At 44.9% G+C, this 121,896-nt stretch overlaps 2 protein-coding genes across 6 annotated transcripts in view; both read left to right on the forward strand.

Moving 5' to 3' along the window:
* The window catches only part of triqk (triple QxxK/R motif containing), a 17,601-nt gene extending 9,714 nt beyond the window's left edge, over positions 1-7,887 (forward strand). For both annotated transcript variants that reach the window (XM_037474772.2, XM_037474774.2), the window contains exons 3-4: positions 108-193; positions 6,014-7,887. In XM_037474772.2, coding sequence (XP_037330669.1) covers positions 108-193; positions 6,014-6,121 — 194 coding nt within the window. In that variant the 3' untranslated portion in view covers positions 6,122-7,887. The remainder of the gene's footprint in view (positions 1-107; positions 194-6,013) is intronic.
* Positions 7,888-70,960: 63,073 nt separating this feature from the next.
* Positions 70,961-121,078, forward strand: runx1t1 (RUNX1 partner transcriptional co-repressor 1). Of its 4 annotated transcripts, none has more exons than XM_037474315.2 (11): positions 70,961-71,681; positions 100,514-100,651; positions 102,581-102,822; positions 104,352-104,441; positions 107,858-108,039; positions 110,811-111,073; positions 111,727-111,824; positions 112,195-112,390; positions 114,187-114,255; positions 116,257-116,489; positions 116,826-121,078. In XM_037474315.2, the coding sequence occupies exons 1-11, from the start codon at positions 71,654-71,656 to the stop codon at positions 117,150-117,152; spliced, it is 1,866 nt and encodes a 621-aa protein (XP_037330212.2). In that variant the 5' UTR covers positions 70,961-71,653; the 3' UTR covers positions 117,153-121,078. The 4 variants fall into 4 exon arrangements, with proteins under 4 accessions (XP_037330212.2, XP_037330213.2, XP_037330214.2 ...); XM_037474316.2 differs by having other exon boundaries at positions 111,727-111,815; XM_037474317.2 differs by having other exon boundaries at positions 70,962-71,681; positions 116,299-116,489.
* The last annotated feature ends 818 nt before the right edge of the window (positions 121,079-121,896 follow it).

The following is a 121,896-nucleotide window of genomic DNA, read 5'->3' on the forward strand; positions in this document are numbered from 1 at the left end:
ACACTAGCATCGGCCTAATGGTGGCTGCTTGTTAACAGTGAATGAAACAATAAAACCATCTCGTCAGTCTTTACATTTCTGTTTCACGCTTATTTTCTGTCTTTCAGGTAAGCAGGACTACAAAAAGACAAAGTCATCCCTAAAGGCCACACGGCTGAAAGCTGAGGCCAAGAAGAATTCCTCTGGATTCAAGGTGAGAGCGGCCTGGACTCCCTTTCCCTTCAGGACACGTCTGGGCGTCTTCTGTTATTTTTGCCTGCTTGTCGGCGCCGGGCCATCTGTGATTCTAGTTCACCTGTCTGTCTGCCAAGCATCCTCTTTGTTGTGTGTCTGAGTCTGTCTCACTCGATCGGTACACCACCGCAGCTCTTAGCTCTCCTACAACCTGCGTCAGGTCTTCAGGGAACGCAACAACAACAACAACAACCTTCAGTGATATGATGAGGCCCGCTGCTTATCCTTTTGAAGAGATGTGCAAGTGTTGAAAACCATCATCCTCCATAGAATGAAGTTTAAAATACTCCATCCTGTCTGTCAAAATGAAGACTTAATGAATTCCTGGAAGGATTGAAAGTCAAGAGTTTTGTTTTTTCTTTTAATGGTGAGGACTCGATAGAGAGGAGGAGAGAGTGACACAGACGTTGCAAATATAATGAGTAGCAAAGGGAATGTTATAAGATTGGAAAGTAGGGTAATGTGTAAGGGAAGGAAGATGAGGAAGTTGTTGCTCGGATGGAAAAGCGAGTCCCTCCGTCGTTTGGTCACGCCGCTCCAATGAGGATGTGTGGTGCAGGCAAAGGTGAATGACTCCACACGAATCACTCTGGCGAACGTTGTTCATGCTTTTCCTCCTTCAGTTGAGTCGCTAATCAACCGTTTCACTATTTCAAACCCGTGTGTAATAGCACCGTTAAAAATGTCTTTTAAATGTAACCTTTATCGGAGTTTAAATCCGTTTGAACGTGCAGAGACAAGAAGAACAAGAAATTCGGTCGTCTGTGAATTGTTTAAAACATTCTTTTTTTTTTACACTAAACGAAAATGTAAATCCGTCACAGGAAAAAATGAATTCGGACATTTTTTTGTATGTTTACTTTCCTTGGTGCCATAACATCAAAAGGCTTCACTTCCTCATAAGCCTCAGTTGGCACATAGTACACAGAGAGGCACAAATCATAGTGAGGATTAAACGCTGGGTGAAATGGTCAGGTTTTAAAATATGCATCTCTTAGACACGCACGGCCTCATTAAGCACGTCTTTAATCCAATTAGATTAGTCCATATCTTGAAATATTGATATTGCTTATGAATAATTCAGCTTTTTCCATGCTCAAGACGAAGGGAATTTTCAGAGGTTGGATTAAAAATACCTCTGGGACGAGTTTATTAAATTGACTTAGACCCTTTGGCCCCGAGTCCGATTGAAATTCCGCCCAAATGTAATGGATATTTGGTCACACTTGCTCTCCCATCGGCTCCTTTTAGCGTTACATAAAGTTTTTTTTTTTTTTTACACAGCTCTTTGATGACAGTCTTTGTCTCTGTCCTTCGGTCGACAGCAAGGATCCGGCTGCATTTCTCTTCTGTTCTGTTCTCTACTTCCCCCTCTTCCCGTTCGCCTTCCTCCTCCTCTTCCTCTCTCTTCCACCGTGTCCCCGGTTGAGATGCAGGTCTCCGATGCAGCTGGCACCTCAGAAGGAGCAGCAGACTTGTGGGCACAGAGAATCTGGCAGCTGCCACGGCACGCTGTCTAGGGGCCGTCCTAGTAGCAGGGCAGTCTGGGAAAGTTGGCAGCAAAACGGATGGAGCGAGCGAGACTGAGTGAGTGAGGAAGAGAGAGAGAGAGAGGAAGAACGTCTGTTCCCACAACAGCGATTAGACGGCGTGCTGAGCAAGACGACCTCCGAAGTTCCGGGTGTCAGCCACGCGTAGGGCGTTCACATGTTGAGTCAAAGGTGTGTTTTACGGAGCCCGTTATTGCCTCCATGCAGCTACGGACATGTCTCCTGCCCCCGCTCCTCCGAGACCTAGCCGCCGTGGGGTCATCGCAGACGAGATGAATACCGCTGGCAGCAAGTGGTCAGCGGCCTCTTCTCAGTGGAAGCGCACGTGCCTTCGGAGTAGCTCCTGGCTTGCAGCACAGGAAACGAGCCTGCTGCCTCGTCTAATTGGCACACCAACCGTCTGTTCGGTCCTGCAGTATTTTCCCTCTGTGTTTTTTAGCTGCTGAGCCAAGAAAGTTGGGGAAAACATTGCTTATAGGAATTGGCGAAGGATGGATGATAAAGATAATGACTCCCAGCTGTCATTTCTGAATGTATGGAAGACTGCGCGAGTCCCCTTTGGGCTCCTTTATAAATCTGAATGGGACTTGAGTCATGAAGCAGGTAGATTTGGCGTGGAGAAGCAGCTCTGACGGAGTCGGTGGAAAGCGTGAGGGATGCTGTGCTGAAAAGCTTGAGCCGCTCACTGGAGCAAAGTGAATGCGTTATCTGTGCTCGCCATTAGGTTTACGAGCCTCATTCACACGTTCTAGCTGGTTAGGAGCGTGGACTGATGGCACTTTGGAATTTGTAGGTTTTATGGGCCTTTGATGCAATTTCATTTACAGAAAGCTCTTTGGAAAGACTCTGTGAGGTGTGATGGGGTTGATAAGACTTTGTCTGTTGCTGGTTATGTCACAAAAGCATCTGAATGGGCGGTGTGTGAAAATCATTTGAGATATATAGATCTAATTTAAGATACTCAGAGTGCAGAAGGTGAAAAGGTTTAAACTCATATTTTTGGTTTGGTGCAAAAAAAAAAGCTTTACTCAAGGGTATGGCTGCAGTTTAATTCACTTAGATTAAGAATATAATGTTTTGAGCATTTTTCACCTGAAACAATTGATGTTTCACCTTTGTAGACCACTGTGGGCATTTCCAAGGTGTTTCTAAAGCAATCAAGCCAACAAATATAAATCAAATACGACCTAATGGATGGTTATTTGTAGTGATGACTCATCATCATGACGCGTGCTTTACCAAACCACAGCCCCAAAAATACCAACCGGCACAAACAAGCCGATTCTCTTGCTCAGCGCGGAGGCACACGCTGACGCACACAAACACACACGCTCGCGCAAGTGCACGCACACACACACACACACACACACACGCAGGAGGGGAATGAAAGCCAGACCAGATGAGGGGACGTCTGCTGAGCGGTGGCTCGTCGCCAGGGCGACAGCGCGCCGCAGCTGCCGCCAGCAACGAGAGAGCCACATGATGGAGGACGGCGCTTTCGCCCCATCCAGAGGTCTCCATCACAATGTGGGCCGAGAGGGCCGCGTGCTTCCTGTCTCGAGTGTGCGCGAGTGGGCTCACACACACACACACACACACACACACACACACACACACAGAGTCAACACAGTAGGGGCCACTCTCCTCCAAAACAATGATCTCAATCAAGTGCAGGTGCTTCCCAGAAGGCGAGTGTTATTCCACCCAAACTCCTCCAGCTCGTGTTCACAGACCAGCTGTTGCCTTTCTCTCTGGAAGCAGAAGCAGGGGAAGGTGGCTGCAACAACCCGGGCCGCGGTTTGTCGCGTCCTTTTTTGTTTCTGCCCTAAACGCTTACCCACCACCCTCCCCCCATCAGCGTTTTCTTCGCGATACCGTCGGCGGAATAAAAAAAAACTATTTTCTTCTCTTTTGTTTCGTTTTTTTTTCAAAGCCGTGAGAAAACGTCCAGAAAAAAAAAAGGGAAAACAATCAAGCCTCTGTGATTCGATATCGGCTCTCTTTTCCGTGAAGGCCTGGGCAAAATAGGGAAGTAAATCAAGCCGTGGGAGCCTGGCGGTTAATATATGAAACTAAAGTGCATGAAATTTAAAAGTTTTCCAATTAAGCGAGGACTTAAAGCTGTGCAGAGGAGATAAACGTGGGCTGAGGCTAATGAAGACCAATGCTGCTCGTCACCAGGCGCTACGACATGTACACAGATAGCTGTGGATGCCGTGACGCCTTTTAATTGTCCCCCCCCCCCCCCCGGTTAGGGAGATTATTAACCCCCCACCAGCGCTCGTTTGTGCCGAGCCTTATCTGCCACTTGTTTTCTCTCTCCTCCTCACTCTGACGCGCTCTCGTTCCTGCGTGTAGTTCGGCCAGTGGGGTGGAAATTGAAGTCCTCTCTTGTTGTGATAACTAAAAGAACGTTTTCTCCAATATCCGTTCGTGTTTTTCTTTGTGTTTCGCTTTCGCATCTGTCTTGTCTGCTGCTTTCCTGCTTGTCATTCAAACTCGGGCCTTCCGTAAATAACCGGCACATTTGCGTAAACTATACCGGGGTTCAGTGATTTCCTCAATGATCTACAAGCAACATTATGCGGATCTGTGAAAAATGTCCTGTGTAGAATCGCAATGAATAGTCGTATCAGGGCCCTTTTGTTGTTGTGGCCCAGTTTGCGTCTAACAACTAATTTCCATGTTCAAATCAAATATTTCTTTTTTTGAATAACCCCCAATCAGACTGTACTCCTCAACCTTTTAAAGCTCTCCAGGCTCTCCAGTGTTGATTAGAAAGTTTGCTGCTAATGAGTTCTCTTGATAAAGAATAACTGGCATTGTTCAATACTCTGAGTGGCCCTAATGAAACTCCAGCTGATGAAGATTGTAATCGTGCGAGCGTCACTTAATGAACAAGCGCTTCAAATTCCCATTTTCAAGTTGAATGCCACTCCTCTGGAAGGCTCCAATTTGTTTGACGATTAACCAATAGAAAAAGAAAAAAAAAAGAAAGAAATAGGCCATTTGGTTTGAAAGTTTAACTTCTCAGTAAAACTGGCTGGAGAAAGTGGAGGTTAATTGTAAATTGAATAGATTGAAATACTATGGTGACTCAGTACTTGTTTTATGAACCGTGATAATGTGCATTTAAAAAGAGCTTAAATGTTTTTCTCTAAATATATATATATATATATATATATTTTTTTTTTTCACCCAATCTCTATAGTAAGAGAATAGCTCCGGGGTTCTGTTTTTAAAAGGCGTGTGATGTGGTAGCACACTTTGCCTTCACTGAACTACACAATCCCCAAATAAATGATCTCTCCAGTTATTTGAAAAGTCATTGTTGACCCTGTAGCTGTCTAATGCATTATAACTAATGTATTCTTTCTGTGACTATAAATATATGCAATTCGCTATTAATGCTATTATAAATGACTATTTATTAATTTAGCTTCTTTTTTACTGCACTTTCATCAGGTAACAATTTGTCACAGTGAATCCCGTATTTGTGTGATTGGTTTGTCTGGCCTTCCGTCAACAATACGCTCTTGTTTTCTCACCGCTGTAAACAAAGCTTGCAAAAGAAAAATTCAGTGTGGATTGCTTCATAAGTCTTGTGATGTGTGGATAGCAAACACTGGCTTGATTATAAGCGTGTTAACCTTCATCAATAAGACAATCAGCGCTTTTGTTTCTCTTTCTCCGTGCAGTTGCTTATTTTGAGCAACTTTTCATATATAACATAAATTTAAAAAAAGCAACTTCCATTCCCGCTAAAAGTGATCAAATATCATTCAAATAGAATTGTTTGAGGTCTCAATGTAGCAATTTAAGAAATGGTATTCAGTATCTGATAGTTAGCATATGATCACAATAACAGGCCGATCCTGCAAAGGAGCCACAGCTGACCAGAGTTCTCCTATTTACCTACAATAGTGGGGCACAGCATTGCTTTTATATGTATTCATATTATTACGGATTTTCAGGTTAATGGTTTCAATACAAGTGTGATGATGGTTGAAAACACAGTCAACATTTTCCGTTTAATAACACATGTACAAAGTAACAAAAACAAAAGAAAGATGGGGACTTGGCAAAACACAACGGCAGGAAAAGATAAGCAGAATGATTATAGAACCACGGCGACACGTTCAAACAAAGCACAGCCTCCGCTGTGCAGAAAGACAGACGATGTATAAATAGAGCTCTTAAAAGCATCTCTTTTTTTTTTCCCCTCTCAGGATGCATTGCTGGTCATCGCTGCAATCCTGTTCTTTGTCCTCTGCGTCTACGCCTTCTTCTACCTCAACCTGAGCAACGAGATCAACATGGATCTAGACATGGATTGAAGTGAGAGATGGAAGGGAGGACGGAACGCAGTCTGTCATCTTTTGGTGACTCAAGGACAACAAACTGCGTGTTCACGACAAATGGCATCCGTTGAAGATCTACCCTGCCCGTATTTTCTGCCTGGGAGCGCGCACACTAAGCGACTATTCTACTCACACTTATTCTACCGTTTTACATGTGAGTTCCTTGAATTTTTTTTTTTCTTCCTGAACCCAGATCTGAAAGAGTAGTTTTGCTTGTCTTTTTTTTTTCCCCCTGAAAGGTCAGCGACCTCGTGCTCTGAGGCGCTCGTACCTCCGCTTAATGGTATTCTGCGCAGTCACGTCTCTCTGTTTTCTCCTCCATTAGAAAAATGTAAATCTCCTGCTGAAGCTCTCGTCACATTCAGACAAACACATTCCAGTGCACAAACCTGCAGCGCCGGATATCCGGAGATCACAGAGTGTGAGATTAGAATCCACAAAGCCCCTCGCCCTGATTGAAAGTGTGTGCAGAATACGGAACAACACTTTCCACCTGCCGCACCCACCGGCAGCAGAGAGACACGCGCGTCCACAGGATTAGCATTACAAATATCATCCTGTTCTTTCATTTGAATGGGAAATCGCAGAGATGGATGACGACGGCAGAGAGCCGAGCCGCTGTGTTTCTCACAAGGAACACCTTGATTATTTTTTCCGTCTTGTCGAAGCGTCGGGTGTGATGAGTCTCTGTGGGAATATGAAGGTTTTGTGAAATCCTCCTCATCTGTACTCTTTTTGCACCAGTGCAACAACGGGCCTTCCATTTTTTACCACTTTTACCTTCTATTTTATTCCTATCACTATCAATAGCGATACTGTCCTCCGAAAGGCAGCTGATGCTTTGTTTTGCATACGGCTCTTTTTATATTAGTGTAACTGAAAACACAAGGGGCCGTGCTTTTTTACTTTTTTTATTTTTCACAGGCTCAGACACCAGACTTGTTTTTAAAGGAGACCGACTGTGGTCTCGGGCTCGGATGAAATGTGAGACTGATTTCGAGCTTTTCTCCCATGACCTCACGACCTCTAGTGAAAGACAACGTGTCCAAGTTACCATTAAGATAAGCATGCACTTGTACTCTCAAGCAAAGGCTTTGTTTCTGGCCTCGGCCGGTCCAGACCCCTCCTCTCCACCGCTGTGGGGCACTCGCATGTGTAACAATAGACAGGCAAACCTGAGAAACCTTCAGAGGTGACACCGGTTATCTAAAAGGTTACCAATGACATCAGCACAAAGGAAAGGAGCTCTTAATTCCTGCCCACGTTTTCTAAGGTCACAAAAGTATCGCTATTGGATTGTTTTCTCATGGTATAAAAGTATTTTCACTGTTTGCTTTCGTCATACAGATTCGGTTACAGGATATTTTGTAGTATATTATGATTTTTGTTGCTGGTTTTCTTCTTTGTCTAATTGTTCAAAATCATGTACATCTTTGTAAGGGATTATAAAGAATGCCGAATTGAAATTAAGATTAAAAGAGTTTTGGTTTGAGGGTAATTATTTGCACCTAATTATTTAAATGAATCCCCTAAAAGAGGTTTCATGAGCAGAATCAGACGACAGGTTCCCTTTTTTCGTTAAGACCCTGTTATTTTGCCATGTTTTTAGTGTCATTGCAAATATTTGTGTAATTTATAGCATCTGGATGGTCAGTAGATAGTTAATATAACACCCTGTCATCATCGTAACTACCAGTAATGTTTTATACTTCTTTATCCACAAACGTCTATATTTAGCAGTCAAATTAAGGTGTAGTCGTTACTTCAAAAAAACTTCAATTTACTTTTACGGGGAATGAACTTTGTCATTATTTCTGTCAGATCTCATAAATTCTAAGCTATAAACAAAAGTGTCCCATCAGCAACGGGTTATTAAACTGTATTGACTGCAGTAATGTCTTCATCGGCCTACACGCCGTGGCCTTTCCTCAGCGCGTGTTACAAAGTGTAACCGTGACGATGTGGACGCAGGATTCCCCCACAGAGACAGAGAGAGAGAGAGAGAGCACGTTCCTCCAGTGCATTCAGACACACACACACACACACACACACACACACACACACACGCTCGGCAGAGCAAACCCACGCCGACGGCGAAAGGATCGACCGACTTCCGCTGACTTCCGCTCACAGCGAGTCCGACGCACTGAGGCTTAGCCTGACAAATGAGCTGGACGCCCCCCCCCCCCCCCCCCACACACACACACACTACTCATTAGTCACGTCAGGCGTGTCGACCAAGAGTGATTGCGCTTTGCCCCGAGCTTGGCCATGCAGCGGGGCGCGTACGTAAGGTCGCTGCCCCTTTCCCACACGGGGCCCGTTCTCACACGTATGGCAGGTTACCGAGACATGAACCCTAGTTGGGACTGCTGGAGAACGCCGCACTGCACGTTTTCGGGGGCATGATGGGTTTGCCTTTTGCCGTATTTGCTTTGGACATAAACAGGAGAACAAGAGATTTGCATTGGGTCAGATCTTCTGTTGGCACCATGACGTCATGTGAACTCACCTGCACGCTGACCTCAGCTTATTTAGTTCTGTTTCTACGAAGGTGTTTGCTTCTGTTTTAGTGTGTGTGTGTGTGTGTGTGTGTGACAGAGTGAGGATATGGTGGGGCAGAGTGTGTGTGTGTGTGTGTTTTCAGTATTCAGCAGAGCGCCTCTGGCCATGCACCAATGGAGCGCTCAGTCTCTGACGGACCGGCGAGGAGGGTCAGTCCCTCCAGGAGCTCATTTAGTCTCTATCTCTATCTCACACACACACACACACACGTCACTCCGGCAGGGAGACTCATCTCTCTCTCTCTCTCTCTCACAGAAACCCACACTGCTGTGCTCCCATTAGGGAGACAGGACTGACGATGCATGTCACAAAGTACTACTGCTAGTCTCACACAATCATTCCCCTCCCTCATTCTCTCGCTCACTGTCGTCCCCTCGCTATTTTTCTCCATCTTGTGTTGCATGTTCAAAACCCGCAACTCTGATGACGCCCTTCATTATTCACAATGCAGCGCGTGTTTGGAGAATGGTGTTGTGTACGTCTGCGTCCCTTTTCGTCCTAACAATGATCTTCCCGCCTCTCTGTCGCATGACCAACACGCCGGGCATCCGCCGTCTTCGCTGCGTGAGAAACAATGACGTCCGCTCAACTTGACAGTGACACTTGGGTGTTTAATTCTGCGTTGCCCTGTGTGTCTGATAAGAATGCATTAGCAGGATTGGGCTGCGCGGTGGATTAGAAACTCCCCAGTGCTTTGTGAGGTGTGTGGTAATGCCAGACTTAGCGAATTCCCTCTGCGAATCCCATCCTCCCATCGCCTCCCTTTAATCCCCGACGGGCTGCCTAATGACACAGAGAAGCAGGGGGAGAGCAGAGGAAGGAAGGGGGGAGAGCACAAAAAGCAGTGCGAGGTCTGATGGAAGACTGGCACTCTGGCAGGATCTCCCCCCCCCCTCCTACGGTGTGTGTTTACAATATTTGGGATTCGAATGGGGCAACGTGCGTTCCTGTGTGTGTTTACAACGGCTGCATCCGTAAAACGGCGCGACCACGAGGCGGGAGAGGGCAGGTGCTCGACAGGTGTGCTCGCCGATACCGGCCCCGCTCCCTTTCGCCCGCCTGTCCCTCCGTGTTTGCACACACTCATTGTGTTCTTCACACAGGAACACCTGGGCTCTGCTGTACCTGGGCTTGTTGCCCAGTCATCTGTCTGACAACAAACACACACACACACACACACACACACACACACACACACACACAGAGTAACACACTGGAACACAGCCAGTTCCTGTTACAGGCTAAAGCAGGAAGCAGCAGCTGACATCCTATCCTTCAGTTCCCAGGAGACTCGAGCCACTGAGTAAACCATCCAAGGTGGACCCACTTGAGAGAGCGGCTCGTCCCGAAGAAACGGTTAAATGGGAAAAAAAAGGAGAGCATGAGGACTCATTTAGTGCATTGAGCTGCTATCCGGTACTTCCGCTGGATTCTGTGATTGCTTTGGGCGTCCATTTGTTTTGCCTTTCAGGAGTGGTTTATCATGCCAACAAAAGCCTGCAGTATGCAGCGGTTTCTCAGATAAATTCCACGGAACGAGCTTCGGTGGCAGATGTCAAACTCGGCCACGGCTCGTCTGTTTAGATCAGCGCACCTTTCCAGGCAAAATGAACCAAAGACCAACCCGATCGACGCATGGCTTACTTAACGTCTGAGCCTTCAGTTAAGTGTCTTTTAATTGGCTGAGATGATGAAAGAATCACGTGAAGAATTGTAACTACTAGACGCAAGGTTTTATGTAGAAGACGCGGCGAAATGCAGGCGAGCAGCGATGCTGTGATTCTCTCAATGGTCTGCTTTGGCATGCACCAGTGAGCGTGGGATTACCTGAGGGAATAACACAAACAGGTTGTCTCCAGTTCTATTGGGTTGTTGTTGTTGTTGTTTTCTTACCTGAAATAAGGCAATCTCAGCCCCCCCCCCCCTCTCCCTCCCCCAGTCCTCTCTCACTGTGAGTCACTGTTCCAGAGAGTAGGTAAGCACTGATGAGTGCATTCAAGTAGTTTAGTGGCTCACTTGTTTCTCTACCATCAGGCTCCAATCACTACCTCGTTTAAAAAAAGTTTAGCAATTTAATCGTGTGATACAAAGGTGGCCTTACTTGTTTTGTAAATTGCACTCTAATTGAAATGTTTTCACATAGTCTATTTGCATATATATATATATATATATATATATATATATGTATGTATATATATGTTTATAATATCATGCTGTTAAATCAGGAATGAAGATGAGGCAAGATTTCTTTTCATATAGAATCACTCAGGCAAACAGAACAAGCTGTGGTCACAGTGTTGATTTATTATCACCTTGCATAAAGTTGCCATGGCGATTTTGTTCTCTAAACACTCTTCAGAGGGGTGGGACTCAACCAAACCAATCAATTTGCGGGCCACAAAACCTAAACAAGCAGCTGAGGGATGCACTACGACTATAGAGGGAAGGAACCTGTAGAGTTATTTGAAAAAGGCTACCAGTGATTCCTTTTTGAATAGTGCATCTTAACTACAATTCTAAATTGGTAGTTGCACTAAAATAGACTTCAGCCTTAATGTGTTTTTTCTTTCTTCTTCTATATGACAAACAATTAGCCGCTATGCCATCCTCACGGGTTGACCTGGGGAGGATACCGAACCCCACGGGAGCAACGCATTAGTTACATTAGCGGCACAAACCGCATCATTAGCGGTGACATTTCAACCTGCCGAGGCAGCAGTCACTGTGTTGTGACAACAGTGTTCAAAGAAGATGGGGGTTATTAATCTTTCTGTTCACCTCTCTTACCTCGTTCACTTGTTCCCTCTTTTTGGTGGGCGAAAAAAGGATCCCGGGGCCATATCACATGACACAGGGGTAACGAGCCGGAACGCGCCCCCGTGCTCATAAGCCGTACTCTGGCAGCCGTGTGTGCGTCCGTGCATTTCATTTCGGGTTTTTGTGATCGTGTCGCAGTCTGACTGCTCAATCGTCACGTTTCCCTACTTCACCTGAGCGAGTCAACGAGTTTCCTATCGGGGGCGCTGTGAGGGTCATTCACAGAGTCGGAGCCACGGGACTCGTCCCCCCCCGCTGGCCCCCACACACATGCTCTTTCTGTCTCCCTTTTCCTCCTTCTCTGTCTGTGTCCCACAGTTGGACACACTGGCCTCTCTATTGGCAACACTCTCTCTCCTCCTTGGCCCCTCAGGCCAGAGGTCACAGGGGGTCAGGGCAGATATCATTCAGTCTGACGGACATAAGAGGGCCTTCTTTTCTCTTCTTTGGTTTTCTTCCTGGCTTCACATCTCTCGTTCTAGAGATGTTAGTGAGGTCTGATGATGTTTTCATGGCAACCATAATCTGAGTTTTTTCCTGCTGTGATACTTCATTCATACTTTATTCATGCATTTTCATCCCTTTCTGAACATAGATTTAATCTTGTTAACTTTGTTATAGAATATGAAATCAATTTTGAAATGCTTCCCTATTATCCATTTTTACACTACTCGGGTCCAATTGACTTCTCTGTAGTACGTTGAGCGCATTGTTCTGTGTTTAGCACATTGTAAAGACTTTTTTGGGAAACATGACACAAAGTAGCAAAATACTGATTATGGCATGGACCGTTCATTTTTCATCCGGATCGTAACTACTGGATTATTAAAATCTTGGAAGTTATCACAGATCCAAAATCCCCCGCCGGGCTGCACACTGACTGTTTACACAGGCGCCCACGCTCGTCTAAGGAGTAAAAATAAGCTTCCTGTGATTATTTTCATTGGACTTCTACATATCATCCGCTAAAACCCACATAGACGCACACAAAGACACCCTATGAGTGAGAGACAAGCCTCGGCCACAGTATATATGTGTAATTAAATTGTATACGCATCAGATATGAGTGTGTAGTGTGTGTGTGTGTAGGGTTGTGTGTTTTAAACCAGTTTTAATGATGAGATTATATTATACACATTTACATTACATGTCATTTAGCTGACGCTTTTATCCAAAGCGTCTTACAATAAGTGCATTTCAACCATAGAGATACAAACTCAGAAGAACAAGAAAGTGCAATCTCATCAAATAAGCCAATTTACAACTTGCTATAGATAAGAGCCATTAGAAGTACAATTTAGGTGCTACAATTTGTTATGGTGTAGTCTAAAAAGGTGTGTCTTTAGTTTGCGGCGGAAGATCTCTCTGCGGTCCTGATGTCATCACGAGCTCGTTCCACCATCTGGGAGCCAGGACAGCAAAGAGTCGCGATCTCGCCGAGTGCTTTTCTCTCAGTGAGGGAGGAACAAGCCGCTTGGCAGATGCAGATCGGAGTGTGCGGGTTGGGATGTAGGGTTTCACCATGTCCTGGATGTAGACTGGTCCCGATCCATTCACAGCATGGTACGTGAGCACTAGTGTTTTGAACTGGATGCGGGCAGCCAGCCAGTATACTTCATTATTTACACACACACACACACACACTTTTGCACGTGTATTTGCCTCCGTCTTCTGCAGCAGAAGCCCCACACGACTTCACCAGCGAGATACTGATCACTCTCACATATGCGCGGTCACATTCTGTATGTTTGTTTGTTTCTTTTTGTGCTCGTTAAAACCACAATATGCAAACTACATCATGCCGTCCTCACTCTCAGTTTGGTTAGCTTCCAAACACTTCACTCATCTTAATTATCTTTCTGCCAAGAATAACGCAGCGAGTTTGCATAAGAAACCCATCAGAGACGAAGAGCGCTCCTGAATCCCAATGTTACATTCTGTTCAGGAGGAATATTAGTTCCTTCCAAATGGGATATTAATTGTTTGTGTCTAAAAGCATCTGAGGAAAGTTTACAGTCCACTGGAAATCACATCTGCCTTGCTTTTCAGAAAGCTTGTTTTGTAGCAGCCAATGGTTTCCATTGTTTAAATATGGCATGAGAAATGAAACTTTCTTAAACAAAGTAGTGACTTGTATTGTATGTTGTCAAACCACAAAATGAAAAGAATAAAAGAAACCATTTCAGATGACAAAGAATGAGCAAACATGAATGTGATTAGAAGGAATATGTGGGTGTGAACGCCCCTTGAATTTCATTATTTTTTTTGACAGTTGTTATTGTGTAGTGGATTGTGATTTAACGCATTGATATCCAAGCAGCATTTTTTATAAGAAAAACAAACAACAAAGCATTAAAATATCCCTTCCTCCTGTCTCTGCTGAATCCAGATAATTTCAAGACCGATGTAATTTACAGGCTGTGAAAATAATGCAAAAATATGAATATAGGAATTTACTAAAGGAAAAAGTTGTAGCGATTTATTTTGCTGCTCATTTCTTATATTCAATCACAGATAAAAATGCATTGTACCAATTAAACAAATTATTAAAAAATCCTTGATTGCAAAGAAAATCACGTTAGACTCACAGAGCAGGTTTTTACAATAAAACTTTGTCTGGTAGATTAAACACTTAAACAGTCGTCCCTGTGATATCTCGTCCAAAGGGTCATCGCAGCTTAGCAGTGTTTTCGTTGTCACCCTCCTCTCACTCTCCTTTTCACACACAGCTCGGTTTCGAATCTTAAACAACTTTATTGTAACAAGCACAGACCTCAGTAAGCTGACGAGGTGCCACCTGCGACCTGTTGAAGCAGAAGCTCGTGGTGCAGATTTGTTCTGTTGGCTGGTTGCTGTTCAAGTCAGTTCCTCGGGTCATCTCCTCTCTGCCCCACCTCTCTCACCCTGCTACATATACATTCCCTCTCCTTCTCAACCTGACCCACCCCCGGTCCCCTCAGTCATAACACTGTCTGCCCCCAACGCGCACACACACACACACACACAGAGCCCTGACCCAGCCTCTCCTCCCTCCATAGATAGTGTAAAACGGGGGTGAGCTAGACGGATCCCAGGCCTCACACGAGCCAGTACCAGGGTGAGTCAGGGAGCATCCTCTGCATACTTGCCCCCTGTTTCACCCACGAGCCCAGGGTGAGCGCATCCAGCTTCTCCTCCCCCGTCTCCCACCTGCCGTTGACCCCCCACCCCGCCTGCTCTGTGCTCTTTGTTTTTCTTTTCACTGTCTTTGCTTTTTGAATTCCATTTAGTTTTGGAAATCTATAACTTCATTGTGCGTTTTGTTTGCTTTAATATGACATACATTTTTATTTTTCTCATGTTTTGTTTTCTACTTTTGACTTTTTCACATTTAGGTTCCCTTATTGTCTATTTTTACAAATGATAATGAGATTCACAATTGCAATCAAATCTTAATATTGGAGCATATGGAGGAATATTTTAATCAGCATGCAGTGCTAATTGGCAGCTTTAACACTTAAAAAAAAAACTTTGGCCTCTGCAGTGTCACCATGCTGCCGTTAAAATGAATGGCGCACTTTCAGAAATGAACTGCATTATAGTTTCTAGAATTTTCTTTTTTTCTTTTTAAATGAAAAAAATATTGTCCAATAAAATGAAGAATCTAACAAAGTCAAATTGTAATACTTAAGGTCACGAGCGTTGGGCCTCATCGTGTTCTGATAGCATCACTGAGAAAAATAATCACCCTGTTAAACAGTCTTGTATTTGGTCTTGTGTTAATCATCAAAATACAAATATCTACAAAATGATTTCAGTAAAAAACATTTTCAGTACATCCGACACTGATTTGAAAATAAGATAAATTTGGTTTAATGAACAAGTGTTTTCCTTTTAAGTGTTGGCAAATTTTTACACTAGTTTTAAGGAAAAAAGCGTTTGTAACCAGACACCTGGATACAGTCTCTCACACTCTTTGGTTCCTGATTGATCCATATTGTACTCGAGCTCCCAAGCTGACCGCGTCAGGTACAATCTGCCCACATCACACTGAAATCAGACACTCATCGGACACACACAGGATACCAATTAGCTTAACCCTTTTGTTGTTTGATTGATGGGTGGAGGTGAAAACAAAGAGCAGACAGTAGGCGTTATCGTGCTTGCCTCTCACTGATGTGTTTCTGGATGAATGCATTTCATCTCTCTTCAGATGTGAGTCTCACACCAAACCCTTTTTACCCAGTCACAGATCACTAACATTTTTCCACTGTATGTGTTCGCTGCAGATTTTCTGTGGTACAATTATTGTTCTTTTCCTCTCATTTAATGTTGTTACACCAAATAGCTGAATTGCATATTTGAGAAAAGCAACGGATTGCAACGTACTCACACACGCTACGTGGACACAAAGGGCTCTTACTGTAAGAGGACCCCTGGAACTGCTGCTGAAGGAAAAGGCAAAACGATTACGCCCACTGTTCCCATTATTTCGCCGTGACCCTCGCTTGAGAGGCTGACATCCAGATTACTTCTTACAAATCAGTTTAATTTTCAGTCCCAGTAACATTCTGCGGGAGCATTTGTGCAGATGCATCCATCGCTGTATTCACTCCCCAGCATTCAGTCATGAAAGCAGTACAACACACCCCGTATGTCTCAGTGTGTGGACATGCTCAGGGAGGCGTGTGTTGTCAAACGACTCCAAACATCAGACGACACACATCTCCAGCGATCCCTCACTCGGCCTCCTCACCCCTTTAAAGGGGAGTCTTTATGCCTCGGGGGAGAGATGGGAGGCGTTCGCACGGTGCTGTTAGGCTGCGGTCGTGTGTACGCTGGGTGTTTAAAGGAGTACGATGTGACGTGCCGTTAACGAACGAGCACTCAGCCGCGTGTGGCTGCTTCTGCGTACTCCATCTTTCTCAGGTGTCTTGGCGTATGTGCAAGTGAGGGTATTTAAACACTGCTTTCTCTCTCTCTCTCTCTCTGTGTGTGTGTGTGTGTGTGTCTGCACGCGCCTACACACGTCTGGCTCTGCACACATTGCCAAATGTAATTACGACTTCCCAGGGCCACTTCCCACTGCCTGGGCTGGCTTTCCCAGCAGGGGTAGATTGGGAGAAAATAAGGGCTTATTCACTGGACTATAAAAAGAGCTGTAAACAATCCCACATTGTAGCTACTGGGAGGAAAGCGAGCTGGCAGCATGGGGGCCGTCTGATTGGCTGCTTGGCTCCGAGGCCGTCCGCTCGACCGACTCTCTGGTCAGTCGGGTCGTGGGGGGGTCGCCTTCCAGTTTGGCTGACCACTAATCTCTACACACACGCCTTGAGCAGCAGAGCAGAAGAACAGGAAGTTTAAGGAGGAGAGAGGATGTTTGTATCTGAACCTCAAACCCAATTTCCCAGCATGCTCAGTGTTCAGGCATATTTATGAGACATGTCATTTCACAGTGATGCCTTTAGATTTAGCTGTTAGTGAGTACTTTATAGTCGCAAGACCTGGTATAGCTGCTGCACAATGGCATCAGCTGATTCTGTTTACAACTGTGCCTGATGGCATTATGACTTGTTACTGCCCCTCGTTGGTTATTATTTAATTCATTAAATTAAGTTAACAAAGATACTATTGCACATTCTGCATGTAGTGAATCAAGAATTCAAGATTTTTTGTTTTGACCCACGAAAGAAAGTATTTTAGACTAAAATGTTCAACTTAATAGGTGGATGTATGGAGGTTATTAATGCTCAATTTGAAAATCATTGATTCTGCTCCAAATCAATAATTGTTTGATTATGTTAAATATTTAAATTGCCCCTGTTCATTTGTCTTAATTGTTCAATTAATATTCTCCTTTTAGTTTAGGCCTTTTAGAGTATTCATGAAATGAGAAAAGAACAGAATAAGTCAAACTGTAGATGATCCTTTACACACTGGATATTCTTATATACAGTGCATATAAATACTGCATTTGTAAATCATCACTTCCCTGCAGGACACAACATGAAGTAGCACCACCTGCCCATCAACAACCTGGGATGCAGTGGATTAATTATCCTGTATAGCTGCATTAATATGCATGCACAGTATGAATGGGGCATTCATATAATGGCTTGTAACCACATTCTGAACGTAATAATTACTCTAAAGGCATTTGCCTGGTAATAGCACATAATTTCCCGCATCCAGATTCCTCTCAGAGGTGACCCATTCTGTGGCATATTGATTCCGCTCTAATGATAGTCTGGGTAGTAAAAAGTTTCACGAAGGTTACACACGCAGCGTTGTGTGACTTAAAGGGACCAGTTCTTGCAAACGTGTATGTATTTATGTATTTTTTTTAGGGATGTTCATCCATTTTTCCTTCTTTAAATACATCTGACAGTCAGTAAGAAACACTTAACAGTAAAGTCCAATTCATCCCCAACTGATGGATTCTTTTGGTTTCCATCCCTGTATACAGATTTTCCATCATTTACTCAATCAGACCATGTATTGCAGCAATGAAAACCATCTAATGAAATTGAGATTGTTGACACGAACAGATTAGAAAAAAGGATGATTGCTCAAACTTTTAAAAAGTCATGGAAGCTGTACATGCTGAAGCTCTTTGACACATACTTACGCTTTTGCAACCACTTCAGGCGTCATTGTTTTGTAATGTGTGCATAAAAGCATGGCGAGGTTAATTGGGATAATTTCAAATAATTTCAAACATTGTTGTCACTGAATTATTATTTTTTGCATGATAGAAAGAGAGAACGAGGTCCGTTCACTTGCGTGTTTGAGCGCTTGCCGAAGTAACCAAAGTATCACAGCGTGCGCTTTCTGGCCGTGGCGCTGATAACGCTACGTTTGCAAATGTACCTACACGAGGGCCTCTGTGTTTACACACACACACACACACACACACACACACACAACAGGCACCAGGCCCAATGACACGCAGCTCATTAAAACAACCTGTCCTCTCAGCTTTAGGGACGTTATTCTGCGATACACACCCTTCTATCTGGGAGCAGGGGGATATCGTTTACCGTTGCACAACTCTGAGGAGCCACTTATGCGTGAAAGGCAGATGTGTTTGTACTGTAAACAAGAGAGGGGAGACAGCGAGTGGTGCAGAGCCATGCCAAGAGATCCTCCGTGTCTGCCAGGGGGGGCTGCCTTCATAGACTTCATGCGGAAATATGGACAGGAGCATTGCTTTGCCTGAATGCACAACAATACCTGCTGTCATTCGTTGCCAGTTGCTGACAGGCGTACATTGTGCAGCAAGAGACAACAGCGACCGCGTAGCCGCTTTTGTCTAGTGAGTATATGCACGCACTTCAGCCTCGGAACATGTTCATCGACTGTTTATTTGAAGAGCAGCAAATCAAATGTGTGTCTATGATTTAATTTAAGGGTGAGGTCAAGCGTCACACTGTTGCAAATCCCTCATAGTGTTGGAGAATGATTTGCTTTCATCAGCTTTTTGAGGCACTCGACGGGGTCCTTTCGAAAAACGATCATTCGCTCCCCACAAAACACATTATGCCATTCATAACTTATTCAGAGCACCAGATATCTCCTCACTGACATGCTGCTCCTGTAAGCTGGAGGACAATGAGATTCCACTGTGTAAAGAGCTGTGTCCTTCTCCCCGCACGGCAGCTCTAGTGATGCGCTGTTAATCAGACCCTCTGGAATAGACCTAGTTATTGCTCTCCATAGTTCAAAATGAAGTAAATCACATACAAGTGTTTTCCTTCTCTCTTGGCCAACATCCTTCCAACTCTTTTCCTTGTAGATGGTTTTTTGATGCTTCATCAGCAGTAAGCTGGCTTTGACTTTCCGTTTTTCCAGCAACAGGCACGAGACCCACATCCTACTATTTGATTATTCTGTGTGTGCGCGTCTTTTCAGGACTGTTGTTGTGAGACAAGAGACGTGCTGGCCCCTGTTCTGGGGTCTGCTCACCAGGTGATGGGGACTCTGGGGACTATTTTATGAGATTTAGATGGACATCCAAGCCAGTCTGGACTATATATGTAGCTGTCTTGCTGCCTCTGTCCTGTTGTTGGAAAAGGGCCAGTCGAAATCGGCCTGTTGTATTTTAATAATCTGTTTTGATACATCAAGGTTATTAAATGGTAATAATCTTTAGGCCTGTTGACATCATCTTTCAACTTAAAATTGCCTCTGACTTGTTTTGTTTTTCACCAGCTGCTTTTTCTGTTTATTGTTTTTCTCAATTACTTTTTACACATTTGTCATATTGATGACATGATAACTAAGATGTTCACATTAACGTTGTTATTTGATGTGTGCCACATTTACATTCTGTAAATAAGATTTATTTCTATTTTCATACATAGCATAGGTTCCCAGATATTGTTTGAGTTTAATTTCCTGAGACTTCATTAGGCCCAGTCAAAAGATTGTCAAATATTTAAATTAAAAAAAGTACTTGCGTATTCAGTCCACTGCCAATTTCTTGGCAGGCTTTTGCTTTATTTATTAATTAAGCAATTATTTGTCCTTTTTATTGTAATTAAGTGTTTGAAATACCCATTAATCTAAATTAAGGAGTGCTGCTCAGTGGCCATGAACTACGCAGCGTAGTCCTGACAGGCCACTGTGGACATTATGGATATTATTATATTGGTATGATGGTTGACCCCAGAAGTCTCCTTAGAAATAATGTGTTTTTGTATTTGTTCTAATTGCACTAAAAAAAGGCTGTCAATTGAAGCTTGAATTTCCCCCTTTGGAATCGCTTTAGTCTTTGTTGGAGATGAATCTCTCTGTTGTCTTCACTCTTCAAATTGAATACCCCACTGCTCTTTCTAAACGAGGTCCGTATTGAGTAATCGAGATGGATAACTTTGCTCAGCACGTGAAAACCTAATTGATAGTCTCATTTTAATGTTCCAATACATTCTTGGTGAAAAGCTCAATCCCTTGTTTGTGAACAATTCTCTGTGCGTGTGTGTGTGTGTGTGTGGCTCTGCATAATTATGAGTACGGGTTAGCAGTACAGGTGTGTGCTAGTTTGAGGGGACGGTAATAAACGCTGGGCAACATGCATTAAGAGAGGAGTTTGGTGTGAATGGTGATCAGGTGTGTGTTCTGTACACAAGCATGTACGTGTGGGAGTAAGCACGGTGTGTGCATGTAGTGTTAATGAGGCCCAACCATTTGCGTGTGTGTGTGTGTGTGGGGCGAGCTGTATGTGAGTGTACACACATCTCATCTGCATGGCGCCATGCCCCATCGCTTCCATCGGGGTGTGGGAGAACAAAGACTTTCCATTTCCAGCGCTGCTGTGCCTGCAGGGAAAAGCCTGATCATAATTAGCTGAATGATGAGCCTCCGCCACGCACCGCACAGCAGGCCCGAGACCGCCTCTCCTCAGCACCCCTCTCCTCCTCGCTCTCGCTGCTCTCTCTGTTTTCTCTACTTCTCTTTTTTTCTGTCCGTGGCGTTTTTCTTTTCGATACCTCGTCTCAGGCGCGTGTTGCCCACCGTCTATCTTCTCCCCGCACAGTCTGGCTCGCTCGCTCTTTCTTTCTGCCTGATCTCTCTCTCTCTCTCTTTATTTAATTCCTTGGATCTGACTTCCTCTGTCTTCCATCGCTATCTTCACTTCTCTCCCTTTGCACGTCGGTCATGCTCTTCTTTTGTTTCCTCTGAAGCTGGAAGAAGTAGGGACATAACAAGATTGACTTAAAACTTGTCTTTTAAAAGATCACACACGCATTTGTATACTCAAATGCAAATATTAGAACTATGTGAAATGTGTACAAATGTGGTATGTGCATCAACAGTTAATCACAATATGTTCCGCGAGCAATGTTTTTTTGTGTTTATGTTAGCATTATTAATAGGTAAGAGAATGTTGGCCCAGATTCGGATTTATCTTCAGATCAATAATACTGTGTAAAAACATTAGTGACTATGCGATTTTCATTCACTGTGAGCACGTCCTTTTTTGATGATGTCATTTGGTTTGCTTTCATACATTACTTTATTAAAACTGTTTCCTCAAAAACAATTTCCAAGCTTGAACTGTAAAAAGTCGCATCCTGTTTAGAAACCCATGGAATCAAACCTATCTATATACAATTTGAAAACATTGCACCAGTAGGATGTAGAAATTACTCATGGCATTATGGTGCCTGAACAAGTCCTCGAGAGATAAGGCACTTTCAATTTGCTTTTCCAGTCCTCCTCCGATCTTATCAGTTAATACAGTTTGGCAGTAATTCCAAACATTGTAAGATGATTCTTTCCCTGTGTTTACGACTCTCGGAGCCCCATTTCCCTCCTCACCTCCGGGGTGAGTGTTTCCATGTCCGTTGACTGTATCGTGATTTCGGGATCCGTGGCGTTTCATTACGTTGGGGATTATTAATGACATCAGTCCTGAAGCAAACAGCGTATATGGTCCGACATGATGGAGAGGAATGAAGGGCCACAAAGGTTCGGATAGCTGACGGATGAATGGGATTCTGTGAGATAGACTACGGTGTTTTGGATTCGAGTGGAAATCCCTGCATCTGGTGAGCATCTGCATCGAGGGGCCAGTCTGTCTGTCTGATGCAACACTCCACCAAATCATTGAAAGGGCATATTTTGAATTCCTAATTTGTAGTTTTGTTGTGTTACCGTGAGGATACTTACAATAGTGAGAAAACATTAAGTACAGTGTATTTTATACACATAGCTGTCTTTATTTGTACTTTGCTGTTTGTGTGTGTGTGGCACATGGTCCAAGAGGGTCTCATACCAAACGAATGCACCATCCATCTTCAAAGCCGCTTATCTTTCATACAGGGGGGGGGGGGGCAGGAGTCAATCCCAGCCAACATCAGGAGTCGGGCTACACCCTGGGTTGGTGTCGCCAGTCAACCGAGGAGAGAACACGCAGAGGCCACTGGGTGGTGTCGAAGTCAGGCTCTCGCTGTGAGGCGGCGGTGCAAACCCCCCCCCCCCCCCGTCCCCCCCCACACCCCCACACCGCTACAACAGTACTTCTGAGAGGTGGCCTTTGGGCAACCTGGTCGCTCACTGGGCCACACGTGCACTAACTCACTGACACACAGCCGCGCCGACCCACCAACACGCACACGTCAACTCTCTCTATCCCTCTCACTTGGCCTCCTCCGTACGCCACAACAGGCCCGGGCAGATGGCAGCCCCTCGGCCCGCCGTGCCAGGAAAAGCATGTGAATTAAAGGTTATACCCAGCAGGTTTGAAGAGCTGCCAGCACCGTCGCGCTGCGGCAGAGTGGGGGGCGGCGGTGGGGGGGGGGAGGCGGGGCAGCCCACCTGCCTCCCAGGCTCAGGGACATCTGGCTGGGGTTTTGTGGAATGATGAGCACGCCGCCGCCAACCACGGCTACCGCCACCAGCGCCACGCCGGGAGGAGAGGCCGTCATCTGTTCGGTGTGTTTCAGCGAGCAAGTGAACAAACGAGCGGGTGTCTGCTGGTCTGTGCGCGTTTGCACGTGTGCATCTTTGAGGGGGATGATTGCATGGGGCGGAGAGAGTGAGGTTCACATGACTAATGCAATGATTAGCATGAAGTGCAGATTTAGTCTCAGCAGAGCTTCATTTTCTGCATTTGTCTCCTTTTCAAACTTTTCTCTCTCCGTTGTTTTTATTTCATCCTTTAACCTTCAAACACGGTTATGCAGTTTGAAAAGTCCATGAAAAGTCTGTGTGTGTATTTTAAAACTCTCGACCTCGCAAATCAGTACCCAACACATCCTGGCCGGTGTTGCCAGGTCCACGGAACGGTTGCCAGGTCAGGCTGTCTGAAACAGACCCGATATTGGTGGAGGCTTAACAATACAGCCTGTCTCAAATCTGCCCTTAATTCCTTCTCAATATGTTTCCCCTTGTTTGCTTTAGCTGGGAGCGGATTGAAACGTTAGGACCACAAGTAGCTTCACAGATGTTGCAGCATATTTCTAGACCTGCCGGTACACAGAAGCTCTATCGGGGAGCAAGACCCATTACATCCACCTCAGGGAGTCACTGACACTAATGATTAGAGGTGGTTTGATTGGAATGGCCTTTGGTTTGGGAGGTTTGGAAAAACACAGAATATTGGATAACGTTTAGTGGTCACAGATGATTTAGATAATGATGTCTTATCACATATTACTGTTGGCTAATTAAAGGTTGTTTAACTTCAAAAGCGATATTAGAAACACCTCTTCTATTGAGAGGAATGTGAGGAAAACATGGCAACAACAAGTCATTGATAAAGGATAATTCCATTTTATAAAGCTTGGGTGTTGCTTTTGTAGCGTTACTTAACAATGATGGGACAGGAAATAGGACATTATTGTATTGTAACTCGGGTGGTTTGTATTCATACAATACACTTTTACCTCCTAATTAAGTGGTTTAGATTCTCCCTAGTGGCTTGTGTTCAACCGGTCTGCTCACATCGAAAGTTACAGAAATGGTGAGTAAATGGTCATCGTGACGGATAGAATAGACATAGAAGATACGATTCCCACTTGTAAAATACCTGAATAATCCACTACAGTATCTAATCAGCCAATATAAGTGGACCCTGGAGCTTTTAACCAGATCCTGGTGTGAGACAAGTTGTGGGGATGTTACTTGACTCCCTGAAGCAACATATGTGACTTGTGAGTGACCCCTCCACTCCAGGGGTCAAAGCCATCAGTGATGTCAGAGGAAAACCAGATGCGCGCTGAAGGTGCTAATGACTGCTCAGCGACAAACTCCCCACCGTGTGTGGGTGATGAGTCCGTGCGGGGGCACAACTATCAACAGGAGGTAGGAGTCTTTCCATAGCTGGCCAAGTGTTAATGTGCTTATCTGTTTTAATAGACATGGATGCTTACACAACACATTCGTGCTCCCTCTTGCTTTCTCTTTTTCTCCCCAAAACACCCATCTCATCCACACACACACACACCCTCTGAGCAGTTTGGGTCTCTAGACACAGCGCTGGACTACCTCCCTCCCTGCCAGCTGCCAGCTCCTGACCCCTGGATACATCCTCCTCCACATGGCCCACACAGCTGGTGCAGAGCCTACACAGTGCAGGCAGTTATATGTGTGTGTATAAACGGAGGTGCTTAGACAAAAACAAAATGCAGATCTACACTTATGAATACAACAAAGTACATGGACTCATCTCACCGCACACATCTTAAAGTCCTTACTGCCCCTCATCCCCTCTGCAGAGGGCAGAGAGCAGCGAGCAGGGCTATTGTTCCAGCGACTCTGTTAAAGCACTCAGGCAGCTCTCCTGTGTGCGTCCCCTCGTCTTCTGTCTCTGGCGTTAGATGGGTTACCGTCTGCATGAGAGAATGACAAATGTTTGGACACGAGGCTGATGGGAAAAACAGGAGAAAGTGATTTGTGGCGGATGATTGATTTTAAAGAGACATGTGGTTGTGAAAAGTGTTTTGGGGGTATTCTGTTGCTTCACACCTTCATTTCATTTCAACATTTACAGTATGTTGGGTTTATTTTGTTATGTATACACACAGACACACACGCACACACATTCTCCATCACCACTTCACCCATGATGGTATGCAGCCTGTAAATAGCCCCCATGGCGCTGTACTGTCTGTTGCCATCATCAGCAATCGTCGCCCTTAACTGACAGTCCACGTTTGTGTCACCAGGACGAGATGAAAAAAACACAACAGGCTAACAAAAGCTACATATTCCTGTTTAGAGGAGTTCTTCATTGACTAAAAAAATAATTTAAAAAACATTTTTTGCCCCCCCCCCCCCCCCCCCCCAGAAATGACTTTTTCTATCTACATTTAATAAGTCTTCACCTCAAGCCATCAACTCAAGGTCAGCCAGTTCCCCTTAAAGTTCAGCCCAAAAACTGAAGTTGAAATAGTTAGAATCCGTGCATGCTTGTTTTCTTCATCTGAAGATGTGACGTGTTCTTTTGTGGTGTAATCAGGGCGGGGGGGGGGGGGGGGGGGGTGGTGTGTTTGGTGGTGGAAAAGGGCATCCTGAGGGCAGGTTATCAGCCCTGCGCAGCCTCCTAACTTGTATCACGCCTGGTGGGCGTCACTGCGGTGCCAGCGGACTCACATGATGAAAACCAGACAGAGTCTGGATCTGAAAGGTGAAGCGCTAGTGCGATGAAGGGAGACGGAGGGAAAAGATATACAGTACAGCGTAGTAAGAGGGAGGAGTGTTGGATTGGATGAGAGCAATGAGTCCAGTAGAAGGGAAATGAGAAGCGATGGGATAAACGTTCAGTGGCTTGAGAGACGAGTGGAGGCGAGTGGGATGGATTTGGGAAGCTTGACAGCGGGACACAGTTGCTCTTTCATCCTACTGTGTGTAATGGCAAACAGGAGAAAGGATAAAGGTTCCACGGATTATCGCAGTGCTTTAGAGACAACATTACAGCTTTCACACAAATTTAACAGCAGTAGTCATCAAACAGTCATTTTTTTATCTCTTACTTTGTTTGAACTCAGTCAGAAGACGCATAGCTTGATCTGTACGCATATTCAGTATAAGCCTTTTCCAGTTTTCGGCTATTCTGAAATGCCCAATTTGTCGCCGCCATGTGTGAAAACATGCTTGGTTAATCATTGGCCATGTATGTAAACTGGTGCATTTGATTAAAAGTAGATATTCTACGTTAAAAGTTATGTACATGGCACTGATCCACAACACTGATTCTAATTCAAGTATCAGTTGAATTACCAATATCACTTTATATTATCATAGTTTTTCCGATTACTAATTTAATTTCTAATACTTAATCCAATCAGATACAAGTTGCAATACATGCAAATAACACCAAAACTCATGGTGGTTGTGGTTGGACCCGAAACGTGTGTGTGTGTGTGTGTTGGGAAGGCGGCGGCAGCGTGACAGAGTGCAGGTGTAGTTGGGCGGCTGCTGGCTATCGGGCGGCGAGGTGATGCAGACACACAGCACCGACAGGGAGGCAGGGACGACAAAGTGCTGTTGATAAGGAATGGAGACAGAGGGTCACATGAGGGATGGCTGGCTTCAAGCCCGCTTAACTGAGTAAACATACGCTGAACACGCACACACACACACACACACACACGCACACACACACACGCACAAACATGTTGTATTTGGGCCGTATCGTGTACAGAAACACTGGATTCATATTGTGGGATCGCTCGAGAAAATAGCCGTTCTTCTCTGCCATAATATTAAACAGCTTGCATCAAACGTTCCTTATTAGGAAGTTCTACCGTAGACTGTATATAACAAGTGGAGGCACTCATTGTGGGGTCACTCATTGGTTTGTGGACTTCCGTTATGAAGCCTCATTCTCATCCAACTCTGATACAATAACATTAAACACGCCCCAAAGTACTCTTTATATTCTATTCTACTCTAAATGGGACCATCCTTTACTAAATAAAACTCATGCTGCATTGAATAAAACTTAAAAACAGCCAGACAAAAAACTGTGTTTAAAAATGTTTCAAATGTTTACTAAGGTAATACAAGCAGTGAATGATGATACATTTTCTTAAATCTTAAATCTTTGTACCAATTTAAAGGTTGACAGTGCTTTCCACTCTCTCAAAACAATAACACAAGACAAGATGACCTCGTGAAATGATCACAAATCTACGGTTCTGAGTTGTGAAAACGAATAACCCACAGAGTCCATATTCTTTACCCAACCCGATAATATTCATCATATAAAAAATGAACAATAATCTTAGTATATACAGCTAAGAGCAAATACAGATATACAGCTGGACCAGGAGAGACATTCAATCATTTTAAAAAGTCTGTTTTTCTCTTTAAAGCCCCATCAGAAGTTGGTTTCATCAATATTTGTGCCGCGTTTTTTCAGCTTGTCCTGGTTATTTAACAGTCTCTCATCCATGCGATTCAACAGATGGCTGACACATGAGTGTCCTGCATTAATGAAGTATCCCATTGTTTAGGCTGTGCGCATGCATAGAATCTCTAAAAGGACTTCTGATGTGCCAACGAGCCTCCATTCCTGAGCTACTTATCCTGGACATATACAGGGAGCATTCCTCTCCTATCATGGCCCGTGAGGGCTGTGAAGCGGCCCAAGCCCGCCTGCTCTCCATCACGTCCCTGTCACAACTCCAGTCAGCAGCTCCCAGCTCCTAATTTGCCGCCTGGAGTTAGCGAGTCTGGCTCGTGGTCTGGCCAGTGTAAAAACCACCAGAGTGATAAGATCCAGGTCCTCTCCTCTTTGAGTCCTCGTTTTTTCCCACATGAACCGACAGGCTCTCTTGTTTGTGAGACGCGGAGACGGCTGTTTGCAGACGCACACACAGGACGTCCGCGTACACGGGAACCCTCGCACACACATTCTGCTGCAGAAAGAGACGTGCCTGAATACACACATGAACACCAACAGGCTCCACCACTTCCTCCAAGCAATACAGAAGATGTATGACTTGTCTGCAGGTTGACGCTTGCTTTTGCAATACCGATTCCTGGAGTGTGTAACAGACGATGTGTGTGTGTGTGTAATGTGGCAAAGAGCACGCCTGGTATGGCTCATGGCCACGAGTTGCATGGCCAGTCAACATCAGGCAGATGATCCTGCACAAAGTAGAACAGGTTATTCTGGATCCCAGCTGAGAGGGATGCTGCTTACCAGGTGTTAGCAGAATTATTCAGGTTCTTTCACTCAGTTTTCATACAGATGGATTCAAATGCGTCATTTCAGTTCTGCTGAGTGTGAACATCACACCAATTTCATTCAGAAACGTTCAGCAGACTTTGATTCAAGAAGCAATCAAAGTTGTAGAACAATTTTAAGACTTGCACTTCCCCCATAATTTCAGTGAACATATTGGCTCTGACTAATAAATACTGTAGTCTCCCACAGAACCTTTAAAATCGGACCAACTAATTGGTTTACCTTTGGTTTACCTCTTGTTTGGATTGGCCGAGCCTCCCCGACCTCAGAAATGAAAGTTTGTTAAATGTTCTGTAAATTCACTTAGAACTGTTTTTTTTTCTTCATATTTGCTTTCACTTGGAGCGTAGGAGAGCAAAAATATTAGAACTTAGCCATGTGCTTTTTTGAAAAATGAAGAGAGGGTTGCAGAGAATTGATTCTATTTAAAACAGGAACCTGGCTAACACTGAAAGAGAAAGCCAGCTTCCACTTCTTTACTCTACAAAGGAAGTCACAGCAGACAGATAAAGGTCAGCATTGTGTGTCTGCAAAATCTGCAGCTCAGTCAGTCTGCCCCAGAACTCTTTCAAATAGCTCCATCACTGTCTGCCCACATACATTTGCCCCTTTATATCTGTCACTCCTGTCCCTTTTTCCTCATCACTGTCCAACTACCCTTTGTGCTTTTTAGTAGCTGCATCTGCTGTCTACCGTATTACCCCCCCCCCGCCTCACCAATGCCCCAGAACCAAACATGTCAGTCCTCAGTAAGTGTCCAGTTTCCATACTCCTAAGCGCTGTTTTATCCACCAGCGTGCCCCGGCTTCCTTGAGATCACACAAAAGGCGTCAAAACAAAGGCGGCTGCAAAAGTATACCGATTGTTGCAGTATCAACAATTTGAACAGGGCTCACACATCCAAGGCTGCCAAAGAATTTATTTTAGTAATGAGATGGAGAGATGCCCTGCGAATATCACAGCTTGGGCTTTGATTTATGTCGCCGAATGAGGTGATGCCGTAATTTGCGCGCGAGGGGAAAACACATAGCCATTTAGTGATGGGATCCAGCTCTGTTCAGTGGCACTCTCCCAGCCCATCTGGCTTCGTTTACTATCCAGTTCGACTCACACACCAACATTGTACTTGGCTGTCTTCATTTTTATTGGTCAGCTTTGATTTATGACCATCAAAGTCCAAAATAATTGGCTGACACTGGATGTCTTTTATATGTCGTGTTCAGGGGGCAAAGCGTCAGCGGCAAAAGAAATGCTGGAAAATGAGTGAAAACAGAAGGAATGCATGACGTGATGCCTTGAGAGGGAGCAGCAGAGCTTCCACTTGTGTATTTTTATAACCGGCGCCTCTTTGGGCCAGCTACGTATGGTTGTGCCAAGTACTTGTGTACACAGCGTTGGCCAGGTCATGTAACTTTTAGATGAAAAACATCTTTGCCAGGGTAGGATCAATGACTAGAGAAAACACACACTCGCAGAGGAGATAAGTGTTTAAAGCTGAAACTTACTGAAGCTGAGACACACATTTATTTTAAGCAATGAGAAGTGATTGCGATACTTAAATGTGCAATTCATTGATACAATGTTTAATATAAAATACCTTGCACCATAGCACAAGTTTATTTCAGTATTCCATCTGTTAGATTTACAGCGACTTCAACAGAGAAAGTGAAAGCGTGGAGGCGTAGTTTTACCAGAAGACGTTACTTTACTTCATGTTATTTGAGCTTAGTGCTGAGGTCACCCCACATCATGCAAAGAAGAGGGTCTACCAAATTTGCAGTTGCATACAGTTGTCAATGGTCACCTACTAGCCATAACAGTCCTAATAATACCCCATGATTTGAAACTCCACACAGTGTTATTCACAGTGTTTAAATAGCGTTTAATAATCAATGACTAATCGAACACAGCAACGAACATTTAGTTTCATATTTGATTCCTCACACTTTTTTTGCTGTTGTGACTGTTTCTGAATTATATTCCCCCCAAAGGTGGTATTAGTCCCATGCAAAGAGGGCTCATGCCATCCTGCACATGGATGACACAATACTGCTGGTCGAATGCTGGCACAAGACTGATTATTTATTATTTTAAAAGTGGCACATTTGTTGTGTAGCTATGGTGCACAGTGCTACATATACTAAACGCATTTAACGAAAACATATATAATATTATTAATCTTGCCTCTGAAGACAGAGTCTAAATAACAGCGTTCAGGATGGTTTTAGGAGGCAAATTTAACTCATGATGTGAATTTGATCCACTGGTGTATTCTAGCAGCAAATTGAAATCAATGACTGATGAAGGATTTATTTTTGTCACTTTTTTCAATAAGACAATACATTATCAGGCCTAGATGGCTTATAGTAGTGCCTTTTCAATTTCAAGTCTGCAAAACATCTTTGAAAACTCAAATAAATAAAAAGTTGTGTTTCATACTTGGAGCGAAGCTTGGGGGTGGGGGAGGGAGGAGGGGGGGGGGGGGGGGGGCAACGACTAATAAGCCCACAAAATAACAGCGGACGAGCTGAGCCAAGCAGCCAGAGAGATTTTATTTCTTCTGGCTCAATCTTTTTTAGTTTTTGGAAGGCTGCCTAAAAATGTGCCTGTCGCAGATGTTGGGACAGAAGGTGTTTGCATGCTGTTCATTTATACACTGCCATACGGGACACAGTATGACCACCACAATAACCAGTAAGTAACACTCTCCATGTGCACAACACCTCGCCAACTTCTGCCTTCTGTTTTTGGAGGAAACGTGTCCCCCCCCCCCGTGTGGATTGAGCCTTACCTTGAAGCGCCTGACTCGCGCCCACCGCCGCCGACAATGGCGCTGCCATGGTGATGGATGTTGCATTATTTTGTTGGCTTGTGCGGGAAACCAAACGGTGTTTCATCGAGTGTTTCGGCGAGGCTTGCGGCGAGTCGGTTGACGCTCCGGTTGCTGTGGACCAGAGCTTGTCAAAACTCCCACACATGCAAACGTCTTGGTGACACGGTGGTCGGCTTTGCTCTGCTCTCCCGCAGAAAGCCACCCGGGCCATCTGTCGTTCTACCCATGAAGGTGAGCAGACTGCGCGCCTGAACCAGTTCCAAGTCTCTGGTGCTGCCACTCCCACTACATATTGCAGGGGTACGGAATCACTGTCACCGGGTTTGTGCAGCATATTCGTCCGGTGAAGTATCCTAGAATCTATAATGCCGAGTCTTTACAGGTGGCACTCCCACCGGGCTCAGGTGTGGGTCATCAGCTGTGGGGGGGGGGGGGGGTAGTGGAAGGAAGCAACGTATTTGTATGTGTTTGTCACTGCGAGTGAAGACAACACTGGTGTTCATTAATGCATCTCACCAGTACAGCGGGGATGAGGCATACTTTCGCAGCTCCAAACATATGGTGTTCATTTTTTTTTTATCCCATGCGCCGTAGTCTCCTGTTTGAGATCAGGGATTATTTAACGACGATAGAGAAAGAGATCTGGTTTGGCTGTGGATGTGACAGCAAGCCCAGATGGCCTCACTCAGGCGCTGCGTCTATGGCTGTACAGGTCTGCTTACAAATAGGTAGGAGTCCTAAAACCCACACTGTACTGTAAGAACCTAAGTTGGCTCAATCGCCTTCCTGACAATAAATAAATAAGAATCAAGCCTCATCCAAGAACCACTTGCATCAGCAAGTTGGCTCTTAAGTGGCTTGTGACTTGATTTTGGAGAACTTATATTTGGGGTACAAAGCCTATTGTTGAGTGGTCCAGTCTTGTGCAAGTTTTTCAATAAAGGATCTTATATTTCATTACTTTGAAGCAATTTTGAATCTTTAAAACCCTTTATAAATTGTACTTCTGAATTATATTTTTATCTTCCTCTTTGACTGAATTGAAGATAAATCAATTACATTGGCTTGAGGCTATTGTGTAAAGTATCCGTATAAACATCTCAAACTGCATGTATGTATGTATTGTATATGAGCCGCTGCTGCAGTCATTGATCACCTTGCTTTAGCTTCACATTTTTAACATCAAACTATTTGCTCTTAATTTCTTTAACAGCCCATTTGTTCAATTCTCTGGCTATTGCAGGTCAATTTATTTCACTGCAATGTGTTTGGTTCAGTTTTTAACAGGAGCAAATTGAGCGTCAGTGACTTACACTCTTTGTTCACTGAGCCAAACCTCCCACTAAATACCAACATCTACCACTAAGTGCATGAAAGACCTCAAGCAGCATTGTTGGAGTTTGGGCAGTGCATGTTAGGTTGAAGGGTAGATGGCCATTCAGGTGAGTGAAGAAAGGGTTACTGTAGAGTTCAAAACCTTTGTAATAGATTCACTTCTGTCATCATTGTAAAGGAGGTAAAGTCATGCTTAGGGGTTAATATTATAAACCTCTGGTTTAGAAGAAAGTCACTATAAGGATTAGTTGGGGGGGGGGATGCAGCTTCGATCATTTACCTTTTATTGTCTGGTTTTCCTTTAGAGGCAGAAAAAAACAACCAACCAATAGAATCGAGCACATTGAATTTATTTACCCCCCACACAAATCTCATTGACATGCAAATGCTCCCCTCTGCCCTCACTCCTCAAAGAAGAAAAAAAAGAGAAAATCAGTTATTAAAATTCAGGTAATGTATTCCTGTTTCTGAATTCTATTTGAGAAACGTTATTAATTTCATATATCAAGTTCGGAACGGCCATCTGTTCGCTGCGCACCGCTGCACCTCCCTCCATCTGCCCCCCGAGTTCCCTGCGTGCCGTTCTGCCGCCAGCGGCTCCAAGTTTTTCTGCACTCTGGCTCCTTGATTTGTCACTCATCGTCGCCTATAGGCCCGCGTGACCCGGGCCCAGGACGGCAGGAGCCGAGGAAAAGGCAACCCGGCGGTGCCGGTACTGGTTGCTTCTCAGGTGGTTCTCAGGGTGGAGAGGTGACTTTGTACCACTGTAACCATGGCTGCCGCCTCCTGAGCAAGCCGCGCTGTCTTTCCCCCCCTCTTCACTTCCTCTTCTCTTCCCCTCTTTGTTTAACTCTCTCTCTCTCTCCCTCTCTCCCCCCACGGTGTTCTCTCCTCCAGCTACAACGCCCCGTTCCTCCCTCCCTCCTCTCTGTAAGTGGAGGAAGCAGATTGTGCAGTCGGCACAGTGCAACGTGTTCCTGCCACAGTTAATTTAGCATCTGTGCCTTCATGAATATGAATACATTTACACGTCCAGGATATAATTAGGTGGTGGAGTGTGGAGAGGGTTCGCGACACTCCAGGTGGGGAGAGAGGGACGGGGGGGGGAGAAAGAGAAGCACACAGCAGAGATGGAAGAGGAAAAGAGGAGCAGGTAGGGCTAAAACAATCTCCCGGGCACTGTGACCTCTGTCGCCCAGCTAAGCACTCACATCAATCAGAGAGGAATGGCTGCAACGCCATGAGGCCGTTTGCATGCTTGGCACAGAGCAGTAGATGCCGAGGCAAAAGGCAGGCAGAGACGCCTCCTTCAGCGTCCAGCAGGTTGATGCTCGTGTGTGTATGTTAGAAAGGCTCAGGTGGCACCTCAAAGGTTCACCAGACCTTCTGATGCTGTTGGTCTCCAATAAACAAAGTAAACAAGCTTGACTTTCAGCGGACGGATTTTTTAATTTAGGCAGTTGGAATCATTTATGAGGGACCAGTTTGGTGCGTTTATGTTTGCTCTTCTGTGGGAAGCAGAGGATTCTCACATGTCTTTGTCTCTCTGAGACCCTCAGCGTCCACTCGGGTGGTTTGTAAATTGTTAAGGAGGTGGACTGAAATCTGAAGCCATGGTGGCAAAACCAAACACAAATCGTAATCAATGGGTCAAAGATTACATTAATCTCCTGGTTTAAACACAGCAGGGTGTCGGGGTGAAGTCTGTGTTCAGTTTAAAAGCGATCACAGGCTTTGGCTAATGACCGAAAAACCAACCGGCTTTGCTTGGCAGGGGGCTGGGGATCATCCTCAGGGGACCCAGTCGGGTCTTCAATTCTGAGGAGCTTAGGAGGAAGCACCAAATTGTAAGGAGCAGGTCGAGGTGATTTGGACATCTGCTTTTGACATTTCTTGCATGCTTCCCTGTGGAGTCCCTTCGATGAATCGCTGAGTAAGAGGAGAGGGTTTGTGCACCTCGGGATCCCCAAAGACAAGTCACAGCATGGACGATTGAATAGCTGCGTGGCAAATGTGTGAACACGGGTATTTACTTCAATCGTATGCTGTTTAAATATTTTAATCGTGTTATACAGTCACATGTGCCATGTGTGTGTGTATTTTCCACAAGTTCGTGACGCAGATTGCTCTCTTTCTGTGTGCTGCTTTGTTTCTCTCAGCTTGGCACGAGACTCCATAAGTCATTCACACTGCGTAATGGTTTATTTGCCAAAGCGCTGTGCTATTTAGGCACCGGGGAGGCACAGTCTCCAAAATGTTTAATGTTGTGTAGTTTAGCCATATGCCACTGTTTTACAGCAAGCATTGCCTGTGTCATTACACCCGGGTGCATTGGGCACTTTCCATAATGGATCCATAACGAGAACTTGCTGCAAATGAATAGCCAAACATCTTTGGGGATGTTTGTTCTACACAGGTGTTACTCCTCTGCAAATACGATGGTGAGGTGGTGTATGACGAGGTAAGCTGCCATCTTTTCCTCCGTGCAGTCCGTACGGAGGGATGGCAAAGTGAAGCTTTAAAGTTTTGCATTCAATAGTTGTTTTTCGGGTTCCAGCATGAATGACAGGACACAAGCGCTCCCTCTAACCCGCTTCCACGCTGATTGATTTGGATCAGGGAACGCTTTTAAAGTCGTACCACAATCTCCTCATCCATAAAACACGACATCAGCCCAGAATCAGAGATGTCCTTCAACGTGAAAAACAACATTGTCTTAAAGGTTAAAAGTCTGTGATAGAACCTACACACTGTGACACTGTGTTCCTTGCCAAATGCTCTCCAGGGGACCGAGCAAGGTAATTGATTTTGGATGCAGTCATGCAGGGGTAGTCCCAGGCACCACAGATAAGAAATAATTTCATATCAAAATGATGTCTGCACTATGCATATGAATCGGATCAGGCCCAATAAAATAGAGGTATTAGCAGCGAGGGAGGAAGTGAAGTAATTAAAGCAACTCACCAGGCGACGCTCTCGCTGCGCTCTGGAGGTCCCAATTCCTCGGGGGGGCAATAAAGAACTCGTAGTTTTCAACAGAAGGCACAGAGGTCATCAAACTTTGACTTCATTCCAACTTCTCAACTGAGGTTCACTGATGTGCATCACGTGTCACATTCTTTTCATCATTGTGCAGCATGTCCATTACTGTGGTGTGTAGAACTCGGCACAAAGACTAAAAAAACTGCTGTTTGAGTCCATGAAAAGAAAATGAATATGTAATGCAAACTCGAGGTTATAGTTTTTTATCTAAATCTAAAATGGACAAATGGAAAAACCCCAGAAAGCTGACCTGCATAAATAAATGAATAAAATCAAACACGTAAAATCAACCCAAGAGGCTCAGTCCAAAAGGAAGTCCTTATAACAGTCGCTCTCTGTCATGCAGCTCTGTTACAGTCGGTATTACTCAGAGACACAAAAAACCCAGAGAACCGTTTCAAAGAAATATGACATAAGATGCAGATATAGGGTTCATTGGATGCTTTAAATAATATTCTATTGTGTTAATTTAAGCAGAGAACTATGATCTGTTACACATTCGTCCCCCTCTGAGGTCAGAAGTCAAATTCAAATACAGCCCCATTACCATTAAATCTTACCCATCCTGCTGTGTCCTGCCGTGTAAACACGCTTTACACCGGTACATACACGGGGCACAGGACACTCTCCCCCCCATCTCTCCCCCCCCCTCTCCCTCCCTCTCTCCTATCTACAGTAGATATACCAGCGATGGATGCACAGGTCTGTGGAGCCAAATCCAGGTCAAAAATTTTGATCATTTGAAAAAAAAGTGAAGAATGAAAAAATGAAATAAAACTGAGTCAAAACCATATTCAACCTGAAAATATTTTTCGGCCACTAATTTTTATTTTGAATACAGTGTTGTATTTTCCAACAACAAAATGTAAACTTTCAGATTCCCCTTTTTTTTTTTTAAATGAACAAAACTTTTGACCTCGATTTGGCTCCATAGGTGTCGTTCTCTCTGTGTCTGTGGTCAGAAGCTCAGTTGTCAGTTCTCTGGGGGGGATTAACCCCCCCCAGCTCTTTACTCCCCTCTGGGCTTGCCTTTGACTGTATCCATTCTAGTTGCCTTCTTGATCTGGACCCATCTGGGGCTCTCTCTCCTTCTCTTTTCCTCTTTCTTTTGGTTAGTCCTATCATTTTCCCTCTGTTTTCCCTCTCTTCACCTGTCTTTTTCTCATTTTTTGGCATGTTGGGCCTTGGGGATAAACACAACCACCAGAGAGGAGCACACACACACCAGCACACACCGGCAACATGGAAGCAGGTGCGACTGGGACAGGCTTTGGATCAAGACTCACCAACTGCAGGAAACGGTAGCGCAGTCAAGGTCCCCGACATGGCCCCTGTACAGGAATGTTCTTCATCACAGCAACACATCCCGCAACATCCCCGCTGAACCCCATCGCAGCCAGACGTATGTGTACCAACACACACACACACACACACACATTGACACACAAACAAACACGCAAAACTATGAATGCACAGCTTCCCGAGCCATCGTGAAGGAAAGCAAAATCAGGAAAGGAGAGAGAGAGAGAGAGAGAGAGAGCAAGAGATGGAGAATAATGAATTAATTAACAAATTAACAATTGAACTATTTTAGTTGGTGTACACACACAAACACTCTTTTATCCCTGCTGGATTTCATCTGCTGGCTGGAGAATCGGTTCGGTCCCATTTATTCTGTCCTTCACCCTCGCTGAGTCATTTAACCCGACTCTGATTTCTGTGTAATTTAATTCTGCTCCATATCCTGATTTCCCCTCATTTTGTCCCGACACGACATTTGAGAGTTTTGTTAAAAAAAAATGAATGTAAAAAATAACTCAAAAAGTTACCAATGACGCACGTTTCTTCGTATCACTGCACGTTTCGCAGGCAGGTGACCGGGGAATTTTTCAAAGATCCTAATGCTTAGAATTTGTTGATTTATTATTTATATGTTCGTACAATTTCATGTTCCACAGTCACTAAATTCACATCACTGTTGTGATCAGATGAACCGAATGTGACACAATATCACAGGTTCATTTTTATTATTTCTGCTTTTCACGTTTCCATGGCAACCGAGCTGCATTTAACTGGCCCGGCACATCTACCCTAGTCAGAGCGCTTGTTCTTTCAGTTTGCTGCGTCTGTAATGCTGCCGTTATTGTAACGGTACCGACTACTTAGTCGAATGGGTCTCCAGCAGCAGTCAGCATGAAAGCCGGCCTCTGCATTCATCTCATGGGACGATGGCAAAAAAATTCTAACGAGGTTAGAGAGAGCGAGAGAGATGGTTTTGTGTGTTATGTATAAGTAGGACAGTAAGCATATTGTACTGCTGCACGGTGGAACTCATTAAAAGCTCAGCATGTGGTTTGTCTTTCTGTACACTGCTACAACTCGCCAGGTTTGTGAAAGCAACCAAAGTGCAGCCACCAGGTTGAAAGTACAGCTGGTCCAAGAACACCGAGGTGACCTCCAAAAGTTGCTCCTTTGTCCTGTCACAGGCTGAGCGTGCCAAAACGCCAGTCCTTGTGTGCCCTGCAAGCGGGCGTGGCCCTGGCAGCGATGGCGTTCAGAGAGGGCCATCTGGGGAAGCTCCAGGAGGATCCTGGGAGAGCACGGCACGCTGGGAGAGCATCGCAATCATGAAAGCGTCTGCACAACCAAACACGCACATACCAGGACTCAGAAAAGTTACAAACCCAAACAAGAAACTTGAGTTGAAATGACCAGAAATTCACCATTTTAACTAATAACTGATGAAATAAAAAGATGGATGGTTAATTCACTTTGAAACACATTAAATAAAACTTATAGTCATGATTTACTTTGATGACTAGAAACCTCTAGTTGTTTTTGCTTTGAAGCTTTTCCCTAAAAACAGGTTCATCACATGAAAATGATTCAAGGGATGAAAGAGAATTCGTAGGATGGCAAACTTGTATTTTTCCCTCTTAATGGTCAATTTAAGCAGTACTTAGGAGTGTATTGCTTTGAAGTCTTTGACACAATGATGACCTTGAGTCTTATTTGAAGCACATCAATGGTTCATGTTTGTGTTTAAAGGAGGCAGCACATGAAGGATTCAAGTTTGGTTGTCCAACAACACCCCCAAGGACACGGTGGGTGGTGGACGTGGTAACCATTTACTCAGTCACAATGACTTCATGTTTTAAAGTAACTGGTTGTTTGTTTTGTCTTTAGTATCGTATCAGAAAAACACATTTAAAGAGGACAATTTTTGGATTCATCGCCGTTTCTGTTGGACCAATATAATATTCAGGGTGATATGAAAGGCTGCCTTCCTGCCGTCTCGATGGGGAACCTGATTCAAAGTACTGCTCTTTCATCTGCTTCTCTCCCTCAAAGGCCTTATTGATCACACAGCACTGAGGTCAATGTTACAACCGGCCCCTCCCCCACATCTTTGCTTAATCTAGTCAATAATCGTAATGGTGTGACCAGTGCGGCCCCCGTGAAATGGCTGCACAGCTGCGACTGCTTCATTTGACTGGTGGGAAAGCTGGAGGAGGGGGAAGAGGAAAAGAGGAGAGATTCTGAGGGGCACCTGAGCAAGAGGAGATCAAATGATGGATGGAGAGAAGGTAAAGTGATGGAGTGAGTTAGTAAAATGCATACATGCTAGCTTAAAGATTGCTTTTAGAAATAAAAGAGTCTTTGTTTTACAGCATAGCAGATGGGAGCCTGGATGGGATGATGGGAAAGCGGAGGTGACAGGGATAGACCGGTGGAGGAAAGGGGGGGGGGGGTGGAGGACTCCTAAAGCATAGCAGCATCCCAGTGGAAGGAGATTAATGGCGTGTGCCTCTTTGTCACAGAGGCACTTTGTGCCAAGCGCCCCCCTCATAAAGTACACCCCACACATCTGGCACAAGCGCGGGGCCATGGGGCCACCGTCCCTCTCTTCACTGTCTCTCTCTGTTTCTGTGGAACCAGGGAGTTCCTCTCGGCAAAACTGTGTGTAACCCGCTGTTAGAATGCCTGGGACTGGTGGACAAGTTCTCATATTCTGACTAATTATATATTATCTGGGTTTCATCTATGGCTATGACATAACCATGTCATGTGACATCATGAGGACAGACTTCTTCTTTGTGTTCCCCAGATGTGTCTCTGTCAATTAAGGCCCATAGTAAGTCACCTATTGGGAATGGTCTGTCGTGTTTTCCTCATGTACATGGTAATACAATTACCTTGTTAGCTACTGATAGGAATACCCTCATGTTGAATGAAGATGAATATAAGCACGTATATAGTTTCGGATTAAGTTCATTGCTTTGGCCAAGCTTGTGAAATCCTCTACATTTAGGTTGATTTGCCAAATTGAGGAAAGCGCTTCTAGAAACTTGATCTTTTAGCAACCTGTTTCCAGTCCAAGCATTTTCATGCTGTGAATGAGTAAGTAAGTTGGGGTTAAAATAGTTGTACAAAGCACGCAGTAGGGAACCTAAAGGCTGAAACATGCAATGAGGAATGGCGGTTTCGTGTATACTTGTAAGTAAACTTCACGCAGGAGAGAGGCAAAACGTGTAGGTCAAGACTATTCATCATGGGAGTCAAGAACATCATAAAGATCTTTGTATTATGTACTATATCTATACTAAACTCTGAGGGGATGGAAATGCACAAATTACACATTGCTTCAGAGGGGCTGTTGGAGTTGAGGGTGCCAATGTTTTAAAGTTGGGGAAATATAATTCAGTTGAATAATGCAAAGATTAAGGCCAAACTTAACTCAAAAAGTTAACAAAGACCATCTGTATCTGCCTTTGACAGCGTATTGAGTTTCCTAAATGTTGTAAAATCACGATGCTAGATAGAATTTGTTCATATGACTTCTATCTAAACGTAATGCAACCTAAGGCCAAATGGAAACTTGTCAGAAAGACTTGAATTAAATGCTGGATAAGAAGTGTTGGTGAGCAAAAGTTTTTTTTGTGTATACACGTATCAGTACTTCTGTGTGTGTGTGTGTGTGTGTGTGTGTGTGTGTGTGTGCGTGTGTGCGTGTGCGACGCCAATGGAAGTTTGAAGACACAAAAACAGTTCCGAGCGGAGTATGTGTGTGTTTATGTCTGTGTGCGCCCTCGCGTCGTGGCCATGTGTGCGTAACCTATCCGAGGGCTGGAGGCGATCACTCTCTGGTGGATTACTGTCGGCGCCGGAGAACGGGACCGCTTGACGGATGGGCCTCCCCCACACTCGGGAAGCTGCGTTCCTACACAGATGGCGTAATTAACGGGAGGCGAGCCAGGGAGGGAAATTTATCTTTGATCAGCACCTTCGCGCCAGATTGTCATCTATGTTAATATGATGATAGCATCAGTGCGCACGCGTGTGCACACACTCGCATGCACACACGGCGAGAGATGGATGGTGATAGAATAGGGGCTAGGCAGCAGTCAGCCCTGAGGACATGGGATTATGTGTGCAGTCACATGCACGTACGTACACACACACACACACACACACACAGAGTCTCCTTCTAATCCTTTGTTCACGGCATGGCTCTGCACTCCCCCGCTGTGAGGAGAGCTGGGTTGATCTGTTGAGGGAACCTCAGACAGAAGCATACATACAGCAGCTCTACATTCACACACCGCCGAGTACAGGCAACGATCAAGAACATTACACACGCAAAATAAATGGTTTAATATTACTGTGATGGCGATTGGCGCACATCATTGATTGCATAAGATGAACTCTTCATCGATATAAAGAGTTTTATCTTGAAAATAAAAAAAATATTAACCCATAACCCTTTTAGATGAAAGCAACCCGGCTCCAATTAGTCAGTGAGATGGAATCTCCATGAGTTGCTTCTGTTCCCCTCTTTGCGTCCGCGGGCGTGCGCGTGTGCGTAGAATTGTTGTCACAGATGAGCTCCGCCACGTTCATACACCCCAGTGAGATATTAGGAGTAATGGTGTGTAGGTGTAATGGCATGTGCCACGACATCTGGGCCACGGCGCGGCCAGGCGAAGGGTCCTACCTGCCGTGGAGGTAGGACGCAAGTGGGGCCGTGTATGTGAGGGAAACAGGAAATAAACCGAACAAACACATGCAAATATGAAATGTGTTTTGGAGGTCAAAGCACGTCAGACTGGAGGAGAGGTGAGAGGCGCTAAAGAGAGGCACAGGAGGCTCGAACTGAAGACATGAGACGCGATGAGGAGGTGGAGGAGGAGAAGAAGAGAAGAGGGGAGACTTGGTAACTTTGAGTAAGTGAGAGAGCAGAAGAGGAGAGATGAAATGACACGAGGAGAACAGGAGCGTGTTCGTGAGCTTTAAAACATTTCCAACCAAGCCGATGGCAGGCACACATGCAGACAGACAAGAGACGCGTGCGGGCAGACAGACAGCGGGGAGAACAAAGGATGTGTTCCTCGCCTCGCTCTGCTGCTCCCCAGTCCATCTGCTGCTTCTGCACACAGCCTCCGATCTGTTTCACACTCATTTTCAGCTATCTCGCCCATCCCCATCTTCTCCTCCCTCTCTATCTCCCTCCCCGAACTCTTCTCCCTCAGTGTACACACACATTGCATTTTGCTCATTTTCATCTCCAACTTGCACCATCCCTCCTACCTATCCTCTTTTCCTCAATGGTTCATTTTCCTCTTCACTTTCTTTTGTTATTTATTTCAGAGTTTGACTCATGAAACAACCTCAACCGGTAGGAGAAAACCTTACCAATCAACCATGTATGTAAAGTATAACATAATCCTGTACAGAATATAGTACAAATTCTCTGAAAAAAATCTTTTAAAGAAGAAGACAGATTTTGAAACACTGCAACGTTACAAGGTTTTTATTTTTTATTGTACAACATGGTTGCGCAACAGAAGATTCTAGATTCTTTAGATTCTAGTCCCTACCTGGGATTATCCCCAAGGATAGTAAGTCTTTAAATTTATCAATATATCATTTTATAACATGTATCCCAATTGACCAATATAATTCTGTATGATTGCTCTGAGGCCCATAAAGACTTTTTCAACAATAATGTTTTAAATAATAATTTTAGAAACACTCCCCAAAACAAATTTTCAGTAACGTGGTCTCAATGAACAGTGTAGTATGTAATTTAAACGGTCCAGATGTGCAGTGATAAACCTGATAATTGAAAACTAAGCATGCTCTTTCCCTCAAACTCTGCCTTCATGTTTTACCAGGAAACAACTTTGGTGTCAACCAAGTAGCAGACCGTCACACTAAAAGCTTTCATTGAACTTCAAACACACAGCAGAAAATATACCTCAGTGATGAGCAACGGCTACAACTACTGTGACTCCTGTACCCGTGCATCTGTGTGTATATACTATGTGTACCGATATGTACATGCGTTTGCATTCACGTGCACCACTGGCATCATTCTGCTGCTGGTAACACTCCAAACAGGGCTGCCCTAGCGACAGCCTATAATACACTGTGTAATAATGGGAGATTTGCTTTCATGAGCTAAGCTCCGGGAATGTTTGGACCTCCCATTTAGACTCAACAGGAGCTTGGCACAGACTCTGCACAGGTGCAGGAAGAGAGAGGGGGGGGGGGGGGGGGAGATGGAGAGAGGGATACAGATAGGGAGACAATTGGCTCCTGCGAACAACATTCAACATCTGGCTGTTGCACACATTTTCATCAATAAAACACAGAGAAAGGGGAAAAAGAGAGTCAAAGAGAGGGAGAGCGAGGGATACGGAGTAAAGCGGGATTCCACATCTGTCAATGTCTCTTATGCTCTCTACTAAATTGAGGGAGAAAAAGCTTAAAATAGCCCAGAGAGAAAGTTGGTGGCTAGCCAAGCCTGGATGAAGCGATCCACTTCCAGCTGTTGGACTGTTTGTGTATCAGAAAGAGGAGAGGAGGGGAAGCTAAGAAAGCTCCTGGAGGTGGAGACGTGATGAAGGTAACAGAAGGCTAAAAGTAACAAGCAGTAAGAAGCAGGAGGCATTGAGGACACAGCGGCTCCACGGGTTAGAGAAATGAATGAGGAACTATTACAGACTGACTGTGTCCCTCTACGTGCACCCACGCCGTCCTCCTTCACGTGACCTTGAATTCAAAACACAGTCCTCTCACTCCAGCTGCATCTTACATTTGCATTTTACATACATGCACAAAGCGCAACTGACCCAGGAGCATCTGCTAACTGCTGCAATGTCATTTACTCCATAGAACACCAGCATTGTGCTGTTTTCAATGAGGTGTTGTGCATGAACTAGAGGTAATGACACTGAGAACATGTTGCTTATGCTTTTTGTTGAGGAATGTTTGTCCTTGAGAAAACATATTAATCTGTGGAATCTCACATCGAGTCTTTTTTATGTGTGGTGACAGACAAATTAATATTTACAATTTATTTTCTTTTTTTTTCATTTTGTTATTTGCTGTGTATGAAAGGAAAAAAATAACAACTCATGTTCACTCCAAACGAGATTTCTTATTTACTATATCTGCAACTTTTTCTTTTTTAGAATAAGCTCTCCAAAAACTTTTTTTCATTCTTGTACAACAAAACGAAAAGTCTATTTGAAAATTTTTGCCTTGACTTCCGACTGAGTTCCAACACTGCTCATTGGACTCCCGTCTTTGTCCAAGCGATGCTACGTGGGTTCTATGTGGGAATGTGATTCATTCTGTATGTGTGTGGCTTTTATGAAATGTCTTGATTGAATGAGGTTTAGCAGTTTCTGGGGTGAAACATTGCTTATGCTGAAATTAACCAGCTTTTTGAAATGTTCCAGGTAGAAAGGGGAACTGAAGGTGTAGTGCACTCTAATGGGATTGCGCGAGTCAAGAAAATAAATGAGAGCTCTTTTTCACGAAGATGCAATTCATTCAAGATGTTTTGCCTTTACAGTCAAAGGGCTAAAATGAAGCCGTTTACAAACTGAAAGAAACCCAGTAGCACTCATCTTTCTGTAGAAACGTGTAATGAAAGGCCGTTTCTTGCACGGTTTTATTTGCATCACAATTTTAACCAAAACTATTCAACACGTCAACACACACAACACATTGTCTGTTCAAGCTATTGTTGTCTCCAACTCTTGAAGTGGCTCCAACTCTTTTTTCAACACTTCGCCATGTGCTTTTTGTTTCTGGTCCCGACTCATTCTGAACAATTTTCTCTCCTTCGAGCGACGCGCATCGACGACACCAGTAAAGATTGCTTTCTGTCTGGAAAAGCTCCCACAGTGTTGTGAAGAGCACCCAATGCATAGAAAGTAGATGCGACGTTATCCTTATTTTTCTTGTGGAATCCATCAATACTATTTATGAAGAGGGTCCTTTGTAGTCAGAGAAAAGGTGTTTGTTGCTTTTGTTAGTTTAGTTTCTGGGGGACCTCCTTTGTCCTCTTTTGTGTATTTTAACTCACACTTAAAGAACTATAAAAGATTGAAATTGATTTCTACAAAACTGTTGAAATGCGAGTAACATAAATGTATTTTTTAACACCTTTCTATATGAGCCAGGCAAATAGATGGATATTTTGCTCTGAGGTTGTTGATTGGCTAACTGAAGGACTTGTGTACTAGTTTGATGAAAGTGGGTGTAATTGTAAAAGTTTTTGCTCTCACCCCAGTTTTAGAAAAGGGAAAAGTTTGACAAGATTGTTTGAAATACCACATTATTTGGACGACAAATTACCTTTCGGACATTTAGCACAAACATTCACACTCCTTAAGTGCCAACCCGATGATTTATTTCCTCCTCTGTCCTTTTGAACTTGTGCTAGTTTCTCCTATTATATGAATGCATCTTCACATCTCAACCGTGATTGTTTGTCGCTGCTTTATTAGAATCTATCTCACCATTAAGAAGCACAGAGGCACTAATGGTAAATTCAATTCAATTCAATTAATTTTATTTTGTATAGTCCAAAATCACAAATTACATATTTGCCTCAGAGGGCTTTACAGTCTGTACACATGCAACATCCTCTGTCCCGAAACCCTCACATCGGCACAGGAAAAACTCCCCAAAATATGAGAAAACCCTTCAATGGATTCATTGAAGGGTTTTCAATGTACCCAAGAGTACATGTGTCCTCGACTCTTGGGTTATGACAGTAGGCGGTATGGGAGTCATCCTATCAAGATACTCTCTGCAAAGCAACAGTCATTCACATAACATTCATCTCCCTCTTATGTCACATGTAATGAGAAATGTTATGCACTTAGATATTCTGCAGATCCACTGTTTCTTCCCTCCTTCTTTTCACACACAAAGACTTGTATAAGCATTGCTGTTCGGACACACACTCTCTCACACTCTCTCCTGGCTTGTGTGCAGGCTATTAACCTGTCTCCTTTTTGCAGAATCTCTATCATTTGGCTGTCAGTTATTGAAAATCTACCATCTGGCCCGGGGTGAGGGAAAAGGTCCCCAGCACTCACTCCGGACCCAAAAAATAGAGATTGCTAACACACATGCAGGTTTGACACTGGGCTCAGCACGCTGAGTGGATAATTGTATATGCGATGAGAGGGGTGGGTGAAAAGGAAGGGCCGGCGTTTGCTTAACAGTACAAATGTTATAATAAATTGGTTTGCCAGTTGTGTTACTGTAGATGGGGGACAATTATTTTATGTTCACTGTCTTTAATGTTCATATCTTACCTTAATGCAGCGTTGATATCAAAACAAATTCACACAGAGCAGAAAGAATACAAAATGTTGATCCATTGCTTCTACACTGGCACAGTAGAGATGGTGTCAGAATAATCAGAGTTTCCCTGCAGGATGTTAGACGTGCATGTGTTAGTGGGGCTCAAGTGCCCTTTGTGTGGTGTCTTTAAGCTGCAGTACGCTTGTTCTCCCAATATATTTCATTCCTTACAATCAATGCACTTTTTTTTAAAGTAAAAAACAAAAACACGGTTGTTGTGGAAAACAAAATGTTATCTTTACTGGTATATTTGATAATTAATAGCATTGATTGTTTAAACAAATATTTAGTTCCTTAACAATTAAATATACATAGTTTTCAACAACTCTCACTATATAGACATGACTTAATTCCTATAATTCAGTTCATGTTTCTTTTGGTGTGCCACCACAAGCTTTTCAAAATAAAAGGACACAGGTTTATTGTTCTACCCTTGTGTGAGTGTGTGCCTTTTCAATGTGTATATTTTTATCTCATTTTTATTTGTATATTGAATAGCAAACAAGAAGCTTAGTAGTACTTAACATGTTATATGTTATGTCTTTGCAGAGTAATGGCAGAAAGAAGTTGCATGTGTGCAACTAAAAGAAAGTCTAAATACAGCAGGGATCTTAAATTGCTGAGTGTGTGTTGTTTCTGCTCATTGTTTCTGTACGTCTCCACAATCATGTCAACGAATAAAAAGATATATATATATATATAGATTCACAATGAACAAGGATGAAAATTTCACTCTCCTTTCAAGCTAATATCAACCATATACTCCCCCGCAACAGCTTGCCAAGAACAAAATGGTAACGGTGGAACGTTGAGGGGGTGCGCTTGATTATTTATTTGTGTTTGAACAAAGGAAACCAGAGCTCCTTCACCACTGTGTGGCTATGAGTCATAAAAGCCTGTTTATTTAGAAACCAGAACTTGCCGCTCGACGGGCCGTTACATCTGGTGGCAATTATATTATTCAGCTCTGTGTCCCGCATGCTGAATTCAGCTCATATGTGGGAGTTGCATCACATCAGAGCGAGTGTGTGTTTGTGTTGTGCCGTACGTGTGTGGGTGTGGGTGTTCTACATGCGTTACTACAAGGTTTTTCATCTTGATCCAAAAAGACAAAAGATGTTGTCAGTTGAAAGGAGTCCCCTTGGTTGATTTTACAAGTGGTTTTGAATCTAAAACATCATATTTTTACACCAGTGTTTGACTAAGAATGCCAGTTCGTGCTCCCGTCTCGCTCAAGATGTTTCCCATTTTGCTTTTATCACTGATCCCAACGAGGAGTGACTCTCAGGAAAACGGCAGTGTGTTTTTGTTGCGGCTTCTTTTCTTATTGGGCTTCGGTTCAACAGCTGCTCCCCGGCTTCACTGGAACGGAGCTCGGCCATCCAGGGGAAACATCTTGTTTCGTTTTAGCCGCTCTGTTGTTGTGGGACACTTGCTCGCCCGTCTGCCCCCTCTCTCCCCTTCTCCTCAGCTCAGGTCCTGTGCAACCTGGGGGTGGGGGGGGGGGAGAAATGGGAGGTGCGTGGCTCCTCGGTGAGGCTTGTGTGTTTTTACGTGTGTCGGTGGGGAACCTGTGCACTCAGGTCTGTACATCCACCAGTGTGCGTGTGTGTGTGTGTGTCTCCATATGACTTTTGTGTACTCTGTTTAAACCCACTTAGCCTTACAAGGCTCCATGTGTATAATTGGCGACCTATTACTTTGTGCCCGTTGCATTTGACAGACGCGAATAGCAGACCGCCAGGCCGGCGGGCCGATTAACGAGCACAATTGGTACCTTTGGATTGCCATCGTTGAGAAGTCAGGCTTTGATGAACACTAGACCTGTGGCACACACCTGTGATTATGGGGTCGCTGCGTGTGTCTCTCCATACGCGGGCCGTTTGTGACAACGGGTTTGAATTGTTATGATCAACCAATGGCAGAGCACGAAAGGAGATCGCCGCCTGCCAATGGGGACCACTCTCTCTGCCTATATGTCTGTATGTGGACCCAGAAGGGGGAGGGCGGGGGGGAGGTGTTGGTCCACAGGGGGTGGTTTTAGTAACGCGTGTAATTTAGCACACATCTGGTCATACCTACTGCGCAAGGGAGAAGGGAGTTATACTAGCCCGCAGTGCACACACCACTAATTAACCTGGTGCTTCTCACAGCTGCTGGCCCTGACTTTGCTCCTGCCAAGGTGAGCGTGGGTGGCTCTTCAACCTAAATCAATCTGCACTAATTGCTGGTCTACGCTCCCCTGCGTCTTTACCCTGTTGCCTGTCAGCATCCTATCTACCTGTCTGATTCGAGGAGAACCCCCACATCTTGGACCCACTGTGAGCACTCAGGCAACTCAGAGGTCTGAGGGGTTTTGATGTTGCCACAATGTCGAGACTTTCCGTAACCTCGCAGTCCTGGAGGGTTTGAATGAGATCATTTGTGGTTAAATTCACGGTGTTCTTTGTGAATTCTGACTTGAAGTAGATCAAAAAACTTTACTGCACAGCCGTTTTCAGCACAAGTTCACGTTAAGGCCTCTGAAACAATTTGTCAAATTAGGGCTGACAGAAAAGCCTCCCTTTAAATCGCACATTGATTCCGTGTTGAAGCCGTGCACTTAACGTCGATTTAGAGTTGAGATTCACGTTTAGGTGTTTTCACTCAAGAGTTTTGCACCTCTTTTACATCTTCCCTGGCACGCTCGGCGATTCTTAACACAGATGCCAATGATCAATTACGCTCACTCCATCCACAGCTTGCAAGCTGACTATGAATGGTCTTGTCATCAGTGAGCTTCTTGCCAGGAACCCCGGATTGAGAACAGGACCAAGAAAGGAGGTGGAGCCAACAGAATTCATATGTAGCAGCGTAGCCGATCTGTTCACAGCCAGCACAGCCTTAAAAGGGAATGAGGAGAAAATAGCTGTTCTGTGTCATTTCCACAAAACCAGACATTTGTCTTCTTCTCTCCCCATGTTGATGCAGGTCATGAGTTTGTACGTGTGTGTGTATATGTGTGTGTGTGTAAGCACGAGTGCAACAGTGTAAGTGTATCTGTCCAACTCAATGGAATGTCATGAATGTGACCAGAAAGGCAAAGGAAACACAGAAAGAAAATGAAGGAAAAGCCCACGGGAGCAACTGAATTGTGAGGTGGGTCCATTCAGGTCACCTCAGAAATATTATGTGTGCATTGGGTTGTTGATCCATCCATCATTTACCGACCTGGGCTTGTTGTTAGCATTTCATTAGCTAATAGCATGTAAACTGAGGCTTTTGTAGAGGACCTTTTCCATAGGGGCCTGAACGTGTGTGGACGGTAGAATAGTGAGAGAGTAAGAGGGCCTCCATACCTGCCTCCTCCGCCCCTCCCCTCAGACGGAGCTGTACTCTAGACAGCTGGAGGAGGGTCGTAGAGAGGCTACAGAGAAGAAGAAAAAAAGCACCAAAAGCAAGGGGGGGGGCGGCGTTGTGGGTTCCTTCTCCGAAAGCAGTTGTGTGAAACTGTAAATCCATCAGCTTTATTTCAGTGGTCCTGGCAGCACTAAAAGAGGCATCTAGTTAATATTTTATTAAGTGTTTGATGTGAGTGAGCTCAGTGGGAGAAGAAGGGGTATTGTGTTGGTGTCACACTAGACGGTGTAATGTGGCTGAGAGAAAATGTCAGTGAGTGCATGAAGGAAGACGTACTATGACTCCATCCCATAATTCCCACGTTGTACGGGCTGCAATGAGACATTGTACAGAGGTCGTAAGGAGATATTTGACGCTTTCATGCAAAAGTGTGATTTGAGAGGCATGACAAACACTACTTTTTCTTTTTTCACAGGGCGACAAAGGACAGCAAGGTAAAACTCCTATTTTTGTCAATCGGTGAAAACGTTCTTTATCTTTGGTCCATGAAAATCATTTTTGACATTTTTGTAAACTTGATTGGATCAGAAAAGAGCACGAATGAGCACAATCTTAATGCCGTGAGATTTGTTTGTATGGTGAGCGTGAACTGAGATTGACAATCCAATCCATTTTAACGTTACCTCACAGTCCAGGAGGATATATAAATAAGAGAGCGGATGACATTACATTTAACTCTATGCTAACGTTTGGAAACAATCAGACTCACCTGTTTGAAATGCCATGATCTATTACTGTGGTTGTATCTTTGATAGAATGATAGATATAGTTAATGTAAGTACAGTGTGCTCATATATTATTACAGCACACTGGCGGAAAAGCGTTCCAGTCAAATAACATACCCTGATAAAGCAGTTTCTGCTTAGTTGTTGTTTTTTTGTTGACATTAGCTGCCTTATAATTAAGTTTTGACCATCATGGAGTCAGGTCATGCTCTATATAACCTCGAGGCTGTCGTAGGCCAACTGTGGCGGTTCATGTACTGGTCCCATGTCATCCAATGGATGACGGCAACGGAAATAGAGGAGGGGGTGAATGAGAGGGAGAAGGGAAGGAGACAGAAGGCCTGCGGAGTGAATGTACTTGTTTCATGATTAAAGAGGAGCAGGAAGAAAGAACAAGAAACCTTATGCCCTTCAGACCTTTTTCAGCCAGGTAACGTTAAGTACCACTTTACTAAACATACATGACTTACTTCCTAAAGGTATTTAAACAAACTTATAAAATGTGCATGAAAAAATCAAATGTTTTCGCAATGTTATTACCTAGTAATAAGTATTGACATTAAAGTAACTTGATTATGGTATTAACATTAACACCAACATGTGTGGAACGCTGTAGATGAAGAATTTCATGTAGCGCTGGGCTCAAACTGTGTGTGTGTGTGTGTGTGTGTCTGGTCGGAGTTTCTATGGCCTGTGTTCTGACATCTGTTTTGGGTGAGAGGGTTAAATGGGTCTTGGATGAGCTCTCTGACCAACTGTCTGTCCCAGAGCGCAGAGAGCTGACTGCTAAATCAGCCCATCTGAAAAGCTGCCACACAGGCTATATTGTCTGTGTGTGTGTGTGTGTGAGTGTGTTTTTTGTATTGATCATAGTGTGGGGACAGAAATATGTTCACATCATTATTAGTGACATAACAAAACAACCCTGAGGTAAAACTCTCAGTTCAGGATTCCTGTGTGCTGATAAGAGTTTGTTCAATAAACAGAGTTAAGCTTGTGCACGATAAACAAAAACAGATCATCGATGCAGCTTTGATTTCACGATTCACCGTAACAGAAAGCCTTCGCTTTAATTCAGTGGAAGATGAAGTATCAATGCATGTAATTTATATATGGACAGTGCACATTTTTCTCAAACGAGCCCGCGTGAGAGTGGAGAAAATAACCAAAAAGTAAAAATGCTGTTAGAACATGTTGACTGTACGCGACCTTTAAAATGTGCTTTCAAACTCCATTCTACAGCTGCACCACAATTCTGCTCACTCAAACATATTAACGTTTAATCTCCCATTTTATAGGAATCACAATCCATCACTGACAGTCACAGTGTTATATATTTACAAATACAGATTCATTACCACCACTAAATGTACTTTAAACATATATCTTCTGAAACGGTGTGGTACTGGTCATCTGTCGGCTCTGTTGCATGATACAAATGTAAAGTTGAGTTGAGTTGCTATAGTCTCAGTGAAATACCTTTGTGTGGTTATATGATGCCTCGAAGGTTTGAGCAGGTGTGGAAAGGAAGTGCGATAAGAGGGGAAGATGAGTTTAAGAGCAGAACGTGGTCAACAGATCACTTGAGCAGCACTTCCTTCTCCCTCACGCCGTCTCTTACACTCTCTCCCGTGTGCTCTTTTCAGTTGGAGATGGAGTGGTGGGAGAAAATGTGAGATCCAGATGTTGAGCCCTCATTGCAGATGTGCTCACTTATAGGCCAAGAGTAGTTAATCTGCCTTGCCGTGCCGTGTACACTTGAAAGTGAGAACATACATTTACGTAAGACCGTTTCTTTTTTCACACAGAAAATCACACACACACTCACACAGACAACATGAATTCATAAATTTAAGAGACAAATCAACTAGAAAAACATACTTAATTAAACTTAAAAGACATTGTCCTCTTCATGCATAAATCATTATTGGTACACAACCTCTTTGATGCATTTTATTTTTTACTTAACAGCCTCTTACCGGCTGGAATAAAAGACAAACACACACACACACAAGGTTAATGATTATCAAAATAACATTTCTTCTGTTCGCTACTTACTACTTACATCCCATTATTGTAGAAAAAAAGCTGCTTTCGAGAGACCTCGGCGAGCCTGGTCCAAGGACACGATGCTGATGAAATGAGTGGGGCACGCATTGAACCACTTGCATTTAGGCCATTACCGAGAAATAAAATATTGGAATTTCCACTTATTGATAGCGAACTGTTTTGTCTGTACCATGCAAAGGTTTGACGGTTTTGACATATGGACAGTGTACGGTGTGGGTGCGTGGGTGAAGACACTGCACGGGACCGCAGAGCGATTTCTCGCTCGGTCGGACCGTCCGTCCCCCTCGCTCGCCCCCGCCTCACTGTTAAGTAGGGGAGAGCACACACGTCATTATCCCCAGGTGATTGTTATTATTTTCACCTGGCACTGTTCCCCGAGCCACTCCCCCTCTCTCCCACCTGCAGCCGAGCTGAAACCACACCCGCCACCACATACCCCCACCGCCCGACTTAGGCCGGGGAGCCGTCCGGCCTAGCTTACTCCCCCCCCCCTCCCTCCAGAAGGCGGGAGAGGAAGTCCGCCACGACCATCTGCGTCCCCGGCCTATGGACCACCTTGAAGTTAAACGGCTGCATGGCCAGATACCACCGAGTGATCCGGGCGTTAGTATCCTTCATGCGGTGGAGCCATTGGAGCGGGGCGTGGTCCGAACAGAGGGTGAATGAGCGTCCCAGGAGGTAGTAGCGCAGGGAGCCCACCGCCCACCGGATGGCCAGGCACTCCTTCTCCACCGTGCTGTACCTGGCCTCCCTCTCCGATAGCTTCCGGCTGATGTAGACCACGGGGCGGTCGACCCCCTCCACCTCCTGGGACAAAACGGCCCCCAGCCCTCTGTCCGACGCGTCGGTCTGCAGAACAAGCGGGAGAGAAAAGTTAGGTGTGTGGAGGAGCGGCTCCCCACAGAGAGTCTGTTTTACCTTCTCAAACGCCCGCTGGCACTGCTCCGACCACTGGACCGGATCTGACGCACCTTTCCGGGTCAGGTCGGTCAAGGGGCTGGTGAGGTCCGCGAAACCGGCGATGAACCGTCTGTAGTAACCTGCCAGCCCCAAAAACCGCCTCACCTCCTTTTTCGTCTTGGGGCGCGGGCAGGCTGCAATTGCCGCTGTCTTGTCCACCTGAGGACGCACCTGCCCCCCCCCCCCAAGTGGTACCCCAAATACCGTACCTCCCTCCGTCCAACAGCACACTTCCCCGGGTTGGCGGTGAGCCCGGCCCGCCTCAGCGACCCCAGCACCGCGTCCACCCGCCGCACATGCTCCGCCCAGGTGGTGCTGTGGATAATAACATCATCCAGGTATGCGGCCGCATATGCGGCGTGCGGGCGCAGCACCTTGTCCATGAGCCGCTGAAATGTGGCCGGAGCACCGAACAAGCCAAAGGGAAGCATGGTAAATTGGTACAAACCATACGGAGTGGAGAAAGCAGTTTTCTCTTTGGACTCTGACGACAGGGGAATCTGCCAGTAGCCCTTAGTTAAATCCAGGGTCGTAAAGAAACGTGCAGTGCCCAGCCGGTCCAGGAGTTCGTCGACCCGGGGCATTGGGTAGGCGTTGAATCGTGACACGTCATTCACCTTGCGGTAGTCCACGCAGAACCGCACAGTCCCATCCTTCTTGGCCACCAGGACGATGGGGCACTGTTGGACTCTTCTATTACTCCCATCTCCAACATAGCTGCTAATTCCTCCCGGACCACTTTTCGTTTGTGTTCGGGTAGTCTATAGGGTCGTGACCTTACCGTCACCCCCGGGGGTGTCTCGATTTGGTGCACTATCAGGTCGGTCCGGCCTGGCCGGGGGGAGAACACATCAGCAAACCGCTTCTGCAACTGGGCAATGTCTGCTCTCTGGTCCTCAGAGAGACGACCCTCACACGGGAGCGGGGTGGGATTAGCCGCTTTTGGCACCTCCGGCCCCAGGTCCTCTCTTTCAGATACTGTGGAAATCAGAGAAACAAACTCCACCTCCCTCCAGGCTTTCAGGAGGTTGAGGTGGTATATTTGTGTAGCACCGCCCCTGTCAGACCGCACCACCTCATAATCAACATCCCCCACCCGGCGTGTGACCTCGAAGGGCCCTTGCCACTTGGCCAGGAGTTTTGAGTTGGAAGAAGGAAGTAATACAAGTACCTTTTCTCCCGGTGTGAATTCTCGCAGCTTGGCTCCTCTGTTGTACAGCCGTTGTTGTTGTTCCTGGGCCTGGAGCAAATTCTCTCGTGACATCCTCCCCAGTGTGTGGAGCTTTGCTCGCAGGTCCAGGACGTACTGGATCTCGTTTTTTCCGGGGCTCGGACCTTCCTCCCAGCTTTCTTTAATAAGGTCCAGCACCCCTCTTGGTGATCTGCCAAACAGAAGCTCAAAGGGAGAAAATCCCGTGGAGGCCTGGGGGACCTCCCGGACTGCAAACAACAGAGGGTCAAGCCATTTGTCCCAATTACGTTCATCGTCGCTAATAAATTTACGAATCATGGACTTCAGCGTCCTGTTCATCCGCTCCACCAACCCGTCAGTCTGGGGATGGTAAATGCTTGTGCGGACGGACTTAATGCCCAGTAACCCGTAAAGTTCTCCCAGTGTGCGCGACATGAACGAGGTGCCTTGGTCTGTTAGAATCTCTTTCGGGATTCCAACCCGGGAGATGACCTGAAACAGAGCCTGCGCGACGCTCTTTGCAGAGATATTGCGCAACGGCACTGCCTCCGGATACCGGGTTGCGTAATCCATGAGGACTAACACAAAGCGGTATCCGCGTGCGCTCCGGTGAAATGGCCCGATTAGATCCATGCCGATGCGCTCGAACGGGACCTCCACCAACGGTAGAGGCCGCAGCGGGGCACGCGGGATGGCTGGTGAATTGACTAACTGACACTCCGGGCAGGACGCACACCAGCGGCGCGCGTCCGCCCGGATGCCTGGCCAATAAAATCGGGCCATTATCCGGTCTAGTGTTTTTCCGTATCCCATGTGACCCGCCATCGGATTATAGTGAGCCGCCTGGAAAATCATTTCCCGGCGGCTTTTCGGTACCAGCAACTGTGTGTTTTCCTGCCCCGTTCGAGTGTCACGACTCACTCTATACAGTCTGTCCCTAATCAATGAGAAGTGCGGGTACGACTGTGCTGCGTCAGGGCGCACCAAATGACCATCAATTCTTATCACCTGGTCGTAGGCTGAGCGTAGAGTATCGTCACGAGACTGCTCGAGTGGAAAATCTTCCATGGAGCGGAACTCGGGAACAGCCGGCGTCTCCCGCGGAGGCACCGCCGGTTCTCCCTCTCCCCCGGCGGCGTCGGACGAACTCGCGTCACCGCTGAGCACCGCACACATACCGCATGTCCCTGTCGGTCGTGAACGCACCCCCGCCGCCTGCCCCATTAGCGTGTTAAATCCCTCCCAATCCGTTCCCAAGATTACGGGGTGCGTCAGGTGGGAGCTAACCGCAACCTTTATCCTATATTTTTTCCCCCTGAACCTAAGTTCAACGGCCACAATAGGATACTCGTGAATGTCCCCATGCACACACCTAATTTTCACCCGCGACGCCTCCATCAATGCCCCGGGCCGAACCAGGCTCTGGTGTATCATGGATTGCGAGCAGCCCGAATCCACCATCGCCTGGCGGGTACCCCCCTGGATTCTTACCGGAACGCGGTACGTCGCTCCCGGGCCGGGGGAGGGTGATGGAGCGCCGGCAACCCGGATCACCTGCCCCACCTCCATCAGCGGGCATTCCCTCCGCAGATGGCCGGGCTGCCCGCACTTCCAGCACTCCTGCCCTGGCGTTTGAGAAACTCCGGGTGGGTCGGGAAGAGTGCCGGGGCTTGCTGCGGTCGGGGGGTCCCGGTGGCGGATCATCGGCTCCCGCCGTGGGACTGGTCGGGGTCGCCCTGTGGTCAGCTGCTGGCCCCATCCCCGTGGCGCGGCTGTTTCCGGGGTCGAGGGTGGCGCGCCCTCCCGGCCGTCGCGCCCGCTGGGGTGCACCGCCAGGTGGTCCTCGGCCAGGGTGGTGGCTGCCTCCAGCGTCGGTGGCCGGTGGTACCGGACCCACGCCGCTGTTCGGGCCGGGAGCCCCTCCATAAACTGCTCCAGTACCACCTTTTCCAATACCTCCGACGCTGTTCCCACCCCGTTCGGCAGGAGCCACCTGGCGGCTGCGTCCCGGAGCCGCTGCCCGTAGGCGAACGGCCGGTCCTCCGGTCCCAGCCTGGCACCCCGGAATCGCCGCCGGTGGTCCTCCGGCAGAAGCCCCAGCCGGTCCACCACTGCCTTCCTCACTGCCGGGTAGTCCCGCTGGGCCGCTGGAGGTAGCCCCATGGCGGCCGTCTGCGCCTCCCCGATCAGCAGTGGGAGCAGCCTCACGGCCCATTCCCCCACCGGCCATCCGCACGCCTGCGCCGTTGCCTCGAACACCTCCAGGAACGACTGGGCGTCGTCCTCCGCTGTCATTCGGTGGAGGATCGGGCTCGCCAGTGTCGTCGGCCCCGGTGGTGGTGGTGCGAGTCCGGACCGCGCCGCCAGCTGTTCTAGTGCCTGGGCCTGTCTCCCCACCTGGGCCTGGAGCATCCCCATGAACTGGCGGTTCGCCTCCGCCTGTTCTCTTTGGATCCCCGCCAGCTCCCCGATCATCTGCGCCAGCGCGACTGCTGGCTGGACCGGCATCCCCTGCTGCCTTTCGTCCGTCATCCTTCTGCCGAGTTGGGCGCCACTGTACGGTGTGGGTGCGTGGGTGAAGACACTGCACGGGACCGCAGGGTGGTGGGGTTTAACAAATGCTTTATTTCTCCGGTTTTCACACACGATTTCTCGCTCGGTCGGACCATCCGTCCCCCTCGCTCGCCCCCGCCTCACTGTTAAGTAGGGGAGAGCACACACGTCATTATCCCCAGGTGATTGTTATTATTTTCACCTGGCACTGTTCCCCGAGCCACTCCCCCTCTCTCCCACCTGCAGCCGAGCTGAAACCACACCCGCCACCACAGACAGTAATAAATGTTACTGCAGTAAAGGGTTGATGAGCAGGCATTATTCAACTGCAGCTCATCACGGAAAATCTTTCTTTTCTTCCATTTAGGTTTTAAGGGATAAGCACAATTCTCTCTCTCTCTCTCTCTCTCTCTCATTGGGGAGAATAAGTAGAGCTACAGAGTTTGAAATATTCACAAGAGAACAACACATTAACATTAAGGAGAAAACAATACTACTCATGCATGTTATATATCTACGTGTGTGTGTGTGTGTGTGTGTGTGTGTGTGTGTGTGTGTGTGTGTGTGTGTGTCTTTGTTCCCTCGGCCTGTTGATCATTATTCTTCCTCATGTCCTCCCGGCCGATGACTATTGATCGGGCCATGTTAAGTATGGAGAGGGCACCTTTTGGTGACAGCTAGAACGCTGCTGCCGTGCCTTGATCTTCTCTGAAGGGAGAGAGGGATGAAGGGGGGGAGACGTTGTGGTGTGAAGCTGCATGTGAACTGGGAGTTGTCCCCCGAGAAACGAAAACCGCAGCCCTTCTGCAGTCTGTTCCGAGACGGTAGCTGAAGATGGCGACAGCTTTTTGCGTTGGAAGTAAAACAAACAGAGAAGCGACATACAACTGAGCAGAGGAATTCATCCACGTTTCAAACAGAAGGAGGACCAAGTGGCAAACGGACCACTTTAGGCACTGCTAGGCTAAGCTACTTGCTAGGCTACATCCGTCTCATCATCTATCTTGCAGAGGACAACCACTGTGTCCCTAAAAGACAGTGGGGTGGAAAACGTCCTAAATGTCAGTAGATTGTTGGCACTTCAAACACAGTCGTCAAATGATGGAGAGTTGAGAGCAAAGTGAACGAGGACAGCAGAAAGAGTCGTTCAAGATGTTCCACTCGGTGGAATTCTGCCTCCAAGATGATCAAATATGTGTAGTTTTGTGTTTAAAATACAATTAAACGAACAAGTTTAAAATACATGCTTTCTTAAATGATTACTCATTACTTTTAATCACAATTTTTCCATTTGAATCTATTGACAGCCCTACTAGTAACTAAAACTGCCCAAGAAGGCTTGTGTTGCTGTATCAAGGGCTGCGTATGGATCTTTATTCAGAGTGAGTGAGATGGTCACGCAGGTTTGTCTATTATTGTGAAAGGGCTTATATGCGTCACACATTGATAAAACATGAATAAATATTGGTATACCTAGAGTCATGAAATGTCTTGCAATGTGAAGGGTTTTCTGTGCAAAGCAATTTCCTTTTTTTCCTGCAATTGTCTTTTCAACTTAATCATCATCATTGCTGCGTGCAAAACTATGAGTCAGACCTCCATTGAATTGTTTCTTCTTTTTTTAAAAGAAGCTGGACCTATTTCTCATATCGAATCCATTTATGTCTCTCATTGTTGTTGGACTGCAGCACTATTCATTCAGTTGGTTTCAGCATTCGGAGTGGCGTCTGTTGGCTTGCATCAGTGCCCTGCTGTTTGTTTTCTCTACAAGAGCAGATGAGTCAACTGATTGGCAGTCAGACTGTTCGCTAGACGATAGCGCTAAACCTTGGCCCGGGCTGGCTCTTCAATTATTCACAAAAAGAGCAAGGAAGAGCGTGAACGAAAAGGGGGCAGTATGTGTGGCTTGTGGGGAGAGAAGGCGGAAGACGTGGGGGGGGGAGAGAAATAAAGAAAAACGGAAGAGGGCAATTCAAATGCTAAACAGCACCTAATATTACCTATTGAAAACAATCTTCTTCTTATTATCCTCCATCTTCATTGGTGCAAGCACTTTCTAATGCCTTCATCTTGCTGCTGGCCACTCCTACCCGCCACAGTGTGAGACACAATAAAGCACCACTACCGCCGCCTACACTACACACACATGCACTCCAGCATATGGGTCAGATCTAATCGCAATAATTTCATTTCCCCCCTCATCAGCTCCAAGCCAGATAGGCTAAGTCCCATTTGTATCCACTGCAGCACTACTGGAAGGAAATATGACAGATAAGAGGACTCTTGTAATAAGCTGGCTGTGTGGATCTGATAAATGAAGAGAGCTTTCGCCAGTTAGCAAGAGAAATATATATATTGTGGAATGGCAGAAACCCAAGTGTGGTAGCTTGAGGATCCATAAAAAATAAACGGGGGGGGGGGGGGTGGAAACAAATTAACTTTGTTGATTAGCGGTAAGACGGAGGAAGCCGCCTGGAAATGACTTGACACCGCTTGGGAAATCTCTGGAGCGCGAGGCGGCGTTGTGATATCAAGGAGAAAGAAGAAAACAGGAGATGTGTGAGATACAGTGAATCCTCGCAGGCCCCTTTTCCACGAAAGTCACTCTTCTCTCTTTCAATGACGAATCTCTTGATCTCTCTCTGTCTCTCTCTCTCTCTCTCACACCCACACATTCGCACAAACACACTTTCGGCAAAAAAAAAAAAAAAAAGTCCACCCTTTTCAGCTGTTGCTAGTTAAGAGACAGATGTGCAGCTCCGCTAGTGACGCAGAGTGTAATATCTGTTCAGAGCCTGGACCTACATGGTGCCCATATGGTTTTCAGTGGGAGAGGTGGAGTTGCTGAAGTGGAATTTGTTACGTAAATAGAAGAAAGGATTGTGGGAGGTGGTTAATTTCAGCTGTTTCCATGGCAGGTAAGCTCTGTTGGCAAGGCTGTGATGTTTTTTGTGTGTTGTTGATTCTCCACACAGCATGTCAAATTATGTTTGACATGCTTTGCACAGTTAAAAAATAAGCATGAAAAGGGGTTTAAATAAATAAATCGAGGCAAAGTTGCACTGTGAGAAAATTACAGTATCACAGCTAGAATTTTATAGTAGGGCTGTTTAAACAGAAAGAATTTGGTTGAATCGTTGTTTGAATATTATTCTTACAGTGCTGAACACGCCGACTGGGATCTTCTAGATGTTTTCTTTAAATCATATTCCAATGAAAACAGGTCAAAAGGAGAATGGAGGAAGTTTTGCCGCTGCCGTGCTCTCTCTCCCTCTCTCTCTCTCTCTCTGGAAGAAACACTTCAGCGCATCTCGTGGAATCAACCGTGCGAGACCCAACACATGAACGGTCAGCTCGTCACTCACCCTGTCAGTCCGCTGAGCGGGTAAACCGCTCCACCATCCAGTCTGCGAGCTTCTCCTCCATCTACGGCAGCTCGTCCTCATGCGGGGAGTTGCAGGCCAGGACTTTCTTCCTGGAAGTGGGAAGGGGACTTTAGGCCCCCGACTTTATTGCCCTGGCGTGATTTTAAATGAATTATGCTGTCCAGCTTCACGTCAAACTGCAAAGGCGAAATCCCCTACAGAGACATTATTTATTCCAGGGCTGACATTGGCAAACTGTCACATTTGTCAACTGTTGAATGAATAGTTGTTTTTATTTAAAGTAACATTATTCAGAACTAATAATAGAAATGATAAATGTACTCACAGTAACCTATACATATCAGCATTGGTGTATAGCAGATATTTGTGGAATAAAATCCACATGTATTTGCATTATTTAAGTTACTTCCTGTAACTCAATATCTATTCAAAATCAAACAAAGAAAAAAGAGAGGTTGTTTCTCTCTTTTTTGTGTTTTGAGAAAGAGGTGTGCTTGTGAGGCCATTGAATTGGCATAATTACATGGGTTTAAATGCAAATTTACAATGTGCTTATTAATTCTATTCTGCACATTTCAAATGACTGACTGCACTTAATTAAATCAGATTGATTAGACCTTTTCTAGACTTTCCTTTTATAACCACATAATTATGACAAATAGAACCACTTGACACCAAATTTAAAGCAGAGGACTGGGCTTTCATTTCTCTGCCATTCAGGTTCTTTCAAGTACTGAATGGGGACCATGCGGGTCACAATACTGTCCAAACGGACCGCCACATTATTCTGAAGGAATACTGTTTATTTCTAGAGTGCTGTATGCCCTCACAAATCATCCATATTTACCAATCCACCCTTCGAACCATTAAATCTGCCATCTCCTCCACTGACACAATGTAGAGGATGGGGGACCCACACAGGTTAATGTGTATCAGTTGTAGGACGTTGAGTCTTGCTGACCTAAATGGGAATGTTCCAAATCAGAGAGTGGGAGCCGTTACATTTCGTAGCTCTCCTAACTTGTCCGGGACGAGCTTGCAGCCCATTGATAATGGTGCTAGCAGCTTCTAGCGGTGATAATGGTGCTAGCAGCGCTAGCGGTGATAATGGTACTAGCAGCGCTAACGGTGATAATGGTTCTAGCAGCGCTAGCGGTGATAATGGTGCTAGCAGCGCTAACAGTGAGAATGGTTCTAGCAGCGCTAGCGGTGATAATGGTGCTAGCAGCGCTAACAGTGATAATGGTTCTAGCAGCGCTAGCGGTGATAATGGTGCTAGCAGAGCTAACAGTGCAAGCTAAGGGTAAAGTGCTTGCAGAGGTATCAGTGTTCATCTGACGAGGACGGCGTTCTCAGCTGTAAACACTGCATGAGAGCAGCGCAGAGCGGCGGCCATGAGCTCACCTGTAGGCCATACACACCAAATGAAAGCGCGGCTGGCGGCTACGTCAATACGGCGAGGAGAAGCTCCGACAACAATACACACAGCAGCACTCTCAGGTAAACAATACTCCACTATATCTTTAGTTATAGTTAAGCTCAGAATGTTGAATACAGCTCGTTCAAATGAATGGAGGCGTGTGTTCTTTTCATTTTGTCCCATTTGTATTTCTTATACTCTAGAGACAATAAATAATATGTTGGTAACCAGAAGATGACTAAACCAGCAGTTTTCTTGTGAATGTTTTCTTCTGTCTAGTACATTATCAAGGTCATGCAAGTACATCCGTTCAAAGGGTTTGAAGAAAAGAAAATGATTAAATGCATAAACTTTTTCCTATTCTTTTGTCAATGCAGTAACTTGCTTTCATTTAAATCCCAAACAGAGCTAATGGTGAGTAGAAGACAAAGAGAAAAAGGAAACATAATTAAGAAGAAAAAAACAATATGCAGAAAACACATTCAAAGAAATGTAATATTTAAAAAGCAGCACCCCAGGACCTGGCGAGTTAATGGCTGAAAGGGCTCCTGCTTTTCAAGTGTTTTTCTGAGCTTTGATTGCAATTTGGAGAAGGAATTATCTCATCGGGGTGCGTTGGTGGAGGGAGGTCGGCTCTGGCTGTGAAGTGCTTGTCATTACCAAGATCTCTTTCCTTCTTCTTCTCTTGTTCCCTTTGTCTTATTCTTTCCTCCTCTCTCTATTTTGTCTGACTCTGGGACTGCAGAATATGCAAAATATAAGTGATTGCCATAACACCAAACACATTACAGAACACTCTGCTTTGTTTATATTACATGTGTTAAAACCTGAATTTCTATCCAAACCTCTTATGAAATATATGCAATGTTTATTGGATTATAATTTTTAAGTAAGAAGTACCATCACAAATCTACACCTACTTGCGGGCCATTAACTACCACGTTCACACACATGTACATGCATACTAATGTCTCTCTTCCATCACGATGCACCCTGTTAAGACAGGTTCATTTTCCACATTCCTTCCCACTCCCTCTCTTCTCATGAATTGACAACCATTGTGTGACTTAAATTACCCTTTTTTTTAAATGCCGTGGGCACTATGGTCATGATATTTCCCCTTAATTACTGTGCCACATTATCACCATAAAGCACTTTCCTCCTCTCTCACACTTCTAATTAAATTGTTCCGATTGCCCTGACACATTCTTTCATTCGCTGATGCACTTTGGAATCAAAGAACAGGAGGGAAGTAGTAGAGAGAAAGAGGGAAGAAGGCACTACCTCAATGACGGCACCTTGCTCTAAACCTATCCACACCAGGTAAACAATTGGCGTCACAATTGGCGTCACAATTGCCCGCGAAATATAGAACATTTATCTGAATCATCTACGCTGCAAATAGCAGAGGAAGGGCTGTGCTGTACTCAGGATGAGACATAAAGGTGTTTTTTTTCTAGTTTCTATCACTTGAAATAACAGATGCTGAATCAGTTATCCATTACGTTCAGCTACCCATTTTGACTTCCCTTGTTACCCAGATTTTGCTCACTCTCAATCATAGCAAGAGTCCAGGTGTTCGCACTGACTAGGGTGGACGGCTTGTTCCGTGCAATGAACTCGTCACACTTGGTAATTAATCATTGTGATGACAGATGTACTAAAAAGCATCTTCATGCTAAATGGCCTTCGCTTGCTTGATGTGGCCATGAATGGCAGTGAGGTGTCGAAAAGGTCTTCCTGTGTGTGTTTCCATTGGTGGTCTACTTGTCTTTAAGTCTCTGTAGTAATGTTTCCATTGTCATAGTTCCATAACGGCAGAATTCAAACATCCAAGAAAGAGGAGATGACAACCTCTTGATGTTACATTTCAAAAGTTCCAGTTCAAAAGAAGAGGAACTGAGAGATAACGTAAATGGTGGTTCTCATATTTTAAGTATAAGCAATCTGTAAAAATATTGCGGTTTTATTTAACAACGAGATTTCTTTAAATCTTACAATCTTCAATTCATCATGAGATGTTTTGCATGTTAAAGAAAAGCCTTGTGCTAACTTTAATATATGTCGATGCTACATCTAAGCAACGTCACACAGTTTTGGTTAATATGCATAATTTTGACTAAAGTTTATCTAAATATGAAGTCAACGATGCGTAATTTGGTTAATCATCCTTGAACTCAAGATAAATAGATAGTTCAGAAATAGTTAATGATTTCTTTTAAAATCAAAAAGTTAGATATAAAATAAACCATCAACCTCTTAGTCGTAGATCAGAGTGTTTTCCTCATCGTCAGTTGTTGGAAAAACGTTCATGCTTCCATTACTGACATGTTTTTGCTCTATTCTACTGTTTTCCTTTGAAATACCAAATAAAGGTATGTGGCTGTGCCATGTGTTACTATAGCTACCATATTGCAGCAACATGGTTTATGCACTATGCATTTCAGTATGCCATAGGTACTGTCCAAGGTCGCATACATGCACATGTGCTCCTAATATAATACAGGGCTTCAGTTATCATGATGACTTTTCAATGCCCACGACAGTGTAGAGGTAGATGGATGGGCAGTGAAAATGAAAGGAAAAATGAAAGGGATGAGAAATGGATGAGTGTGGGGTGAGGTGTCAGGGTGCGCCCATTTGTCAGTGTGTGATAGCATCAGTATGTGTGAATACGGCACATTGGAAGCAGCAGAAAGAGGTGAAAATGAGCACCGATGTGTCTCTGCGCCCACCTTCAAATGTGACTTGGTTGTGCGTCGCTCTCAGCCTTTGGTGACCTTCTGGCTGTTGCCGCTGTAAGCAGAGTGACCCGGCTGTACTCATTAAAACCAATGGAACGGATCATTCCCTGCTAATTGTTTTCCACTGACAAATGGCCCCTCTGATTCCAGAAGAATGCTGCAGGGGGGCCCGAGAGCCTAGATCACTCCGACTTCACTAATGAGAACTGCTACTCGGTGAGTGTGTGTTTGTGTGCGTTTGGGTCTGTGAGTAACGTGCAGTGTAAGTGTACGCCTGTTAATCTGCACGAGTGTGTATTCTTGTATTGTTTTTTTTTTTGCATTTGTGCTGCCAGCCTCCCTCGCTGTGCACTGGCATGTGTAAGTCGGAAACACTGCTACATTAGGCTCAACATAAGTCATTAAGGCATTTTCATCCTGTCAATCACCCCAACGCCGAGGAATTGTTAACACTTAAACTATTGTATCAAACTGCAAAAAAAATAAAAAATCATTATTTACAGCCGAGCACATTTCATGCAATGCGGCAACGGCAATCACTTCAGTGGCCTGAATATAATTTTGCTCATTAACACTGTGGATATAACATTTCTACTGTGTCAGCTGTAATGCGGTTGGCATCGTTCAAATTAGATGAAACAAATCAGCGACACCAGCTTCTCCCGAAGCGCCCGTCCTCTCAACGTGGGTCCTCCCGTTGGGTCTGTTTTCCCAGTCGACCGTTATGTTTCAGTCATGCGAACTTGAAGATGGTCGTCTTTTGACCAACACATCACATCCTGCATTGAAGACACGTGTGAGCATCTCGCTGTCAGATGCCCGTACCAGCAGGACAACATCATTTGTGAGAGCCCTTCCTTGACAGCAATACACACAAAGTCGTGGTAGGTTAAGGCAGAAAAACCCTTTGGTTAAGGTTAGAAAAGAAACGTCATGGTTTAAAAAAGAAACGTCATTAAAAGTCCCCCATATCGATGTGATTTGGCCAACACTATGGCTTAAGGTTTGGTAAGAATCTGTCTTTAGAGAACAGTTTGCTTCCGTCTCCTTTGATCTATTTTCTTCCACAGCTTTTGGTGTATTTCAATGGTCCTTCCACCATTTTATCCACTTTACATTGCCGCAGCCTCTCTGATTTATGATCCATCTCTTTATACTGCATACTACCACACACACACACACACACACACACCTCTCTTTCTCCCCGTTGTCCCTCTCTCTCCTTCCACCTGTTCCATGGTCCACTGGATGACTGTGAATCCTATTAGGGGACACCCTTCAGCACCGCCACCCCCCTCCCCAGCCACACTGGCTGGCACTAATCCATCAGAGGGGCAGTCAGGCTCTGCACCACCCCACCACCACCCAATGCCCAATACCCGCCAGTGCCCAGCGCTGCAGCAGAGGCCCCAGCTGGGGGACCGCCAAGGCTTGGTTGTTATCAGATGACGGATAGCTTCATATCAGGTGTATAAAGCGGGCGGGCGTCGGCGAGGGCCATCTGGCCGATGATTTGGCGGAAGTTGGGAAGTCGGGTCTGCAGGCGAGGTGTTGCAAGATGGGTGATGATGATGGATGGGGCCAGGAGCATCGCTGCCAATCACGGCAACCTTCGGTAGCTGTTATGCATGCATGTGTGGAGGAACAGTTTCACGTGAGAATGGAGGCACAGAAACTTCACCTTCCTCTCTGTCTGTCACCTCTCTCTTTGTAACTCCCCTAAGATCTTTGCTCTTTCTACATAACATCTTTCCGATTGCATCACCCTCCTTCTCCTGTCTGTACTCTTGCCAACTCTCTTTCTAACATGCGCTAATGCTATTTTAAATTCAATATCTGAGGGTTGAGTATAACTTTAACTGAAGAATGTGATTGGACTGTGTAATGATGCCATGCATTTGTATTCATTGGCTGAGAGAAAACAACTTAATTCTTGAAGAAAGTGAGTCATCGTCATTTTAATTTGAGTATTGTGCTATTAAATTCAATATGTTCAAACCTTTGGACCAGTCTCTTACTGCTATATTTGTATATATATATATCACATAAGGCAGTTGCCTCCCTAAATACATACATACTAATAGATAACATGTGTGTGAAATGTTAATAAGTATTTCTTAATATTGCCAATTCATCATGTGTCCTTGTGGGGCTGGATAAACAGAGGACGTGTGTTCATAGATCAGGGAAAACAGTGAGTACACACTTTGTTTCCGCAGGACAAAGGAGTAATGTTAGGTGCTTAATTACTTTCTGAACGAATACTTTCATCACTTGAATTTCATTGTACATTTGTTCCACCGACATCAGGAGGCTCAGCGGATGATTCATCCACCGAGTGACATCACAACAAAGAAGTTACCTCAGCTGTCGAAACACAAGCTTTGAGGGTTAGAATTATAAAGGGCAAAACCTTCACAGCGAAGGAAATGCTCCTTTTGGATGAAAACTGTGGATTATGTGGGATCTCCTGTTAAGTTTTTGTTTTTTCGCATTTCATTTAAGATATCTGTGTGTTTCAGTCACAGTGTTTAAACATGTAAATCAAAGCAGGCGTCCTAATTTTGCCAACATGCGTTTTAGAGGTCTGATTGATTAAGTACATTTCCAGTTGTTAAATCGTGGTCATGTCTTGGCATGTTAATCCACTCTGTCGTCCGCGGGTCCTGTGAAATCAAGTGTGAACCGGCTCAATCTTTTCCGTCAGGTTTTCACAGCCAGGCGGACGGAGGAAGGGACAGAAGCAAGCAGGAAGGACGTTTCTCACGTGTTCACAACAAATGCACATGGGAAACCCCTGGAAGCATTGTGTGATACGAGAGGAGCAGAGTCGGACGTAGGTCTTTCTGCCCCTTTGGGGTTGGACGTATGCAAAGACAATACAGGGGAACATCCCTATTTTTGTCAATATTTTTTACTTCAAAAATCAAACATCCCTTGCCTCATGTTTAAATGAGATATAATATTATATTCGGATTTGCTCATTTGCTCGACACTGATTCTTTTCTTTTATATATCATGACACAACAAGACGCCATTGTCAATGGTGGGATTTAAAAGTTACTTGTTTGCAAACCGTCAAGACATTTTAGCCACTCTCAAGTTGTAAAGATCATTTACATTCTCATGGAAGAGAGCAAGGTTGTCGGTTTACACCCACTACAAGGCAGATGGTTGAATTGCATAGTACCCCAGTGTGTAGATCCCCAGACACTATACCTGCATAAGAGGCTGCACTGCAGCTGCTATCCCATCATGCTGCTCTTTCTCTAGTCCTCCCTCCCACAATGCATTTCCATCTCTATCAAAGGAGAGTTAGGGATTTAGTTTGAGATCTTACATTTACTTCATTTATTTTCATACCATGAGTAGAATATACTGAGTGGCATGTCTTATTTCAATATTTTCTGGTTTAGTTCTGTTTTGTTTGTAATGCCATGTTGATGATGGAACGTCATGTGACAAGAAAAAACTCCAAACCAAACCAATAACCCTTAATATTTAATCAAATATCAATTGTTATTTGGATACATATGCCGGAGGATATACTTTTTCTATTCTATCATCGATAAAGGTCTTATTAAATCGTTTGACGGCCACTTCAAGACACTGTTACCTTGGACCAGCTTCTTTACAGGTCCCTTTAAGGGTTTTAGAATTTTAGATTAAAGCACCGGATTATTATCACTTGTATAACAAAGTAGTATTTTACATTTATAATGCTATTTTCAGGTGTTTAAGCACTACCGAAAACGTAGTTCTAGTTCATCTATTTTAGCCAACAGATCCCCCTAACATGCTACACCTAGTTCTTGTGATGGAAGTCCAGCCCAAAGTGAGCTTCTTTACATCAGTTGTCCTCCTGCTGGTGATGTGGATGATGTTAGGCCGCCTGGCTTCAGGCTTTGTTGACCCTTTGTTGACCCAATGGCAGATAATAACAGGGTTTTAAATGCCACTTGTTTACTGTCAACTCCCAACTTATATTGGTCTTTTCTGGCTTTGTCTCCACGAATGCACTGTGTGTGTGTGTGTGTGTGTGTGTGTGTGTGTGTGTGTGTGTGTGTGTGTGTGTGTGCGTGTAGGGGTGCATGCACACGTGTGTGTGCTACAGGTGGCCGCCCAGTAGGTGGGAAAATGCAGGAAGTCTGCTTGTCTGTGTCCACATGTATCAGACGCAGCATGTTTTTCCCTTTCAGAGGCGAGGTATCCTGTGTGTGTGTGTGTGTGTTTGTGTGCGTCCTCACATGAGCGTGTGTGTTTGTGCGCCTTGCCGATCACACTCGGCGGGCCGACTTCCAGGAACCCCTGCAGCAAAAACAGGCACTGTGTGTTTCCTGCTCTCACGCACCGTTATCACAGGACACATGCAAACACACACACACACACACACACACACACAGATCACTGCCCTATTCTCTTTTCCCTTGCAGGTTTCCTCAACGCCTATCCTTGTGCCTCCGGCCGTCAAGATGTTTCTCTGTGATTGCCATGAGAAAACTTGCTCACCGGGAACAAACTAGATGACACAAATAGGCGAGGAGTGACTGCATCCTCACAGCCCTGCTGGCTTTTCTTTTTTTTTCTGACCCCCTTAGGTTGCTCGGTTTGAGTGGGCACATTACCTCTACACCTTTCTCATGATCCACTCACAGCGCACCTCTTCCCTTCCTTCCCTTTCGTCCTTCGTTTCATAATGAACTAGGTCTCGTTTTCTTAGTGTTCGATCTTCCCAAGCCTCGCGCTCCATCTCTCAGCTTCTCCCCCTGTATCTATTCACACATCCTGCACAGCCCGCTGCCATTGTCAGGAATTGACAAAAGGACCCAGGCTTTAAAATGGAAACAGAGCACATAGTCCTTGCTCTGTGCTTTTGAAATTGCTGGAGAAAGTATCTATCTATATTCCCTCTGAGAACACAATGAGACTCATCACAGAAGCAGTGAGACAAGGGAGAGATGAGAGGAAGAGGGGGGAGAGAGAGAGAGAGAGAGAGAGAGAGAGAGAGAAAGTGAAAAAAAGAGATTTGCACAATGGAACTTTTGCAAACAATTGCCATTAATGGCATCATCTTTTCCCGACGGAGATTGCGTTGAGGGAACGTCAGCTCTGTGTCGATGGTGTGCTAATAATCCAATGAATGTTCTACAAAAAGTGCTAAACGTTACTTCTGTGATCACGGCGCTCTATACACTGACAGTAAAAATATTTTATAAGTAAAGACACAGCGAATGAATCGTATTTCAAGTGGATCCTTTGTAGCATGTAACTATGTAGTAGACTAACAACAGAGGAAAATGTATATTTGTTCAGACCGTCTCCCAAGTAACTTCATGTTTATTTGTTGTATCTGAGCGTTACGAAACAGAGCACTCTAGAGCCTTTCCTTTACGGAGACGTTGTGAATGGGCTCCCGTGCACGACTTGTTCAACCATGCGTTTCAAGTGGACCGGTTGTTATCACCGAGTTGTAAACGTAGCTTCTGCCCTGTGCCTTCACATGCTCTGCGGGCGAGATGACTTCCAGATGGTCTAAGGAAAGTGATTGCCTTAGGTTACTGTGGGCCAGTCTGCCTGGGCTTTTTTTTCAGATGAGGCAAAGATAGAGATTCAATGTGTGTGTGTGTGAGTGAAGTCATACATCACACAGTCCTGGTTTTCCCTTGCACACACACACACACACACACACACACACAACAAACAACCTGCTCTAGCACTAAAATGGTTGGTTCTCGTCCATCACACTCCACTACTGGATTTACAAGTAGTTCTAAAGGAGGGGTCCAAGAATTGCTACGGGCCCCTGAGGGTACTCTGGTGGGTCCCAAGCAAAACTAAATAAATAACGTGGTTCATTAGTTGAATGTGTAGGCATCCGTGCAGGCATCTCCCCACCTAAAGCAACTTGTGATTTAAAGCTCTGGTTTCCTTTGTTTCCACGTCTGACTTAAAACAATGTTTGCATTAAAAGAGCTGTATTTGTGTCTCAGAGCCATTGGACCCTCCAAAAGTATTTTCAAGGTAATTGATTGGGGACAGATATTACATTTCTGTGCCGGGAAGTCCTGTTGTGTTCATTTGCAGATGACAGTTGGGCGCTGAAATAACGTTAGTGCTTTTTTTCCCATTCCCCCAAAAAGGCAGTGATGCTTAAGTGATGTCACATTCTCTGTCTAATGGATTGAATTTAGTTTGTCAGTCAAGTAAAGACACCTTTTTTTCTCCTTCGATTTTCAACTTGTGTTGCATTGATGAGAAAGAAAAATAGAAATGTTCAACTCTTATATTGGAATGGCATTGCAAAAGTTAAGATTTCATCACAGCCCGTTTGGATATGATCATTGCTCGTACATCCACAAATGGAGAAAAAAAACACACACACCGAACCTACATCCTGACAAACTTCCTGCGTCCTTGGAAGCCGCGGACTTGCAGAAGCCGGTCCGCTATATGGAAAACACTTCGACGTGACCTGAGCCCTGTTGTAGGACGCAGATGCCGGCGCCCAGTCGCCGCCTCCCTGTCCTCAGCGGCGCGTCGGACCGCCCACCGCCACCTGGCTCTGCTGCGCACCGCCGACTGGAGGCAGAGCGCCGCTACTCCTCTTCCCCACCGGAGAAGCACAAGACAAGCGACAATCCCTTTGACCGAGGGTGTGTGCTTTGGTTTTTCTCCCTGGTAAAGAAAAGAAGAAAGAAAAACAAAACAAAACAAACGATTTCCAACATTAAGACCGACTTTAAGGATTTTCTCTTTTTTTTTTGGAGGGAAGTGAGAAAGGCGGATAGGAAAACCAGACAGGGTGCCTCGCGCACTGCTGCATCCCGCCTCTCCATCCCCCGTGGCACCTCTCCTCCTTCTCCGCGTCTGCTGCCGGCTTCTTCCATCCCGAATATCCCAAAGCGACCGATCGCTCACTGTAAAAGCGGCGAGCTCAGCTCCTTCTTCTCTACTCGGAGTTTGAAGCCAGCTGCTGGACGTGTACCGCTGGAGCCCCCGCGAGCCTGGCTGGACTCTGTGGTTTTCTCCTGTGCGATACGAGCGGATCACCGAGGGCACCTCGCGCGGAGTCAAAAGGGACCTGGAAATTATTTAGCCCTCTCACATCAACGTACCGCATGGTGGGAATTTCTGCCTCTTTTCAGTGTAAGTGACTTCTCTCTTGCTTTTGCTGGTTGGCTTGTTTTGACAGTGCGCCTTTGGCTGGGCATTTTGAGCCCTCGCGCAGACGTGCGTTCACCAAACCAAGAGCATCGGGAACATGAATTCAACTTGTGTTATTTGCGATTTGTTTCATGTTTTCATTACGACAAGGCACAAGTTGTTGTGCTCCAGAGAGATTCACCTGAGGGGATTGGTTTGAAAAAAAAAACGAAACATGGTCTAAAACGAAATGATGAGGCTTTTGTATTTCTTTTTTTTTATTTTTTATTTCAGTTGTCTGAGATGAACTGCTCGGACACATGTGTTGCAGGAGCGAACAAAGCTGTGAAAATGGTTTCTTTTTGTATGAATTGAAGTTGAAGATTATTCTAAAATTAAAGTATGACCGCTCATTGAAATATATACTTTATGAATCAAGTTAATTGCCGTGGTTTTTTTTAGAATAACCACCAGCTTTGCTTTCTCTGAATTACTGGTTCCGTTTGTTTAAATACTGGCCTGCATGTCTCCTTTAAAATCAGATATCCATTTAGCTTCTACCGAACAAGACACTCCAATTCTCCCCTCGCGTTGGGTGACTCCGTTTCGATGGTTAGAAGTTGATGATTCACAGAAAGCACGTTCACTGAGACGTATTCGTTCCCAAAAGCGAGGTCGAGCATCACCACTCCACGATAACCGTGGGGTGGACAACAATGTGGCGCGGTTTCAAATGCATAAATATACATATTCCTAAAAATATAGGCTTACAAGGGTTCACTATTTTCAAAATAAGACGAAACATTATTAAACGAATGGCGTGACTCGGTTGGAAGATTGCGGAGAGGCAACTTGGATGCCGATCCGGTGTTCGGTGAGGAGGCTCCTCTCCCTCTGCTCTCACGAAGACACTTTGCATTTCACAGTTTGCATCTTGCAGACATCCTCCGCAGCTCCGTCACAACTGTCAAACGCATCTTCTGAAGTTTCCATCTCCACCCGCCGCCACATTGCCCCCATGACCAGAAAGCGCAAAGACAAATAAAGGCTCCGTTTTTAATGGAGGCGTGGGGGTTTTTGTGTTGTATTTTTTTGTTACTCCAGTGGGAATGTGTCCCCACGAGAGCAGACGTGCGGGTCGAGCAAGTCGACGGCTGGGACTCGACCTGCTGTCGATGCCCCCCTCCCCCTCCCCCCTGTTCTCACGGCTCGGATTAGGGAGGGAGGCAAATATCTCCTGGAACCTCACCGGGCTTTGGCCATCTTTTACAGTCCCATGCAAAGCTTTGCAGGCGTCCGAGAGACTGATTGTTAAACTCTTCCTCAAAGCGTGACCCACTGCAGCCGTGGTCTGCCTCTATAAACATAGCACTTAAAAAAAGAAGTGTTTATAAGACGTTGCATTGAGGTAGTCATTTGACGTCTCTGAATCCAACACACTAGGATTATCTTCCACGGATGAAGATGCTGATGATGTATTCAAGTGATCCAAAGATTGGAGATTCAATATTTTTTATTACCAGTTTTAGTTATCATCATTATTTCCTGCAGTGTCCTGCAGTGGTCATTCTGATTGAATGGCTTAACCTGGCATTCATTTGGTTGTGTCATCCTTTGTTGTTTGTTTACTATTCTGTGACCACTGGGACTTCTATTAAAGTGGTGACCTGACGAGAGAGATTTAGAGAGAGAGAGAATGAAAGGTAAACAGAGCTGGTGATGAGGGGGGAGTACATGATAAGTGCTGTTTGCAGGTTATCACTGTGTTTGTCTGCATTTGGTTGCAGATGTGTGTGTGTGTGTGTGTGTGTGTGTGTATGTGTGTGTGTTGTGTACTGGCTGTATAAACAGACTTGTATTAACGTTAGCTGCTAACTCTCACTGGTCCAGGCTGTGCAGCATCAGCCAGCACTTCCAGGGGCCATCTGTCCAGCCACCAGCCTGCCTCACACCTGTCCCCCCCCCCCCCCTCCTCCCCCCCCGCCTTCTCCTCCCAGCTCTCCCGGCTGTGGGGGTCAAACGCATCAGACCGCACTCACAGATACAGACGTGGCCTTCCAAAAAAGATGGCAACCATTTTATTATCGCCTTCATACACACGTTCACATAGTGGAGACGCGTATACACCCCTGGTTGGTAAGTTGAAAAAGGATACTTTTTTGTCCTTCAGTGCTTTTTGACGCTAAGAGCTAATATCTTGTGTGGTGTGTGATGCATTCAAATCCAGCTTTTAGATTGCAGCCTCAAACAATATATCACAGTTGTTTTAGAGGGGAACGCCTGACTTCTCCGTTGGCACAGATTCACATCGAGGCTCACGGCGCCGTGATGTGATAACAAAACACTTCTTTTAAGTATGACACACAGGCGGTTGGATGCGTTCCAGGTATTGCTTTGTGGTGAATAAGTGATGATGACTCAACATAGTTAATATGTCGGCTACATCATGAAGCCCCTTGGTGGTTTTTCTGTATCAGCAGAAGGGCTTTACTTTGTCAAATCTACATGCTGATGCAAAGACTCAACCACCGACAGGCAAAGGCTTGTTATTTGATGAAGCCCAAGACAAATGTATCGTGTGGCTCAATGTCTTTGAGCTGCAAAGTCATCACCGAAAACGCATCTCTCGTAAAGCAAGTTGGTTTTGCCCATAGCCGTACAAGCCGCGCCGTTCATGGGCCGGCTGCATATGGCATAAATGCGCAGGTCCTGTTGTTGTTTCTTTGTTGCGTACTTGGAATAGGTGATCTATCCCGGTGCTTCGGTTGACTGATAGGAATCTAATTTAACTGTAATAACCTGGAATTCAACCTGGACGGTGGGTTTTCCCCATCAGTCAAAACAAGAAAGACCCACCACACTCAATCTTTACTTTCTTCTGTCAATCACATATGAAGCAACCATGCAGTCAGGGGACCAATGTCAGTAGTAGAATCTGATACTAAAACCACTGTTCCATGCACTCCTTCAAGACGTATAAATCTACTCTGATTATTCAGAGCCATCTCTTACCAGTCTCAGTGTGAATTATGGAGGGAGTTGGCGTGTGTGTGTGTGTGTGTGTCTGCATGCACCTCCACACACGCCCCGTGTAGATCAATAAGCCCATTGATGGTTATCAGCGAGAGGGCAGTTCTCTTCACTACTTATTGAATTTCATCACCCATGAAAGAGCAGCCGCGGTATAAAATGACTCGCATACGTGTGTGGGTCTGTGTATGGATTTGTGTGCAGGTGTTTTTGTGTGTGTGTGTGTGTGTGTGTGCTCGCTTTCAGGCACTCACAAAGGCAAGAGGTCTTTGTTTTATTGTAGCTGTGAGTTGGCCTTTACAGGAGCTTATTTAATGTCAAAGTCAACAGTGAGCACTACAAACTGATTTTATTGGCCTTGTTTGTGTTTTTACCCCATATAACACAAGACTTGGAAGCGAAGAAGACGGCGATAGGGCGCAGTCTGACGGTTCACCAAGTTTAATGGACGCAGTTAAAGCTTTTATACTTCCCGCCATAAACGGAACCAACGCAAAATCATCTTCGTAATCAGGTCCTGAATGAGGACCAATCCAACTTCTTCTTACCTTTCATGACAACAGTAACATACAGGAGAGCATTTTTAACACATGGGCAGGCTGGATCTACGTGATAGTTCAGAGCTCTTGGACTAAAACCCACTGATAGACACGTGCAGGACAACACAAACACGCACATACTGCTCTGTTATTCCTCTCTGTGTTTTATACCAGGATTCAGCTGCTAATTAACTTCACTTTCTCAAACTGTATCGCACACGGGCAGACTGCCACACACAAGCAGACACACAGAGAATCTCTCGTAGGCTCCTTCTCATGGTTCCTTTCTCCTCATGCTCTCTCTCGCTCTCTCTCTCTCTCTCTCTCTCTCTCCCACTGTTTATTTTCCTGCCTCCATCTGGAGTCGGCTGATATCGTAATCGCTCTAATGCACATTGCCTTCCCCTCGCACACACGCACGCACACGCACGCACACACCTCACATGCATACATACAATGTGCCATCCTGACAAGCCCCCCTTTTCTTATTCCAAAAGATAAGCCACTGGTTGTGATTCTGTGACTGTGTGTGTGTGTGTGTGTGTGTGTGTGAGCTTTAAGCGCACATGCAGGTGTGTGTCTAATAAATACAAAGAGACTCACACACTCACACACACACAAAAGTGGGTTTCTCCCTCCACTCTGGTAACGTTAACGATATTGAATGGGCACTTCTCAGTGATGCGGAGCGGCGATAATGCGGCTGATGTTACCCATTATCGCTCACCTCTCCGATATTCACCTGACACACAATTTGCATTTAAAATGCAGACAGTGAAAGGGAATTCAGAGGAGGAAGTGTTTGTGTGTGAGTAGTTGTGTGTATGTGTGTTTATTTTTTTTTTTTAATGTTTTTCTGCGACTGTTGTATGAAATGCAAAAGTGTGTACGTGTGCGGGCACATGTGAAAAAGAGATTACCGCGCCGGCATCTCTAATTGCTTTTGTTTTGTGATTCAGGAGAGGTTTGGGATGTTGTCTGGCGGGCAGCGCGTGCGCGCACACACACACACACACACACACAAATGCAGAGGCCACACAGACAGGTTTGATTGATGGCGAGTATGAGCTGTGAAACTGTGCGATTAGGAGCCCTTTCTTTTTTTTTCTTCCTCCTAGTTCACTAGAGGACAATTGTTGAAGACCAGACCGGCCCGCTTTGCTGTCAGTCCATAAAGCCGGACCATAAAAGTCGCTCCTGTCCTCGTGTGTGCAAATGTATGTGCGTGTTCAGGGAGAGAACTAGTGGGGCGGGGGGGGGGGGGGGGGTGGACACAGACAGACGGCTTTTAAAATGAACAAAAAAACAAGAGGTAGAAGATCTGACAAATTTGACAAAGAAAGAGACAAGGAAAGAGGAAAGGACAAGAAAGAGGGAGAGTGAGGGTGGGGAGAAACCCCCCCTCACGCTTTAGCGCTTTTAATCACCTAAACCAAGGTTGCTTCCTCCATAAAAATCCTACATTGTTAACGTTGACCTCCAGGAGCATGTGCAAATAATTCTCTTTCTACCCTTCTGTTACTGTTTTAAAGGACATAATTTACGATCAGCATCCGAGCTTATCGGCTTGGATGCCCCTCATATTTGATCTACAGCGCGGCCCCCCTCTCATTAATTTTGATGTATGGATTTGGACAATGCACTTTAAGAAAAGGGCAGCCCCCCGAGTGGAGGCCCGACTGGCCTGGTAAAGGAGAAGTGTAATTAAGCAGACCGAGAGAGAGAGAGAGAGAGAGAGAGAGAAGCGGAGATCAATAGATGCAGACATGGGACCCTCTGTTTTTTACCTGTGAGTATTGACGTGTTCAGTCAATTACCGAGAGAGTAGAAGAGAAGTCTGAGGGGGGAATTGTGTGTGTGTGTGTGTGTGGGGATGTTTATGCTTTCAACCATGTGTGCATATTTGTGTCAGGAGATGGGCACATGTGTCAGGTTATTGTGTAAACCCGCATGCAGTGCATGGGCAAATAGGAGCAAACAGCCAATACACATCTGTGTCTCTAAATGTGTTCCTTTAAAAGACATAGTAAAAGAGAACCATGTTGTTTTGATCCTCCAGTTGCTTCAAGCCGCTCAGCAGACAGACACTGGAACTAACTAAATGACCACTTCCTCTACTCGCTGGTTAAAATCACACCACTGCATCCAAATAATGAGCCTCTTTTCTTCTTGCGGGTGAATTTGACTTGCATGATGGGTATTGCAGGAGAAGAGAGGGCTTCCAGCTGTTGTCGGTTGGTGTCACAGACAAACAGGGAGATGGGACAATGGGACAAAGGCCACTCGCTCCATTTGATTGTCTTGTTGTCAAACCGACAGCAGGTGCCTTAAATGATAAACGCTGAGTGTCATTTATTTCAAGGAAGGGCCATTTTAGAAATTGGCTTAAAGAGAGACAGGCACAGGAGACGGTGGGGGTTACATAAAGAAATGAAAGAAGATGGTCCATTCTTCCTAAATGGGGCCAAGTAAGAGACCCCTTTTTGTTTAACCTTTAGTGCATCATGTCCCCGGTATTTCACCCTCACAGCCCCCCCCCCCCCCCCCCCATACACAGCCAACCATCAAAAGCATGAATTTTCTCGCCACCCCGCAAAGTGTTTGTTTGCTCACAGTCGATAAAATCGTGGCCAGGGAAAAAATTACAGTCCTTTTTTACCTCAATAATACTATTTGATGGCATTTCTACCTCCAAAAAAATGAAGATTATGTTCAGAAGATGGTGGTTGAGTAAAGAAATGGGGAGCTGTGAGCTTGATCAATTAATACATCTATCTGACATTTATACGTCTGTATCTGTTTCTGTAGTGTCATCCGATATACATTCATGACCCCAGCTGCTCTTATGGATTTGCGATTGACAGCCCTTTCATCAAAGCATCTGTTCCTCCCCTCTGTCGTACTCTCACCATATGGACATGTCATCCTCAGCTGCGCGTTTCATAGTAGCATAGATGATGTGTCTCCATGGAAACCAAACTGCACCCTTTAGAAATATGATATGAATTATATTTCTGGCCCCCACATGAGTAGCATGTCTCCACACACATGCTGGCGTTTGGATGGAAATGTACCTGGACATTTATAGTGTTTCATAGCGAGTGACGGTGGACGGATTTGGGCTGATGCTGCGGCTCTCTCTGAAGTTTTACGGCTCCTGCGTCGTACGGACATGTTTGTCCTCTCGGCGCAATAGAGCCGTTTGTGGAATCTAAGCATTTTTTTTTACAGGATATAACCAGCTCCAGATTGCGGACAAACTCTTGAGTCCTGGTATCACCGAGAGAACGCACAGAGCAGCGGAGGGAGAAGGGATCTCACGGAGCAATAAAAATCCAGGAGAGAGCATAAATCCATCTCCCCTTGTAAGGTCTGACATTTTTTTGCAGATGTTTCAAGATGTTTGGCCCATGTGATGGTAATTTCTAGCCCATCTGTCTTTTCTCCTCCCCCTATGTCTTTTTTATCAACATCTGGTTTTCGGTGAAGCAGAGAAACAAGTATCCTTTATAAGCCAAGGGTTCCCAGTTCCCCCTCTGCCTGTGCTATTAACTTAGCCTCAACTACTGCGCTCTCTCTGCGCACACACACTCACATATGTTAACTATTAGAAAGTCATACCATTCAGAAAATGTAATAACTTTCAGTGAAAGGGGGGGAATAAAGTGTTTTTGTTTTTTTCTATTCTCTCTTCACTTTTTCCATGACTGCAAATAATGTGGGGTTCTGGTTTTTATGCTCCCCCAGTGAAAGGGCAAATGATTGCTTAGTTGTTATTTTGGGGATGCTTTAGTGAGAGGAAAGCCCCTCCCACTGGAGCCTTTGAGTGGGACCTCTGGGTCTCTGTCTGCACCTCTACTACTGACCAGGAGTTGAGAGAATCAAGTGAGAGACACATCCGATAATTTAACAGGGAGAAATGAAGCGACACAAACATTCTGCTGCACAGCAAGAATAAGATCTCGGTGGTTCTTTGGCCTTATTAAATTATTCACATAATAATCCACAGCTGTGCCTATTGTTTCACAGTTGTACGTTTATGTTTCCGAATTAAACCACACATACTGTTGTACAGTGTGCAGACACACAAACACACACACACACACTCACACATACACCTACACAAAGACACACAGGGGGGGGACAAACATCGTCATGTTGACAGACGTGTCTACACAAGCATACACAAAATGCTCATTTTTGATGCACAAACATGCACCACATACCCATATCCGACGTTTGCCACTTAGGCTTAACAACGGCACGCATTGTTACTGCCAATCGGGTTCTATTAAATGACTGTTGTTATGGTAACGCCAAAAGAAAAGCAGCATCTTTGGAGACATCTTAAGTTGTGTCACACAGGCAGGCTCAGTATTTAGGTATAACAAGTCTTTGGTTTTGCTACCATGCCCCGAGGCTGCAACGCTGCAGATGACCCTACCTGCCGGAGGCGCTGATGCATTAGTCGTGCAACGCCACTGGCTTTTGCCTGATAGGACGATAACAAGACCGAGTCACCAGCTGATCAAGTGAGGACAGCACACACACACACACACACACACACAGGCACACAGGTTCAAGCACATGTGTGTTTATCCTGACCCCGTGTTTGTTTACATGACCGTTTAAAGGGGATTACACAAAACGTACGCTGTTGGTTTGAGTAATGAATAATAATTGAACAATGAAGAATTTATTTAGTGTTAGATTAATTTCAGATTTTAGGTACCAGATCAGTGTGGGAACTGTGCAAAATGGGTCTCTCGTGATCTGGAATAAAAAACAGCGCATTAAGCAGGGGTGCGTGAGGTCTATGTGTTTGTGGCTCTGATTTAAGCCTACTTGCCGTTGCCAGTTGGAGAACATGACCCTGGAAATAAGGAAAGTGGGAAACGAAGAAAATCAAGTGGGGCACATTTGTGAGTGACTCTAAACGGCTGCAGACTGATGCCAGGAGCCACAGAGTCAAGCGGAGGGAGCGATGGAGAGGGAGAGAGAAATGAACCCCGTACAACGTTCACAGGTTCCCAAATCGCTGAGCCCGGACACAAGCTTCAGCTCCTCGACCTCTAATGTCTTTTTGAGATTCTGTGTCTCCGTTTTAGACAGCCACTAATGCTAAACTGCCTCGGCGCTGGCTTTTTTGAGGAAAAAAAACATACAAATCTACCTCAGCCTATATTTAACAAGTCCATGTGAAGGAGTTCACACAGCCATCGTCTTAACCACAGCTCCTTGCAGGCCACAGTGCACACTGTATATAGCTGCTCTGCTGGGATAGAAAAGTATAGTACAGCTGGATTAAGTGGTAGGGGGGAAATGTATGGTATGTGGAAGAGGGTTTGTAAAATGTGACAGAGCCTGCAGCTAAAAGAGCATCTTTCCACATTATGTGAGTCCTCCTCATTTTGTGAGATGGATGGAGGCACACAGTGAAGAAAGACAAAGCAGATTTTCATGAACACTGCGAGGGGAGTCGTATTAAATATATTGCTTCTTCTCATTTCCAACACGGCAGGGTTTTCATTCACTTGCTGCAAATTGAATCGAAATTGAATTGAATTTAATGTGAATGTGAATTTAAATGTCTAGGAATAATGCATCATTGTGAGCAATAGAAATATCCACATCCTAATAAAATAGATGAAGTAATGCCTCTGAAAACGTACACATTTTAAAACACAGAATGATGAAGAACCACAATCACGCAAACAGTCACACACACACACTCCCACATCTCTTCATCTTCAGAAAACCATCAATCGTGATCCTGCTGAGTTAAGAAAGGTCATACAGTTTCCCTCTCTAGAATCTCAGAGCAGCAATCATGGTGCACTTGTTCCAGAGGAAGAAGCAAGGAGTGTTTTTTTTTTTATACCAGTCTGGTTTCAGGGTTTCAGACGGGAGAAGAGCACAAGAAAAGAGATGCTCACTGCAGAGTACAGATGTACGTTGATAAGAGTTATTGGTCACTTCATTTGTTACTGAAAGCAAAACCACACTACAAGAAAATCTTTGTTCAGTGCAGAAATAAGTTCACCCTGTGGCTTTCTCTTTCATTCCCATTCTAGCCATGACAGTAGTAACAACTGCAGAAATTGCTTGAAAAAATATCATATTTGCACTCACCTGTCTTGCATATAATCGCGTGTGCATATATGTGCACATATGCGTGCATGTTATTAAGTAACGCTTTAAGTAGCACTTTAAAATACACAGTTACAAAGTCTTTTGACAGTTGGCGTAGCATATGTGCTCCTCTTGTTGTCATGGAAACAGTGGGGACCGACTGGGTGTGTCTTTACGAGCATGTTTCACCCCAAAGACCCCCAGTGTCGAGCAGGGGGGGGGCAGCTCTGATCGGCAGGATTGTGACCAAATTCCCACTTCCTTCTTGTCCTCAGTTAAATCGAGTCTTCCTCTTTTTAACGTTTGTCCCGATGACTAATCGCGTCAGGAAGTTCAGAGTCCACGCCGGCTCTTGTCTGAAGAAGCCAGATAGGACAGACTGCTGCTTACCGAGGGAAGCAGGCAGGACAGCGGGGTCAGGCCCGAGGCCACCGCTCCCGACACCACCCTCCTCCTCCGCCTTCAGTTCCACGACTACTCTTCCAACTTTTATTACCTGAAAACAAGCAAAAAAAAACATCCTGGCTCATGTGCGTGCAAGTGTGTTCATGCATGGGAACGAGACATTCATCTGAACACTGCAGTACTGGCTGTCACACACACACAAAGGCTGTCGCCCTCACACACATCCTGACTTCTCCTTCGCTGTCTGGGCTCCGTTCCTTTGGGCTTCCATCCTCTCCACCCCCCCCCCCCCCCCCGCCCCTCCTTCCAGGTTCCCCTTCTGGTTCCCTTTCTGGTTCCTGACCACCGAGGCTATCTCTGGATGGCCGGCGGTTCCTCTTATTCTGCCGGCCCATTGTGTGGCGAGTCGGGGCCGGGCCGTGGCCCCGGGGGCCGGGAGGGGAGCCAGGAATGACCTGGTTCCTGTTGCTGTAGTTGAAGAGACTGTAGCACTATTTCCATTAATCCGTCATGAATGCTGTGAAACTGGTTTTTTAAGGGTTATTTACTGTCAAAACAGTTTCCATGTCAGTTGTTCTCCTCTCTTTTGGCGAAGTGTGTCTCTGATGGTTAGTATCGGATTATTTGGAGGCTTTTGCTGTTAAAATAACCCATAACCCATAATAACCCAATTTGTTCCACAGCTAAACAGGGCACGTCTATATTTAACATGTAGAAGATCCAGCCCAAAAATCAACGTCTTTCTGCTGGGATTCAAAAGAATACATTTTATTATATTTATACATTTAATTTTTTTTTATATTCACAATGTAAAGCTACAGTCAGCTACTTTTTTTTGTCAAATCAATTCTTGTGCTCAGGGAGTCATCCATAATGCTGTTTAAACAACTTTTCACGATGATCCTCTTCCTTTACCACTAACAGATATGAACAGCACAATGTTTTTGGGATCATTTGGTGCCTCATCGCACGATACTGAAGTCATCAGCAGCATAGCGGCAATGCCCAAGAAAAACAACGATCTACGAATGAGTGGGCTCTAAAAGGCCGCTGATTATCCGATGCTTTTGATGAACACACCCGATTTAGTGCGTGCATATGTGCGTTCAAACGCCTGGACCCCCACATAGAATTCATGAGCCACTCATAGCCACGGCCGTGGTACCCTGAGGCAGTTTTATCTGTGAGCTCCGTCCTCTCTGCGCCTTATGGGTGTCTCCCCGTAGACTACTTGCTCTCCGTGGCGTGTTGCTATACACCACCTAGTGCACTCAGTTAATTATGCCCCCCCACGCCAGGCCGTCACAGTGATTCACTATGGAAAGAGAGAGGAAGAGAAAGGGAGAGGAAGAGGGGAAGGGGAGAGAGTTGGCAGGTGTTCAGATGTATCGTTAGCGCCACCCAGTGATGCAGAGAGAAGACAATAGCCACGGCAACTCAAGGGAGTCTGGGAGGGGCATTGGATTTGGACTTTTTAACATCATTGACACACTTTGCCTTTTTTTTTTTACTCTCTCTCCCCTTTGTCACTCCTCTGGTCAGTCGTGCCGTCTCGTACAAATCAAGCTCGCCATCCATGTGTTGTCAATTGTGTTACAGAAAGATGTCCTCTGTGCCACTGATTGCCACCTCTCCACCTTATCACCCCCGGGCAGACCAGATCAGAACCGGGTAGCCCAGTGCTGGGGAAATGCAAGGAGGCTGTGTTTGAGGTTGATGCTGCTGCTGCCCAAGCCGAAATTAAATGGGGTATTTCACCATTGTGATCATGTGTTATATTTCCTATAGATCCCTGAGGCCCAGCGGGGGGGAAGGAAGTGCATTCAAATTGCAGTTTCCTAGACGGCATGTAAAAAGGGTTCTTTGATACATAGGAGAGATTAGTGTTTTTAGCGCTGTAGAATTCAAACATCTGTGCTGGAAGACGTCCGATCCTGGTTCAGCAATCTGCAGCTATTTGTGCCTCCAGGTGAGGAAGCAAAAATGGTTTCTGCATAACCATTAACGGCAGTCAGGCGAACGGCGGAGATTGGAAGAATTCAGCAAACCATCTACCCACAGACACACACACACACACACACTCACACACACACACACACAAACACAGGCCCGCACACCCGCATGCACCCATAGCAAAAAAGTAATTTGTTCTACCTCATTAGCATGTATTGTGGCGAGCGAGCGTAACACACTGAAAGGTGAAATGGGTCCGCCATGAATAGCGCACCAGTCGGCAGAGGAGAGGCGAGGAAAAGGAGGAGGGAGGAGAGCGGGGGGGGGAATCGGAGGGCCGAGGAGGGGGGAGCTGGGGGGGGGGGGGGGGGCGAGAGTGTCCAGATGGCTGGGGACCTGCTGCACACACAGGGAGTCTCTCGCTCGCTTTTTTACTCCGCTGATTGCACCGTTTCAACTGTACTCGCTTTCACTTGCTCTCTTTCTGCAGCTCTCCCTTTTTCCTCACTTACATACACACACACACACACACACACAAAGGCCAGCCACACATGTAACCTCACTTCCTCCACAGTTGTTGTTCACATGCAGCCATTGTGCTCGTGCACACACGCACACACACACACACACACGTGTCGTTAGTGACTAGGAGGCAGAGTGCAGTGTAGCATTGTAGAGCGCCTGTTGTGATCCATTAAAACACAGTCTCTTGCTTTCCCCTGTCCTCCTTCATGACTCTTTCATCCACCTTCACCTTTCTCTTCATCAGTCCTCCTACCTTTTGCCTTGTGTCATTTGACCTTCATTTTTTTGTAGGTGTCTCTTTTTTAAGTCCTCCTCTCCTCTCATCCTTTTCCCCTTTGTTCTCATCCTTTCCTTCTCTTCTTTTCTCTTTCCTTTTCCTCTGTAAAATTTTAATTAGGGTTGTTAATATACCCTTAATCAAGGACTTCTTTTCCACCTTGCAGTTCGACCCATTTTGGACGGCTTTCACATATCTTCCCCCCTCAGTTTGATGACTGGGGTATGACCAGGTTTGATATGCAGTACTGAGACTCTGTTTCTGGCGAGTTACATCAGATTTCACCAGAGCTGAGGCCGTCTTTGGGCGATCCTTTAGAGGAGAGAAAGTCACAGGGAGGAAGAGTTCTGTCGTTCGCCCTGATGTTCGCTTCCCTTTTCTCTCAGTATAGTGTAGCGCTGCCAGAAGATACGTTCATTTATCTTCCCATCTGTGTGTGTCTGTATATCAGTCTGCCAGTCTGTCACTGACTCCTTTTTTCTTGATTCGGTCTGCCCCTCCTTCTCTGCTACACTTTTTGCCTCTTTTCCTGTGTCTCTCTCTCCCTTCCCCGTGTGCCTGGTCGAGAATCACTAATGGTCTCTGCTGGGGTGTAAACTGTGTGGGGCTCCGTGTAGTCTGCACACACACACACACACACACACACACACACACACACAAAGATACACACACATCCATTTTAGACAGCAGCCGAAGCAGGGGTTAGTGGGCAACGAAGACAGTAAAGGGAATAAAAGGAAGGAGGCATGTCTGGGCGTGTGCTGCTGTACTTGGACTGGCTGTCCAAACACAACCACCTATTTACATCCTTCTGCATCTCTGTTCTTTTTGCATCCTCTCATCTCTGACATCCCTCTGTGACATTAAACCTCGGCGAGAGGCTGTCTCAACAGACCGTAGAGTGTGTGTGTGTGTGTGTGTGTGTGTGTGACTGAGAGAGAGAGAGAGAAAGAGCATTTTGTGTGTTTCACTCCATCACCCCCACTATTCAAGTCCACCTCATTGACTCATCATTGAGTGGGCCTTCCAAAGCTCTATTGAGTTTATCAAGTCTTCCACAAAAAAAGTCACTCCCATTCTTTCTCATTGAAGCCATTAACCCTCCTCACATACACACCCCACACACACTCATTGGCTGATGGACATAGGATTGCTCCGGCCCACACAAAACAGTCTTGGTGCTCCATTGAAATCCCCTTAGCAAAACGTTTTCTCCTCATCAGCATTGTGTGACTATTCAGGTTGTTAATGCGCCTGTATGCAGAGAGCCTTTTATTTCCCCGGTTTGAATTTAAGCACATATATTAACCCGTGTGTCGAGAGTGACTCCTTAATAGCCTGAATAGGAGGTGACAGTGGGGTGTTAGGAGGCAGGAGAGGAGACAGGGAGGACGGGGCTCTATATTTGGATGCAGCGAGCTTCCTTAAAGCCACAGCTTCTTCTTGACAACTTGACTTGAATAAAGCCAGGCCTTAAGGCTTATTCATAGACACACACACACATACAGACAAACACACACAGTAATTTAACTCAAATCCCACACAATGGCAAAAGCAGGCATTCATCCCTTTTTTAACAAAATTGTTCAAATTGCACAAATGCGCATTACCAAACACAGACCAATGCAAAAAATCACCACTATTTGTGCCCCCGAGTTTTAAAACGCTTTTGTGGCTGTCAGTTGGATTTGGTGTTTCGGCAGGCCTCTCACTAAAGTGTTTGTTTGGTTGCCTCTGTCTATTGCATGTTTTTGTTGTGGATGAGAGGGGGAAAGGTGGGACGGATTGAAAGCAATCTGGGACAGAGGACTGAGAACAAATGACTTGATAAGAGACTTCAGCATCGTGCTTCCACACACATGTGAAATGATTTCATGGTTTTTGGTCCTGAGCCAGCAAAGCCTCGTCAGGTCATGAGAAAAGGTTTCCCATGCTGACTGATCATCGCCTGGTGCTGGTGGGCTTGGCCTTCCTGGCACATCAATAGCAGATCTCAGATTATAATAACTGCACGTTGGAATATCAAGTCAAGCATCCCAACTGCTGTTTATTGAATACAACAAATCCATTGTATCAATGTCTGCCCTATGAAAGGAAATATGAGCTTAAAGACAGAGATTACGTGAATGTGAGTAATTTCAGCACCGCAAGTCTCGAGGGAGCTGGTGGTGCTGCGGCGGATGTATGCCGCTGTGCACGCACATGCACACAGACGTTTTCACTCTCCTCTGTCTCTTCCTCTTTTCTCCATGTGTCCTTTAATGTATCTTTATCCCTTTATCTCTCTCTCTCCTCCATTACTGGCATTTTAAGCAGCTCACTAGGGAGCGTGAGGTTTGTCGGCATGCAATAATGTTAAGATGCTTTGTCTCTCATCTCTCAGTTGTGGGCACACACACAGACACAAACTCACTCTTTCTCTCTCAAAGGGAGGTAAATGCAGTTTAAAAAAAGCATCATTTCTGTGTCTTTTTTTTCTACTTTCCTGAACCTGTGACATGATGCATGAGATTGTGTGAATGTGTGAGCTCGCATGTGTGCAGATGCCTGCAAGCTGACGGGGAGTGAAAGCCCAGACATATGTTAATCAGATGTTGTGATGATGGCTGAGCAGAAGGGGAGAACGAGAGAGGGAGAGAGAGCACTGGAGGGAGGAATGATGGGTGAAAAGAAACAGGAGCTTTTAAAAGATGGGAGAAGGAAAAGGAGCCTCGGTGGAAGAAAATGACAGGAAGTGGCGGAATGCTTCATTTTCTATCTGCACAAACGGTTGAGAATCGATTCAAACCATTAGTTTAACTGAATGGATCGAGATGAGTTTGAGGTCACTGAACAAAAATGACAAATGTTTCCAGTAGGTACTGGATGTATTATCCATTCTCTGCCAATGCTTATAGTAACATCTGCTATCTGTATCATATAAGGAAGCTAGTGTAGAGCCTGACGTTAAACTATTATTAAAGCTGCTATGATCATTTGTTTTACTTTTATAAAGTGGATGATGTGTTCACTCTCGGCAATGTTGTTTCCAGCGAGAGGAGGCAGCTGTTTTTAGTTGAAACACTATTATACACTATTAGCCAAGCCCCAACAAAGTTCTCACTTGTGAACATAGTAAACAATTTAACTGGTAAATAGTCCGATATTTCCTTCCGTCAGTGAAGAACAAAAGCTAAATAAAGAAAAAACACTGGAGCCCTCTTAACGTTTGTTAATCATGGCATGTACTTACGTGGTGTGTAACTGAGCAAGTGGGTTATACGGACACCATTCGTCATTTTATTCCAATTTTATTTGGTAATAATTTAAGGCAAGAAAACAAAGCATTATTCTGCTTTTATTTTTGCACACAATCAAAATACAAATACACTATTACATGGTGAGCTCTAACCTGATTAGTGAATCAGACCATGAGCAAATCTAACGGTAGTCCGGCTAAGTCTCAAGAAGAGCAAAGGAATAATTGCACTATAAAGAAGGGAATTCCAAGAAGGCTGGGAAGAGGGGAGATGTGGGGCATTTCTTCTCCGGAGAGTTCACAGGGGGCCAGAGAAGCAGCAGGCTGCTCACAAATGGATTTTCCTCGTTTGTAATGAGGCTTCTTCTCCTGCCGCTGCCAGAGCATGTGGTGCTTTTGGCCGGGACTGGATGTGGAGAGGAGCACAGACATAGCAGAGGATGCACGGTAAAACAAGTGGTTCAAGGTGGGGGGGGGGGGGGTGATAGAGGAGGAGAAAGAGGAAGAATAATTGGAGTGGGGGGAAAGTGTTCAATCGCACATCGCTCTGACGGTGTTATGCAGTTGCCGCAGGGATGAGAGGTGGTGTGTGTGTGTGTGTGTGTGTGTGGGGTGGGGGGGGGGGTGTAGATGGTGGCAGAAGGAACCACTTATTGCAGGTCGCGGTGGCCAGTGAGAGGGAAACAAACAAACAGAGCGAGGAATCGGACGAGAGGGGGAGCTTGGCGATTGAAAATGTTACAGCTGTTGTGTTGTCGAGGAGAAAAGCCAAGCCGTTAAACTGTGATTTAGGGATAAATGTAGTGCATCTGTGCACAAGTAACACATTCCTTTTTTTTTTTCTTCAGTTCAGCAAATGTGCTAAATCATACACGTGAACATGGGCTATACGGGTGTAGTTCTCTCCTTGGCCCTTCATTTGCAAACGGTTGTTCAGAGGGCTTAAAACGAGAAACACATGACGGAGCGCTTGGGCCAAGGCATAACTCTGGTGAAGAGCCGCTGTAGCTTTTCTTTGATGTGAATTCCACGGTGCTGAACTCATATTACCTTCTCACATCCCATCTCCTCTCCTACTTTCGGCCTATTTCTCTCTCTACATTGTACATTGTTTTTCAGTCCCTCGTCTCCGATTAGGAAATGTGAAATATGACGGAGATGAAAGGACATTCCACCGTACATTCACTCCCTTTGTCAAATGTTTATACATCTTCCCTTCTGGTCCTGTGTGATGTATTGCAGGTTTTATACGCCTGCCTGCACACATGTGTTTCACTGCAACAAAACCACTTAAGGACATCTCTTATGGTCTCTCATCTCATCTGTACATCTGATAGGGAGGAAAGGAAGTCGAGAGAGGAAGAGATCCTCTGTGGACACTTCCTGTCTTGTTCAATTGTAGTTAACCTGAAAAAGACCTGAAAAAGGCCGGTTCATCTTAATCTTATACGTCTGGGATGTATAAAAAAAAAAAAAGAGAAAAGTGTCAATACACAGGTGGTCATGGTAACACAACGCAGGGATCTGTGGCTTAGGAATTCAGCGTATAAGATGAGCCACGATGGAAGAATGCGAGGGAGGGAGCGAGAGTTTAGGAAAGCGAAAACAAGGGCAGAGAAGGAAGCAGAGGGAGAAGTCTGAGGCGGCACGCAGATGGTGAGCTGTCAGCGGCCGGCTGTGTGCGCGCGCGCGCGTATGTTGATGCCATGCATAAGTGTGCGCATGCTGCATGAATGCAGAGTGCATTTCTGCCCTTGTGCGAATCCGCGCATGTGTTTGTGTGTGTTTATCTCTTTGCCCTCTGAGCTGAGCTGAGGTGCTGCATGGGCGCCGAGCTGCTCTTCCCAGATGGCAACAGACACCGCAAGGCTGGCAGAGTTGGCACGGCGACCCAGCGCACAGTTGGCACTGCCAGCCACCACGCTCTCCCCTACGCACCGAGGCGAGGGTACCTGCTGCCAGCCGCCTGAGCTCATTGAGTGACTGGCAGGCCTTCCACCAAGTGACTTATTCAGTGGTTACGGTTCCTCTGCCTTGGTTTGATCTTCTGAGAGCCTCATTTCACCCCCCCACCAACATTTTTTTTTGGAATATGTGGTTCGGAAGCGGCTTTTCGGTTACGGCACAGCTCCATCAGACGGAAAGGCACAGTCAAAGCATGAGGCAACGTCGCATTGCCTGTCACGAGGATTCACGTCACACCTTGAGAATCAAAGCGGCTTTAACTGTGCACAACTGCGTTGTAATTACATTCCGGTGATTCTATTGTTCCAGAACGAGCTTTCATGCCTTAATTTCACTGTCAAACCATTAAACAGTGAAGTGTCTTAACACACTCATCTGATCATGCTGATCTATAGGCCTCTGCTGGCAGGTTGCCAGCACTGGAGGCTTTCCAACTGAATGCCTTGATGATTCACTCAAACAAGCGGCTACATACGAGATTGAACAGCCACTGAGGCCAGAGCACCGCGTTGCTGTGTGTGCCTGTGTGTGCCTGTGTGGCAGATGCAAAGGCATGCATATGTTTGCCTGTGTGTGGGCTCTGCTGGTGTTGTCAGCGTATGTCGGCGCGTGCGTGTGTGCGTGTGTGTCTGAGTTGGGAGTGTGGACTTTATACTTCCCATGCCTTAAACAGGAAGTGTAAACTAAGCACAGATGTAAGTGTGTGTAACTGCAATCCTCCGCTGTGTGTGCACCGTGTGTGAGTGAGTGTATAAGTGTGTGTGCCTCTGAGGAAGCAGCTGTGCAGGCGGCAGCGTGTGCCAGGTCGGGAACACTTAAGCAGAACTAAGACACTGTGTGTCGATCTGCGTGTGCGTCTCTATTCTGGACCATATGTGTGTGTGTGTGTGTGTGTGTGTGTGTGTGTGTGTGTGTGTGTGGGTGGTAATGTGAGGGGGTGGGGGGGATTTTGGCCACCCATCTGTGCTGGGCTATTTCGCTACTGTTTCTGCAGGCACACACATAGACACACGCCGAGCACGGTGCCAGGCAAGCTGTTCACTAGCTGGCGCTGGCACCGCTCCAGAGAGAGTGGTGGCATCCATCTGTAGCACTGGAGAGCGGTTAGGCTGTGTGTGTGAGTCTCCGTGTGTGTGTGTGTGTGTATTTGTGTTGATGCTGCAGAAAAACCTAACAAGGGGATTGTCTTGCTCATGCTATTCGAAGAGTCGGGGGTGCGTGTGGTGGCAGAGTTCAGAGATGTGCTTGTGCTGTTGTTTGATGGACAGTGGGAGCAGGATGTGGGAAGGACAGTGATCCAAAGTACCTCCTGCGGGACGAGGGCGGCAACAAGTGTGCCGGAGAGATGCGTTGACTTTTATGGAGTCTGAGAAATGTTAGTGTGTTTTCGTGAAACTTATAGGCAAGAAAAATGATTGACCAACGCAATTTAGATGAATTGTGGTATTGTCCCTCATGCTGAAGCTGAGTTTATTATCAAAATGCAGGTGAAAATGTGTTTATACTTAGTCGGTGTGTTCATGAAATATCACCAGCACACATGGCATGTGGTGTATTGTGTAAATTTATTATAAAGTAATCATTTCTTGTTCTATTAGAAAGTCAGTTTAAGGTTTACATTCCTACATATGTTTTAATACATCAATGTGAAGATGACTGCCTCAAAACAGTAGAAAGTCAAATCCTCATTTTGTTCTATATTATTATATATTCTATATTATTTGTTTTATAAAAATAATATACTGTATATACATATGCATATTCCAGAGGTCATTGTGTGTCAAAGCTCTGTTGTGAACTGCTTTTCTCGTCCATTTTGGGATCCTCCTCCTCCATCCATCCTTCCTGTGAGTCAGTGGCCTCAGATGGCTGAGGTTTGGAGGTGAGACAGTGACGGGTGAAACGAATGGATCAAGGAGACAAAGACACATCGCTGACCTGGAATGGTTGCGGAGGTACTGTGTGTGTGTGTGTGTGTGTGTGTGTGTGTGTGTGTGTGTGCATAGAGGCCATCCCTCTGCTGCCTCCCCCTCGGGACATACTCGACTCTCAGCCACTCAGAGCCATTAGCAAACGATGGTCGCCATATAACACACACACACACACACACACACTATGTAAGCCTGGAAATGCCCTGATGCGAGGTCACACCAACCACCACTTTGGCTCCCTGCTCACCAGATGCGACTCAAACCCCTTTTTTAAACATCTTCTCCTGCAGGGGAAAGGGAGGAAGGGCGGAGAAGAGGGAGGGGAGGGGGGAGGGGAGGGGCATAGAGAGAAAACAGAGTAGTGGCTCTCAGCGAAAGGGGTGTTGAGGGTTAAATTTTTTTTTTTTTTTTTTTATCTTTTGCAAATGTGGTTCTACTTAGCAGAGCCCTGGAAAACATTTTATAAATTGCAGACATATTTTGGGGGGGGACTTTTGGGGATGATAGTTAACCGGCAGTAATTTAAAACACATGGCAGCCGTCAGGTGATATTTTGAAAATACCAGCCAGACAGGCTGGTCCCCCCCCCCCCCCCTCTCACTTTACTGTTATCCTCTGCCGTCTTTTTTCGGTGCTCGTCCTCTGCCTCTCGCACTTGATATCCCCATCTGCCTCTCATGGGCGTTTCATTTTATCTCTAGTTTTTCCCCGTCTTCCTTCCCCTTTTTTTCCTTCTCTCTGCCTCGGGTTTTCCCACATCTGTTTCGCACCTTCACCCCTCTCTGTATTCATAAACATCACCCGCACCCTCACTCAGCCTGCGTTGTACATCACTCCATCCACGCCTCTATCCATCCATCCTCTTTGTCCGTGCCCAAACATAACTGCCATGTCAAACAGGACGGCTTTTACTGTCCGTTGAAAATTGATCTTGCTCCTGAAGATTCATTCAAATCGAGCGCAGTGAGAGGGTTGCATGAAGCGTGAGGAGATACAAATAGCTGCTTGCGCTGGTGTGTTTGTATCAGTGTGTATCGGTGAGACGCAATGGATGCATTGCTGATTTTTGAAATTGTCCTTGCGTCACAGCGCCTGTGTGTGTGTGTGTGTCCTTGCACGTTTTACTCAGCCATTACAGCAGGAAAAGCCTTGTGTGTGTAGACCCACAAATAAAAAAGGAGCGCAGCCTGCAATGGGATTCCCACGGTGAGGTTTTGGTTGAGTACTACTTTAAATGGTGTTGTCTCAAATATTGCTGCAGCGATATTAATCCTCAGCCACACCACAGATGGATTCAGCATTCCACAAAGGAAAGATAGGTAACCCCATTCTATGTGCGTGAAGCTTAGGAAAATAAAGCTGTGTGTCGCAGCACAATGATGTGTGTGTGTGTGTGTGTGTGTGTGTGGAGTGTTTCGTGTGAGTCCTGCTCTGCTGGCGTGGACTCCTGCCTGGGAAAACACCCAGACCCATTTGGGATCCCTTGGCTTCGCTCGCATGTCATCAGCAGCTAACCAAACTGTACAAAGGAAGCCGTATCCAAAGGGCTTCCTTCCATCAAAACGGCCAAAGTAAGCTCCCCGAGGCTTACATCTGATTTAAATTGCTTTATTTTTCCCCAAAACATTTGTATCATTATTTTGACATCAAAATACATTTTTTTCAATGATAATTACATTCCAATTGGTTTCAAACCATCTTAACATATTGTATAAAAGAAGTCTAATATTTGTAGTTTTTTTTTATTTCCATAATAATTGTAAACTCTCACTCTGTTTTCTTCATCCTCATCTCTCCCGGACCGACTCCTTTCCCTCCTCCACCCTCCTTTATTTTATTCATGCCACCTATTCCCACTGCCTGACCCCCGCAGTTCAATTTTGCACGGCAACAAGAAGTGGCAGGAATCGGTTTGATTTGTTAGGACGCCTCACACCCGCTGTGAACCATTTTTATCGTTCCTTAACATTTGCTTCCCCTCTCTTGCTCTATGCAAGACAGACGTTATTTCAACAGATGGGAAGAACAGACATTACTATAAATCTATATTTTGAAAAGCATCGAAGGACTACTAATGTTGTGCGCCACATATGTTTTATTGTCCAGTTTGTGGAGTGTGTGTGTGTGTGTCTGTGTGTCTTTGTGCGTAGTCAGAGGTGTTTTGCAGTTTAGTTTATGTACTTTTGCGCATATGTGGATGCGTGTGCGTTCCGATGTTTCTGTGAGGAAACAGATGGCGTTCAGACCTTTGTGTGCGATTGAGAAATCTCCTTCTGTCTTTTCTGGCTCGACAAAGTGTAAACACACAGTGTTACACTCAGAGAAAAATACAGATATTGTGGGAGATGCGAAGAACTGTCAACTCGGATCAGGAACAGATATTTTCTACAAGATGTGTTTTAAAGACTGTTAAGCTTAATGACAATGGGGGGAATAACTAATTATGGATGCTGCAGATTATTTATTCATATGACTTCATTGTTATGAGTTGTATTTTAAGGCATTTAGTTATTCCAAATATAACAACCTACGGCCCTTTTTTTATGACCTTCATTCCTCCTGTAATTTTTTTGGACTCAAGGTAAAACTTTTACTTTGTTAGCGAGCCGTTTGTCAGATAACATAAATATCATGAATAACATATTCATACAATGGTCCGAGGGCTTAGAGAATTGGATCTGATTATACTGACTCCATCAGTTACATAAATACTACCGAAGCCACCTCCGTCAGTTGGCAAATCGCAAACAACATTTTTCTTCTTTGTGGAATTTTTTTACCAGCCATATCTATGAGAAACAGTATCAGGAAATGCCGTAACAAGTAACTGCTATTCGTGACAAATGGGGCGACTATATCACATGTTTTCCATGTCCATGCATGATGGAGGGGAAGCCACCAGTCACCAAGTCGGGACCAACATGGTGAAAATGTGAGAGAAAGAGAGAGAGAGAGAGAGAGAGAGAGAGAGAGAGAGAGAGAGAAAACAAATGGAATCACACTGATGCTCTTCTGAATCCCTCATTTGCTGGTGAGAGAAATAAGATCAGATCAGATCTGTATGTATGTATGAGAAAGAGAGGGAGAGAACGAGAGAGTCGTGCCCTTTGTGCACGCGTCCTTTGTCCGTGTACGTATTTGTGCGTTTGCCGGCTTGTGTGTGGGGCGTTGCAAACCATCCATCTTCTTGACAAGCGTGTGGAATTTGATGGGACATGCTCTGCATACTGCTCCACCTGGCTCGCCGTGACGCTAGAGGAGAGGGATGATGGAAAAAGCAGCGAGGTTATTACACTTGCATACCGATAGATGACTTGTTTCCCTGCGTCCTCTGTCCCCGGCTCCCTCCCTCCCTCTCTCCACATCTGTACCCGGCACACAGAGCAAATCACACCGCATGCCGCGATCAAACCACGTCCGTATCGCTGCATCTGTTCCATTAACCGTCCGCCCCGCTCCCGTCTCCTCACACGTTATTGTGTGCTGCGGATGTGCGTGTTTTTCTGTGTGTGTGTGTGTGTGTGTGTGGGCCTAACACACCTGGAGGAAACATTTTGCAGACATCGGCGCGTCGTGGACATTAGTGCTGTATTCACAGGCTCCCTGCTGCTTCGTTTCCACGCGGTTTTCACTTGCCAACGTGTGCGCTGAAGGTGTTGTGAGTGTTAAGCGCCGGGCTCCGGGTCTCGGTCCTTATGCATAGTTTTCACTTAGGGCCAATAATGATGATATAAACTGTATGTCTGAATCATGCAATCTTGCAAGCTAACACAGCCACCGGTGCACAATAAATTGCTCATGTCACAGGGGTTGACATGAACACGCTGGGTGAAAAATCCCCCCAGCGTGATTGAAGTGCACAGGCGTTTTGAAGGATGGGCTTCGCCCGTGTGAAGTTCTCTCAAGTGGCATGGAACCACTGCTGCTGCTGTGATCACGTCCTGTTCCTGGGTCTCCAACTGTACCGTCGCAGCGCTCACAAACAGTCACATAAAAGCTGCACAGCAGCCGCTCATGAATGAATAATTGAGATTGTTGGTTCCTGATGACGGGCTTTGAAGTCGTTGTAGCCTCCGTGTGATCTAAAATATCAAGGTCAGGAGATTTGGATTCCGACTTTGGGGGGTGATTTGAATATGAAATGACCCCACAGCTTTGTGTGCGATGATGAAATGCACACGGTCTGGTTTTGATATTATGTTGCATTGAGTTGTGGATTAGCAAAGTCTTCTCTGTAGTATATTGAACTTTATTGAACTGGGGCCGCGTACCTTCTAGATATACTCCAGGCGAGTGATGTAACTTGGATGTAACCTCAGAGAAGGCGCGTACAGCAAGTCAGCGGGGCGATAAAATCTTCTTTTTTTTTTGAGCTTGGCTGAAAGATGGTTCGAGTGGGAGGGAGAAAAGCGAAAAAAGAAAGAGATGTGTTTGCAAACATTGAGGATCACGTAATCACGGACGACGCAAACAGGTGATGTAAGTGTGAAGACATCCTTGTGAGTGGCAGGTTGTTGTCGTTTCTCTGATTCGGTGGGAGAATCAAAAGGATGGATGTAGAAAGATTAAAGAAGTTACACGAGTAATTCAACATTTGCATGGATGTTTCACCAGGGAGACTTTGAGAGTAATTCCCAATCTTTAGCTGACGGATCACAACATGATTAGTTAAACAGTTCAGTTCAACATTTTTTTCTTGATAAATACAGAAAACTTTTAACTCTGAAACAACTGTTTCCATTTAACAATCGTGTAAATTAAGTATTTGACAAAATAATATCTCTCTTTGATGTCCATGACAGTGAAAATATACACTGAAATATTTCTTAGTACACAGCATTGCAACAGCACTTCTTCCATTGATGTAATCCTTACTTTATGTAGACAAATACAACCTCCTCCCTCCTGGGAGCTCGTAGTTCAGTCAGATATCACCTTTGACACATACAAAATGATACCAAATATATATAATGAGTCCTCAATAAAGCCTTGATTTTGTCGTGGGTTAGAATCTGATTCAGAGCGGCCCTGGATCTGCACTAAGAGCTCGCTCATGGCGCTCTTGGTAAAAAAAAAAAAACACGCAGCGGGTGGCTGTTGTTCGACATTAATCACAGTCGTCCGTGAGCATGACCATCAATAGGTTTGCCACTTCTGCCGTCATAGAGTCCACGAGTGAATCAGCGCACATTTGAGAGGCTCTTCTGTTATTTTACAGCTCTTTGATGCCTCTTCCACAACCGTCCTCATCCTTTTCAATCCATTAATTCCTGGACAACAGCACTTCTGAGAAGTCGTAAAGTGAGTTGGGCAAAGTCAAAGCACTCATCGTCCCTTCCCATTAAAGCTCGGCCCGTCAATACCTGTCAGGTCTTGGAGTACCGTCCGTCGGCTGGCCTCAGACCCGCTGCGCCGCCTGCAATATGTAACTGGCTAATAAATGACCGATACGTGTGCATTAAGATCAGCCATTAACTTTTAACAGGTGAATTAGGCTGAAGGTGACTTTGTTTTCAAGGTTGTTTAAGGTTGTGTGTTTAGGTGGGGCTTTTTGAAATGAATTATGTATGAGTTAGGAGTCCCCTGTGCCGTCTTGCACTATTGCTGTAATAAAAAGTTTTGTCTGACGGTCATGTGCACAGTTCTTTCTTTATCTAAATTATTCATGCCATGTTTGCTGAGAATGTGAGATTCACGCTTGTGTGGCGGTGATCTGTTTTCAATAATATGCCTCAGCCGTAAGATTTTCCTTCTTTTTTTTTTTCAAATACTGGGTAAATTACTTTTGCTATTGATTCAAATAAGTGCAGAGGGAATGGTTGGGTGCAACCCTTGTTGGTTAGTATGAAGACATTGATTTTATTCTGCTTTTATGTTTTGCAGGACTCTCGATCGAATCACAAACCGAGAAGACGCTTTTCATAATTGACAAAAGAATGTGCACATATATGCAGCCGTGTGTAAGTGTAGCCGTGTGGGCTGGGGAGGTGGACGATATTTGGGTAAGAGAGAGAGAGAGAGAGAGAGGGAGACAATGAGGGAGTTATTGCCTGGACATGAATTTCACACTAATTCATTCTTTATATTTTATTATCTTCCCTAAGTTCCCTAAGAGTTTTCAATGCTTTCACGGTTTATCTTTCTCTCATCTCCACCCAACTACTACATTATCTTTCTCCTAAACTATTCACAAAGAGTAGGACATTATAAGATGATGGAACCTAATTGGAAACCGTATTATCTAACAGCAGATCGATGTGAACTGCGCCAAGAAATTACCACACAATTAGAGAAACCAATACACCGATCTATGGGAAGTATGAAGTCAAAGATCCGGTGAAACAGGATAAATACAACCATCTGTGATGTGGTAACTTCTTTCTCTTTCACTTGGGTCCATTACACATGTCAGGTCTCTGTGTTTGGCCGTAACATGATGGATTACCTCGAGGTCATGTCACCCGAACATCTTATTTTAATGACCTCGTATTTTCAAGGCTCCACCAGCTACACTGATAGATCCTGAGTTCATAAAATAAATATTCAGGTCAAGATTTACTGGGATGAAATTAGAGAAATAAACCTTCCTCAATCTTCTCAGGTCGGGAGACTAGAGAGAGGTTGTGTGTGTGTGAGAGAGAGAGAGCAAAAGAGTTATCTATTAAGATAAGGTTTGTTATCTCTCTCCCTTTACATTGACTCTGCGTTCACCTCATGTCCCTTATTCTCTGCTTTCCTACAAACGCGTTTTATTTAAATCCTTCTTTGTTCAAGGTTCAAGGTTCCGTTCAAATCCATTTTACAACACAGACTGACATTTTGCTTCACAAGATGCAATAAAAAGTAAACTAAAAACGCAGCCCCTGCAGAGCTAAAAAAAACCTTTCTCACAGTGAGTCAATTAATACAGTGAAATAAGATGTTTTGTAAGAGTCAGCCCAAAATATATTCATGCCACTAAGTGACCCTAAAAGGTTTTAGGCTTGATATCCAGTCGTGATCTGCATCTGAAAGTCAGTGTGACAGCGTGCTGCTTTATCAGCTGTCCCTGAGACGGCGGGTGCATGGTTAGTAGGTAGATGTGTGACCTGTGCAGGAATGTGAGAATGCCTTGCTCATGAGCATATTTCCGTTCACTAGCGAGGCACAAAACAGACTGAGGGAGGTAGTCAGGTTGATTCATTTCATTGCTTGGGAAATAACGAGCATTTTAAGGCTCTTGTTTGAGTCATGTCTGTCCCGGTTCTTCTCAGTAAAACCTTTGAAGAAGCGACACATTACTGGACACGTGGCGGGTCACGAAGCGTTCACACTGTATTTATTTTCTTATATTCTTGTGATTGTTTCTTTCATTTGCATCATGTCCTCTCTAACTATTTTGAAGGGAGTTATGGAGCCCTCTCTTTTCACTATTTCAGTGACATCTCCATCCCTCACTTGGCTGCCTGCTAAAGCTTAGCCAGCGTGACTAAAATACTTTGTCACAGTGCACCACTGGCTAACAGGCTCAGGCTATGCTGTCTCTCCTGCATCAGTCTCTTGCTTTCATTTCACATAAACTTAACACCGTGGCTCCAAACAGTTGGTTCAACGCTAACATTTATGCAGTCTGTTTTGTATTTGCAGACTAAAACTGAGAGAAAAACAGAGAGAAACCCTCCTAACCTCCAGGCCCCTTTCCTCGCAGAAAAACGACTAAAATAACACCCAAAATGAAATAGCTTATTATTTTTAGTGCAAGCGGTGAAGGAAAATGGCAGGATGTTTACCTTCTGAAGCAGCATCACCACGAAAATAAAGAGATCCAATGAACAGATGCAACAGAATGTCTTCTACTCATTCACTTAATTTGCATGTTTGCAAGTTAGAGTTTGCCTACTTGTTTACTTTCCTCGTAGTTTTAAATTAAAAACCCAATTTATTTCCATATGGCTACATTACAGATAGCATAAATCTCCCCAAAACATTGAAACAGTTGTGATTAATATTTATATGAAAAAAGAACCCAATGCTATACAGACACTGTGCTTCATGACGTTTCCACATATTTTCCAATGAGGCAAAGACAACGATGTAAAGTTTGTTCGTGTGCGTTGCCATCTGGTGGCTGTAATGTGTACTAAGGGGCCAGCAAGTACTGAAAGTGAAAGCGTTGCTTCGGTTTCAGCTAAAATGGTACCTGACTCTGATGCAAGACAATCTTTGTGGCTTTCGGGTGGATTCTAATCGCCGACGTATAAATAACTCAAATCTTCTCTTAGGGACCAAAATAGCATGGTCCTCATTGAAATATAATGAATTTAGATTCAACGTCTGTGTAGTTGAAGCGTCTGGGTGCATTGGAAAACTTGTCATTTATAGTTTCCAGCTATACAAAGCAGAATATTGTGTGTGTGTGTGTGTGTGTGTGCGCGCGCGTGTGTGTAATGAGCACTGCAGTCGTTAGCGGGGGTAGAGGGTACTGTGTCACTGCTCTGTAAAGCGGCCATGCGGGGCGGCCCAGATGGTGGTGGAACGCACCCCGTACCTGGCGGCAGATTTACGCTCCTCTCTCTCGGGTGTCAGTCTGAGCGTCTCCTCTCTCACCCTCTCATTCATCATCTGACAGTCTGAGCATCTGCATCACGTCATCGTGGCCAGACGGATGACTCGGTGACGCCATCCAGCACCGCAACTATTCTGCTCTGGCCCCACCTCACAGCTGCTCTCTTATCAGAGGAAATCCTGCTGCTGTTTATTCCCACGTGTCCACTCAGGTCTTTGTTATGTCCCGTGTCCAGTCGTCAGCGTGCTGTTTTTGGGGGATCGTCATTACAACCGCTTGCTTTGTCGTCCCTCAGATCGCTCTGGGAAGCGCTCCACCATGCCCGACTCACCTGCGGACGTCAAGACACAGTCCAGGTTGACCCCCCCCACCATGCCTCCTCCCCCCAGCACGCAAGGAGCACCCCGTAATAGCTCCTACACGCCCACCACATGTGAGTAGAGCCGGGTTTTTATTTGTTGTGGGTTAAGTGGTTACGGTGCATTTGTCAAAGGTTCGAGAAAATGTTGATGCAAATAGAACATTTTAGTCTTTAAGTCGTTTCCACATAGTTTCAATGGACTTTGTTGAGTAGCTCTGGTGTTGTTCGTGACGTAACTGATCAACAATAAATACAGTCTCTTTGTAAATTTCACCACAAAGCTCATTCTGTCACAACAGTTCCTGGCCTTGCATCCGAGGTGTCATGCAGTGTAGTATTCATATTTTAAATTTAGGAAAAGAGAGCAATACCACTGATGGTTTCCGATTGGCATTGGAATTAGGAGTTGAAAGAGTTGGGTTGGTGCATCTTTATATACATTGGTGGGATGTTGAACATGAGTAAATTGCTGGCTGATAGCAGCACACCAGATGCATGAGTATAATTCCACCTCAGAGGTGTAAAGTAGGTGGCTTTTCGGGGGAATATTTTAGCAGAAATGGAATATCACATTCACAACGATGTTTTTATCAGCGTATAATTATCATTTATTAGCAGTTGCCCTTTGTGTTTTTAAGTAACCTGAAGGCTTGCAAAACAAAGTTAAGTAAAAGAACTGAAGGACCGCCAGGTGAACTGCATTTACGTGGTTTTGCACTCTGCAGCCCAAGTTACAGATGCTAGATGCCTCCAAATGCTTCAAATTGTACCGTTAAGTCACCTATGGTTAATATACACAGCGGCATGCTAAAACCGGAGGAAACAGAGGTCGCAGTATGTTAAAAAAAAATCACAAATCAGCACGATGAGACGTCCGTAGCAAGTGGAATGGAGGCCTCCCGAATTGCAGCCATTCCAAACAAACAAGTTCATTAACACCCAAGCTTACGGAGCCTTGGAGCTTTGCCACGACGTTCACACAGCCCATGACGAGCAAATTACACCCTAGTATTCACTTAGAAGAACACACTTAACCACTCGCTTGAAGAGCACTAGAATCAAAGAATCAAAGGCTCTGCGGTTCAAAATGCTCAGAGTGCTCAACGCTGCGTCTGTAGTGCCGGTTCTCTGCTCCAGAGGCATTATTTTTGTTCTCTTTCAATCACTAACCCCCCCCCCCCCCCCCTCTTACTTCATCCTCAGCCTCCCCCCCTCCCCTCTCTTTCCGTCCCTGTCTCTCTCTCTGTTTTCTGTTGCAAGCGCTCACACTCGGCAATTAGCATCGGGGCTCCCGTGCAATGAGGGAGGAAAGGCCCGGCTCCCTCATTACGCGTGCCGAAGGTTTTAACAAAGCAGTTCGCTTTGATTTCCACCCGACGTAATTGTTACCAGATGCAGTTTGAGTGTCTCGTCTCCCTCCTCTCTTTACAGTGGCGGCTTTGGACGGCAGCCAGAGGGGGAGTGAGGGGATCGCTAGTCAAAACCTAATCTCATTAGTGAGAAAGCTTTATGCCGCCTTGTATCTCTTTGTACACCAACTCCCCCAACACACACACACACACACACACACACACACACTGCTCCCCTGCTCTGGCACGACGGGGAGGTTGTGGGGGGACGGGGGGGGTGTCGCACTGTCCCTGCTTGTTTAGACTGCTGTGCGAGGTCGGGAGGTTGGCGGGGGGGTGAGGTGCGGAGAGGAAGCTTCCCAATGCAGAAATATGTTCTTTACGAGAAGCCGCAAAGGATCAAACGAGCCCCGGTGATTGCAAACAAATGCTGAGGATGGGGAAGGTTTTCAGGGGGACGTAAATCATTCCAAATCCCTGGTTTGGTCTTAGCACAGCTGGTGTTTGTCGTTTTCTTTGTTGGTGATAAACGGTAAAGCCAATATTTCAGCTCAATTTTTTTTTTTTGGGGGGGGGGGTGATTTGCATGTAGCGAGAATGAATAAATGCTTAGCCTGATGGAATGCATCTTTCTTTGTTTCGTCTCAAACAGTAACCAATGGCAGCAGCCACTCTCCCACGGCGCTCAACGGCGCCACGTCTCCTCCCAACGGCTACAGCAACGGCCCCAGCTCCTCCTCCTCATCCTCACTGGCCAACCAGCAGCTGCCGCCGGCCTGCGGTGCCCGGCAGCTCAGCAAGCTCAAGCGCTTCCTCACAACTCTGCAGCAGTTCGGCAACGACATCTCGCCCGAAATCGGCGAGCGGGTCCGCACGTTGGTGCTAGGACTGGTGGTGAGTGGCTGCCGCGCGGCGGGGGTCACGGAGCAGTGATTCTCCTGTTTTTATTCTCTTATGTCGGAGTCCTCACCCATCCGTTAGTGTAAAATGAACACGGTGATTTGGGATTTTCTGTCTTCAGACTAGACACAAGGCCCTCAGAACAAAAGCATCAGAACAAATCAAGCAAATGGGGATTTTTTTCTTTCAATATACACTTATCTCAAAGGAAATACACCATTTTTATTTAGCTAATAGAAAATATGATAATGGCTTTCAGCGGGTGCACAAATTGAAGCTTTACAGGTAATCACCACTTATGAACCCTGTTGACAGTCAAGACCTGAATTAGACCTTGAATTTGAAAACATCAAACGGCATTCATCCCACAGAGATTTCATAAGACAGATGTTTTTTTTCTCCAGCCGAGCTGACATCATTATATGAAGGCAATTTGAAATACATGCGCGGATCTAAAGATTTACCACACGTCTTTGTGTTCTGAGAAGAATTGCCTCAGCGAGCAGGGGAGTATACAGAAATAGTGATTGTATGTCGTGCAGAAAGGAGGAGGCGGAGGATGTGGAGGGAGGGAGGATTTTTTTTTTTCTTCTTTTAATTAGCCTCAGAGAGCATAGCCTCCTTTTGGCTTAACTCTGTTTATTATTCTCACCGTCTGCATATGCACATGCACATGCCTCTCCTGTGTCGGTCTGGCTCATGTACCCCCCCCCCACACCCACCCCCACACACACACACACCCTCCCTCCCCCTCTACATAGCTCTCTCCCTCCTATGTGTCTCTGTCCCTCCCCTTGCCTTATTGAAAAGAGTGACACCGTTAATTAGCTAGTTGTGTGCTGGGGTAACGGGGAGAGGGAGACTCAGGAGGTTTCACTAGCTGTCAAGAACAGCCCCTACGCAATCTGGTTGAACAGATGTAAGGCTGAATGTAACAAAATTCAGGTCTGGGAAATAACACAGAGAGTGTTGGAGAAGAAAAATAATGTTTGCTGCCTTTTTTTATGTTTCTTCCTCGTCTCGCTTGATTTTTTTCCACGCTTTGAATTAATGCTTGTTATAAAGCAGACACTTCTCCCATGTGGATGCTCTCTGGTCTTTCTCCCCTCTCCTTCACTCTTACTCTCTGCTCTGCATTGTGGGAATAGTTCATATTGGATATTTCAAATAGTCTTGGCTGTCTTGTCAGTCATTAATGTTACAGACAGGGTTGTTTTGGTGTTTTCAAACTAAAAACTACCTAAAGGAGATGAGCCAATACTTCATATTAAAAAATGTCACAACTTTCAGAATAAGCAGAATATGTTGGGATGATGGGACTCCTGCATGTGTATTTGTTTTGTTAATTGAAGACGTGTGTCTTTTTGTGGTTGTTTTTGGCCTGAGCCCATATGCTTTATATTACAGAGCCTGAAACATTCACTCCAGGCCAGGATGTACACTCGCTCAGCTACCAATAATAAAAATTTTCACATAATGCCTTCCACATGGATTCATGCGTTTTCTCTCCGTCTCTCCTCCAGAATTCCACCCTGACCATCGAAGAATTCCACTCCAAGCTGCAAGAAGCAACCAACTTCCCTCTCCGACCTTTTGTCATCCCCTTTCTGAAGGTAAATGTTTAAACATGCATTTGCTACAGGGAGGTTTCCCTTACTCCCAATCTGGGAATCTTTTAGCCGGCCCAGTTGCAGATGTGCATACTGATTTTCATGATATTTATGTCCTTTTTCTCTATATATATATTTCGTATAACTATCCATTGTACTAATTTCTTCCTCAATGTCTCGGCAATTTCACTAAATAGTTTCTGTCATTTTGTATCTCCTATCATCTTTTTTTAATCTCTTGAATCTGTCAATGTCTTGACAGCACTGGGTGACCAAAGGGTTTTCAGGCTGTAATGTAACTTGCAATATGTGGAACAAGTTTTTTGTGGTTGACCTGAGGTCATCGTCCACTTTCATGTCCGCCTATCCAGCCTCTTTGGGCCTATTTCTTTGCCATTGATTCCTCATTTGCCTAATATACATTTTCAACAAACCATTTAACAGGTAAAAAAAGTCAATGGGTTTGCATATGGTCCATATTTTTGGTTGCTGCAGGCTTTGAGGAACGACAGCAGTCTGGAGGCAAGACTGATAGTGTCGCCGGAATGATTTGTTTTGGTAGTCAAAAATGAAGAATGGGACTGTGGGTTCATATTGAGGGATGGACTGCACAGCAGTGTAGATCATGTTGTGGGGTGTAGGTGAAGCATAGATCAATATCAGTGTGCAACTGAGAGATAGAGAGCCGAGGCAGGCATGACATTTAACACAAAGCTAATTTGCGTGACAAGCCCTGTTTTTTTCTCCCTCTTTATTTATTCTTAGTCCTTTCTATTTCCCCCCTCAATCCTATTCTGAAATAATCTGCCTATTTTTTTCACTTATCATCTATTCCCCATCCCTTATTGATGCCAGCCTACCATGCTGAGTGACGAGCACGAGGGGCTTGTTGTTTGTGGCAACGAGACAGTCCGTTCATACTTGACACTGTCTGTCTGTGCTTCTGCATGGGTGCATTTGCAGATGTGTGCATGTGTGAATTGACATTCACAGGCCAATATTATCCACTACGGTCCTGAGTGGATGTGCCGTTGGTCCCACTAGAACGGCTGTTACGGGCTGTTAACAACACCAACGGGGACTTTGTGTCCTCCTTGACTCCCCTTTTTTTGTATTCATAGTTTTTTGCTTTGGCTCACGTCGTTGTTTTTTTTTTCTCCCTCCATATCTTTTTGTCTTCATCCCTTTGCTGTTTCTGTTCACTGTTCCCCATCTATCCATCCTCTAGTCCCTCCTTCCATTCCCCTGTCCTCGCCAGATGGTTAGTGTATCACTGGGAAGGCTGTGGAATCAAAGATGCAACTCTTCTCTCCCTCCGCCGCTCCTTCTCCGCCTCTCTCCCCAGTCTAATTTTAGTAGCCTTGCCACTGCAGAGCCTTTAATGCCAGCCACCATATGGTAGCAGAAATCAGTCAGAGGTGTAGGAGTGGTTTTTTATAGGTGCGTTGACGCACATCTGCAACAATGCACGTCAGGGCTCCGAGTTTTTCATTATGTTAATGTTACACCAAGTCGACCCCTCCAATTCACTCACCTCCACCCAAACCCACTCAAATCTTTTCCCCTTTCCTTAATACTAAACCACAAATTGGTAGGGGCTTTTTACTGGAAGGAGGCAATCATAAACCGCGCAGCGCCGGTGACGTGATGAGTTGGCGGGTCGCCCGCAACACAAGACAACAGACTTACAGAGTATCAGTGTTTCTCTAGTTTCTTTTTTTTTTTTTTTTCTCCTCCCCTGTCAAGTGTTTTGTTTTCCTTGCGTCGTGACGAAGTTGGAGAAGTGCTTTGAGACAGAGGAGTAAACACATTTAACTAAACAGAGAGAGAGAGAGAGAGAGAGAGAGAAAGTGGTGACAGGAAATAACTGAAATATGACGATAAAGACGTCTCTTAGATTCTCCTGCGTATTACACAGAGGCAGAAAGTTGATGAAGTGCAGCATATCCTGAATGTGGGCATATTCTCAATAGTTTCTTGGCATCGTTTGACAAAATGACAAATCCAGTGTTCTCACAATAAATCATCCCGGGCAGATTTAAGATGTAACCGCTGAATACTACTTTGAATTTTTCCTTTCACGCCGGTGCAGATGTTGGTTGCCATAACGAAAGCGAAGCGCCACACTTTGTCACGTTAAAAATGATCCAGTCTCTTCAATGGCCTGCGAGTCTTGACTGACTTTTTGTTAATGCATCCCACATCTCTGGCAATTAGGATGACCTCGAATTAATGAAAGATGGGTTCGCCAGGGTCAAAGCAATCTATTTTATGCTTCTTCTTTTTTTCAGAGGGTAATTACGATCATAAACTATTAACGGACCATTAACTCGAGCAGGTAAAGCGAAGGCCAGCGCTTGGCATTTATATTACAGCAGCCAATTGCTGGAGAGGGATTTTGTAAGATTATGAAACATAATTCGCGCTAAATAAATCATGCCGGTTGCAAGTATTATTTCTGTATTCAGTTGTTATTAAATGGTCAAAGAAACAGACACAAATGTGTGAGCTAATGTATGACAGGAGGAACGAAAGAACAAAAGAAACATTATAGATTATAAAACAAGAAGAAAATAAAGGAATCAACAGAGCATGAGACTCGGAGAGAGATTATGTTGAGGACAAAACAAAAATGAACTGAGCCAGAACTTAGAAAGGTGTGATGTACCTCGCCAACATAGTCGCCTCTCTCATTCTGTACCAGTCTGACGAAACCCTTTCATCTTCTTGCTTCAAAACGTCGCCCATCAGATGTCTTTGAAGTCGGCGCGCACGTGCCTGCATGACCCGCTAACTCCACGCAGGAGAGCGCGCCCGCTTGTTGTGTCAGAGAGACTGGAAATAGCGGCTTTTTCTTTATTTTAAAAAAGAGAATGCACTGCGAGGTGTTAATGCACTCCGAGTCTCAGGAAGTGGTAATGAGCAAACCAGGGCCCGACGACATGAAAGAAGTGGACCTCTGTTGTTATTGGAAAATGGTGCTTTTGGTATGAAAATACAAGGAAAAAGCTTTTATTGTACTTTTTAGATTAAATGGATTCATCAGTCTGGTTCACTGTATCTGTTGTAATTTAGTTATGTGATATTGATGTATACACTTTATATTGATTTATATTTAGACATGAATAACATGAATAGTCCAACTCCATATGTTCTCTTCTAAGAGCTTGACTTTTAACACCAATGGGACTTTCAAGAATTGAAAAGTGATCTAATTGTTTTGTCCCGTTCTTAATTTTCAACAAAAACGAAATATCATAGTATAGTTATCAGTAAAAACCAGTGAGTGAGTGACAGAGTATTTTTTCACAGGCAAAAAGACAAACGTGATGTTTATACTTTTACATCTTTGCCAGAAATGGTTGTCAGAAAAGATCATCCATTTTCCTCGGGTAATACGGTGACATCTTCTCCTCCAGGCCAACCTGCCGCTCCTTCAGAGGGAGCTGCTGCACTGTGCCAGGTTGGCCAAGCAGAACCCGGCTCAGTACCTGGCCCAGCACGAGCAGCTGCTCCTGGACACCAGCACCACCTCCCCGGTGGACTCCTCTGAACTCCTGCTGGACGTTAACGAGAACGGCAAGAGGAGGACGCCAGACAGGTGGGTGTCTCACAAAGTCAGAGCGCTGTTTTGACGGTACGGGACTAATTCAGTCTAGAAATGTTCGAGCTCCGAACGTTAAAGCAGCTTTTTTTTTTCCCCCTCCATTCTTTGATCTCATACATGAATCCCTTTGAGTCTGCCTGCTTATCCACAAACCCACGCGACGCTCGGCAGAACTCAAGCTGAGCCAATGCAGGGCAATAGTGTGATGTGTTAATGTGCGCATGGGAAGTGTCTGTCAGTGTGCCACCGGGCCTCATGACCCGCTCCGCTGGACGTTTGAGCTCCCCGGGCTCTTGCTCTTGCTAATGGTCCAGAACTGAGGAGAGAGGAAGCGATGGGAGAAATGGACCCGGCTACACCCGCACCGCCAATCACTCAATCTGAGAATAGAGAAAAGGGAAGGAAGGCTGTTGTGCCTCAAACACAAGTAATCGTCTAAATGGATGCTTCATTGGGTGTGTGAGTGCACAGAGTGTGCCCGTTTGTGTGTGTGTGTGTGTGTGTGTGTGTCTCTCTCTGCATCAGTTCAACCCCCCACCCCAGCCAAATCTTTACATGCATTTGTTGTCGTTCTTTGCTCTGATGAGCGAGCGCTGAGGGGTGCCGTCCAGGAACATAGAGCACCGTTAAAAAACCTTCAGTCATCTCTCCAACAGCCCCCCCCCCCCCCCCCCGGAGCAGCAGGAACACGCTGCATCTGTCAGACAGCGGCTAATTCCCAATAACGCATACTTCTTTTGGTACAGCTGCCATAAGTAAAACAAAAAGAAAAAAAACAGAATCAACATAGTATATAGATATACATTTCCCCCCGAACAAGGGGATTTACTGATCAAACGTAGCTTTCCATAGACCCATACACAGATGCTTCCATTGTGCCCCAGGCTGTAAGGACAATGTGTTCATGGTCTTTTGGAATGAAGAGTTATACCCCTGTGGTCTATCATTTTGAGTGCAGGCAGGAGAGAGGAAAATGTGCTTTTTATTTTTGCTGAGGGACAAAAATGCCAAAAGCAAAATTAATAATTTTCACCTCTCTTTTCCCCAAGCAGTGGGATAGGCAGACCTTTTCTGTAATACCTGCATATTTGCAGGCCGTCTGGTGCTTATGGGAGTGAGCTTCGAGGTGAAGGTGTGTGTGTAAATGTGTGTGTGAGAGACATATGGAGAGAGAGAGAGAGAGAGAGGAAAAGTTAGCAAGCATCTGTATTCAGTGTGAATATCTGTGTGCATGATTCTCTATTCAGTGGGGGGTTGAGTATTGTTACTGTATATGCACCTCTGACTGGTGTGTGTGTGTGTGTGTGTCCCTGGGAGATGGGGTGATAACGCTTACAGATGAGGTTCCAGCACCAATACGGCTGGCTAAGCACCTCTGGTTTTTGCTTACCCCTGCTTTGGGATGCCGCTTATTAGAGCGCTGCATCAGAAAATTGGAATTTGAATTGGAAATGGAATCCTTAATCATGAATAAAAATGTGCTGTCAAGGCATCAAAACGTTTACAGGAATCTGACCAAGAAACATATGACCATAACCAACGATAACATTTATAGTTTATACTGTTATTATCCAGCAAAGTCAATATTACAACTATAACTGGGAGTGCAGAAATGTCAGGCGTCACATGGTGAATTATAAGTCTGTATATTTTCACGGACAAAAAGTATTTGCACTCACTGTTGAAGTATATTCTACTGTTATCAACACTTAATGCAGTTTAAGCCATCCATGCAAGTAAAGGAATTACACCCCCTTAAATATATTCCATGTTAATTAGGGGCTTTATTTGTAAAAAAAAAAACATTTAAACAAATGAATAAAAAAAACAGGCTGATTATATAGATATAGTAATATCTATATAATCTAAATATAATCTAATACTTTATTATACTAAATACTAAAGCTTGTGAGAATTATTGTCGCTCGTTATCAGAAACTGTTTAATAATTCTACCTTAGAGACAATGACACATGTGGGTCTGTTGGACATTTTGTAATGTACACTTTTTATATGTAATACACGGTATTTAAATCGTAGGACAGTGACACGCGCGTGTAAAATGGGGCGTAACATGTATCTCTGGTCGGCAGGTTATGGGCACACACATCAGTGCGTTCATTGTACATGTAGCTGTGTGCCGCCCTGCCTGTAGATATAAACATTGTTGCAGCAGGAAGGCTGGGGAGAAAAGAGGGGGGTTGAGGGAGGGAGGGCGGAGGCGGGGGGTGGGGGGGGGGGTGGATGGATGAGTCGAGGGAGGCAGCGAGAGACGGACGGATGCAGTGAAAGAGCATATGGAGAGCTGTGGATGAGCATTAGGAGCCCATAAAAACAGCTCATTAAGAAGTTCAATCTGTTCACCGGAGAGAGGGATGGGGAGGAAGAGGAGAGCGAGAGGAAAGTGGAGGAGTGCGGGTAGTGGGGGGGGAAGGTTACTCAAGATTTAACTGTGAAACGACGAAGCTGAGAACGAAGACACACATGTGCAAGGAATGGGCACACACCAACACGCCTAGGCCACGTTCATCTTCAGGAAGCAGCCTCACAAAACTTCACCGGATCCCTTTGGAGCTACTTTAGTTATCATGTTTACATTTGTTTGACATTAGCATTCCAACATCCTTCACTGTGTCCTTTCCACTTTCGCTCAATTATTTCACTCTCCTTTTTCTAGTCATCCATTTCCTCCCATGTCTGATTCTTCGACAAATATACACATATGAATACTCATAATTGGTGTAATTTCTTTCTTCCTTCACACAGAACCAAAGAGAACGGCTTCGAGAGAGACGCCGCCCTCCACCCGGACGTTCACCCCAGCAAGCGGCCCTGCACCATAAGCCCCGCCCAGCGCTTCAGCCCATCCAACGGGCTCTCATACCAACCCAACGGCCTGCCCCACCCGGGCCCGCTTCCCCCGCAGCACTACCGGCTGGATGACATGGCCATCGCCCATCACTACCGTGACACTTACAGGCACCCCGCCTCCAACCATCGGGAGATCCGGGAGAGGGCCAGGCCCATCGGTGAGGACACGGGGACGATTGTGTGTCCATTTTTGGGGGATTTTGAGACCTTTACATGGCCCGTTGTCAAAGCTTTCACAGTTAAACACTACCAATAGAAATATTAAGAGGATTTTAGATACAAACTCAACATGTTACAACAGTTACATCATTTTTACGTCATTGCTCGGCCCCTTTATATACTACTGAGATCGGTGTCCATTTTAACAAGTCTGATAGTCAGTGTCCACCGCACCCAGGTGGATACTTGATGGTCCAACAGACTGACAAACAGTCTCTGCGACCACATGGCCGCCCTGCTGCCTGGGAGACGCCGAGGCCGCCGTGACCTGATGGCTGACTGAAGTGATGCGCTGTGAGATGAACGAGCGCGCAGCAGAAGCTTTTTAGCCACGGCGCCGTCAAATTAGAGACATTTTTGTGCGTAGCGGGCCGAGCCTTGATGAGGCTGTAATGACAATGTTGGCTCTGTTCTAAAAATACGAGAGGCATTTACCATGTCTGGCCTTTCTAATGGATTTTTATTGGACTGGAAGCTCAGTCTTTTGCGTCCTGCCCCTGACAGAGGATGGGATGGGAGTGATGGAGTAACGTCGCATTGTCCCTATATGTATCACACTAACGGGACTCTCTGTCCCTCTTATTATTTGCAGGTATGCATACAGGGACCAGGCAGGAGGAAGTGATCGACCACAGGCTGACGGACAGAGAGTGGGCGGAGGAGTGGAAACACCTTGACCATGTAAGAAAAGTAATAACCTTTTTTATTACTATACCTCAAATAACAAACTCATCTAATCTTATCAAAATCTTAATTTCAGTCACACATTGTATTGTAAGACACGGTTAAGAGGAAGGGCATCCAATGTGCACTACATGAAATACATTTGGTGTAACATTTGTGATGCTCACCTGTGAAAATTGAGCCACTTACTGACGTCATGAACACAAAGATATTCTGGGGCCTTTCAAGGGCGCGAGTGTGTCAAGTGTTTCTCTATCGAACACCACGAAACCTGTAAAAATAACAATTCTTCTGTGCATGAAATCAATCCCTCCAAGTCTATGTGTAAACTCAGCGCCTGTCCCCCCCCCCCAACCCCCACCCCCACAATCCCCAGCTGCTGAACTGCATCATGGACATGGTGGAGAAGACGAGGCGCTCGCTGACGGTACTGCGGCGCTGCCAGGAGGCCGACCGCGAGGAGCTCAACTACTGGATCCGGAGGTACAGCGACGCCGAAGAGCTGAAGAAGGGCGCCGCCGGCGGGCAGCCGAGGCAGCAGAGCCCGGCGGCTCAGGAGAACGCAACGCCAGGTAGGGGGTCAAATTAGGGGGTCCGATTAATCCGATGTCCCAGTGAGTTTAGTTAGTTATTTTTTATGTTTTCATTCCATTGTAAGAAAAAATGTCACCACTGGTCTTTCTTTCTGGGTTCATGTATAAACTCGTATCGATCGTCTTCCCACCACGTCTTTGAGATGGAACTAATTTACACAAACACTTTATTTGTTCAAAAGCCTTCTTTAAAGGGATGGTTCAGGTGTTTCGAAATGGGGTTGTATGAAGTACTTATTATGCTCAGTGTGTTACCACAGGAGTACAAGCACAGGGGATGTATTTCAGACAAGAGGAAGAGGAACTGAACTCAGATGGAAGCTGAGTCTTGTTGATTTGATTTCAGTTCCACATCCCAAAGGGCTTATGATAAAGCTGTACAGATACTATACATATAGTATATATATATATCCCGCACTTATAGTGATGTAGATTTTTTAAGGTGAGCCTTCCTTCCAGGTGGCTGAATTGTGTTTTATGAGAAGTCAAATCTTCTGCTCCTTGTCCCTTAAAGCTAGGGTTGGTGATATTGGAGGACAGGGGTAATTCAAAATAAAATTCCAAAAGGTCTCCACAATCAAAGTCCGGAACTTTGCATTAATATGTAACATTTGCTATTTCGTGCCATAATAAATACCTTAGTAGTAGTATCAACTTCTTTGTGTAGTGAACAACCTTCAAATCACATAATGAAAGTACAAATTAATTGTAACTCTAAGGCCTTCATTTAAGAATTTAGAAGAAAGAACTTCAAAATAACTTGCATCTTAAAAGCAATTATTGTGAAATGAAATGAATAGTTGAGGTTTTCTTCTCTTTTGTTAACTCTTTTGTGTCTCATCATGACAGTCTCTGTCAACTTCTAATCAAAAGAACAATCTGGACACATATCAACAATTTAATTTAACAGCCATAACTCGTTCATATTGGGCTCTTAAATCATTTATTTTCAGTGCCCTCATTTTAGATTGATGTGGATATGTTTGCTCAAAAGATTTATGTTTGGCCTCATCTTGGAGTTTCATATTGGTGTTTTTAACGATGGCCACGGCCTCTGAACACATGAGACGGAGTGGCTTTGTAGCGCCAGCCGGAGGAACGATAGAAGAAGAGTCCGTCCATTTTTTGTTAAAAGCTCTGGCATGGAAATTGCTTCCCGGGACTCACTCAGGTCTCCCCCTGCTCTCTCTCTCTCTCTCCCGTCTGTGTGTAAATGTATTTCAGAATACACATATTCCAGTAGTGTCACGTGAGATGATTTGCAATGTGTTTGTGTGTTTCCTGCTGAACGATCCCCTTTAAAGGGAGAAAAGCTGCGTCGGTTTAAATAGAACTAGAAAATGTGTTATTCTTATTCATGCAACAGTTACAGGTCCGGGCAATATTAGTGACCCTTGAGCTAGAGAAAGATTTTTAGACATGAAGAAGGCCTGTAATTACTTATTGTTAGCTGATCTAGAATCTCCCATTGCTACATCCCACACGTGTCTCTTCTCTGGCAGATTTATGGTTTTATGGTTAATAGCAGTGGGTGTATTTTAGGTCGTCTACTGTTAGATGGGTACATCCTGCCACCAGGCCGTTTCGTCTGTGTTATCACGATTATACGGACGACATTTTACATCTCAAGGGTTTATTAAATGAAGTGAAAAATAAACCTGACAATTTGTTTAAACGATGCCTGAAATATCAAGATAACCAACGGGTCACAAAACACTGAAACTTGTTCTACACTCATAGGTTGATCCCTATTTAACACGACTGTGTCTCCCCAGAAATTCACAGGGAGCTGCTGCACCGGCCTGTGTCTGGATACGTGCCTGAAGAGATCTGGAAGAAAGCCGGTGAGCAGAATTTCCTGCCTGCCATTATCACACACACACACACACACACACCGTCTCTCTCTTCCTTTATCTCTCCACAGTTTTTAAGACACGGAAAATGATGTATATTTTATACATTAGTGAAGTTAATAAAAATAAGAGTTCCACCACCACACTACAAATAAGATGTACGGTTGTAAAACGGCTCTACTGCACCAGTCAAATAAGGACATGAGTAGCTTTAACAGCTGTCGTGTTGGTTGTGCGGTTACTACTTTGCTAAGAGTTGGGATCTTGTTGCGTTGGGCGCGTACGCCCGTAATCGCCTTAGCGATAGGCTTGTTAAATCGTACGTGTAAATTTGTGCAGACATTTAAGATCAAGTATTTAAACTAATCGGTTGCTTTGACAGCCTTCAGTAGTTCCAATTTAAGTGTACACAAACAGCATTCTTAAAAATCCCAAGTGCAGCTGCAATCACCATTATCACTGAAAGACTTTTCCATTGAGGGCTCACTACTTGAGGAATCCACTTTGTATTCGTCAGCGATACAGTATATCTGCTTTTTAAACCCCTTGGAGAAAATAAATTGTCCCCTTGCTTGACCGAGCATGATGTGTGAGATACTCAGAACAAGTAATATGCATTTAAATTGAATTGAGTATCACCATTGGGACTCTGCCTGCTCTCCAGTCCTCCCCTCACCAGCTTTGATCGATCTTCCATCTTCGGCATTTGGTGTGTAATCACAATTCCGTGCACGAGGCATATATCACACTGCACCAAGGCAATTTCCATCACTTCAGGCAGCACAGTAGGTTAAAGACAAAACCACCCTTGTTTGAAGATTTAGCTCGATTACCATGGAACGATAATGTTTGTCTGTAGAAAAGCACACATTCTGATTTGAATACAGATTTTACATTTGTAATACAAGTGTAATGTCTACAAAGGGAATTACGCAAAGTGAAAGCGTATTCGTCAGACATAGAGCTGTATTTATCTATTGTCTGTAGGATAAATGGTACCTTCTATTTTTCATTCTCTGCATTCTTCTCCCTATTTCTTTTTCACTTCAGTCGCATATATTCTGGCTGAGGAGAGACTGGTTTAAATGTGACCTAGGGAGGATTGCAAAATAGTATTTTTAACACAATGGAGTATGGCGGTGAATACATCTGTTAGAAATGGGAGAAAAAAAATGTTTACAGTTGGTGATAAATATTCAAGCACCTTGCTCGGTGTCCTACCGGCTTCCCACTTCCCTCACCACATGGGCCTCTGGGATCACAATGGAAATGCATAATTTAAATATAAATTGCCTGATTTGCATACACAATTAGTCAAGTTACGGCTTGATGGGAGCAAAGAAAAAAGCCCTCCTTTTGCTTTGACGTTCAGTTAGAATTCCACTGCTTAACACGAGTGTGGCAAGCATATTCATTTCATAAAACAAGTGTAAAATAACACATTGCTCTATCTTAAAAGTATATTTTCTGACTGATTACCTAAAATGAATTGGCCCGTACTGTTTTATAGTGGTCGTTAGTAGGAAAAATATTCTTTGGGTTTGCTCATCGTCTAACGCTATTCTTTTAACGTTTTTAATTAAAACATCACGATTAGAGGAGCATAAGGTGACCTTTTATTAAGTTATTAAACAGGCCCCTGTCACCTCTCACATATTAACCACAAGAATTAATGTCTGGTGTGTCCCAGGTGATCTTGGAATTACAAATCTCCTCTCTAAATTCAAGGCATGTCTTTTCTCAGATTTTATCCTAATAAAAGTTGGTGAAATCATTAGTTGTATGGTTATGGTTTCTCTCCTCCAGATGTGTTACAGATTTAGCACCAGCAACATTTTAACACTTCTGTCGAATGAAACTTTTCAATCGTTTCAGAAAACTGTCATAAAATGTGTATAGTCAGTAAAGGTTGTTTCCCTAGACAAAACATTAGTTTTCTCATTGAAGATAAACTGCCAACAGCAGGATGATCCAATGCACACTACATTGCAGGTACGGGAGGCTTGACTTCCTCTGTGTCCACACTCTTTCCAGAAGAGGCTGTGAATGAGGTGAAGCGGCAGGCTGTGACAGAGCTGCAGAAGGCCGTCTCAGAGGCAGAGCGCAAGGCTCACGAGATGATCAGCACCGAGCGGGCCAAGATGGAGCGTACGGTAGCCGAGGCTAAGCGGCAGGCGGCCGAGGACGCGCTCTCCATAATCAACCAACAGGAAGACTCCAGTGAGGTAGGGCCATACGGAGGCACTTCTACACGTCAATGGGTGTCATCAACAAAACTCCTGTTGTTTGTTGGTGATGATACTTCGTTATAGACTGTCTGTGGTTTGTTTTAAGCAGAAGTGTAGTAAAAGGAGAGACTACTTATGTCAATGCACATGTTTTTATATCACTAGCACATGATTGTTTATTATGCATGGAATAAAACAAAAAAGGTGTCCTAATTAGATTTTATCAATAATCTGAACCACATGAGGTCAAGTGGTCAAATGTCTGGCTTGTAAATTCTCCTGCTGTGTTATATTTATATCTGTTAGTTAACTGTATGTCTTTCTGTCTGTCAGAGCTGCTGGAACTGTGGCCGCAAAGCCAGTGAGACGTGCAGCGGGTGCAACACGGCGCGCTACTGCGGCTCCTTCTGCCAGCACAAGGATTGGGAGAAGCACCACCACGTCTGTGGTCAGACCCTCCAGGCCCAGCAGCAGCAGCAGCAGGCCAGCCAACAGCAGGGAGGCGTGCCGGGATCAGAGACCCCCGCTCCCGTCAGCTCCTCCGCCTGCACCCCGAGCAGCGGGACGAGGAGTCCGGCCGCTACCCCGCCTGCTGCTACGCCGCGCTCCTCCACCCCGGGCACCCCGTCCTCCTCTGCCCTGGATGGCACACCGCGCTAAGAGACTCGTTCGTAGGAAGGAGGCAAAAGGGCCCCCTTAACAGCCGGCCCTCAAACCCACAAACAGCATGACTGTCGACGATGCCTTGCAAAGATACTAAGCTAACGTGGCTAACAGAAAGAGATGGCAATGCTTCTGTCTATCCTGCAGGGTAGTCATAGAAGGAGGAGGTCCATAATCAGGTCATATTGACTTGCCATAACTTTAAAGAAACACAAAGATATTCTTTGTTTTGAATGAATGAATTTAAATATTGACATCCTTTTATTGTTACACTTGCTATTCTTGTTGTCCGTTTATTGTCGTGCTTGTTGTTGTTAACGTTGTTGTCATTATTGCTTATCTTATTTTTTTCTTGTAAATATTAAGAGACAGAGCAGAGATACCCGTGAACGTAGTATATCTGACCTCCCCCTTTTTTAAAATGTTTTTCATTTTACATCCTTAAATTAATGCTTATTTCCTTCCTGTACCTGGTACATGAAACTAATCAACGTCATTTTACCAAGCTGCATATCCAAGGGAACATCACTAGCTAGTGCAGCCATCCATTCTCTTTGTAAAGAAAGATATTTAGACCCTGACAAAAAGACAGACCAACGTAAGGATGGATGTGCAACCTTGCTGCCTGCGAATGAGAGAAGGAACGGACTGAATCTCTGGCCCACGGACGGCCGTGAAACGGGCAGATGTGCAGCAGATTGCAAGCAGAGCCAGCTGTTCAACCAATGTTATTTCCCTCTCACTTGTAATAATATCCAGGTCAGTGGGCTGGGAAATACAAATCCGTCTCCCTGAAGGACGTAAAAGGAAGAATTCTTGGACGAGACACAACAAACTTTGCCCACTGCACAAGTGGAGGATGCACTGGCTGCAAACCACGCGAGCGAGCGTGCTTGGTGGCTCACAGAAGCTCTCAAACAGGAAGTAAAGTCATCGAAGCCGCTGGGCCGAACCCCCGCAGTGTGGAGAAGTCGGTGGGAAGCTCCTTCTGCACTCCAGACTCTCTCCTCCTGTCTCGACTCTTAACAAACATTCTCATCTCTTTTTTATGTTTTTCTTATTCTTTTTCTGTAGATGTCATGGTGTTTAAGACTTCTGTCCTGTGGTGTCACCAATGGTTATTTATTGTATATGTGTTGGACAATTGGGACAATGCATAGTACTTCAACTTAGTCACAAGTCCTTCATGGCTCTTGCTCTCTCTAGCAGAAAGAGATAAAAAAAAGAAGTGTTATCTTTTTTCCGAGCTGCTTTTCTATTCTGTGTGTAGGTGGTAGACCCCCCCCCCCCCCTCGTAGTTCTATAAGTTTTACTTCCCTTCGTCCTCAAGAAAAGACACAAGCTATATCTCAGAGCTGCTACTTGAGTCCGACCCAGATCTTTTCTGAGAGCTAGCATGTTGCGCGGAATGCTAACCGAGCTAAAATGTTTTGTACAAGGGACATACATAGATGTATTTGCACTGTCACAGAGGTTATTTCCGCATGCTTCTTTTTAGCATACTTGTGTTGTCGCTAGAGCCATAACTCATCAACCGTTTTGTATGTAGTCATAGCATTATTGGTTTTCACATGTATTGGAATGAGGCTTGTAAAATCACCAAACCAACATTTTTTTTTTCTCCTTCTCACCATTTTCACAAAAGCGGCCATACAGTTTTTTTTTTTGGAATAGTTACAGACAGTGCATGCACATTACTGAACGTTTGTTAAATATTTGTTATTTTTTAGAAAAATTTTGAAAAACAACCAAAAAAAGTTTTAAAAATGACTAAAAAAATATTCTAACAAACTAACTTTCCAAATGCAGAGGTGTAGACTCCGATTGACAGCTTTAACACTGCAAAGCACCAGGTAACACACAGTATTAACACAAAAGATAAACAAACAAAAAAACAGCCAAAGACTGACACCAAGGACCAAAATCCTGATTTCAACAATTTTCAAGAGGTTTGTTCACACACATGTTTGGGATATTCATTTCTTTAAGTTGTGTTCACATATTCAGAGAACAAAGGCAAGTTTAATGTCATAAAAGTAATTTATTTGAATCCTTTCTAGCACCCAACGGCACTCATCTTACATTTTGAAAAGAGAAGGTGTGAAATAAACATAATGGACATTTTCACAACATTTCAACTGGAGCAATAATAACTAATGAACACTGATGACTTTTGTGACCAATTGTGAATTTTGCATTTCCTCTTTACACAAATGTCAAATTAAGTGCCCATTTCAGCTTTAAGCAGTATAGTTCTTTATTCTTAACGAGGGTGAACGTGAGACGGGACTTTCACACCAATGCCGTTTGTTTTATTTATTTATATCGGAGTATGTCATTCTTTGCTGTTTGGATACATAATCAGTCACAAATTTGTTGTAAACCTTCAATGTAAATCAAGCAGACCTCGTACCCCCGACGCATCACAAAGGCTCTTCACACCAAACACCTTGGTGCTGCACAGAAGCGCGTTACAAATTCTGACCTCAAGAAACAAGAGGGGGCCCACAAAGGTTCTGGGCTGTTTGCTGCCTCTTCCTCATCCCCCCCCCCCACCCCCCACTTCTTGTTTAAAAAAAAATCCACACCTGCATTTTTGACTATGGGTTAAACAATCCAAAAAGGTGTCTGACACCGTACTAACAACTCCTCAGAAGCTGTGAAGAAACAGTCCAGCTGTTTTAACACTAGTTCATTTGAAAGTATACAACAAATAATGTGTGTTCGTCGATATCAGGGTAAATCCTGGGTTTAAAAAAGAAGAAACGGGGAATAAAAATAAACGACTAACATTTTTGCTCAATAGTTCTTTGAGAAGCTCCTTTTTTTCCTTTTCTTCCCTCCTCTCTGTGTTTTTTGCTACAAATTCCTCGGTGGCAAACAAGTCTCACTCTACCTCTTACAGCACGATAAGAGCATCAGTCGCGTCGCTGATACTGGTCTAGTCTAAACCAAATGGGCACACGAGAACAGGAAAATAAAAAACCCAAAGTCGAAGCTCATACAGCTGCAAAACCATATCAGTACTTGGTAACAATGCAGACCTCATAAATAAAACATAAAAAATAGAAATGAGAAAAAAAAAGTTAAACCCTTTTGTTATGTTACTTTATGCCTGTGGCGTTTTTAGAGTACATCATGGGTGAACAGAATTTTAAAAATTTGCTAATTTTAAAGAAAAGTGTTGTCGATTCCTATTTCAATGATACAAGCTATGGGCTCACGGATAAGAAATGTTGTTTCTCTCTTGCTCTTTTTTTCTCTCCTGTTTACCCTCCACCCTTTTCTCCTTTTCTCCGTTGTGAAGACATGTTAAGGCACTTGTCGACTTGTCAGCGGGGTAACCATTCAAAAGAGGGAACTCACAATAGGCATCACCCGCTTGTGAAAACTAAAATGAAAAAGATACGGCTCAAATTTAGACATGCTGGTTTTTCACAACGCTGGGGAAATGTTATTAAGATTTCCTACTTAATGAGAAAGATTTGGGGAAATGTGTGGGGCCAACAGTGAACAGTGAAGGCCGTAGCATTACTCTGGGGGTGTGAGTTGAACTTCAACGGTGGGAGTTTTATTTCATTTTCTGGGGGTGGGATGGGTTTCTCTTGAGAAGATTTATTGTGAAAAAAAAGAGCTCAAATGATTTGAAGTTGTTGTGCAATACTTATTTGAGACATGAAAACCACAGGTTAGTGGTAGACTGACACTGGGCGGTCTCTTCATCGCCTAGCGTCAGTGTCTTTAGAGAGCTTTCCAGTCTACTATGTCAGAACTGTGGTTTCTTGTTTTGTTTTGTTTTGTTTCTTTTTTTTTTAATTCTTTTTTTGGGCTGTAAACTATGGTCTGTCAGTCTGTGAAACTTTGCAGTATAATTCTGGTATTGTTGTTCTCTTAACGGTGTAATAAATATGTTAATACCTGCCTCCGAGATGTAGATTTCACTTATTAGCACAAGCGAATACCATGTTGTCATGACAACAGCTGTTGGTTACTACGGTTCTGCGGCCTCTAGCTCAGCCTTTTGGCCGCCGCCACCATCTTGGATTTGCTTTTCTGACATCGGTATTGACCTGTCAATCACAAATTGTTTCTATTTTACCAAAATTAATATTCTGCTTAATTAAAGAAGGCTTGAATCTACCAATGTTTATTGACATAATCTGGAAGAAGTAGGGGACTTTTTTTCATAGACTTCCATTCAATCAGACTCAATCAGAAAAGAAATGAGCTGAGTGATTATATTGTAACGAAGGTGTTGAGATAGCCGCGTTTGATAGAGCTGCTTCTGTGCTGCTCTGCCACCAACACAATTAACCTCTTAACTAACTCAGATCTTCTGCGCTGTTTCAAAACGAATGACAGTGAAGTCGCTAAGCAGCCGCTGAGCTCTGGCAGCTCTTCCTTTTCATGCTCCCAACCCCTATTTTTATCTCCGTGTTGAACCACTCTGGAGCAGATAAAGCTCAGGGATGAGTTGGACTGCTGTCGTATTCCTGCCACATTCTTCATGCAGGAAGTTCATTGGGACCGCGTCTCTTTTCTTCTCGCGCTCATCTCCCCTCCTCGACTCTCTCTCTCTCTCTCCCTCTCTCCCTGTGTTCTCTCACTCTCTCTTATCAAGCGAGGCAGAAGCAGACAGTGACTTGAATTAAGCGCTGGTCGCGCGGGGAGCTGCTTGGAGCCGATAACAATACAAAATGGATTTTCTCAAACAGAGAAAAACAGCTGTCTCCATTATTTG

Source organism: Pungitius pungitius, chromosome 17 (genome assembly GCF_949316345.1).
Source record: "Pungitius pungitius chromosome 17, fPunPun2.1, whole genome shotgun sequence".
Classification (NCBI taxonomy): domain Eukaryota; kingdom Metazoa; phylum Chordata; class Actinopteri; order Perciformes; family Gasterosteidae; genus Pungitius; species Pungitius pungitius.

What these genes read in the sequence shown, in the direction of transcription:
- runx1t1 (XM_037474315.2), top strand. Translation starts at nt 71,654, where the DNA reads ATGGTGGGAATTTCTGCCTCTTTTCAGT. An exon ending in ACCTTGACCATGTAAGAAAA is followed by an intron (nt 111,825 to 112,194) that starts GTAATAACCTTT and finishes CACAATCCCCAG; the next exon opens with CTGCTGAACTGCATCATGGA. An exon ending in AGAGATCTGGAAGAAAGCCG is followed by an intron (nt 114,256 to 116,256) that starts GTGAGCAGAATT and finishes ACTACATTGCAG; the next exon opens with GTACGGGAGGCTTGACTTCC.